Genomic DNA, 120,318 nt, shown 5'->3' with positions numbered 1-120,318 from the left:
ATTCACCTAACCTGCACATCTTTGGACTGTGGGAGGAAACCGGAGCACCCAGAGGAAACCCCTGCAGACACGGGGAGAATGTGCAAATTCCACATGGACAGTTGCCCAAGGAGGGAATTGAACTCAGGTCCCTGGCACTATGAAGCAGCTGTGCTAACCACTGAGCCACCACGGCTATTTCTCCCTGTATTCCATGAGATCTAACCTTGCTAATCTCTGTAAATTGGATTTACTTATGGTGAATGTTGATCTCTTTAACACTAATTGTTCAGGCTTCCTGCTTGGTTAATATATGGCAACAAAGGAGCCACCATTACAAACTACTACAAATGTGTAAAAAAAAGTGTACATTGTAACTAAATGTTCCAACATATCCACAAACAAGCCAAGGTTATGTATTATAAGTCTGTTACAATTAAGTATGATAACAAACGCCTAGATATGGAAATTTCAGTGCAATATTTTAAACTAAATGCAGATTAGACTGGATTCCCTACAGTGTGGAAACAGGCCATTTGGCCCAACAAGTGCACACCAACTCTCCGAAGAGTAACCCACCCAGACCCATATCCCTCTGACTAATGCATCTAACACTATGAGCAATTTAGCATGGCCAATTCACCTGACTTGCACAACTTTGGAATGTGGGAGGAAACCGGAGCACACGGAGGAAACTCATGCAGACACAAGGAGAATGTCCAAACTCCAGGCAGACAGTCGCCCAAGGTTGGAATTGAACCTGAGTCCCTGGTACTGTAAGGCTGCAGTGCTAACCACTGAGCCACCTTGCTGCCCCAGCATGTAGACGAATTGTACATCTACAATTCCAACCCAACTGCCTGTTTTGTTACAAATCTTTGGCAATTCCACAAATTTAATTATATAAATATATAATTAAATACATAACAGAAATATCTTCCTTATCCAAAAAATGAGACTCTCAGAAAATAACAACAACAAAAACTGGATAAACTCAGGAGATCAGGCAGCATCTTCAGACAGAAATAAAGCTAATATTTCAGATCGAGACCATTCATCCAGAACTGAAGAGAAATAGAAAATGTAAGGGTTTACAAGCCAGTGGAGAAGAAGTGGGCTGGATGAACAAACCAGATGTTACATGGTGATTGTTTTTGTTCTCACAGAAAATACATTTTAGAAACAAAGTCAGCATGTTCTAAAATGTTGAGGTTTTTTTAAAGCTGTATTTCAACACTGCACGAAGCGTGTACTGCTAGATATTTTGTTTGCTTTATCTGTACCCATACAGTTAAGTGAGGTATCTCATCAGACTCCTGGCTTGTGTTTTATAGAAGGTGTAAGGGCTTTGGGGAATCAGGTGGTGACTGCCTTTGCCACAAAATTTGCAGTCTTGTACCTGTTCTTGTGGTGCCTGACTTATGTGGCCAGTCAAGATTTTGGTCAATGGTAACCTCTTGAACGTAGTGGAATTCAACACTGATAAAGTCATTGACCATTAAGGATAGTGAAATAGATTTTCCTCTCTCTCTCATATATAAAATAATATAAAATGCTGAAAGTACCCAACAAGTCTGAGAAAGATTGAAATGCACCTTTCAGGTCAGTGACTTCTCATCGGAACAATGTTTTAGCCCAATTACATGATATTAGTGGGACTAGAAATCAAACCAATGCACTCAATCAAAATACTTAAAACAAGATGAGAGAAATTTTGATTGAAAAAGACCACCTCCACTCTGCAGCAACTGAAAATCAATAATCCAACTAGAGTCAAGTCCACAGTGAAGCAGTGGTACTCCATAGAAGAAGCAATTGGTGATAGTGAAGAAAGTCAGCAATATGCAAAGCTTTGAGGGAAACTCAGGTGATATTATATCTGCATCCGATATCCTTCTAGGTGGTAGAGATAATGGATTCAGAAGGCATTATCAAAGGAGCTTTGGTGACTTATTACAGTGCATCCTGTAGATGGCATACACTGCTGCCAATGTGCATTGTCAGTGCAGAATGTCGAAGATGGCTCAGATTCCAAACAACAAGCTACTTTATCCTGGATGGTGCTTAGCTTTGAGCAATTCTGAAAAGCATTTCATTACACTCCTGAATTTTGCCTTGTTGTAAATAGTAAACTTTTACTTGGGAAGTCAGATTAGGAGGCAAGTCATTCCTGACAGAATTTCCAACCCCTGGCCTATTCATGTAACTACAGGTTTTAGACGACTAGTCCAATTAAGTTTCTCATCACTAGTAACCCTCAGGATGGTGGGAGACTGACCAATGAATGTAAAAAGGAGATGGCTAGATTCTCTCCTTTAAGAAATAATCATTGCCTAGTAGTTATGAAGTGAAAACGTAACTTGCTGAGCCTCTCCAGAACAAGTTCCAGTAACCTGGATTTACCTAAAATAAACTTCTCCATCACAAGTGCTGCCAACCGACTGTCACTCCACCAGCTGCTTCATCATCTGACAGACATTTTCAAAGTTTCTACCAGCTGAAGGCAACCCCGCCCATGATCGGCGCTGGGATTTGTAGTTCTTTCTGCTCCGCCGGCCGTTGCTGTTGGCTCCGGAGGTGAGGGTAGGGAACTACAAATCCCGACATGCCCCGTCGCACCGTTACCCGGGCAAAGGCAAACATGGCGGAGGAGCAGCAAGCGAGAGTAGCCGCGGTGCCGGAGAGTAAATCTCCTCCTCCGCTGCTCATGAGGTCCTCGAGTGTCAGTCTTTTAAGTGACTGTGTCCAGCAAGGGGTTCAGCAGCTACTGCCGCTCAAGTTCGACAAGAACATCAAGCAGGCGTTTTACAACACGGGGGCGCTGATATTCGTAGCTATCTCGTGCGGCGCCGCCGTGCTCGTTTACTTTATCCTGGAGGCGTTCCTGCGGCCGCTGTTGTGGGCTGTGCTCTGTGGCACCTTCCTGCATCCTTTCAAGACTACCCTGACTAACCTGGTGAGGAAATGGCTGGGCGGCCTCCAGGAGTCCGGCACGCCCATCGTCTTGGCCACCCTCATGTTGCCCATTTCGTTCATCAATCACGGCGTTGAAATGCTGGGTAACCAGGTGCTGCTGAAACGCAGAGTGCTGCTGGTGTTGGCCACGGGCGGGCCCGTCCTCTACCTCCTGTACTGCTTCAGCACCTGGGTGGGACTGCAGCTCTTACTCACTCACACAGGGCAGTTTATCTCCTTTGCGCTCGAGTATTTAAACACGTTGTGGGTAGGTTGAAAACGCTTTTTAGCAATACTTACGAATAATCGTAGTATGTAAAATAATGCAAGTTGTTGCATTCAAGCTGCCACCTGGGATAATGAGGACTCGTATTCATGAATTGTTATCTGTGAACAGTGTTCGCAAGGATTTGAGTCCCGGAGCTTTGTTTCACTGATCAAAAACATACCTCCCAAAGAACTGTTTATGCTGGAAATCAGTAACAAAAACAGAAATTGCTGGAAAAACTTGGGTCTGGCAGTATCTCATAGAGTGAGAGAGTGCAGAACGGACCGTTCGGTCCAAATCGTCTTGCGCCGACCAGACATCCCAAACTGGGACAAAGTGAGGATGCAGATGCTGGGAATCACAGTCGAGAGTGTGGTGCTGAAAAAGCACAGCACGTCCGGGAGCATCCAAGAAGCAGGTTAACCGATATTTTGGGCAAAAGCCCTTCATCAAGAATTATCCTAAATGTGGTTGACCTAGTTCTATTTGCCAGAATTTGACCAATATCCTGAAAGACCTGCTGAGATTCTCCAGCGTTTTACTGTTATTGTTTCAGGGATTTCCAGCATCTGCAATTCTGTTATTTGCTTTAGTGAATAGATCAGGCAAGGTGATTAAATGCAGTTATTTCAATAGAAGTTATAGAGTCATAGAGATGTACAGCATGTAAACAGATCCTTCGGTCCAACCCGTCCATGCTGACCAGATATCCCAACCCAATCTAGTCCCACCTGCCAGCACCTGGCCCATATCCCTCCAAACCCTTCCTATTCATATACCCATCCAAATGCTTCTTAAATGTTGCAATTGTACCACAACTTTTACACTTAATGGTAAGGTCCTAGGGAGTGTTGCTGAACAAAGGGACCTTGGAGTGCAGGTTAAAGCTTCTTGAAAGTGGAGTCGCAGGATAAATATGATAGTGAAGAAGGCATTTGATATGCTTTCCTTTATTGGTCAGAGTATTGAATACAGGAATTGGGAGGTCATGTTGCGGCTGTACAGGACGTTGGTTAGGCCACTGTTGGAATATTGCGTGCAATTGTGGTCCCCTTCCTATTGGAAAGATGTTGTGAAACTTGAAAGGGTTCAGAAAAGATTTACAAGGATGTTGCCAGGATTGGAGGATCTGAGCTACAGGGAGAGGCTGAACAGGCTGGGGCTGTTTTCTCTGGAGAGTCGGAGACTGAGGGGTGACTTTATAAAGGTTTACAAAATTATGAGGGGCATGGATAGGATAAATAGACAAAGTCTTTTCCCTGGGGTTGGGGAGTCCAGAACTAGAGGGCATAGGTTTAGGGTGAGAGGGGAAAGATATAAAAGAGACCTAAGGGGCAACATTTTCACTGATGACAAGGTTACGAAGATAGCACCATTCATCAGCTACTCATGGAACCTTGGCTCAAATTTGGAGTAATTGCAAAGATCTGGTCATTGTTCACGAGGGCAATTTCTAAAGTCACTTCTGTTCACTTAAGGATAAGCGGTTCAACCACATTGTACGATCATAAGAAATAGGAACAGGAGCAGACTGTTCAGCCCTTCAAGCCTCTTCCACCATTTGATAGGATAACTATTTCAACATTCCTGACTTCAACTTTCCTGCCCTTTGCTCATAGCCCTTGACTCCCACACTAATCAAGAATCTATCTATCTCAGCCTTAAATATACACAAGGACTCTGTTGCCACACCTGTATATGACAAGAAGTTCCAAAGACACTCAACTTTCAGAATGAATAAATTACTGCTTATCTCAGTCTTAAACTTGGCACCAGTTTATTCTGAGGCTATGCTCTCAGCTCCTAGACTCCCCAGTGAGGGGAAACATTCTCTCAGCATTTACCCTGTCAAGCCCCTTAAGAATTCTATATGTCTCAATAACCTCTCATTCTTCTAAACTTCAATGAGTAGAGTCCTAAGCTGTTTAACCTTTGCTCTTAAGACAATCCCTCCATACCACGGATCAACCTAGTGATTATTCTTTGAATTGCTGTAGATAGAGGGTGATGGAGTAGTGACATTTGGGACTGTGGACTGGTTTTCCTAGCTATGGCATACAGAAGTCTTTTAGAATAGCACCAAATGTCTGGGGTCATCCCAGAATCCAGGTTGTCGCAGCTGAGTTTAACATTCTGCATCCATCCACTTAGACTCTGGTTTTTGTGGAAGTTTTGGTAGCTGTCATAGATCCCAGGGGCTAGACTTGGTGAATTGATGACAAAAGCACTTGTCAATTAATACCATCCAGAACAGAATGGAACATATTGGGACATTTCAGTCTGATAAGCATGAAAGCAGCAAACACGTCTCTGGTGATTAAGTGGCATAGTGTATTCTGTAGGATAGATACCTTATTCTTGTTGAAAAATAATTGATCTGATTAGATTAATTTTTTAAGAAATGTGAACACCTATAAGTGTTGACCTAACCTTCATTCACGGAACATGTAGCGCCGGCCAAATACATAGTTTTACTTTTACTCAGAGTTCAGAGCTCTCAGTCCAAACTTTACTCAATATTTTCCTATTGCCTCACTTTATAGACTGTTTGTTTTTTTGTGTAAATTAACACTATTTCTTTAAACATATAGCAGGAGGATTTGATAGGAAGAATATTTGCAGATTCTGTAGTAAATCTTGCTGTCTTTTTACAGCCCTGCCTTTGTGCTGCATCTTTTTTGTTGCTTTGGGACTTTGAATTTAGGGAGATATGAATAAACAATAATGTTGATTTAATGCCATATTTTAGGCATAACTTTTCTCTTTACTATTGTCTTATGATGAAAAATGCTTTCCTTACTAGTTGTCTGTTTTTGTTTTTATATTGAGAGAAGCTTTCTCAATAACCAGTGTGTCTAAGATGTCACAAGCCTTTTGAAATGCAGTACTTTAATACTAGGTAGTTTGTTCAATTATTTTGCTATGATTTGCTAAGAATAACTGGAAGACATAATAGCCCAAGCAATTTTTACATACGTAGTATGTAGCTGCTTCATCTGCAGTAGAATCCAATGAAGAAAAAGTTTTTAATCATTAATATTTTATAGACTATGGAAAAAAACTCAATTTCTGAGAGTAAAGGAACCTATATTTGGTATGGAAGCCTAAATGCTAAGAGGGTTTACTTCAACAAATACAAAGGATGACAAATATTGGTTTTGAACCATATTTTTAAAAACCAGTTTAGGCTATTTTAAAAAAATGTTGAAGAAGTAAAGCCGCAAGAGAGATGAATTGTTAGTAGAACAATCAAATGTCATTTTTCATTCTGCATAAAATAGAGGGCATATTGCTTAAAAACTCCCATCAATACCATATGTTTAAAACAGTACATTGTAATCTATCTGTACTGGAATTTGTGATGTGACTTTTTTTAAGCTCTTTTTGGTAGCTAATTGAATCAGTTGCATGTGTATCAGTCATTTTGTGGAGTATACTGCAAAGCAGGTTCAAAAACAAATTGGTATTTGTATAGAATCTTGAACATTGGAAAGCATCCTGAGGCATTTCATAAACATGATTTTTATTGAAAACTTACATTTATATAATGCCTTTCATGACCATGGGGATGTTTGTGTTTTACAGACTGAAAAGTTTTTTTTCAATGTGTTGTCACTATTGTAATATAGAAAAAGTGGCAGACAATATTACCAGTAAGTTGTCACCAAAGGTCAATATTACAAGATAATCTACATTAGTGTTGTTAATTGAAAAATAAATATAATCTTATTATTTTAAGGCAGATATCCCAACCCAATCTAGTCCCACCTGCTAACACCCATCCCATATCCCTCCAAACCCTTTCTATTCATATACCCATCCAGATGCCTCTTAAACTATTAACTGAAAGTATTGTTACCAGGTTTAATATTTTAAAGAAAGCTTATTTTATGATGGAAGATTTAACCAATGCTCAGTTGGTAGTACTTGCAATGTGTTTAATCAATAGGTATTCTTTAAGCCTGAAACTCTCAATGTGGCAGCTTTTAAAAAGAAATTGTACCAAAGCATCCCTCTATTCTTTGCAGGAGTTTGAGTTCCTTCACTTAGAGTCATAGTATGGAAACAGACCCTTCGGTCCAACCCGTCCTTGCCGACCAGGTATTCCAACCCAATCTAGTCCCACCTGCCAGCACCCAGCCCATATCCCTCCAATACTGGATTAGTGGTGCTGGAAGAGCACAGCAGTTCAGGCAGCATCCAACGAGCAGCGAAATCAACATTTTGGGCAAAAGCCCTTGCCCGAAACGTTGATTTCGCTGCTCGTTGGATGCTGCCTGAACTGCTGTGCTCTTCCAGCACCACTAATCCAGTATTTGATTTTCAGCATCTGCAGTCATTGTTTTTACCATATCCCTCCAAACCCTTTCTATTCATATACCCATCCAGATGGCTCTTAAATGTTGCAATTGTACCAGCCTCCACCACCACTTCTTCTGGCATCTCATTCCATACACGTACCACCCTCTGTGTGAAAAAGTTGCCCCGTAGGTCTCTTTAATATCTTTTCCCCTCTCACCCCGACACCAGGGAAAAGACTTTGCCTATTTACCCTATCCATGCCCCCCATAATTTTGTAAACCTCTATAAGTCGCCCCTCATCCTCTGACGATCCAGGGAAAACAACCTCAGCCTTTTCAGCCTCTCCCTATAGCTCAAATCCTCCAACCCTGGCAACATCCTTGTAAATCTTTTCTGAACGCTTTCAAGTTTCACAACATCTTTCCGATAGGAAGGAGACCAGAATTGCACGCAGTATTCCAACATGGTCTAACCAATGTCCTGTACAGCCGCAACATGATCTCCCAACTCCTGTACTCCATACTTTGACCAATAAAGGAAAGCATACCAAACACCACCTTCACTATCCTATCTACCTGCGACTCCACTTTCTAGGAACTATGAACCTGCACTCCAAGGTCTCTTTGTTCAGCAACACTCCCTAGGACCTTACCATTAAGTGTATAAGTCCTGGTAAGACTTGCTTTCCCAAAATGCAGCACCTCGCATTTATCTGGATTAAACTCCATCGGCCACTTCTCAGCCCATTGGCCCATCTGGTCAAGATCCTGTTGTAATCTGAGGTAAACCTCTTCGCTGTCCACTACACCTGCAATTTTGGTGTCGTCTGCAGACTTACTAACTGTACCTCTTATGCTCGCATCCAAATCATTTATGTAAATGACAAAAAGTAGAGGACCTAGCACCAATCCTTGTGGCACTCCAATGGTCACAGGCCTCCAGTCTGAAAAACAACCCTCCAACACCACCCTCTGTCTTCTACCTTTGAGCCAGTTCCACAAAAGACTCCTGCACTAGCTGCCTACCTCTCTTACCTTTCCTGCAGTTAACCCATCTATGTGACTGTATCTGAGACTTCCCTTCCACCCCCCCCCCCCCCCCCATAACTGCCATCCATCACATGCTGTTGCAAATTCTTCATTGCTTCTAACTGTCTCTCCAACCACTCCGTTTGATCTGATAAGATTCTCAGCCAGCAGCATTTATGGCAGATATAATCCGCAGTAATCTTTAAACTCCCACATCTGACAAGAAGTACATATCACTCGATTAAAGGCCATTTTTGCTCCTTTACAATCTACAGACCCAGAAAATAACACTGTCTTATTCCTCTACAAACACTGCCCCAGGTTAAATTAATAGTTATGGCTTATATTTTAAGTTTAATCAAGAGACATATCTCCAAAAACACATTTTCAAGAAAGAACCTACTCTACTCACTACTGCTGTTTCTCTGTAGGCCACACTTGAAACAACGATTAATTTATCAGAGTCTGTGCTGTGAACTTCGCCCAACAGTTCCTCCAAGATCAGTTGTGAATTTCACTGTTTGGTAACTTTCCCAGATGCACTCCGATGTCCAGCGATACATGAATTCAAACAGCAAAGGCAGTAACTGTGCAGATTCTCGCTCCCTCTCGCTTTTACGTCATCATGTGCTTCCTTTGTCTGTTTTTCTCCCTTTTAAAACTGCTGTTGTTTTGACTTTTTTTTTCCAAAGTTCCAAAACAATGCAACAACATATAAAACAGTAATTACTGCTCCTGAAATTTGAGGAAATCACCTCAAGCACCTAAAATACCTCAAAAAAGGAGCAGCTGTTACAGCCAGAAATGTTTCCCGTCCTCCATCTTGGATGACCCAGAATCCTTTCTGGAACCAAACTGAGGAACTAGGTTTCAGGAATTTGTTTTGATTATCTTTGGCTTTCCACTATTCTCCAAGCTATGTGATTTCTTGAGTTCTTTCCATGAGCATTCAGTTAAGTGACCCTCTAACTCTTTGAATATCTTAGGATTATGTGCACCTCTTCCTGTTTCTGAAAAAGTTTTTGTCTGTTTTACAAAACTAATCATGAAATCCAACTGCCTGCTTCTGTGAGAACAAAGAATACAAAACATAGAAGCAAGAGTAGACTATGTGGCCTGTCCCTTTCTTTGCCTTTCAGTACAATCGTGGATTATCTTGGGCTTCAATTCCACTTTCCACCCTGCTCTTTATATCCCATTTGAAATAAAGAGGATGAATTCATCATGCAGATATATACTTATAAACCGGTGTGATGTAGTTAGAATTATTTAGACATGGTTGCAGGGTGACCAGGATAGGATCTGAACATCTGGGGGGGATTTCTGTATTTAGGAAGGACAGACAAAAAGGTAAGGCAGTGGAGTTTCATTACTGATTCACGAGGATGTAAACATAAGATAGGAGCAGGAGGAAGCTATTCGGCCCTTAAAGCCTGCTCTGCCATACGTCACCATCATGGCTGATCATCCAATTCCATAGCCTAATCTTACTTTCTCCCCATAACCTTTTTTTCCCTTCACCCCAATTGTTATATCTAGTCACCTCTTTAATACACTCAATGTTTTGACATCAACTACTTCCTATGGTAATGAATTCCACAAGCGCACAACTCTTTGGTGAAGAAATGTCTCCTTAGCTCTGTCCTAAATGATCTACCCTGAGTCCTCAGACAGTGACTCCTGGTTCTGGACGCACCCACTATTGGGAACATCCTTCCTGCACTTCCCCTGTCCAGTCCTGTTAGAATTTTATAAGTCTCTGTGATTCCCCCCTCATTTGTCTGAACTCTAGCAAAAACAATCCTAACCTAGTCAATCTCTCCTAATGCGTCTGTCCCACCATCCCCAGGATCAACCTGGTAAGCCTTCGCTGTACTCCCTCGAGAGCAAGAGCATTCTTCCTCAGAAAAGGGGATCAAAACTGCACACAATATTCTCAGTGTGACTTCACCAAGTCCCTGCATAACTGCGACACATCCCTGCTCCTGTACTCAACCTCTTGCAATGAAGACCAAAACACAATAGAGGCAATATATTATCTCAAAATTTTAGAATCTGTGTGGGTAGAAGTGAGAAATGCCAGGGGGCAAAAGCATTTGTGGATGTGGTCTAAAGACCAAAGTGTAGTGGTAAGATTGGAAGTGGCATTAAACAGAAAATCAGATGTATGTGGTAAAGAAACATCTGTAATTATAGATTACTTTAATTTGCATGTGGGTGAATCAAATTAGTCACAATACCACAGAGCAGGAATTCCTGGAGTGTATACAGATCGTTTTCTGGGCCAATACACTGAGAAACAAAATGGAAAATAGACCGTTTTAGACTGGGTAGTTTACAGAGAGAAAAGAATGTTGTGAGAGATCCATTGGGGGAATGAGTGACCATAATATGATAGAATTCATCACCAAGTTGGGGAATGAGGTAGTTGATTCTGAGACTAGGGTCCTGAATCCCACTACGGGAAGCTACAATGACATGAGGTGTGAGTTAGCATATTGGATTGGGAAATCTTATGAAAAAGAATGACAGTGGATAGACAATGACAAATGTTCAGAGTGAATGGGTGATCTACAAAAATTGTTTATTCCTGTCTGGCACAAGATTGCAAAGAAAACCATGGCCAAATCATTGGTTTAGGAGGGAAGTTAGATCTAGTATTAAATGCAAAACAAAACTGATCCAAATTCTTTATTTGAGGATTTGGAACCATTTAAAAGTAAGCAAAAGAGGACCGGGGAACATAAGAACTGACAAGAAAAAATTTCTGCACTTATGTAATGATTAAAAAGATGCTGAAAACTAATGTAGGTCCCTTTACCGTTAAAAACAAGGCAAGTTGTTAGGGGAGCAAAGAAATGGCTGGGGAACTAAATTTATACTCTGTTTCTGTCTTCACAAAGAAAGAGAGAAACGTTGCACCAGAAATAATGGGGAACCCAGGACTTTAAAGGAGGAACTAAAGCAATTCTGAGTAGAAAAATGGTGTTCAAGAAATTGATGCGATTGAAGGCTAATAAATCCATAAGATCTGATCTACAGCTCAGAGTACTTAAAGAAGTGGCCCTAGAAATAGTGTTTGTATTGGTCATCTTCCAAGATTCTATAGACCCTGGAACAGTTTCTACAGGTTGGAGGTTAACTAATGTAACCCCAATGTTTAAAAAGCAAGATAGAATGAAAACCAGTGAGTCTGATGTCAGTATTGGGAAGATGCTAAAGTCCATTATCAGGGATTTCAAAGCAGAAAACAGTGGTAGAATTGGACATAGTCGACTTCCATTTTATAAATCCATGTTATGCTTGATACATCCTTGAAAAAAATCCAAAGTTTGAACAAGTAGAATTGATGGAGCCAATGGCTGTGGTTTATTTGGACTTTCAAAAGGCTTTTGACAAAGTCCGACATAAAAGACTATTGTGTAAAATTCAAGCGCGTAGGATTTTGCTCAGTGTATTGAGATGGATAGAAAATTTGTTAGACGGGAAATGGAACAGGAATAAATAGGTCTTTTACTGAATGGCAGGCAGTAAGTAGTGGGGTACCACAGGGATTGGTTCGAGAATCGCAGTTATTCACAGTATATGTTAATGAGTTAAATGAGTGAGATATTACGTTAGTTCAATCTTGCAAATGGCACAAAGCTGGGTGGAACAGGGAGCTGTAAAGTGGATTAAGAGATATTGTACTGTAATTTGGACTGGCTGAGTGAGTAGGCAAATGCATGGCAGATGCAATATTAGGTGAATAAATGAGGTTATTAATTTTTTGGTAGTGAAAATAAGAAGGCAGTTTATTATTTTGATGTAAATTGAGAGAGGGGCATGTTAAATGAGACCTGGGTGTCTTCGTGCAGCAGTTGCTGTAAGTTTGTGGTCAGGTGCAGCAGACAGTAAAGGAGGCAAACTGTGTGATATTTTTCATAGCGTGAGGATTCAAGTACAAGAACTAGGATGTCTTGTTGCAGTTATACAGTGCCTGGGTGGGACCACACCTGGAGTATTGTGTGCAGTTTTTGTTATCTCCTCCAAGGAGGGATGCTGTTGCTATTAGAGGGAGTGCAGTGAATGTTTACCAAATTTTTGAGATGGCAGCATTGACGTATGAGGAGGGATTGAATTTGTTAGGATTGTATTCACTGGAGTTTAGAAGAATGTGCGGGGTGGGGGAGATCCCATAGAAACATAAAAGATTCTCACAGCACTGGACAGGTCAGATGAAGGAAAGATGTTCCTGATGGTAGGAGAATGCAGAACCAGTGGTCAAGTTGAAAATTTAAAATGAGTGATTTGAGAAATTTCTTCACCCTGAGAATGGTGAGTCTTTGGAATTCACAACCACAGAAAGAGGTTGAGGCCGAACCATTTTGTTTTTGAGGTGATAAATGCAACTGCTGGGGCTAAAAGGATCAAGGGATATGAGAGGAAAGGTGGGATTAGGTAGAAAGCTCGACCATCATCTGTAATCATGCTGAATGGCAGGGCAGGCTCAAGGAGTTGAATGACTTACTCCTTTGATTTTGTGTTTCTATTTTTGTTCCTGAACAATAATACAGCTTTGCTTGACCCATGTTTGCATATGTATTGGATCAGGGATGTGAGGATCACAGCCAGTGTGTTGTATGGCTGGTGGAGTCAACATTCTTCTTTTAGTTTACATTTCCAGAATAAGGTCGATCTGCTATCTTGTTCTTTGAGCTGGTGTTATCCTGCCTGTCATGTCAATGAGGGTCATTGTGTTATCGATTCCAAATTTCATTTTGATGGGTGATAGGTATTTTAATATGGGGGACAGTTCCAATTCTTTGTCCAATGGCAAGGATAGACATGAATGAAGACCAGGCTCCACTGTATGGAGGGGACTATCTGGCACGAATTGATGCCCCAACCATCTCCAAAATATTCCCAGGAGCCTACAGTCACTGCTTGCCTGCGGGTCATCATTGAAACTGTTAGGGTGTTCCATGTCAATGTAGCAAAGACTGACTGACTGACACACAAGGCTGAATGCAGGTAACAACTGTGTGAAGAGAGGTGGAGTTAGTTAAATCAGCAGAGGTAGAGCAGTTTCAGTGAAAAACACCATATGATGCATCCTTCCATGCCAGTATCTTGTCACAATCCATTTAGGGACAACAATGTTTTGAAGAGAAATGGAATAATTAACAGAATTAATTCTTTAAACAAAATATAAATCTGATAATATAGAGAACAAATTGAACAAAGTAAACTTGTATCTTTTAAAGAAGGATATCTGCCATTGTCACGTAGTCTGGTTTACATGTAACTCCAGATCCACAGCAATATGATTAACTCTCACCTGCTGTCTGAAAATGGCCTAGCAGCCACTCATTTGTATCAATTGCTGTGAAGTCTCAACAAAGAAATGAAGCTGGACACACCCTCTGGCATTGACCTAGGCACTGGAAAAAAACAATCACAAAATCAGCCCTGTCAACCCTGCAATGTTGTCCTTACTAACATCTGGGAGCTCATGCCAAAATTGGAAGAGCTGTCTCATCGTCGAGACATGCAACCACCTGACAGCCATACTGAATTCTACCTTACAGAGAATATCCCAGTCACTATCATGGCCGTCATGTCCTGTCCTCCAGGCAGGACAGACCCAGTAGAGGTGGCGGCACAGTGGTATACATTTGGGAGGGAGTTGGTCTGGGAGTCATCAACTTTGACTCTGGACCCCATAAAGTCTCATGGCTTCAGGTTAAAACATGGGCAAGGAAACCTCCTGCTGGTTATCACTAACTGTCCTCCCTTGGTTGATGAATCCATACTCCTCCGTGTTAATCAACAATTGGAGGAAGTACTGAGGGTGACAAGGGCCAAATGTATTCTGGGTGGGGAATTTGTTGTCCTCCACCAAGAGTGGCTTGGTAGCCATGCTACTGATTGAGCAGGTTGAGTCCTAAAAGACATAGCTGCTAGTTTTGGTGTGTGGCTGGTAGTGAGGGAACCATCTCAATCATTCCTGTCAAGCCAGGGGATCAACTTTTGGTTAAATGCAGAGTGCAGGAGTAGCACCTACATTAGGTCTAGAAATGAGGTATCAACCCGGTGAACCTGCCAACAGGACTAACTTCATGCCAAACAGCAAATAATAGACTGAGTTAAGCAATCCCACAACCAATGGGTCAAATCTAAGCTTTGCAGTTCTGCCACATCTAGTCATGAATGGTGGTGGACAATTAAATAACTCCATGGAGGAGTCTCCACAAATATCCCATCTTCAATGATGGCCGAGCCCAACACATCAGTGCGAAAAATAAGGCTGAAGCATTTGCAGCAATCCTCAACCAGAATTGCCAAGTGGATGATCCATTTCAGTTTACTCCAGTATTGCCGAGGATCACCAATACCAGTCTTCTGTGAATTTGATTTGATTCACTCCATGTGATATCAGAAAACAGTTGGAGGTACTGAATACTGCAAAAGCCATGGGCCCTGACAACATTACAAGCAGGAGGCTAGAAGAACACAGCAAGTCAGGCAGCATCAGGAGGTGGAGAAGTCATCGTTTTGGGTGTAACCCTTTTTCAGGAATGGAAGTGGGAGGTGTTGGAGCTGCAGACACAGGTGGGCGAAACTGTTTGAGCCATCTCCATTCCTGAAGAAGCGTTATATCCGAAACATTGACTTCTCTACTACCTAATGTTCTTCCAGCCTCCTGCTTGTCTACTTTGGATTCCAGCATCCAGTTGTTTTGTCCCTGGCAACATTAGGGCAATAGTACTGAAAACTTGGATTCCAGAACCTGCTGCTCCCCTAGCCAAGCTCTTCCAGTCCACGTACAGCACTGGCATCTACCTGACAATGTGGAAAATTGCCCAAATATGTCCTATATGCATAAAGCAGGCCAAATCCAACCCTGTCAATTACTGTCCCATCAGTCTAATCTCAATCATCAGTAAATTGATGAAAGGTTTGCTTAATAGTGCTACCAAGTACTAATACGTAGCATCGGCTCCGCCATAACCTGCTCAGTGATATTCAGTTTTTGTTCCACCAGGGCCACTCAGCTCCTGACCTCGTTACAGCATTGGTTCAAATCTAGACAAAAGTTGAATTCCAGAGGAGATGGGAGAGTGACAATCCTTGATATCAAGGTTGCATTTGATAGTGTGACATCAAGGAACCCTAGCAAAACTGGAATTGATGGGTACTGTGGGGCAAACTCTCCACTGGTTGGAATCATAGGTGGCACGTAAGGAGGTTGGTTTTGGATGTCAATCATCTCCGCTCCAGGATTCCTCTGCAAGTGTTCCTCAAGGTAGTGTCAGCTGCTTCATCACTGACGTTTCCTCTATCATAAGGTCAGAAATGGAATGTTTGGGGATGATTGCATAATGTTCAACAATATTCATGGCTCTTTAGTTACTGAACCAGCCCATGTTCAAATGCAGCAGGGTCTGGACAACATCCAGCTTTGGGCTGATGAGTGGCAAGTAATAATCGCATCACACAAATGTAAGGCAATATTCATCGCCAATAAGAAACAATCAAACCATTGAGCCTTGACATTCAATGGTGTTACCATTACTGAATCCCCCACTATCAACGTCCTTGGGTTACCATTAACCAGAAACTCACCCCGACTCATCAGATAACATAGCTTGCGAGCAGGTCAGAGGCTAGGAATACCGTGGTGAGCAACTAGTGTCCTGACTCTCCAAAACTTGCCCATCATTTACAAGGCACAAGTCTTGAAAATGATCCCACTTGCTTTGATGGGTGCAACTCTAACAACACTCAAGAAACTTGATACCATCCAGGACAAGACAGATTGCCGATTGGCACCATATCCACAAGCATCCAGTCCTTCCACAATCAATGCTTAGTAGCAGCAGTGTTCTATCTACAGGATGCACTGCAGATATTCACCAAAGATCCTTTGACAGTACATTCCAAGCCATGACCACTTTCATCTAGAAGGACAAGGGCAGTAGATATGCAGGGACATCACCATTCTGACTTGGACATTTATCACCACTTCTTCACTGTCGCTGGATCAAAATCCTGGAACTCCTTGGCATTGTAGGCCAATCTACAACACATGAACAGCAGAGGTTCAAGATGGCAGCCCACCCCTTCTCGAGGGCAACTAGGGATGGGCAATAAGTTCTGGCAAGCCAGTGGTGCCCACATCCCATGAGTGAATAAAAATAAATATGAATAAGTTAACAGTATAGCTTATTTATACAGATGTTATGCAGTCATGTTTGTTCACTTCCTCCAAGAATTGTCTTAAGACACATTATACTTAAGGGTACTTGTTTCTGCTAGTGATACCATATTTATATGACAGTCCTCTGATGAATTCTGTTTGATTATTTTCAAGAGGTAAGATTTTCATGTCCCCTCCCTCTTTACAATGGCTATCTTAGTCCTTTGCTTCCTTCTGCCTCAAGCCTGAAGCCCACCCTAGGTTCTCCCATTAGCTTCAAACTAGGCAAGCTTCTAGTTTCTGCTGTTCCCTCTCAATCAAATCAAATCCAATCAAACTGAAATGAAGCCTCAATTGCCTTCCACAAAGTGTTGAAGTTAGTTCTTTTTTCAGTCTGCTTCCAGTGCAGATTTCTCTAACTGTAACTGTAATTTATTTTGGCTACCTTCTGTCTGTGAGCAGCAAATGTTCAAACTACAACTAAGTTTTCCAGCATTCATTTGGATAAATTGAAATAAGAGCTCTCTAGGTTCCACTCGTCTCCATGACAGTGTAGCATGCTATTGGCTTATCCTTAGATTATTCATTCCTCATTTGCAATTTCTTTTCGGCCTGATTGTAAAACTCATTTACTTCAGTCTCTCAGGGTTTACTGGATTTCTTTGAACTGGCTAAACTCCCAAATCAAAAGCACCTCTTTATGTATGTCCTTAATCAAAAGCATTTGAGACATCATGTTTCCATCTCTTTAACCAAATAAGCTCACTTGCTTTATGATCTTTCTAGCTGTTAACTTTTCAAGTAATTCAAAGTAAGTTAAGGTCAGTAGCCTCTGAGATTGCTTTACTTACCTTCAGTTTCCTCATTTTAAGAATTAAGCTTATATATAAAAATGCATGAATAATGGATCAGATATTCACAACATTCTTTTTGGCTTGTTTTGAAAAACATTTATTAGTAATATGGTAGTGTAAATCTAAACATTGTGGAATGACTAGAAATTGAAGTTAAATTACATGAAGCAGAAAGAAAATAAATGATTAAAATTTCAATTTGAAGCAAAATGAGAAAGGAAGCAGGAAACAAGTTGAAAATTATAAACTGAAATAGGAATATCCTGCTCTTTATGTAAAAGTAGTCTTCCAGGCATTCCTGAGATCCTCTTAGCTGGTCCATAGATAATTAAAATGAAATAATTAGCTGTAGTCCACAAGGGAAGGGGCCACATGTTTCAGAGCGACACAAGTGATTACTATAGATTGCAACATATATATCAAGCTTCTTTGAAACTTTTGAAAAATCTTCCAAAACTGGGGGTCAAGCTACATGCCACATATTTTATATGTCAAGACAAGCAGCAATAGAAGATATAATTACTTGGGCTTGACTCTGTTTCCAAATCTTTTAATAATGTGCACCACTTGTATTGGATGATGGCAAGCCAGAGCTCTCTTCTTGGGGAGGAGAAATACTTTCGGTATTTTAATTCATAAATTTAGTTTGTCCTGGTGCCTTCAATAAACATTTCTATGCAAAGAAAATAAATCACTTTGAGAGTTTGGCTGTGCCCAAAAAAGGAAATGAGATTTAAATAAATTTTATTTTTAAAAATCCAGCTTTTTTTTTTCCTCAGTCTGTTATTAGATTCTAGATTAGATTCCCTACACTGTGGAAACAGGCCCAACCAGTCCACACTGACCCTCCGAAGAGTAACCCACCCAGACCCATTTCCCCCTGACTAATTCACCTAACACTACGGGCAATTTAGCATGGCCAATTCACCTGACCTGCACATCTTTGGACTGTGGGAGGAAGCCGGAGCACCCAGAGGAAACCCACGCAGACACTGGGAGAATGTGCAAACTCCACACAGACAGTCGCCTATATATGCTACTAATAGCAAAACAAAATTAATCAAAATTTAATTATTTGGCACACTTAATTCTTTTTAAAAACTCATGTTCCTGGTTCAGGTAAATTTGAAATAAACAAGAACTACAGGTGCTGGAAATGTGAACCAGAACAAAAATTAATGGAGAAACTCAGCTAGTCTGGCAGCATCAGTGGAGAGAATGCAGAGCGAGTCCAATGACCCTTCAGAATGTTAGCATTTTCAGACTTTGAATCTTGGAGTTGCAGTCTAAATGCATACAAGAATGTTAAGGTGGGAGAGGGTCTATTGTCAAAAGAAAATCCTGCAAACAAGTATATTTAGGATAGCAAAATGCGGGGGATGCAGATAATGGAAATGTGGAGCTGGTTTAAGGAAGAGTTATTGTGTGTCCTTGATAGGTATGTCCCTGTCAGGCAGGGAGGCAGTAATAAAGTAAGGGAACTTACTGTTTACTACAGAAATTGCATCTCTTGTTAAGCGGAAGAAGGGGGCTTATGTGTTGATGAGACAAGATGGTTCAGATGAGGCGATGAAGAGTTACAGATCAGCTGGGAAGGATTTAAAGAGAAAGTTAAGAAGAGCAAAGAGAGGACACAAGCAGTCTTTAGCAAATAGAATAAAGGAGAACCATAAAGCTTTCTATAGGCATGTGAGGAATAAAAGGATGACTAGGGTAGGAATAGGGCCAGTCAAAGACAGAAGTGGGAAGTTGAGTGTGGACCCTGTGGAGATCGGAGAGGTGCTAAACAAACATTTCTCATCAGTTTACACTCAGGAAAGGGAGAATATTGTAGAGGAGAAGAATGAGGTACAAGATATTAGGCTAGAAACGATCGAGGTTAGTTACGAAGAGGTGTTATCAGTTCTAGAAGGAGTGAAAGTAGTCAAGTCCCCTGGGCCGGATGGGATTTATCGGAGGGTTTTCTGGGAAGCTAGGGAGGAGATAGCAGAGTCATTGGCTTTGATATTTGAGTCGCCATTGTCTACAGGGTTAGTACCAGAGGATTGCAAATATTGTGTCCTTGTTCAAGAAGGGCTTTAGAGATGACCCAGGTAATTATAGACCAGTGAGCCTTACTTCTGTTGTAGGAAAGATTTTGGAAAGGATTATAAGACATAGGATTTATAATCATCTAGCAAGCAACAATTTGATTTCATTTAGTCAACATGGTTTCGTCAAGGGCAGGTCGTGTCTCACAAACCTCATTGAGCTTTTTGAGAAGGTGACCAAGCATGTAGATAAGGGTAGGGCAGTTGATGTGGTATACATGGACTTCAGTAAAGCCTTTGATAAGGTTCCACATGGAAGGCTGTTGGAGAAAATGCAGAGGCATGGGATTGAGGGTGATTTAGCAGTTTGGATTAGAAACTGGCTTTCTGAAATAAGGCAGAGAGTGGTCGTTGATGGAAATATTCAGCCTGGAGTCCGGTTACTAGTGGTGTGCCATAGGATCTGTTTTGGGACCACTGCTTTTTGTTATTTTTATAAATTACTTAAACACAGGCATAGGTGGATGGATTAGTAAATTTGCAGATGACACTAAAGTTGGTGGACTAGTGGACAGTTTGGAAGAATGTTACAAGTTGCAGGGGGACTTGGATAAACTGCAGAATTGAGCTGAGAGGTGGCAAATGGGTTCAATGCAGCTAAATATGAGATGATGCACTTTGGGAAGAATAACATGAAGGCAGAGTACTGGGTCAATGGAAAGATTCTTGCTAGTGTAGATGTGCAGAGGGATCTTGGAGTCCATGTACATAGATCCCTGAAAGTTGCCACCCAGGTTGATAGTGCTGTTAAGAAGGCATCCGATGTGTTAGGTTTCATTGGTAAAGGGATTGAGTTCCGGAGCTGTGATATCATGCTGCAATTATATAAAACGCTAGTGTGGCTGTACTTGAAATATTGTGTACAGTTATGGTCGCCATATTTTGGGAAGGATGTGGAAGCATTGGAAAAGCTGCAGAGGAGATTTACCAGGTTGTTGCCTGGTCTGGAGGGAAGGCCTTATGAGGAAAGGCTGAGAGACTTGGGTCTGTTCTCATAGGAAAGAAGACAACTAAGAGGGGATTTGAGAGAGACATACAAGATGATCAGAGGATTAGATAGGGTAGACAGTGAAAGTCTTTTTCCTAGGATGATGATGTCAGCTTGTATGAGGAGACATAATTACAAATTGATGGGTGATAGATTTAAGACAGATGTCAGAGGCAGGTTCTTTACTCAGAGTGGTAAGGGCGTGGAATACCCTGCCTGCCAATGTAGTTAACACAGCCACATGAGGGAGATTTAAACAATCCTTGGATAAGCACATGGGTGGTGATGGGATAGTGTAGGGGAATGAACTGAGAATAGTTCATAGGTCGGCACAACATCAAGGATCGAAGGGCTTGTTCTGCACTGTATTGTTCTGTGTTCTATGTTGTTAAAATATTGTATTTTCTTTCACTCTGAACAAAATTAAATTTTCAATAGAAATTGACTTCATGACCTAGGAAATGTTTGTTTTTTTGGAAATGAAGAGTTGTTGTTGAAGAGTTGGAACTGTCTGATATTTAGTCTTGTACACTGGACTGAAGCGGCAATTTCCCTTCCTGTAGTTTGCCAAGTAAAATCCAAATTTTGAGGGAAGTAAGGACGTTGGCCAAGCTCTTCAGTGGCTCCTGTCTCACACCACCTAGTGGATGGCTGTGACATTATTGGTAGTCTGGAATCAACTGATCTGCTGAAGACTTATGAAAAATTGAAAGCAAGTTGTTTAAAAACTGAAGAAGATGCAGTTTTAGTTATCAAGTAGTACTGCACAGAAACTTCTTGACATTTCTGAAACTGAATATTTCCTATTGAATTTATTTCCTAAAGCGCATTATCTATAAACAGAGTTGTTTTACTTACCTACAACCTCTGATTCTCTCTAGGGATTAAAAAAAACTTGTTTGTTTTCATTTTTTTTGTTGTGAGAAACTCTGATGCACTAAATTAGTGGCTTTATCCATTTTAAATTTAACATGCTGATATGCAAATTTTATTACATTGTTCCTTTATTACATAATTTACAGTGACCATATTCCATGTAATTTTGAGGTTTATGCTGTTTAATAGAACTTCACTGTTTCTGTATACTCATTTCCTTTAATGGAGACCCAGCTGTTACATAATTCCTGCAATGAACCACTGCTTGGTTATTACCTTTTTTTAACTTTATTCATTTGATGTGGGATTTGCTGGTATCAATCTCTCATTATCCTTAATTGAATTGACTTGGGGCCATTTCAGAAGTTAGCCAAATTACAATGGGCCTCAAGTTACATGTGGACAAGACAGGTTGCAGGCAGCAAATCTCCTTCCCCAAATGCATTAGTGAACCAAATGGGTTTTATGACATGGAAAAGATTATCTGTTAATATTCTAGATTTATTTATTGAACTGAATTTAAATTCCTCAGTAGGCATGGTAAGATTTAAACTCTTATCTTCAGATCGTTGATCCATGCTTCTGACAAGTAATGAATTCAGTACTGTAACGAATGTGCCACCATTCAGCATATCACAAAATGTTGGCTTCACTCAGTAGACATTTAAACAATATGAACACCTAAGTTTGAGAGCGGATAGAATTTATTATATTAGACATGAAGGTATCTTTGGATCATGTCAGTTGGTCTTCAATATTTATTCTTAAAGCAAAACAGCTAAGAATAGAAAATAATTTAATGTTTGTACGTGAACTTTCTCAATTAAAATGTTTCAGTTATTTGATTTTGTTGAAATGGCTTGTTTGTGCTCTTAAATGTTAAAGGTTTATTGCAGGTTAAAATGAAAAACAAAAATGACTTATTTGTAAGTTATTTGATAAAATCCTGATTGCATCCTTGTTTTAATTGCAGATTTGTTTTGACTTTTTAATCAATACTGTGTCTTCCCTTCCTTGTAATTTTGTATTCCATTTTTAAAATACGTATTAAACTCGCATCCCTGCTCCATCTCCTTAACCACCCCTGACACACACCGACACACACACACTCTTTCCATGCCTTTCTCCCACACTCCTCTTCTTTTTGAAAGATTACTTTACAGTTGTGGTAAACCGAAGAATAGATTTGGCATGCACCATCACTTCCGTTGTAAAGTATTAATGCTCTTTTAGAAAAGCTTGTCAAAATAAGAAATCACCAATAGGAAATATTTCTGGCACAGACACAATATAGTCTGCCGTACTATGAGCACTACACACAAATTAATCTACAGGTGAAAAGTTCTGAATAACTAGCCATCCCTTAAAATAATTTCAGTATTTGAGCCTTTGAGATTTTATCAAGTTGTTAATATACCCTCCTGTCTTGGTTTTGTCGTAATGACATTATGCACATGCCCACTGCTATTCCATTGATTTTCAAATAGAACTTTATTTTTCTAATTATGCTACACAGTTAATTGTCAGTAAATCAGGTCCATTTTGCTGGGGATTTGTTTGATATATGTACCAGTCTCCTGCATGTGACTTGCGTGGAACTTTCAGCTCCTTTGCAAGCATCTTCAAGATTGCACATGAGCAGCCAATGCAAATAGTTAAAACTTGACTAAGTGAAAGTTGATAAACTTTGCTGATTATTCAAAATGCTGTTCATTGACCTAACATTGGGCCAAATTTTCTAAGGAGCGACATTCACACTTTGCCACTTCAAGCATTTTATGACTTGCTCTTCCCCAAAGCTCTGCATTTCTGGCTTAAATTTATAATTTTGGTACCTTCAGAAATGCACAGTGTACCTGTTAAAGAAGCCTTTCCACTCGGTGCAGGAAGTTAAACCACACCCTTTTATACAGGAGTAACTCCCACGTTTGAGGTTTGAAGAGCCAAAACTATTTTGACAAAGTTAGAAGACGTGTAATGCTAGGTGGGTGGGTGAGGGAGTAGAATGGCAGATGCAAAGTGTGGTAGTGGATACACTACTGACTAGGAGTAGATGGTCCATATGAATGTTTAGTCAGTTTCATAGTAAGTTTTAATTCCTCCAACCTTTCCTTGGTAACTATTTAAATAAATTATAACTCTCTAGTCTCCTACTTTTACTGAGTTCTAGATGCTGTATAATTGCCCATCAGAAGCAGAACTTCTCAAAGTTACTGCATTGTCAGTGCATTAGGACTTGAGAATTTCTGTGAAAATATCAGGGTACTCTTACTATCTGAAAACCAGAAGATCTGGGCTGTGATGTACTGTGATCATTGCCTCCGACGTAAGTATTGAAGGAATTCTCTCAAGAGAATTCTTTCTTTTCCTACTAGTATTTGATGAATTATGCTATTTCTGCTTCTGTCTTTTAAGTTGGAGACAAACGTACTGTATGTAATTCACTTGAACGTAGAAAAACATTTTGTCTTTTGGACAAATATCTCAACAGGGTGGTGTTTAGCAGACTAACAAATTATCAATATTTTCAATACTGCCTGATTATTCAAAATGCTGTTTCCTTCAGCATATATAATGAACTTTGAGAGGATATGTTAAGCCAAATAAACAGCAGACCCAAGAGTTGGGAGCAGTTTAGAATTTGGCAGATGGGGAAATTACACCATATAAGATTAAGTTTTTGGAGAAATAAAAAAAAGATTGTAAAAGCTGCAGTAGGTAATCTTCACTAAAGATTAGTGAAGACAAATGTAGGTCCCTGACAGTCAGTAATGTGGAACAAAGATGACAGACCAATTTAATACATGCATTGGTCCTGTCTTCACAAAGGAAGATGTAAACGCTAACAAAACTGTTGGGGAACCCAAGACATAAAGTGAGGAAGGAACTGAAGGAAATTGGCATCAGTAAGAAAATAGTGGTGAGGTAATCAAAGGCCGATTAAATCCCCAAGGCCTGAAAACATACATCCCAATGTACTTAATAAGATGCCCAGAAATAGTGGATGCATTGGTGGTCATTTTTTGAGTTTCCATAGATACTCTGGACATTTTCTATGGATTAGAGAATAGCAAAGATAACATTACTACCCTAAAGAAAAGAGGTGGAGAGAGAACCAGGAATTTGGAAGTCAGATAACGTGACTGCAATATCGGTAAAAGTGGTAGTGTTTATTATGAAAGATTTTATATCAGAGCACTTGGAAAACAGTGACAGGATAAGACAGTGTCAGCATGGATGTTTGGAAGGGAACTCCTGCTTGACAAATTTGCTGGAATTTTCAATGATTAGAGTTAAGGTGGGAGAGCCAGTGCATGATTTTTACTTGGGCTTTGTGAATGCTTTTGATAGGATCCCACAAAGAAGATTGGCATGTAAAATCAAAGTGCACAGAATTGGGCTTAGTGTACTGACATGTATAGAGAACTGTTTGGCAGACAGGAAACAATTGGAATAAACAAGTATTTTTCTGATGGAAAGCTGACTAGTGGAGTACTGTAGGGATCCATGCCTTGACCCCAGCCATTTATTATATATGAATGATTGATTTAGATAAGCAGACAAAATATAATATCTTCAAGTTTGCATATGACACAAAGCTGAGTGGGAAGGTGAGCTGTCAGGAGGATGCAGAGATTTTGCAGTTTAATTTGCACAAGCTGAATGGAAAAATCCATAGCTGACGTGGTGTAATGTGGATGATTGTGAGGTTATTCACTCTGTGAGCAAAAACAGTAAGGCAGGTTATTTTCTGAATCGTAATAGAATGATAACGGGGAGGTGCAGTTAGACTTGAGTGTCATTGCATACCAGTTGCTGAAAGTCAGCATGTAGGTGCAGTAGGCCATAAAGAAAACAAATGGATTGTTGGTCTTCATTACAATACAATTTTAGTATAGGAGCAGGGATCTCTTGCCATAGTTGTACAGGGCCTTGATGAGGCCAAGCCTGAAGAATTGTGTTTTTGTTTCTTTATCAGAGCAAGGATGTTCTAGCTGCAGAGCAAGTGTAACTAAGGTTTACCGGACTGATTCCTGGGATGGTACAACTGACCTATGAAGAGAGACTAGATCAGTTAGGACTGTATTCATTGGTGTATAAAAGACTGAGGGGTGATCTCATTGAATCCTATAGAACTCTAACTGGACTAGACAACGTAAACTCTGAATGGATGCACTCAGTGATTGGGGTGTCCAGAACCAGGGGTAACAGTTTCAGGATATGGGGAAGGCCATTTGGACTGAGATGAGAAATTTCTTTACCCAGAGTGATTAGCGTGTGGAATTACTGCCACAGAAAGCAGTTGAGGCCAAAACATTGAACATTTTTGAGAGAGAATTAGACATGGATCTTGGGGATAAAAAGGATGAAAGGGTATGGGGAGAAAGCGGGGACAGGGTACTGAGTTGGATGATCGACCATGATCATATTGATTGGCAGAGCAGTCTCGTGACCGAAAGCCTGCTCCTCCTCCTGTTTTCTATATTTTTAATGTTTCTATGACTATTCTCTGCAAAGGAACTTTTGTTTCAAATGTTCAAGACTCAATGAAATAATTAATCAATGTTCCTTGGTACAATAAATTAAAACAAGTTTTGTTTATCTTATAGACAAATATCATGGTATTGATCGAATCAAACTTTAGGTATACGTAAGACACAATTCATTACGTCACCCATTTCATTTAACTGTTATTTTTGTCCTGTTACAGGTATGGACTCTTGTTGTTGGCTATGTGTTGGCAGTTTCATTTAAGTGGAATACAAAAACTGAACGTTTTCTGAAAACTATCTCTGTTCCAGTTTGGACAGTGCTTCTCTTTTATTTAGGTAGGAACCATTTATTTTGATTAGTACATCCCAGGTTCAAGATCCGTTTTAGTCTTATATGAACACAGAACCGTGGATGCTGGAAATCTGAAATAAAACCGAAGAGTGCTGGAGAAACACACCCTGTAAGAGTGACTGGACTTGAAAAATTTCTTAGATTATATTAGATTCCCTACAGTGTGGAAACAGGCCCTTCAGCCCAACAAGTCCACACTGACCCTTTGAAGAGCAACCTACCCAGACCCATCTCCCTCAGACTAATGCACCTAACACAATGGGTGATTTTTGCATGGATGATCCACCTGACCTACACATCCTTGGATTGTGGGAGGAAACTAGAGCACCTGGAGGAAACCTACCCAGACACTGGGAGAATGTGCAGAATTTGCACAGTCACCCGAGGCTGGAATCAAACCCGGGTCCCTGGCGCTGTGAGGCAGCAGTGCTAACCATTGGTGAAAGATGCTAGAGATCAGAGTCTAGGTTAGAGTGATGCTGGGAAAGCACAGCAGGTCAGGCAGCATCCAAGGAGCAGGAAAATCGACATTTCAAACAATCTAACCATTGAGCCACCATGCTGCCCTTTATTAATTCTGTTTTTCTCTCAACAGTTGCTGCAAGACCTGTGTTTCTCTTGCACTCTTTGGTTTTGCTTCAGACCCATTTTAGTATTGGTTTAATCTTTGTCAAGCAGCAACTTGAATATCTCTAAAAATTGGAAACCAAAGGAAAGATGGGTGGGAGAATTTACATGAGTGATCTGTAGTGCCTTTAGATAGTAGGGCTATTTTCTCAAGGGCTACCTTTTGATTTTTGGGGACTACTTATTTGTTTAGAAAGAACTCCTTTCTCATTCTCACTAACTATATTTTTTTGGGTATGATAGACTGAACATCTCTCCCATATCAGCATATCCTGGCCTTGAGCACTCATGGCAACTCATTTACCTCTTTCCTTCCCTTCCTACCCTGCTTGCTGCTAGTCCACTCTGTGGCAATGCTGTTTGTTTAACAAGGTTATGCTGTCTATGGCTTTTTTTTTTCAGAGAGGTTGTAAAAGCAGCGATTCTGAAATGTCTGGCTTTGGATGGGATATAGGGCCAGTTTGATTATAGCTAACAGATACTGCCTTAGGAAAAAGGCTTTCATGTTTTTAGAAAGAAAACTTGTACAATGAAAGGGGAGTGGTCAGTTCTTCCAGCTCAGCTTTTCTGTTTTGTTTTGGTTTTGGCAGTCTGGCTATTCACTGAAAGCAGTCCAGCAGCTTGAGACTGCTGGTCCAAGAAACAGCTACATGAAAGAGGGTGTTCTATGCTGCTATCTGTCTTGCTGTCACTCGCTCATCCCTCCCCGTCCCCCCACCGCTCGCTCTTTCTGCAACCCCTCCCCCTTACCTTTTGCTGTAAGAGCCTGTGTTACCTTTAGTGCCAAGGAGTGTTTATCAGGATTGGTGCTAGTATTTGGAACAGCACTAAGTTGGGATAATCTGTTGGGTTTTAGGAGAGGCTAAATTATTCTATATTGTGTTCTCTTTTGTTTGTGTTTCATTCAGTAATCTTCCAAATAAATTCTGTTGTTTAAATCTAAGTGTTTGGGCCACTTGCAGTACTCTTAGAATATCTACTCTTTACCTGTTTAAAATAACTGGCAAAGTTAGTGTCTGGGCTACTTTTTTTGAAATGTTTTGAGGGGATTTGGCCGTGTCCATAACAACTTGCTGATTATCTTTTTCTCTCCCACGCATGGGAGCACTGTTCTGAGGAATAGTCACTGGACCTGATACATTAACTCTAATTTTTCTTCACAGCTGCTGCCAGACCTGCTGAGCTTTTCCAGCAACGTCTGTTTTTGTTACAGATTTACAGCATTCACAGTTATTTTCATTTTTATTTAGTCAGTGATTGTAGGAACAGATCCTGACAAATTCTGTCCATTGCACTCCAGGGTACTGTCCTCTGGTTGCCTCAGTATTTGAATTTGTCCCAGTGTTTTTGGGAATGTTGCGCACAGGTTTTCCTACTGCCTCAATGTATTTTGGTGCTGGATGGCAGTGGCGCAATTCTGCTCGTGTTCTCTCAGCTCTGGTGAATTAAAGGGAAAGTTTTCTTTCTCAAAAATGCAAGCTAAAAGCAAAGTATTTTCAGTATAAACTATAACATGATTCTCTAAGTATTAAAAAGAATTACGATTTATAATGAAAGAAAATGCTGGAAAAACTCAGCAAGTCAGCATCTATGGAGAGTGAAACAGTTAACGATTTGAGTTCAAACTCACTTTGCAACTCCAGTTTAAAATTTAAAATTCAGACTCTTAAAAATTGTACCTATTAATGTCCTCCTTTAAGTTAAATAACAAATAGCTAAGACTATTTAGATAATGTAAACTCTGAGTTACACTCTTAGGTTTCAAATGAACAATAAATTAACAGTGCCTTAGAACCTTAAAAAATTCATCTTTTTTGAGTATACTTTTTTTAAGTGTTTAAACAAACAAATTGAAAAATATGGTTGAGCTAACTAGAGAATAAGGACTGACTCCGAATGGAGTTGATGGCAGACTGAACGTTATAAATACAGCTAGCAATACTGAGGTACCCATTTTTTTTAAATGCAGATTGGAACAATTGAAGAAGGTTTAGAAGTTTGACCTTAAGTACTACTTCATTTATGTTATTTTTCATGCTTGAACTTGTCTCAAAAGGACAAGAAATTATGAGATGATAACAGCTCAAGTTTTTTTTTCTGACTATCCTGGTAGTGCATGATGCACAAATAACAGAATTGTTAATTAATCATAACAATCAATCTCTGATTTTTCTTCTAGAAGATGCAATGAGAAATATGGAAAATTTTGGGAACTAGAGATCAGAAATCACCACCTCCCATGCACTAGCTATGTCATAATTTACTTCTTTACTGTATCTCAAAATATTAATTTTCGTAACTCCAATTCTGATGTGTAAAGTTTGAAACAGCATAAAATTAGAAAATTACTTTGCAGCACTTTTCCAAGAATTCCCTTTTTGTCTTTAAATGCTTTTGGAATCTTAACATCATTGAAGTTTCTTCCTTGAAGACCTTGGCGTCTTCAGAAGCTTTTGAGCTGCTACTTTTAGCTAATTTGGATTGTGCAATTTGTCTAATTTACTAAAACATAGGCTCAGGTTCAAGAGGTGTGTAGTAGCATCTCTGAACAGATTGATTAAAAAATAAACCGACAAGGGTTTTTGTGCTGTGGAGTAATGTCCTTACCTCTGAGCAAAGAGGCCCAGGTTCAAATCCCACCTGCTCCAGAAATATAACATTTCTGAATAGGTCGATTACAAAATACCTAATACCAACCTATCAACTTTACTATGAGATTTTTTAGCAATTTCTGCTCAAAGTTTATTGAATAGCTCAAGGGATAGTTTCAGAATCTTTCATAAGAGGTGATGGGCTTTTGTAATGGTCAGCAGCTTGGTGTTGAAAATGTGATTATGCTTTCACAGACCTCTGCAAACATGCAAAATATATATTGTCATTTCTTTAATCAGTCGTTCAATACATATAATTTTAATTAACATGCTTCTAGAAAACATTTAACTATTTCTGTTACACTATCTGGAACCTTAACCAGCTCATAATTTGGTTTCTGATTCCAACTTTTTTTTTGTCGATTCAGCCATGAGCTGGAACCCCAATCATTGCTGTAATTCACTCAGCAGTGAAGTTCTCTTATACTGATATAATTATACTTATAAATGTTGACTCACCTCTCATGTAATTACTTATCCATCCTGGATTTCCATTCATTCTGCTTTAGTCTTTCAAATAAGACTTCATCAAAAAGGACCTTTTGTTAAGATCTAAGAACATTAATATCATTGAGACTCCAGGAGAGGACATGGGAGAGTTCCAGCAAATCTTTAACTTATACATTATACATCTAAGTGAAATGTTATGTCAATGCTATTTGTTGGTTAAGTTATTATTGTTGTGCTTCTCAAAGTTATAGGCCGTGTGCTTTAATTTTCCTTCCTAGCCACCTCCAACACTCTAGGTTATAAATCACCTAATCAAAGAGTTGTGATCATCTTCATTTATTTCAATTTTCCAAGAGGAGCATCATCTTGATCTTGAAATGCTTGACCTTTGTTGTAGTATAATAAAGGAAGTTATGATGGATGTTCAGATTCGATTCTTAAAATCTTTTCTATGTAGCATCGATTGCTGGCAGTTGGCGTATTCCAGTTTTTGTAGTGATTGTCATTCTTCTGGTTATGGGAGCAATTCAGGAGGAGAAAGGAAGCGATACTGGTAAGTTGATGCTGTAATTTCATATGATGTACAGCACACTTTTTATTTAAATCGCTAACAGATGCTCCACTTATTTGTATTGAAATTTTGCATTCAGAACATCAAATAGCATCCACAGTGAGTTTTTCTTTTATTCCCTACGGTTTACAATTCATATCTGTAAAGCTTATTTTCCATTCCTATATGTACATGCATTTATCTCACCAAGTTTCACCTCTGATCTGTAAAAGTATGGACATTTTACAATGCAGCACTGGACATCTGAGTCATTGGTTTACCGTGAGTTAATAAATTAAATTGCTAATGTATTAGATAATATTTTATAGCATTTACTAGTGTTTTGAGAATTGCCACAATTCTTTCTATTATGCTGTGAAAGCAATGAGTATATATTCCTGTTTAGGGTAGTTCCTGTAGTTAAGTTTAATTCCTTACCAGCTTTAAAGCTGAGAATACATAATACATGTTTGTTTGTTTGTTTCTTTCTTTCTTTCTTTCTTTCTTTTTTACTAATTGAAGTTGGATATTTGAGTCTGAGTAAGGTCTGTGCTTTTTAACTGAAGTGAAGGATAATCCTTCTTGCCACAGAAAGTTGATCCTTCTGATTGAGCAGAACTGAGATCCAGGTCCTGAAGTTCAGCAATGGAGCAATGAAACTTGGTAGTGTAGGAAATTCTTTTGATCTATCTAACCTGTTGAGAGGAAGCCTCAACTTAGTCAAAAAGGATTTAAAAAGTGATATTTGACTCAGCAGTTCATTCTTGTGTTTTTTGTTTAAAGCATTCAAAGGAGCGTGTGGACCTGATGACATTTATGGCATCAAATGACTGGGAGCATTGGTTATGACTTTCCAGATGACCAAATATACAATAAATTTGCTCTCTGTGATTAGGGTTCTGAAGGTTAACTCCATGTTTGCTCCATTTTTGAACATGCCAATCAGTTATTAGTTAGAAATGAACCTATTCTAGTTATGATTAGCAAAATACAAATGATAATTATCATGATACAAAGAACTGCAGGTAGTGGGCCTGAAACAAACAAAAATCAAATGGAGGTGCAGGTGTTGGACTGGGATGGGCAAGGTCAGAAGTCACATGACATCAGGTTATAGTCCAACAGGTTTATTTGAAATCACAAGCCATTGGAGTACTGCTCCTTCATCAAGTGACAGAGCGGCGCTCTGAAACCTTGTAATTTCAAATAAACCAGTTGGACTATAACCTGATGTCGTGTGACTTCAAACAAAAAAAAGAGAAATTGCTGGAGAAGTTCAACAGGTCTATCAGCATTTTTAGTAATTAGAGTGAGATATAGAAGTTTTGTTTTTCATACTGAACTTGTTTTTCTGCTGTGCCCTTTTAGCCTTTGCCCTTTCTGCTGCTGTTGCCATCCCTTTTCCCTTTCCTCTTGTTTTTATTGAATAACATTTAGGCGATAGAAGAGTATATTTCCTCTTAATAATCTTTCTGAAGCTAGAGTTATTTTGGAACACTAAAACGTGTAGTCAGTGTAATGTACATTATTAAAATTGTAGTTTTTAAAACAACAAAAACTCTAGAACCCCAATTGCATTGCTTTGTTGCTAAACTTTCCTATCATGTAGAATGTGCTTTGTTGTGTTTGACGTCTGCTGTTCTATTCAGAATGTTTGGCTTTTTTTTTGACTTGTTCTTCTTCCCTATAGGTTTGGAGCTGCCTGCTCATGTGATACAAATTATTGTACGCACTATTAATATGGCAGTATCCATGACTGGATTCAGCCGTCCCCAGGAGGGTACCCATCAGTCAAAAGGATTATCAGGTGACACGTTTTCATGTTTGAAGTAATTTGGGAAATTAATAATTTACAACATTGTTCTCTAGCTTTCTTACTTCGCAACCACGGTTGCTATTATTATACACCCAGGCCCCTTTGTACATCAGAATTTCTTAATATTTCACTATTTAAATAATGCTCTGCCATTTTGTATTTCCTACCAAACATTTAATGCTTAACCACGTGCTGGAGCTGTCCAGGGCAGAATACCAAAATAGTACCCTCTTTCCCTTTGTCCTTTATAGTGTCGTCCTTTTCCCATCTGTATCAGGATAATTGCAGATTTTTCAGTAGAATATTTTTCCATGATTATATTGTAACCAAATAGATTTTTTTTTCCTTGAGGCATGTGCATGACTCTGGTTAGTGCTTTAGCAGTATAGTGTATCATTATTACCAGCCTATTTTTTAAACTCTTCACCAGCTTTCCTCCATATATTGTAGCCAGAGATATCAAGTGACCATTCTATCTCTTGAATGAGGCAGTGACTCAACATGTTTCCATTCTTGTCACTATAAAATTAGCCACCGTGCCTTTTGTTCCTTCCATCTATGTCATTGATATACATTCCAAAAATGTTTAGGCATAACACTGACCCTTGTGGGACCCTACTTGTCATGTCCTACTCAACTGAAAGACCCATTTATCTGCACTACTGTTGTTTGCCAGCGAGACATTCTTCTGATGCTAGTGTATTACCCTACATCATGAACTTCTATTCTGCACGGTAACCCTTTTGTGTCATCTTGTCAAATATCTTTGAGAATCCAAGTACAGTATATATCCGTGTTTCCCTATATCCACAGCATGTTACTACTTCAAAGAATTCTAATTGATGAACTGTTACTTCCGTTTCACAAAATCATTCTGACTCTTCTTGATTACCCTGAGTTTTTTCATGTGTCCAGTTCTAACTTCCTTAATTGATTATAAACCTTCCCTATGACAGACATAAAACTAAATAACCTATGGTTTCCTGTTTTCTGCCTTGATCCCTTTTTGAATGGAGAGGTTATATTTCATACTCTCCAGTCCTTTGAAAACTTCCTGGTGAATCTACTACATTACTTAATCTCTTTTAAATGCTAGCATGAAGTCCATGAGGATTTGGATACTCATCAACCTTCATCTCCATCATTTTGCTCAGTCCTGCTTCCTTATTAATTGCAATTCCAGGATGTTCCATTCTTTCAATCTCCTTGACAGCTGCCTTCAACCCTCAGAGTAAAATAATTCCTCTTCATGTTGGACCTTAATAGCCTTCCCATTTTTAAGTTGTTCTCCTGGTTTTAGATTCCCCAACCAGCTGGAAACATCTTACTTGCATCTGTCCAGTCTATTCCTTTAAGTGTTTTGTAGGTTTTAATGAGATCACCTCTCATTCTTCAAAACCCTAGAGAGTACAAGCCTCTTTCGTCCAATCTCTCTTTCACAGGACATTGCCAGTATTTCACTCAAGTCTGGTGAACATCTGAAACAAAAACCGAAATTGTTGGAGAGCCACAGAAGGCCCTAAAGAAGGGTCACTGGACCCAAAACATTGACTCTGCCTTCTGTCTACACATGCTGCCAGGCCTGCTGAGATTCTGCAGCAGCATCTGTTTTTGTTTCAACTTTCCAGGGTTCTTTGTTTTTAGTCTGGTGGGCCTTTGTTATACTCCCTCTATGGCAACAATATCTTTCCTGAAATGATGATGACTGAGACTGCGCTGTACTCTAGTTGAGGTCTAACCAAGCTCTTGCGCAATTGAAGAAAGACTTCACTACTTCTATACTCAAATCCTTCTAGATAGAGGCTAACATTCTATTAACTTTCTTGCGCCTGCATGTTAGCCTTCAATGCTTCATTGACACAGGCATAATTCCTTTTGTACGTACGCACTTTTCCAACCGCTTACAATTTAAGTTTAAAACACAAGTCTTAGACTCGCTCTTCCTTTCAAACCAAATATAAAATTCTCTCCTATTGTAATTTCTGCTACCCAGAGATACCTTTTACTCTCAAGTCATTAATTAATCCTGTCGCATTATATAATGCCAAGTTTAATGGAACCTACTCTCTGGTAGGTTCCATCATATTCAGCATTAAGAAACTATCTCAAAAGCATTCTCTGAACTCCTCAATGAGGCCAATATTGCCAGTATGATTTGTTTTCCAGTTTATACATAGATTAAAATCATCCTTTTATCACAAGCACCCAATGCTTCCTGTAAGCTTATTCCTACACCGTGGCTTCTTTTTCCCTCTTAAACCTTATCTCCATTTGATACCTGAAAAAATGGAACATGTTTAACAAAACCTTTTGTCCTGTTTCTGAAAAATCTTGGATTTAACAACTGGGTAATTCATGTTTTTGTTAGTTGAGGTTTGACCGTTTAGTTGATATAATGAAATTGAGGACATTCTGAGGACTAGATTTATTAGTATCAATGTGCCAACTTCATTTATAGACACTTGTAAAGGTCTCATTGCTAGATTAAATGTGTAGTAATATTTTCTTTCTTTCATTAGATTCAGTTGAAACTAGAGACACCAGTCCTCCCTCCTCCTCATCGTCTGCCTCATACACTCCATTAGGAATACCAAGACCTGAAATTGTGTCTTTTATGAAGAAGAAGAAAACAAGTGACATCTATTTTGTGATGCTTGTCTGGGCCATTGCTGTTGTACAGATCTGGCTGAACCTTTGGATTCTTGAATTGCTCCCTGTACCAGTGGCTGGTAATATTTTGATCTTGTTACACTTCAATGTTAATTTGATTCTTCCTTTGTTCATCTCTCCTTCACTGTGCCATTGGTGACTATGGTGTTGGTCCTACAGGCCCTTACACTTTGGTCTTCCTCTTATATATCCTTCCATGTCTTTTTCCCTCTTCTGTTGTCTCACTTTAAAATCTACCACTTTTTTTCTTTTTTATTTTCCTCATTATAGATACTATATAAATGAAGATTGTTATCGAGATAGGCTTTATGATCAATCATGTGTTTAGAAATTTAAAATTTGTTCTGATTTATTGGGCAACTGAAAGTAGGTTTTGTCTAGACATGGCTCTTAATGCTTAAAATGTGTAAAAATGAATTCAATAAGCATGTTATTGTTCTCTTTCTTGAGTTACTTCTACTTTCCTCAGTCATGTGGACACTGAGACAATATTTAGGTAGTTACTCAGCTCTCCATTGCTAAATTTTTATTTGTTCATTTGTGCAGCATGGGCATTGCTGCCTGGCCGTCATTTATTGCTCTGCTCTAGTTGCCATTGAGAAGGTGATACTGAGCTGTCGTCTTGAACTGCTGCAGTACATGTATTGTAGGTAGAACTACAATATTGTGTTAGGTAGGCAATTTCAGGATTTTGAGCCAACGACAGTGAAGGAACGATGATGTTTCTAAGTCAGGATAGTGAGTGGCTTGGAGGCAATCTTACACGTGATGGTGTTCCCATGTATCTGTTGCCCTTATCCTTCAAGATGAAAATGGTCATGGGTCTGGAAGGTGCTGTCTAAGAACTTTTGGCAGACTTGGGTGCAATGATATACTTGCATATGATCCCTGAAATCTTTCTATTTTATGACCACCTCCAGTGAGGTGATTGTTTCGATAGACGCACCACTGAGCAATATCCCTCTGCAGTGATTCTTTGGTCTTCACGGAAGAAACGTTCATCTGTTTATTATAAGCCTCTTGACCAGATGTGGAAACTACCAGGAATGGGGCCATGAACAAAACTGTGCTGGAAGCCCCAATGTCGCAGGAGCAAAAGGGATTTTTCTAAATTGGAAGGGGAGTCGTGTGATAACCCCTACAAGGTTTATGGGGAATCACTAATTACTCTTCCCCTGGAACTTGTTAAGTATGCGTTCCCTGGGTAACAGGCAGTGGCCTCCACACCTGGAACTATCACCCAAGTCCTTTATAAAGCAGACCCCTCCCCTGGTGATGGGGGTGGTGGGGCACTCATAGCAGACCCAGAGACCCCTTGTGGTGCAGTGATAGTGTCCCTGTCTTTGGACTCTGGAGGCCTGGGCTCAAGTCCCACCTGTTCCCAAAGTATGTTATGATATTTTTGAACAAGTTGTTTAGAAAATTCAAAATATCATACAACAGACTCCGAGCCCTTGTGGAACAGTGTTCCTACATCTGAGCCAGGAGACCAAAGTTCAAATTCCACGTGCTTCAGAGCTGTCTAAAACATCCCTGAGCAGGTTGCTCTTGCTTAAAAAAAAGACAGAGGGCTGTTCTGGTGCATTGGTAATGTCCTATCTATGGACCAGAAAATCTAGCTAGAGATTAGACCTGCTCCACAAGTTTCATAATAGGCCTGAACAGGTTGCTTTAAAAATATCTACAAAATCGAGCAAGATGTTCCAAACATCAAGATAGTCCTTGTTAGAGTTCTGATTCAATGAGTTAATCACATTGCTGTTTTAAAAAGCAAAAGATCCAGAATGCCTTTGTGATGCGGTGGTAGTGTCTGTGCCTCTGATCCGTGAACCTGGATTCAAATCCCACCTGCTCCTGATATGTAATGGCGTCTCTGAGCAGATTGATTGGAAAGTATCCAGAAACTCTGTCTTGGGCTGTGACTAGCCTGTGTATGCCACGAGAAGTGGCTGTGCTTGTTGTTCAACAATGAATAATGTTCCTTTCTAGTTGGGCTTCCTGAATTATTGTAGTGTCCGTACTAGTTTCCATTTTTAACGGTCTGAATATCTTCAGATTTGTTTCGCTAATGACCTAAGAACTACTGTCTGTGGAGTCTGCAGGGATAAACACTTCTTCCATTCCTCTTTTATTTTTCATCGCAATTCTGTTTGAGAATCACTTTCAGAATAAAAAGATCAGCTTCACATGCATACTGATGACATACTTTAGCCCTTCATTCCATAACACCAGCGAGTGACACGCACATTCCACAAATGAATACTTAGAAACAAAATGTTACTATTTCTAATGGGAGAGTAGATTTATCGTATCTTAACAATAACTTACAGATCTATAACACATTTTCATAGGAAAGCCATAAAACCATAAGATATAGGAGCAAATTTTAAGAGCTCAAAAGAGATGTGCGAGGTGGGATTTTCATGCAGAGGGTGCTGAGTGCCTGGAATAGACTGCCAGAGGTATGTATTCTTGACCCATCTTTGTTTCTAATGCAGTTCTTCAGTTCTAAGAACTGAGTTCCTCCAACTTGAGTTTCTAACGCAGATCCCTCCTGACTTTGCTAACATTTGGCTGTGCCTTTTTGTGTATGCTTAGTACTTTGAATTCCCTCCTAAATCTTCCCTGATTCTCAAGCTCCCTCTTCTGAAAATCACTGATAATTTTGTATTTTGAATATTTTTATCTGATTATGTATCTGTGAAATGTATTGGGATGCTTTTGATTAGTGAGGCAATCAAGGAATACAGACAGTTGGCAGGAGAATGTAGTTGAGAAACATATGAGCCGTGATCAAATGGCACAGCCAATTCAGTGGATTGAATGGCCTAGAGCAAGAACGAAGAATAATACTGTACAGGAATAGGTGCCTCAGTCCTCAAAGCCTGCACCGACACATTTTTCCCTTCCATACTAAAATTATCTTCACTTACATGATCCGTAACCCTCTATTCCCTTCCAGTTCATGTTTATGTCCAGGTGCTTCTTGAATGCTGCTATTGTCTGTTTCCACCTTCACCTCTTGCAGTGTATTGCAGGCACTCAGCACCCTCTGCATGAAAATCCCGCCTCGCACAACTCTTTTGAACTCTTTTAAAATTTGCTCCTATATCTTATGTTTTATGGCTTTCCTTTGAAAATGTATTATAGATCTGTAAGTTATTGTTAAGATATGATAAATCTACTGTCTCATTAGAAATCATAACATTTTCTTTTTATGTATTCATTTGTGGAATGTGTGCATCACTCACTGGTGTTACGGAATGAAGGCCAATACCTCTCTGATAATTAAAACTGAAACACCCAGAGAAGCTCACCTCACCTTGTAATCTAATAAAAGCATAACCCTACTTCTCACCCCCCAGTCTGTTATAAAGGAGTGGCTAAATGAAATGAAATCCTTTCACTCATTGTACAATCAACAAGTAACTATTTATCTAAGTCCAACAGTGAACAAATTAAGACAGCATCTCACGAGCTGAGCGATTTCTCTCTAACTACCTATTTCTGAACAAAACAAGATCCTAATAGGAAGCTGTTTGAATAACTACAAGAATTAAGAAAACTAAAACTTAGACTCTCAAAATTTGCACAGAATGTGTCTTCTGAAATGCTCTGCTGTCTCTCCAGTCTTCTGCTGATGCTGTCAGGATGTTTCCTCTAATTTATTCTATTCTGAATGCCTCTCTCCACTGAATTCTGGTGTCAGGAATATTATTTAAGAGTGCCATGTACCTTTAATAATAGATAGTGCTTTTTAGAGAGCTGGAGATTTCTGTGAATGCAAGATGTTTTTCTCAGATGGTGGGTGTGCTCTCACTACAGATGGCAGTTGGCTCCCTCTTAATTTTCAAAATGCCCACATCATTTATATCCTTGATGACCTTTTTTTTACAATCAGATTGATTCTTGGTAGTCAAAACCATCAGGTTTAAATGTGATAAGTCTTCAATATCTAACTGCTTGTTTTAACTTAATTGGCTGATTCAAGCTAGTTATCAAAATTATAAAACAAGCTTAAGGCTTTTCAATCAGACAGCCAATTACAGCTGCTCGCAGACATGTTTTAAAAATCTTCAAGCTTTGAAAAGCACTTTTTTCTCTTAAAGGGACCATGTACTCTATCCTTCTATCATTTAAACAAACTCTAGCTTCCTACCTTCCACTTCCTGAGTACTCTTACACAAGCTTGTAAAACTGGCCAGCATATGTTGTCCATCCCTCATTGTCCATGCGAAGGTAGTGTTGAGCTGCTGCCTTGAACTGCTACAGTCCACCTGACATTGACTACAATGCCATTAGGGAGGAAATTCCAGGATGAAAATCTGGCGACAGTTAAGGAAGGGCAGTGTATTTCCAAATCAAGATGGTGAGTAGCTTGGAGTGGAACTTGCAGATGGTGGTGTTCCCATAGATCTGCTGCCCTTGTCCTTCTAAATAGAAGTGGTCGTGTGCTTGAAAGGTGGTCCCTGAGGATCTTTGGTGAATTTTTGCAGTGCATCTTGTAGATAATAGTATTGCTACTGAGCATTGGTGGTAGAGGGAATGGCAGTCAAGCAGGCTGCCTTGTCTTGAGTGTTGTTGTGTCTGAACTCATCCAGGCAAGTGGGGAATATTCCAGCACACTCCTGACTTGTGCCTTGTAGCTGGTGGATAGGCTGTGGGGAGTCAGGAGGTGAGTTACTGGCCTCAGCATTCTTAGCCTCTAACCCACTCTTGTAGCCACTGTGTACATGTGGTGAGTCAGTTGAGTTTCTGGTCAATGATAACATCCAGGATTTGATAGTGGAGGATTCAATGATAGTACCACAACTGAATGTCAAGAGGCAGTGGTTAGGTTGTGCCTCATTTGTGATAGTCATAGTTTGGCATTTGTTACTTGCCACTTGTCAGCCCATTATTGTCCAGATGTTGGTGCATTTGACCATGGACTGCTTTAGTATCTGAGGAGTCCCAATTATTGCTGAACATTGTGCAATCATCAGCGAACATTCTGAAACATTAATGATATTAATCTAATTAAGCAGCAAAAATAAATTTGTTTTTGACTGTTAACTGCTATCTTCATGAAGTGTTCTTAAATCCTTTCTTTTTTGAAAACAGTCTGGGGTCTTAAGAAATTGGTTCTACGTTTTGGATTAATGAACTTTGCAGAGAGGCATATAAGTAAACACTGGAAGATACTGTCAACCTTTGTTAAAGAAAGACAGGATGCGTTGGCTCCAAGACCAATCCGAGGATTAGGAAAAATCATTGTTAAGGCTGACAGCAAGGTATGATTTATCAACTATTATCTTCTGACTAATCAAGATTGCCCTTTCTTTCTACCTCTTTCTTCTCCTGATTGGGTGGGGAAGATTCTTCTGTTATACACTGTTTAGAGATGCTTATAAAGGCTGACTGTTAACGTGCTTTCTTTTGTCCTCACTTTCCTGGCACTTGATTGATGCTATCTATATTGGCAAACTATATTAAAACATTTTATATGGCTGAAAGTTAGTTTTTTTGAGATCACATTTAAGTACAGTTTGAGCAGTAATGAATTGATGCATGAATTGCTCTTATCCATCAATTGTCAGTAATGTTTTGGAAAATTGGCTTAAAATTGTCTTCATCTTCTCATCCTTTTCTCTCTTCCATGCTCATGTGGAAACTGTTCTTAGTAAATTTTAATTGAAAGTTAAGATTGCAAATGATCAAAGCTAATTTTGAACTTATTATGCAGATTTTTGCATTTTACAAAATAATTACTGTTGCATTCATAGAATGTGGGACATCTGTGGAAGTCCTTAAATTCAATCCAAAAATGGTACTGTGAATAACTTCTGACTAAAAAATTGTCACTGATTTTTCTTTTCAATTCATCTAAAATTAGTCGTCTTGCATCATCATCATGAGGAACAGAGAATAAATTGAGTTGATATATAATTTTGTCAGATGTTTTGTAGTTGTGTGTTCTAAGTGTTTAGTTTTATTTACATTATAAAGAATGAAAATAAACTTTAATATTTAATGTTAACACAAATATTCAGGTGTGTCAGAATGGACAATAATCGGCATTCACGTTGTTGGTCCTAAAATCTAATGTTTGTCGCTCATTCTCCATAAATACCCCATCCTGCATTTTCAATATTCTATAAAACAATTAAATCTAAACTAATTATGTAATTTCCTTCGATTGAACTAGGGTCTTCTCCCAAGTTTTAGGTTTATGGCAATGTAGCTAGGCTCAATTTACTTAAACTTCTGCTTTAAGGTAAACAATCTTTGAGTTTTAATCTCTACACACAGCTTGAATGCCATAAGCTAAGAATTATCTTAGTTGCTCTTGTCTGTCTGTGCTTGGATATTCTTACTATAATACAGTCCTCTGTATCGACACACTACTCCACCTGAATGAGTCTGTGCTTTGTACAAACTTGACATCTATGAGATTTGTGCTCAAACTACTGACTGCCAATTTTGTTTGGATCATCTGGATATGTCCTGTAGCCTGGTGCCATTTAGAATATCTTGCCACTTTTTTCCCTTCTATAATTCAATTATCTTGTATTTGTTCACATTAAATGCTGTTTGCTACCCGTCGGTCACTTCCTTAATCTCTGCAGTTCCTTTCTAAATTTTCTTTCCTTTTTTGTCATATTGCCTTAAATTAATTCCCCTTTATACTTAGTATTTTCTAAATGTATTTTTCTTGATGTCTGTTTCAGTTCCCAAACCTTTCCTTAATCTTTATTAGTGACAGTAATGGCAATAAAAACAGAAAATGCTAAAGTTACTCTGGTTAGACAGCATCTGTGGCAAGAGAGAGAGAGAACATTCAATATTCCTCAGTACTACCTGCTGATGGAAGTGGGGAGGCTGTAGAAGGATCTAGACAGTTTGGGAGAGTTGTCCAGGAAATGGCTGATGGAATTCAACGTGAACAAATGCGAGGTCTTGCACTTTGGAAAAAAGAATAAAAGCACAGACTACTTTCTAAACGGTGAGAAAATTCGTAAAGCCAAAGTACAAAGGGATCTGGGAGTGCTAGTCGAGGATTCTCTAAAGGTCAACATGCATGTTGAGTCTGTGATTAAGAAAGCGAATGTAATGTTGTCACTTATCTCAAGAGGGTTGGAATATAAAAGCACCATTGTGCTACTGAGACTTTATAAAGCTCTGGTTAGGCCCCATTTGGAGTACTGTGTCCAGTTTTGGTCCCCACACCTCAGGAAGGACATACTGGCACTGGAACGTGTCCAGCGGAGATTCACAGGGATGATCCCTGGAATGGTAGGCCTAACATATGAGGAACGGCTGAGGATCCTGGGATTGTATTCATTGGAGTTTAGAAGATTAAGGGGAGACTTAATAGAGATGTACAAGATAATACATGGCTTGGAAAGGGTGGATGCTAGGAAATTGTTTCCGAGAGGTGAGGAGGCTAGGACCCGTGGACACAGCCTTAGAATTAGAGGGGGTAAATTCAGAACAGAAATGCGGAGACATTTCTTCAGCCAGAGAGTGGTGGGCCTGTGGAATTCATTGCCGCAGAGTGCAGTGGAGGCCAGGACACTAGATGTCTTCAAGGCAGAAATTGATAGATTCTTGTTGTCTCAGGGAATTAAGGGCTATGGGGAGAATGTGGGTAAGTGGAGTTGAAGTGCCCATCAGCCATGATTGAATGGCGGAGTGGACTCGATGGGCCGAATGACCTTACTTCCGCTCCTATGTCTTATGGTCTTATATTGATAACCCATTGTCTGAATTCCTTTCAGTACATCTCAAAACTTGCCTTTTGATCCATGTGCTTTTTGTGCTTGTGTGTGATGGTATCAAAAGCCTTACTGAAATCTAAATGCATAATGCAAAAATATTTCTATTGTCCAAAAAGTATCTTTTTGAACTGCCTTAAATTTGTTAGATCAAATTGATTTTACATACGTTTGAGTTGACTTTGTGTACCATAGATTTATGACATATAGCATACTTGAAGAGCTGACTTTTCACCTCTAGTTCCCAAAGCTTTCCATCGCTAGACTCTTTTTTTTCTTCTTCTTGTATAGGTCTGTTTTTGACTAATTAATTGACATAATTAACCATATATGCATTATTACATTAAATGATTAGGCTCATGAAAGAGAACTACATTGATCTTATTTTATCATGTAACAGTTACTATGCTTGTATATACACATTTTATGCCCTGTGACAGTCTAATAATTTATACACAGCAGATATTAAATTCACTGGTCTGTAATTTCCCAAATTTATCTCAATACTCCATTTTTCAGTTTGATTATGTACTTTCTAATCCTCAGATGTTATTCTGTTTTCTAATCATCCTGTTAAAACAAACAGTGACTTTTGGTGCAGGTAATATTTTCATTGGCTTTTTAGCTAAACTGTCTTCATTACATATGTTAATTTATTTAAGTAACTCTCCAATTCTTGTCTTTTCTTGAAAGCTATGGCATTGGCTTAATAAGCAGGTAACTAGCAGGTTGATATTTCAGATCCTACACTTGCTTTAATTTGTGTGCTCATTGATTAAGCATGGATTTTGTAATTTTCAACATTTATTGGACTAAACTTAGTTTCATTCTTTCAGCAAGGATTCTGGGTATATTTCAAAGCATTATTTATTTAAGCTGTGGGAGGTCAGATTTGAATGTACGTCTTTGAATCAAAACAATTGGGGATAACAACATTAATTTTACTACTAAGTATTAATGTCATGAATTACTTCAGTACTTGGTTGACTGACACACTTGTTTTCATGTATCTATTTTATTATTTAATCATTTAATGTATTATGCTTGAGTTTCTGTAAAGCCCATGATAGTCTATCTTGGTTATTTGTTAGAATTTTGCTTACTGTTTAAGATCAGATGTATACTGTTAACACTTCACTTTCTATTAGTTGCAAGGGTGTGTTGCTCCTAATTCAGGTCTACTAACAGAACTAATTTGTAATACTTCATCAAATTCACCAAGTCCCCTAAAATTTTGTTTAGTTTCAGTTGCCTATGTAATTGAATCTAATCCTGAGTTAGTAATTTAGTTGCAAGGAAATAACAGTTGTTTTGCTCAGCAAATTGGGTCAATAATTTTGATCTTCTACAGCTTATGTCAATTTTGATTTTGCTTTCTGCTTGCATTGCTAAATTGCATGAGTTTTGGTGCCTTTTTGGACTGTTAGTTATTCAGACTTTTTCTTGGCATTCTAGCAGTCCAAAACAGTTTTGGGTTGTTTTATTCATGTGGTGCTGAGACTGTGGATGGACATGAAGAAACTTGTGCTATTTGAGAATCAATTAAAACTGTTTGTTTATGATTTGATATTTATTATGAAATACCAAAGAATTTTATTTAATATTGCATACGTTGAATGGAATTAACGATCATGCCATTAATAGTAAAATATGGTTTCAATGGATAGTGATGCTCTTTATCTTGAAATCTCTTCACAAGAACTAAATCAATTGTTTACAATCATACACTTTTAAAAGTTTGAATGGAGTTAACAGCAATTCAAATAGTGAACTGTTATTTCCTTCACTAGCTGGATAGGTACTTTTTTGTACTTTATTTTTAGGTTCTCCTGATTTTCCTCATTCTTTAACTTGTTAAATTAATCTTTTTTGGATGTGGAGGCTGAGGCAGTAATTTTTCTGTGTTTTTCCAGTGTGTTTCTTTCTATTTGGAAAATTAGGAAGGGAAGCAGATGGGTAGATGTTGCAAACATGCAACCAAACTGAGCAGGATACCATTTTACGTTTGAGTTTCTTTTAAATCTGCCCAGAAAATTCTCCTTTTAACATTATGAATTATTTTTATAAAGCAATCATTATCAGTTATGAAAAGTTTACTTTATTGATGGGTATATTCTGAAAACTTTGCATGAATTAAAAGTAATTTAGCAATATTATATTGTGTTCATAAAGATATGGAGGGTACAAGATAGAAATATGAAGCAAAAGTGATTATACTGAACTGAGGTACAAGTCATTTATGGTCCATGAATTGCAGAACAGACTTGGAGTTGAATGGTCTGCTCCTGTTCCTGTCCCCTGCATTCTGTAGTAGCACATTATGCATGCAAGTTGTTATGCCTAGAACCATACTGTTTTTGAGTTCCAAAATTGCCTTTGAAGGAAGTGTAAACAGTGTACCTCTTAACTGGCCATTGAGCAAGCCCGATAGAGATCAATTACAAATTCTAAAGAAGAGAATCCAGAGGGCATGGGGTGCTAGTGACTATGGCTGTTTTAAAAAAAGAAATCTAACTTAATTTAATTTGATGCATTTGGCAATAGATAATTTGAGGGAAACATTTTTGTTCATAATGCAGGCACAGCATTGTAGCTGTTTCGTGAAATTCAGTGCTAAGAGTAAGAGAAACTAAAGGCTTGTTACGTGTAAATATAAATGCATTGTGGACTATTAACCAAAATGCTAATTTTCTTGATTGTCAAGTTGCATGCCTAACAATGCATTTTCATCAATGATGAAGCATGAGGTTTCAGTTTTATTTGACAATGCCTTATTTTGTTATGATGAGCAGAAGCATAACAGAAGTTGAATTAATGATGTTCTTGATGGCTGCACGTTAACATTTCAAAAGTGGTCAGGACACAGCAGAGGCACAGATCATTGTTAACAATTCTTAGTTATCCATATTCTGCTTTGGAAGGAAAGTTAGCCCATTTAACATCTCTGTTCAAGACAGGAGAGAAGGATAGACTATAAAAGCAGTTAATGTAGCAGTTGCTTGTTAATGCAGAAATTGATATAGTTGAAAAGAGGAAAGTTGTTGAAGCCCATCAGGACAAACACAAGAATGGTTCCACTGTCATTTTAACTTGAGTTACAGTGTGTTCCTGGCCAGAGATCTCGGTTCCTGAGCTGAAGTGCATTTATGAACACGAAAGGAGCAGAGGTTGGTAATTTGGCTCAAGCCAGTGTTACTGTTCAATAAGATCATGGCTGGTCTGCTTGCATATTGAATTCCACATCCCCATCAACTCCAAATGACATTTGATTCAGTTTCATTTAAAAATAATTCTGCCTTACAAATATCAATATCCCTGCTTATGCCATCTTCTGAGACAGAAAATTTCAAAGTTAAACAACCCTCAGAAAACATTTTCTTGTTAAAATGTTTCTAATTTTAAAACAGTGCTCCTTAGTCGGGACTGACTGGCAAGGAGAAATATCCTTTTCACATCCAATTTGTGAAGACAATTCAAGATCTTTTATACTGCAATCAAGTCACCTCTCACTCTTCCATATTCCAATCTCAGCATGTCCAACCTAGACTGTTAAGAGAGCCCAGCCATTCCAAGTATCAGTCTAGTAAATCACTCCAAATCACCTTCAACACATTAACATTCAACTTTAAGCAAGACAAAAGGCCAAAACTGTATACAATATTCAAGAAATGGTCTCTCCAATGCCCTGTATAATTGAAGCATAATATCCTTACTTTAGTGTTCACTTCCTCTCATCGTAAAGGATAACATTCAATCGTGTGTCTTGATTATGAGTTACATCTAAATACTATCTTTTTGTGACTCATGCACATCTAGATAGTTCTGCAGCTCAGAATTCCAGTCGTTCTCCATTTGAGTAATACTCTGCTTTTTTTTAATTCTTCCTGCCAAAGTAAATAACTTTACAATTTCCCACATTATATTCCACCTGCCAGATTTTTTTCCCCACTCACTCAATCTATCCATATTTTTCTTTATTTAATTTCCAGTTGTGACCATCACTGACTGGGTCAGCATTTATTGCACACGAGACGGTGGTGGTGTGCCACATTTTTGAATCACTGCAGTTTATTTGTGTAGATAAACAAAGAACAATAACAAATGCTGGAAATGCTTAAGAAGTAAATCAGAGAAAATGGGGTTTTTGTTTCAGATGTTTAACCTTTGTCAAAACTAACGTGTTATACCTAATTACGACTGAATATTTCTTGTGTCCAATTTGATGCGTTGCTGAAATTTATCATTGGTTAATGTTTCTGAAAAGTAGACAAATTGAGGCTGTTTGTTAACATTACCTATGGAGAGCTGTGAGCTTCAATGCATGTCTTTTGGGAATACAGATGAAATTGAATGCAAAAATAAAATGGAAATTTTCTTTCATTTCAAAAATCAAGTGCAATTTAAAAAGTACGTTGGTATGCCATAGAGAAATTTACTTTAATATTCACACAACAATTTTTGTTTTTAATTAATCATATTTCATTTCAAGATTGATTACAGTGAAACTGCATTAAGGCAAATGCCAAAGAACCAGAAACCAGCTCGAGACTGTTATATGCTGTTACTCTGATTTTATTGGACATTTATCAAAGCCAAGATGGAATACCTGATCATAATGGGCTTTGTATGAAATATTTTAATAGGTGTTCATGCCTGGTTAACTGACAGATATGCACATTTATATGAATTAGGAGTAGGAGTAAGTCATTTGGACTTTTGAGTCTGATTTGCCATTTGATAAAGTCATTGCTGATTTAATTGTGGCCTCCACTTTCCTGTTTACATTAAGTCCAGAATCTAAGAGAATTACTCTATCTTAGTATCAAAAATGTTCAATGATCTTGCTGGGAAAGAGCGTTCCATAGAGTAATGGTCCTTTTGAGAGGAAACAAAAATCCTCCCTCTGTTTGAAATGAGAAACTGTGGAACGAGTGTGGAGTTCAAAAGCAATCTCTCCCAAAAGGGAAAACATTGACTATCAGCATCCACCTTATCAAGTCCCTTCATAGTCTCATGTTCCTGTAGCACAAGTTTCTTCCTGCTGTTAATGTAGCATAGATATTTTAAATTCTGTCTTTGAAATGGTACATTCTCCATCCAAGAGATCAATGTTTTGCTTGTATTCTGCAGATTATTTTTTGTCTGGAGAAATCACTGGATAAATTGATCAGCATTTTTATCATCTTTTTACTGGTTATGGGAACTTTACTGCTGGCTCTTTTACTTACTGCAAAGGTACAGTTTGCAAACGAATGATTGGAAAGATTGTATATTCTCTTGATACAGAGTATGCTGAATGTATTTTTTTACTTCCATGTTTCCTTAATATAATTTTGTTTTAGTTCACACTGACTATCTTATCTACATTTTGTATCTTCTCTGATCTAAGGTGAGCTATTTAAAAGCAGTATTGACAGATAAAAACAAAGAACTGCAGATGCTGGAAATCAGAAACTAAAACAAAAATTGCTGGGAAAGCTCAAGTCTGGTGGCATCTGTGGAGAGAAATCCGAGCTAATGTTTCAGGTCCAGTGATCCTTCCTCAGAACTTGATAAGGAGAGCTTATCCACTAGGTCACATTCTAGTACCTATCTCATTCTCTCCAATTTTTTATAATCTACAATGTAAAACTTCCTGTAATTACGTAACAATCTTTGTTTGGACGAGCACTAAATTATGTGAGAATTTATTTGGCGTAAGATCGATTGTTTTAAAATTTTGTTCTGCTCCTGTGCCTTTATTCCATCTGTTTCCTAATGTTAGTGAATTAGTATAATCATAAATGCTGGGACTGGTTTGATATCAAATTGGAGATGTTCAGATCTTCTAAATGGAAATTAGTAATATTCTTTTGTGAGTTAACGAATGCTGCCAAACCTGCATTCTCTGGGTTGTGTATTATGCATTTGATGTACTGCCAATAACGAGTGCCATTACATAAGCAAATGCAAAATGGTAGGAATCGGATGGATATGAAAGGTGCATCCTAACCCAAAGTCCTCAGTAGGTTGGGGAAATGGAGTTAACTTAATCTTTTAACGAGGATGAATAAAAGGCCATTTAAAAAAAAACTATTGTTCTTAAGCCATGTAGTAATTATGTATTCTTTGTCAGTTCAGTGGCTATATACACTCTGCCTCGGTGAACTGCTCTGATTAAAATGAAAATAAAACTTGACTGTATAAACACAATAAATGTTGAAATGCTCAGAGATAAAGTCCCAGAAATAATTTTCAGACTCTTCAAGTGAGACTTACAGGATTCTAACTTTCAAGTGCATGTCGTCTTAATTTGTGAAGGACCCTGGCCCTCCCAATCATTGAAAACGCCAATCGAATCCTTCTGATTGTTGTGTGTTCCTCCAGAGTTGACCTCTTGTACATCCCAAATTTCTTTATTCCTTCTTTGTTCAACCATACCATCAATTGTTTAGACTTTAATTGCTGGAATTCCATCCCTAAATAATCTCATTCCCTTTTCCTCCTCTTGAAATGTTTCTTAATGTGCACATGTTTGACTAACTGTTAATAACCTATCCTACTCTTCCCTTGCATTGGCTTGGTGTGAAATTTTGTCTTGTTTCTACACAGCATGTCACGCCAATTTTGGTCTGCTAAATACAAGTTGTTCTGGAAAAGCACAGCTGGTCAGGCAGCATCCGAGGAGCAGGAGAGTCGACAAGAGTCATCAGGAATGTGGGGGATGGTGGGGCAAGGAGGCTAAGAGATAAATGGAAGAGGTGTGGCGTTAGAGGGAAGATAGCTAGGATAGATGAAGTTGGGGTGGGGAGATGAGGAAACTGGTGAAATTGAGTTCAAATGTTCGGCCGCAGGATGGTGGGGATGTTCTCTGAAGCGTTCCGCAAGTTGGCATCCTGTCTCCCAATGCAGAGGATACCACATCGAGAGTAACAGGCAGAGTAGATGAGCTGTTTGGAGGTGCAGGAGAATCTCTGCTGGATGTGAAAGGATCTTTTGGGGCCTTGAATAGAAGGCGGGGGAAGGTGTGGAAGCAGGTTCACACTTCTTGCAGTGGTAAGGGAAGGTGCTGGCAGTGGAGGATTTTGGGGGGATGGGGTTGGTGGAGGAAGGACCTAATGAGGGAGTCATGGAGGGAATGGTCTCTGTGCAATGTAAAAGGGGTGGGGAGGGAAATATCTCTAGTGGTGGGGTCAGACGGTAGGTGGCAGAAATGGCAGAGGATAATGCATTATATTCGGAGGTTGGTGGCGTGGGGGTTCTGTCCTTGTCATGGTTGGGAGGGGTGGGGGACGTGGAGAAGATATGTTGAAGGATATTGTTAACCACGTGGGAGGAGAGATTGCAGTCCTTAAAGTAGGAGGCAATTTGGGATGTTCTGGATTGGAATTGGTCCTCCTGGGAGCAGATGCAGTGGAGGCGGAGGAATTTGGAGTAAGGGATGGTGTTTTTACAGGAGGGGATGTGGGAGGTGTGTAGCCCAGGTAGCTGTGGGAGTTGGTGGATTTGTAGTGGATGTCCATGTTGGGTTGGTTGGCTGAAATGGAGATGGAGAGGTCCAGGAAGGGGAGGGAGGTGTCTGACATATCCCAGGTGAACTTGAGGTCAGAGTGGAAGGGTTAGTGAAGTTGATGAACTGTTCAACCTCCTAATGCAAACATGAGGTGGCGCCAATGCAGTCATCGATGTAGTGGAAGAAAAGGTGGAGAATGATGCCCGTGTAACTGTGGAGGATGGACTCTTCCACATGCCCGACGAATAGGCAGGCATAGCTGGGGCCCTTGCGGGTGTGCATGGCTACCCCTTTGGCCTGAAGGAAATGAGGGGATTTGAAAGAGAAATTGTTGAGGGTGTGGACCAGTTCAGCCAAGGACATCCCCCCACTACCAAAACCAAGCTACCTGATGCCTGGAGTAAGCATGCCTCATTTTCTGGTTTGGACTGTCCAACCACACAGGATTAATGTTGATTTCACCAGTTTCCTCATCTCCCTTTCCCCACCTTATCGCAGATCCAACCCTACAACTGCCCTCTTGAACTGTTCTACCTGTCCATCTTCCTTTCCACCTATCTGCCCCACCCTCCACTCCAACCTTTCGCAATCACCCCCCCATCGTCATCTACCTATAATATTCCTTGCTACCTTCCTACTCCCCACCCCACGCCCCCTCCTGTTTATCTCTCAGCCCCCTTGGGCCCCACCACATTCCTGATGAAGAGCTTATGCTTGAAACGTCAACTCTGCTCGCGTGCTGCCTGACTCGCCGTGCTTTTCCAGCGCCACACTTTTGGACTCTGATCTCCAGCATGTGCAGTCCTTACTCTCTCCCAAATGCAAGTTGTTGTTGAATGCTCAATGCCTCTTTACTGATGTGGGTTGTGGAACTACTTTGAACGTTTTTATTAAAAAAAACAGTGACAGAGTGGGACCAGAATTATAAAGGGTATGACAGGGCTGTTGCATATCACCCCATTATAAAGCAAAGCACAATGTGCCGACTGTGTGACTTGTATGAGTCATCTTGTTCAACAGATGCTCGTGTCTTCATCCAGAATTTTTGCTCTTTATGGTATTAAATCAAGAAAAAAATTAGATCAATTCTGACAAGAAATTACTTTGTTAAAAATACTTGAACTAATCATTTGTTTCTGCTTCCACTTCAGTGGTTCTGAAATGTGTATTATGTTTGCAGGTCCACGAGGAAAGTGTGCACATGATCAAAGTCACTAGTAGCCTGATTAATGAGACTGTTGCTAACCATCCTGAGTGGGCAAAGTAAGCTGCAAGACTAAAGATATTTGTTTTATCTTTTCTCTCTATCCTGAATTTTTCTTCCTTCCCATTGAATCTGCATAACACAACAATTGATAACATTTCAGCTTTATCATTTTTGCTGTTTCAGCTGGCTTCCTGAGGCACAGGTCATCCAGAAAGCATTAAATTCTGCTGCTAACAATGTGTACCAGTATGGAAGAGAGTGGATAACCCACAAGGTAAAGGCTAGAATTTTAACTTTTAATATTTGATACAGTTTAATTTGAGGACAGTATTAACCTTAAGTCTCATCATGAACATTTAATTTTGTTCAATTGGCATATAAGAGGCTAGTGAACGGTTCAAAGGCAGAATTGCAATTAGGATTCATCTGGTGTGAAGTAAAATATGGCACTTAATCTCACAAATAGTACCATAGACCTCATTGATTCGTATTGGAGCAATTTCTACTTTCTCCATGTCTCATTCTGCAACACCATTCTGTTCTCAACACTTCCAAATTTCCCCAAAAAAGAAATTTAAAGAAAAGGTGAGTGAAATTTCTCAAATGTCTCAAATCACCATTTCAAAATGGCCTAGGTCTTGTCCTAATAGTGGTGAATGCTGAAAGTTTACTGTAACTTAGGCAGTTGTGATTCATGTGAATGGATTCCACTGAGCTGATTGCACTGCCATCGCTCCAGCATTTACACTGGACTGCACTGTTTAAATCAGCAGATGCTCCAAAGCACTCATGGAATCCTAGAGCTCCTGGCTCCTTAGTCCTGCCGATGTCAGAAGACACGGGTTGGAGGTATTGACATTCAGGGAAACTGGGAAGTTTATTATTCTGTTAAGTTTTCTTTTAAAGTTAATTGTTTCTTTTGTTTGTATTTTAACTATAGTATAAGGCTAAAGTGTGTTTTACTTCAAGCCTATTTGACCAATCAAATTGCATCCAGAACGCACCGCCTCACACTTGCCTTTAAAAATAAGAAGTTGGGGTCTAGGCTATCTTAATATATTTTGAGGGAGTTTGGAGTGGTCTGGTCCATAATACGATTCTAAAGCCATTTTCTAGCACTTGACTCACAAGTGCATATCTAAATTCTTCTTGAATGTTATAAGGATTTCTGCCTCTGTGACTCATTCAGGCAGTCAGTTCCAGATTCCCATTACTCTCTGGATGAATTTATTTTTCCTCTTATTCCCTCTAAACTGTCTGCCCCTTAACTTAAATCAATGCCACTGGGCAATGATCCTCTCATCAAGAGGCAAAGTCTCTTCCTGACCATTCTCTCTATGGCTCCCCCCCCACCCCCCCCCCAACAAATTTTATATATCACAATCATGTCCGCCTTAGTCTCCTCTGCTCCAGGAACACGAGCAGCATCTGTCCAATCTCTCTTCATAACTAAAATGCACCGGCCCAGCCAACATATTTGTAAATCTCCTCTGTGCTCTTTCAAGTGCAATCTCTTCCCTCCTATAATATTTGTTCCAGAACCATGCACAGTGCTGTAGCTGTGGCCTAACCAATGTTTTCTACAGGTAAAGCATAACCTACCTGCTCTTAGACTTTATATGTCTCAGCCAATAAAGTTAAGTATCCCATCTGCTGCCTGAACCACTTCAGCTATCTGATATGCTACCTTAAGGGACCAATTGTCAAACATCCTTTTATCCCCAGGGTTCCACTGTTCATGTAATCCTTTGCCTTGTTTGTCCTGTCCAAATGTATCACCTTTCACTTATCCGTATTGCATATCCATTTGCCACTGATCAGCCCACCTGACCAGCCCATCTATATCCTCCTGTAATCTAAGGTTGTTATCCTCCCTGCCCTCATCATTGTTTGAATCACTTACATCTGGTAATTGCATTACATAGGATAACGCCAGTCAAAATATTTGAGAACTCACTGGATTCTGGGAGGGTTCTAGAAGATTGGAAAAATGCTAACATTATACAAACTGCCCAAGAAGAGAGGGAGTCAGAAAGCAGGAAACAATCGGCCAGTTACTCATGGAGAAAATACTCAAGCCCATTATAAAGGAAGAAATAGCAGGACATTTAATGCAATCAGACAGTGTCGACGTGATTTTGTGAACGGGAAAATCATTTTTACCAACTTTTCTAGAGGTTATTTTGAGGATAATAAAGAGTTAAAGTGGATCTGGTAGATGTTGAGCATTTGGATTTCCAGGAGGCATTCAGTATGGTGTCATGTAAAAGGTTATTGCACAAGACAGGAGCTCACAGTACACGGGTAAAATGCTAGAATGGTTTGAGGATTGGTTAACACAAAGGACAATTGTCAGATTAATGGATCTTTTTCAACTGGTGGAGTGCTACAACGATCACTCCTAGACCCTGCATTATTTACTATATTAGTGACTTAGGAGGGGACAAAGTGTGATGTATCCAAGTTTGATGGTACAGAAGTAGGTGGGGAATGTTGTGATGAGGTTATACAGGTAGCATAGATAGGATGAATGAGTGGAAAGCTTGGCTGAAGAAGTTTAATGTAGAAAGTGTGGTCATGAACTTTGGCAGGAAGTATCAGAAGGCAGACTATTATTTAAATGGAGAAAGTCATAAAACAAAATAAAAGTATGTAGCACAGAGGGCTCTGGATGTTCTCATGCAAGAGATATAAAATGTTTGCACGGGTGCAGTAAGTAATTAACGTTGCAAATGGAATTTTGACCGTTGTTGCTGGAGGTTGAGTTTAAAAATAAGGAAGTCCTGGTGAGGCTGCACCTGAAACACTGCATACAATTTTGATCCCACATTTCAGAAAGAATATCCTGGCATTGGAGGTAATTGAAAAGAGATTCTTCCTCCTCTTAACAAACCTTCTGAAACTGTTCTCGTTGAATATATTTCTGATTGCTTCCTATTCATGATGTCGTCACCCTCTGATCACCACCAAAGTTCCTGGGAATGTTTTCTAAGAAAATGTATTTAAAAATACTTAATACTAAGTTTTACTTCATATTTAACTTTTTATTCAATTATTTGTTTATCATTTTTGAATGTTCAGCTTCATAAGATCTTGGGAGACAAGATGAACAATACAGCAGTTATCGAGAAACAAGTGCTGGAGTTATGGGACAGGTTGTATCATAATTGGTTTGTGAAGGTGAGTGTTGAAAAGAAAGAAATGTTCCTAAATTGAATCATAAATATTCTTAACATGTAAAACCAGTGAAAATAGAATTTTTTTTTCTGTAGATGGGCCACAAAATAAAAGTGCAGTACACTTCATGGGACTTTATTTGTAGTGCCCCATCCAACATGTTCCCTTTTCTGCTCTCTTTCATTTTCCCTACCATTATCTCCCATTTTCTGTCTCATTATCTCTTAATGTCCACTCTGTCCTATTTCTTGTACCTCTTAGCCTCGTGTGGTCACTTCCTCCTCCTAGATTCTCCATTAAGCATTTGCCAAACAGGACATCTTTCCCATTACAAATTATCCTTTGACTAACCTCTCATCTACTTTGAAGGTTTCACTCAGAGCTCAATATCACATATCTTTTCCACTAACCTATTGTGATTGAAGTTAATGAAAATAGTGAACAGTTTGCTAGAATGCACATTTTGATTATTTGCTTTTACATTTTATTTCTATTTCATTCCTTAGAATGTAACTCATTCTGGAAGACACAAAGGTCACAAATTCACTATCCATCGCCAAAATAGTTGGCTTGGAGACATTTTGGACTGGCAGGATGTTGCCTCTTTTATTCATGAGAACATTGAAACGTTTCTTTCTGTGAGTATCTTAAATTAGTGAAAAATAGAGATGCTATTTTTGTAATAAGGTCCTGAGACTGAAGCCTTAGCAGCATAGTTTAAAATGTACCATATGTTCTTTTAAGTTCTGTAGTAAGTAACTTACTTAGAATGTTTAGTAATTTTTTATTGTTCTATTTAAGCTACTTTATGCATTTGTTTTGAATGCTGTCCTTTTTCTGATTATTCCTTCCTTTGTCCCCCTCATGATATATGTATTGTTCCGTTAATAAATTGGTAGGAGCAAACAGAACAGGGTTTATGGAAGGAAATTGCTTAAACCAGAGAGTAGATTCACAACTCAGTATCATAAAACAATAAGTTCTCAAGATAATTGTTTAATGAAATTCAAAATACAATATTTCTGGCTTTTAAATAAAAATGTATCTAAATGTCAATTTTTATTTTCACATCCACATCTGAAGTGTATTAAGAAAGTAGACCACTTCTTGAACCACTGGAGTCTTTGCAGTGAAGGTCTCCCACAGTACTGTTTGGTACTGCCTGGATTTTGAGCCAACAAATGTTTTAAAAAATTTAGACAATACTGCAGTTCTCTCATATAAGATGCCTCAATGAGATGAGTAACTAATCTAAGCTGCTTCAGTTTTGCATTGCTAAAATAGGCCACAATCTAGAGAAGAAAGTGAGGACTGCAGATGCTGGAGATCATAGCTGAAAATGGGTTGCTGGAAAAGCGCAGCAGGTCCGGCAGCATTCAAGGAGCGGGAGAATCAACGTTTTGGGCATGAGCTCCTTGGATGCTGCCTGACCTGCTGCGCTTTTCCAGCAACCCATTTTCAGCCCACATTCTAGAAAAGGCTTTCAAAAAATTATATCACTATAAAATTAATTTTTGCCACTGTTTCAACAAGTACATTTGCCGTTTGGTCTCCATGATTGTAACCTTAAGTATATGAAATAGAATTAATCCATCCCATGAAGAGCTACTTAGAAGAGCATCATATCTTAAATCATGTACCATATTTGTCAGAGGAAGGAGGGCAGAATTCCATAAACCACTTTAGATTGTCAAATAAAAATCTGTAGTGAATATTTTCTTCCAAGGTTTACAAATATGGGAAATGTTCAACAAATGTAACCTATTAGGCAACAAATAGTCATGCTGAGTGGCAATTTGTTGTTTATTGCCTAGATTGGCAAAAAAAAACTATTCTGCATCCTTGGAAGTTCGACTCAACTGCTATTAAAACCCTTATTTATATCATAGTTTCTTCTAGATTCCAGTATGCCAGTGTACTCCTGGCTGGCTCCCCCCACACTCTGCTCTCTGCATACTTAAGGACATGCAAAATTTAATGCCTTGATTTGCAGCAAGTCCCAAAACCTGATCACCTCTTGTGTTTGTTATCCTACATTGGATCTTCGACAAGTTAAATCCCCATCCTTATTTTCAAATCTTTCCATAGGTTTGCTTCTCTCCATCTCTGTAATATTCCCTAAATCCACAGCCCTCCAAGATATCTGTATTCCTTGAATTCTAGCCTCTTGTGTATTGCTAATTATAATTGCTGTGCCATTAGTACCTGTGCCTCCAGTTGCCTAAGCTTTAAGCTGTGGAATTCCCTCCCTGAACTTTTTCAGCTCTCTACCTTTCTTTTCACACAGAGGCATTTCTTAAAGCTTGATAGAAGAGGTAAGCTTTTGGTAATTTAATTTTACCTCCTGAAGTGGCTTAGTGTCAAGCTTAGTTTAATAATATTACTGTGCAGTGCTTTGGGACATTTCATCACTGTTATAGATATGTATAGATACATTTTTGTTGTAGTAGAGTTATAGTTATAAAATAACCATAAGACATTACAACACTACAGATATGCAATTAAAGATGGTCTCCTGTGAATGTTGCTGTTGATTTATTTCGTTTTCCTAGATTGATATTTATTGATTTTTTTATTATCGTTTTTTTTTCATGAGATATGGGCCTGCTGGCTGGGGACTTTGAACTGAATTGCTAAATAGGACCTCTCAGAGCGTGGTTAAGAATCAACCAGAATGCTGTAGGTCTAGGGTTGCATTTGGCCAGACCATGTAAGGATCGCAAATTTGTTTCTTGGGTGATTACATGGTCAGACCAGCTTTTGAATTTCTGCCATGGTGTTATTCGAACCCACGTCCCCAGACCATTAGACGGGTTTTTGGATTGCTAGTCCAGTGACATTACTGCTTCCCTCTTGTTAGATTTCTGGAAGTATCACTGCCATGAAAAATGCATGCACCTTCCATTGGGTTGTAGACTGCAGGTCCTTTTCACTAACAATATTACCCATGAAGTAAATGAGTGTCAAGGGAGTGAAGTTTAAAAGTGGGAGAAGATTATTTTTTGATTGTTTTTGTTCAAAACCCACTGCTAGGTCTACAGTTCTAAAACCATTTAAAGCAGGAGAAATTCTAGTTCCTGTATTTCTGTAGGTTATGCAATTATGGTACCCTGGCAGTTGATTTTTTTTTTACACTAATATCCATCTTATATGTAAGCTATCCTTTTTTTAAAAAAAAGGGACAAGAAAACAATTGGAGACCTAAACACTAACTGGAGACCTTACTATTACTTTAAAAACCAGAAATAGTCACTTATCAGCTGATTTCCATGCACTTTCATCATGTTGTAGTTAGTGACATCACTCAGCTGCTGGTCTCGCTGCAGGTAGATCTCTTCGCCTGCACCTTTTTATCCTCTCCCATTCACGTCTTGCTGTGGAGTCTTTACAAGTCGTAGCAAACTTTAATTGAAACATCTCTTTTTCCCTCTGCACACAATTTCCAAATACAATGTTTCTGCTATAATGAGGAATTATAGCAGAATTGACGACACTGTTTCTAAAGCTCATAGTTTTAAAATGTGTTGGCTGTAATGCAGGTAACCTCACCTTCACTTCAAATGCTGTTTCTAAAGTGTGATTTTTCTATAATGTGAGTTTGCACAAAAATCATGGTAGTCTCCTTAGTTTTAATTATATAAAACCAATTAAAGTGCTATTGGGCCCTATTGTTCCCTTCTTTTTCATGTACTGTATATTGAAGGCTGTGTTAATGCCACTTCTTGTTTTTGCCCTGAACTAGAAAAATTAATTGACTTTGGTTCCAATTTCCACACTTCTCCTGCCTTTGCATGGTCTGCTTTTACAGGTCATTGTGCTATAATGCACGTTTTGTTAATGTGAATTCATTATAATGAGATTGATGAGTTGGGGATACTATTTCTAAAGCACGTACTTTTAATGCTTGTATTGGTTATAATGCAATTCTGGCCCCATTAGTTTAAATGGTGCTCCTATTATGTGATTTTTTTTTTTTAGAAAACATACGACTGCATGAGAATTGAACTAGTGTGTTATAGCAGAACTCAATGTATTCTCATATCAATTTCTATTCCTCCTTTGATACCTCTGTCTCCCTTTCTTGGGATAGATCATCAACTAATACTGTTCACTGACTGCACATCCTCACACCTCATTTCCTTTAAGAATACTATTTCATTCTCCCAGTTTCTGTCTCCATTATAATTGTGTGGACAATATAATCTTCTATACTAGGCTTCAGATCTTTTTTCCTCAACTGAGATTTGGTTGTCACTTTGGCCAATGTGGCCCTTAATCTGTTACATGCACTTCTGGCCTCATCCCTTTCCTTCTGAAGAGGCAGAATGTCTTTGATCTTTCTTCATTGGTTAAGTCAACATTTATCTCATGAAGGAGTAGAATAAACATCTTTGAACTGATTCTAAAGGCGTTTAATATTGTTCAAGTAGAGACCAAAACTGGATTGGGCACTCCAGGTGCGGTGTCACCAACGCCATGTACCAGTTTCAGTAAAACTTCCTTTAATTTCTAATACATTTCGCTTGGAATAAACACCAACATTCAATTTGCCTTCTTAGTCACTTGCTACGCCTGTATACTAATGTATAGTGACGCACCAGGGCATCTGATTTCTCTATTCACAGTCCACCACTTGAGGTCTAACAAGTCTTTGTACAAATTCAACATCTCTTCCTTGCCCTTCTAATGCCCCTCTATAATAGGTTAATATGCACAACTGATAATCAGGACTCTATTGCGTCAAAAAGCAGCAGACCTTTGGGTGACCTGAAATTTACACCAAGTAGCATGGAGGAGGCAGCCAAGGGAAGTTGGAACAGTTGAGTCTGAAGGTAACAAAAGAATTCTATAGCAGATGAGCTGAGACTAGTGATGTTAAGTGATGCTGTGGAGATGAAATAGTGTGTGTCCATGAGTGTGTGGTTGCAAGCTGATCTTGTAGCCGTTATGACACAAAATTGTGAACAGACTAATGTAGAGTCAGGCTGTTTCCAGGAACAAGAGTGACTTTGGTAGCTAGAGAAAGAAATTGGGAGCTGAGACACAAAGAATTGTTTTAGTCTTTCCAATATGTAATCTGATGAAGTTTCCGTTCGCCCAGTATTTTATGTCAGATAAACAACGTGGTCTTTAGTGATGATGGAGGAGGAGAGTAAGGTGACAGCGGTGTAGATCTGGATGTGGAAACTAATTCTGTGCTTTTTATCCCTATATGTAGTTAAGAAATAGTTGAGGGCTCAGGTTGAAACTTTAGTGAAAACCAGAAGTAACTGTGCAGAATCCGGAAGATGGGTTTGGCAAGTGATACTAGAAAAGTAAGAATTAGATGAGGTGCGAGCAGTTCTGTGTGAATGGATAACAGTGGAGAGGTATTGGAGAAAGATGTGGTCAACCTTGTCAAAAGCAAACATAAAGAATCATAGAGATGTACAGCATGGAAGCAGACCTTTCGGTCCAACCCATCCACGCCAACCAGATATCCCAACCCAATCTAGTCCCACCTGCCTGCACACTGCCCATATCCCTGCAAACCTTTCCTATTCATGTACCCATCCAGATGCCTTTTAAATGTTGCAATTGTACTAGCCTCCAACATTTCCTCTAGCAGCTCATTCCATACACATACCACTCTGTGTGGAAACAGTTGCCCCTTAGGTCTCTTTTATATCTTTCCCCTCTCACCCTAAACCTATGCCCTCTAGTTCTGGACTCTCCAACCCCAGGGAAAAGACTTTGTCTATTTATCCTATCCACGCCCCTCATGATTTTATAAACCTCTATAAGGTCACCCCTCAGCTTCTGACGTTCCTTGGAAGACAGCCCGAGCCTGTTTAGCCTCTCCTTATAGCTCAAATCCTCCAACCCTGGCAACATCCCTGTAAATCTTTTCTGAACCCTTTCAAGTTTCACAACATCTTTTTCCAATAGGAAGGATACCAGAATTGCACACAATATTCCAACTGTGGCCTAACTAATGTCCTGTACAGCTACAACATGACCTCCCAACTCCTGTACTGAGTACTCTGACCAATAAAAGAAACCATACCAAACACCACCTTCACTATCCTATCTACCTGTGACTCCACTTTCAAGAAGCCATGAACCTGCACTCCAAGGTCTCTTTGTTCAGCAACACTCCCTAGGACCTTACCATTAAGAGTATAAGTCCTGCTAAGATTTGCTTTCCCAAAAGGTTGAGAGGATGAAGGTTACCTTCATAACAATCCTGTCAGGTATTATGAGTGTCAGAGTCCTTGCTAAATTTTCATTACTTTTTATTTTTATTCTTTTTATCAATTGCGATTTGGAGCTGTGAACTAGAAATTGTGAGCAAAAGATGACTTTTGGAATTTGGGAAACAGCTTGTGGTAAAAGGGAAAGAACAGACTGAACAAGCTTTTGTTTGTTTGTAAGGCCAGGAATGGAGGTTATTTGAGGCTGATTATTAATTTAAAAGGGTTCCTATAGACACAGTGACCACGGGAGGAGCACTGTGTTTAAACAGATAGCAGAAGTTGGCTATTAACCAGATCAGTACCTGGAAATTGGTTCCGATGGGTCTGAAAGACACACTATATTATGTTCAGGTTCTCAGGGCAGGATCAAAGTTGAATTTTTTTTAAACCTGTAATTTCCGAGGAGAAATATTTGGCTGCTAACAATACAGCATGAATATTTGAAAGCTACCTGCCAAATCTCCCTTTCCAGCTTTTGGAAGCCCAAAGAGCAGAAAGTTGAATTAGAAATATTACTGCCTTTATGTGACTGAACTGATAAAGTAACCTTGATCATCTCTAGAAAAGCAATCAAGGAGTCCACATCTACGTTAGTAGAGAGGCATTGGCGTAGTTGTATTATCACTAGATTATTAATCCAGAAACTCAGCTAATGTTCTAGGAACCAGTTCAAATCCTGCCATGGCAGATGGTGGAATTTGAATTCGGTGAGGAATCTAGAATTAAGGATCTAATCATGACCATGAAACTGTTGTCGATTGTCGGGGAAACCCATGTCGATTCACTAATGTCCTTTCGTAAATTCTGACCTTGCCAGAGATGTCCACATCCTGAGAGTGAATAAAAAAGACCTGTGAAGCATTATGAAAACCATAGAAGCAATCTGGCCAGTATTTACTATTTTTCTTTCATTGATCGTGTAATTATTTATGTCTGCCTTTTTTGTGAATAGAGACTAAAAAGTTTGTTTCTGGTTTAAAGTATAGATATTTATTAGCTTACATTTTTAATTTTTTCCTCTGGTAAAGTTATTGTATATTTAATAAAGGAAGTATTTTGTTGAAGATACAAAATTGGTGTCAAAGTCTGGGATTTGGGAAGCTTAACCTGAAGCAAAATTACCATTGTTAATGTTTGCAAACTTGGAGATAAAGTCAGGGAGTTAGGTCAGGTTAGTGGGAAGAGGATAGATGGAACAGGGAGTGAGTCTGATGGACAAATAAGTTTGGAGAGGGCATGGGGGAGGTGGAGAAACTAGGCAAAGATATTAGTTCAAGGTTAGGGCAGAGGGAAGCTTTAGAGCAAGAATTAAAGATGTTCCTCTGTGTGGAAGAGACTAGAACTTGCAACAGGAAGGAGATAGAACTTTTAACAGTATAGTGTAAAGACAACATTCTCTCCAATGCCAGCAAAACAAAGGAGCTGATTATGGACTTCAGAAAGCTGAGTGGAGGTCATGCCCCCATCTGCATCAATGGTGCTGAGGTGATGTTGGTTGAGAGCATCAAGTTTCTGGAAATGACTATCACCAACAATCTGTCCTGATCCACACTCATTGACAAGCACGGCAAACACTCCTACTTCCGATGAGGCTAAGGAAATTCAGCATATTCATAAGAGCGGTTACAAGTTTTTAGGATGCTTTTTATGGTGCATCTGTATTTGGATGCATCACAGTATGGTATGGCAAGTCCTCTTTCCAAGACAGAAATAAATGACAGAGTTGTGAATATAGCCAAGTCCATCACACAAACCAGCCTCCTATCCACTGACTTCATGCTTCATGTATTCATCCTGTTGCATTGAGAAAGCAACCAACATAATTAAAGATCCCTCTTTCTCCCCCCCCCCCCCCCCAGTTATACTGTCTTCATCCCTCTCTTGTTGGGCACAAGATATATATGTTTGTGTATATATATGCACTCTGGTTGAAGAACAGCTTCTGACTCGCTGTTACTAAACTTTTGAATGGACCTCTTAAATATTAATGTTTCTCTCTCTCTCTCTCTCTCTCTGTCTGTACCTTTGTAGTTGTAACATTTGTATCCTGCACTCTGTTCTGTTACCCTGATGCACTTGAATACTGCAATCTGCCTGCAAAGTACACAAGACAACACTTGTTAACAGTACCTCAGTACACGTGACAGTAATAAATCAAATCAAGTCAAATCAAATCATTAATATACCCAGTAGGGTGTTTAAGAAAAATGTCTATTTAAAATGTAGGAGTCTAAATGAAGTAATCAATATTGTAGCATTTAAGATGAAATTACATAAATATGAGCAAGAAAGATATAATTATATTAGATTAAGAAGGATGGAACAGCATCAGGGCTGAAGGGACCAGGGTTACGTTTCTTAAATCTTTTAACCTGGGTGGCAGGATTTTTAAGTACTTCCCAATCCAGCTACAACTGCTAATCAAGGTCCTACATCTGTGTTTAATGGCAGCTGGAAGATTCAGTAAAAATCGTTGCAAGTATAGAGCATCGAGTCGTAAATAACCAAAATCAACGTCAGTTTTGGGGAGTTTTTTTTTCCGTAGAGGCCTGTAAGCTTAATTCTGCTAATTCAAGAGTTCAATTCTTCTAGGTAAGTACCACATTTAGGGAGGTTGAGACCTTCTCCGGGTCCCATTATGTAATAGCAGTGAACATCTGAGCATTCACTGCTGTTGCCGTTATTGATCTGAGTTATTGCAGTTACTTTCTCCCACCTCGAGTATGAAACTGTTATAAAAGTATGTTTTCATGCAAGTTGCAATTTTGGATTGTCAATAAGATTAACTATCTTCTTTTGTCTTTAATTTTCCCCTCCCTTTTATCCCCAGTCTAAGAGTCTAAAAGACTTAAAACTCCTAAAATTTTCAACAAAGCATGATTTTTAACGGTCCTTGGAAACCTTTGATCCCTGCTTGTGGAGATCTTAAAAATTGTCTTGTACCACATTTGGTTTCACTCACACCAGTAGGGTGCAGCACATAACGGAGATGGACTTTAATGTTTTCTTGTTGTGATTAGCATCAACTCTTAAGGAACTGCTTCTTGCTGATCTCCAATTTCACTTTGGAATTAAAACATTTGTTCTAATGGCTTTATTATGTTTGGTTAGTAATAATGTTACTCTACAAGTGAATTATTATATCTCAGCAGGTAAAAAATATAAATACATGAATAGCTGCACAGAGGCTGGTATCCCATCACTGTCACCCTTTATCTACATGTGTATAGTGCACTGGCTGCAGCCAGCCAGTTCAGAGCCAATCCCTGAAGTGAAGAGATTCTGAATATCTTGTTTATATTGGTCAGCTAGGGCTCCCTGATTGACCTAGGTTAACCCCAATCAAGGATCTCATAATAAATTAGATCCACCTAGTTCCACTTCCTAAAATACAGAAGATTAAAAAATTAAGTGGGGAAGTTACTTTCTAAGAGAGTAAGTAACTTTGAGGAAGAGATGAGTTCACTAAGGTGCCATATGTAAGGCTACATAGTTCAAAGACCCCATAGTATTGGAGATAGTAGTTACCATGTATAGAGAATTGACTAGCTAATAAAAGATGGGGACATGTAACTAGTGGAATGTCAGAGTTCGGTGCTGGCCACAATTACTTACAATACTCTGGACAATCAAAGTCTTGCCTAGTCTTATTTCTGAACATTCTATCTATCCATGAGCGCTCCATGGGAATAACATGCGTTCCAATTTATAAAATATATTGTAATAATATGCTTAAATGGCAAAGCAACACATTCCTATAAAGCACAGATTAGATTGCCCATTACCTGGACTGTGAATTAAGGGTCCAAAATGCCTTAACATTTTAGTAATGTTAAAATGCCCCCATTCTACTAAAGCATGCAGATGAAGTAACTAATTTGCATTTAACAACCACTTTTTATTAGTAAAAGTTTTGGCGCCTCAAACTGAGAACCAGACTTTTCTGTGAGCCATTTTCCTAGGAGCAGTGAGTATTATTAGCCTGGAAGATGTTACATCTCCTCTCCTGAAGGGTGATATACAATTCTTTGCAGTTGCATAGTGCCAACTTGAATCTATTTGTGATCCTCTGAATATTTGAAAGTTGCTATTGATGTTTGTTGGAATTAGAAGTAGTTGTGTGAAGTTTTCCTGTGATGAAACATTTTTGTTACATTTCTGGCTAAATATTTAATAAATTGACTTTATTTAGCTTCATATTAATGTTCTTGACTCAAACTTGAGTTTGAATCCTTTGGTAGGTTTTCTATTTTTCAAAATGTACTAGCTGTGGCTAAATAGCTTTTCTGTTTTTGGCAGCTTTTTAAAACGATCAGACTGCATTCCAGTGTGTTCCGTCTAGGAGAAAAAAAAATTAGACATGATTTAACCTGACCAGCTTCATTTGTACTTTCTGATCAAAAGTGCAATCCAAGCACAGAGTGCAGTATGGTTTTGTGAAATGTGAATAGAAAATTAAACATACAAAAAATAACTTTTTTGAACCAACAGCATATTTGTTTTCAATGCCACCCCCTCACTTCTATTTGAGAAGGGAATTTTCAGTGCAAAGCAGAGGGAAAAGCAATGTGAAGCCTCTGTCCCCACATGTTGCACAAGGATTTCTTGGTGTTGCTGAGTGAGGGAAGGAGTAAAGCAGAAAGATAATGCAGAAGGATATTCTTATGAGCAATGTCAAAGTGAAAAACTGATGCAAGTGAGATGGGACTGATGTCAAGGCAGTCTCTACCTCATTTCCTTCTCTGTCAACTGACAGAGTAATCATTCTGAGGAGTGCCCACAATTACTGAGCGTTAGGGCTTACACCTAGCTAAACTGAGATTAGGAGTCTGAAGCAGACAGCCAAGGCATATATACCTCAACTAGGCAACATTTTGGAGTTAAAGGTGAATGTCCAGCACTGGAAAATTTCTGGCTGTAATTGACATGCATTATCACGCATCACAGTCCTGAGTCAGCAGTTTTCTTTTAATATCTACACTTATTTCTGGGTACAAGCCACTATTAGAATCAGACTTGCAGTGAAACATCTGATAATTGAAATTAATCCTGAAAGAAAAGATGAGTTTGCGTCATGTTGAGCAGAATGAACTACAGAGTAAACTTAATCAGATTAACAACCCACCAGCGGTCTATTAGCCCTCCGATCCACTCTAGCGCTGTAGGCACAGGAAGTTATTTTTGTCATTTACATAAATGATTTGGATGTGAGCATAAGAGGTGCAATTAGTAAGTTTGCAGATGACACCAAAATTGGAGGTGTAGTGGACAGCAAAGAAGGTTACCTCAAATTACGACAGGATCTTGACCAGATGGGCCAATGGGCTGAGAAGTGGCAGATGGAGTTTAATTCAGATAAATGGGAGGTACTGCATTTTGGGAAAGCAAATCTTAGCACTTAATGGTAAGGTCCTAGGGAGTGTTGCTGAACAAAGAGACCTTGGAGTGCAGGTTCATAGCTCCGTCAAAGTAGAGTCACAGGTAGATAGGATAGTGAAGAAGGCGTTTGGTATGCTTTCCTTTATTGGTCATAGTATTGAGAACAGGAGTTGGGAGGTCATGTTGCGGCTGTCCAGGATATTAGTTAAGCCACTGTTACAATATTGCGTGCAGTTCTGGTCTCCTTCCTATCGGGAACTAGAGGGCATAGGTTTAGGATGAGAGGGGAAAGATATAAAAGAGAGCTAAGGGGCAGCTTTTTCACGCAGAGGGTGGTATGTGTATGGAATGAGCTGCCAGAGGAAGTGGTGGAGGCTGATAAAATTGCAACATTTAAAAGGCACCAGGATCGGTAAATGAATAGGAAGGGTTTGGAGGATATGGGCCATATGCTGGGACTAGATTGGGTTGGGATATCTGGTTGGACCGAAGGGTCTGTTTCTATGCTGTACGTCTCTATGACTCTTTAATTCGTCTGCACTTTGTAGTTTCACTTCTGTGACTTAGTTTTCTCTCCAGCCCTAACTGCTGAAATGAAAATCATTTTTACTTATGGTTGAGTTCTTTTTTTTCAGTTATATGTTTGTAGTATGAAAAGAATACTGCTGTAGAAGTACTTGATGTTGGATTATGGTATAATTTAGAATAGAAGGAATTTCCCCTCTACCTGACTTTTCTTCTAGCTAAAGTGTTCAAAGTTATGCTGACTTCCTGCATTATTATCTCTGTAATATTTATACTTGATTAATTGCACTCTGAACAAGCTGTGGTGGTAAGCCAGAAATACTATGAAATAGTTGTCCATGCTGTGCTGAATAGGGATAGTGACTGTGCAAAATGAAGGAATTGTATATTCATGGAAGGTGTCATCAACAATGCTATCTATCAGTACTTGCTTAACAATAACCTGCACATTGCTCAGTTTGGGTCCGTTAGGCTACTCAGCTCCTAACCTCATAACAGGCTTGGACAAGAGTTGAATTCAAGGTGAGGTGAGAGTGACTACTGTTGACATCAAGGCCACATGTGACTGTGTGGCATCAGGGGACTCCAGCAAAACTGGAGTCAATGGTAAGATAGGTGGGATAGTTTGTGAGTAGTAGTCAATCATCTCAGCTGCAAGACATTTTGCAACAGTTCCTCCAGGAAGTGTCCATGGTCCAAACATCAGGTGCATCATCACTGACCTTCCCTCCATCATAAGGTCAGAAATGGGGATATTCGCCAATGACTGCACAATGTTCAGCACTATTCATAACTCCTCATACTGAAACAAAAACAGAAGTTGCTGGAAAAGCTCAGCAGGTCTGGCAGTAGCTGTGAAGAGAAAGAGTTAAATGTTTTGTGTCCGGTGATGCTTCCTCAGAACATGGGACTTCCAGATAATTCTGTTGATTGTGCGACAAGGTGCATATTGTAGATTAAAACAGCAAGCCATACAATATTCCCCTTGATCATTATATACTTTGAATGAAAAGTGTCTTTAGGTGGATTTAATAGTCATAGCTGCAAAAGCTTCTGTCTATTGTTTACATCCTTGCTGGAAGAGAGATTATCTCAATAAGGTTACCTTCAAGCATAAGATCAGCTTCTACGTGATTGATGTGGTACCTTGTAATACATCATCTTTGAATTCTTTCCTGTTGTTATGCCAGTTGCACGACAAATAGCCCTGGTTGACTATGAACTTTTAACAAGCTTGGCATTGTAAAGACTGAAGTTAAGATATTGGTGCTAGCTAGATTCTAGCAGCTATTTGAAATAAACTCCCAAAGTTTTCTAGCTCATGGAGAATAGACAGCCAGCCAGCAGAATATTGACCTAGTCAAATCTGGAGGTGACAAAGCCAAGCTGAGATCTCTACTGTCCCTGATGCACTTGTGGACCTAGGATGGATCCTTGGGAGACTTACACCAAACACCTGTTCATCCCAGTCTTAAATGTATTCAAAGTGGTCTCCACAAACCTCAGACAGAGAATTCAGAAGTTTCACAACCCTTTTGTGTGAAGAAATTTCACTTTGTTTGAGTCTTAAATGATTGGCCCGTCATCCTGGGGTTGCCCCCATATTTTAGATTCCATGACTAGTAGAAACATGTCTCAGCATTCAACATAAATGCACTTTCAGAATCTTATTTCAAAGGGCGGCACGGTGGCACAGTGGTTAGCACTGCTGCCTCACAGCGCCAGAAACCTGGGTTCAATTCCCGCCTCAGGCGACTGACTGTGTGGAGTTTGCACGTTCTCCTCGTGTCTGTGTGGGTTTCCTCCGGGTGCTCCGGTTTCCTCCCGCAGTCCAAAGATGTGCAGGTTAGGTGAATTGGCTGTGCTAAATTGCCCATAGTGTTAGGTAAGGGGTAAATGTAGAGGGGTATGGGTGGGTTGCGCTTCGGCGGGGAGGTGTGGACTTGTTGGGCCGAAGGGCCTGTTTCCACACTGTAAGCAATCTAATCTAAAATATGGGGGCAATCCCAGGATGATGGCCCAAAGTGAAATTTCTTCACACAAAAGGGTTGTAAAACTTTTGAATTCTGTGTCCCTAAGGTTTATGGAGACCACTTTGAATACACTTAAGATTGAGATGAACAGATGTTTGGTGTATGAGGAAATTGAGAGGTATAGAGAGCTGACAGGAAGGTTTAGCCATAATTTTATTGAATGGTGGAACAGGCTTGATGGACCACTCCTCCCATTCTGTAAGCTTGTTCCCTAATTTCATAAACCTAAAAACTTGCATGTTTGACCTGGATATTAATTCAGTTCCTGCTTTGGGTCCACCTTTTTGCTTCTAACAGGTTTTAGCCTTTCTCTTTCTTGAATTCTTCATGAATAAAGGTGGTTATCTAGAAGGAAGAAGAAACTTTGTGTGATTGATAGGACTGCTGATTTGAACATTGTCCGAAATATTTGCTGCTGATTGAGATTTTCCAATGTCTATTGATTATGCTCAGCAAAATTTGTCTTAATCCATTCTCCATATATTGTGAGTAATATCCTCGGACTGCCATACATGTCTGATTTTATTGCCCTCAGCGGTTGGGACCTTGGTAACTACCCCTTTGGCAAAGGCATGACTGCAGAATACTTCTGATCTTTTGTATTTATATTTTCTTAGATATTGGAGTCTCTGTGGATTGTGATGAGCCGAAATGTGAGTTTGCTGTTCACGACTGCAACCACCTTATTGACAGTTCTGTTCCACAGTGGTACAGCACTTCTCAACTTTGCTCTTTCATTGGTAAGGAGTTTAATGTTGAACTACATTATAAGGTGTACTTTATTCAATGTTGTAGGATAATTTCAGTATTAATATAAAAATTCCAATGGTCTTTATGTACAAAATACTTTCTGTTTATATGCAGATTTGCTATCCATGGATCTGCCTACTTACAAGATCAGCCCCAGACCTGAATTTCCCAACTGCCCATCCTGACAGATTGTACAGGCCTTTGTTATAGTTAGTTATAGTGGTATCACATTTTTTTTGTTATTTGCAGCAGGTCTGTACCCCTGTCCCCTGCTTTAATGAGGATTTAGTGTATCGCAGAGAAAGAAACTCAACTTAAAATAAGTAATGTAACTCCTGAGCTGCTTTTACCATTGCAAATGGAGAATGAGCAACTCAATCAGAGGGCATTAAAATAATCAAGTCTGAAGGTTACTCAGGCACATATGAGGATTTCAGTAGCAGAAAGACGTCATGCTCTCAGCAATGTGGTTGACTCTTAACTGTTCTCAAGCAGTTAGGGATGGCAGCAAATGTTGGCCTTGCTGATTATGCCCATTAAGGAATAAATGATAGAGAAGAATGACAGTATGGGATATTCTAGAGGTGGATGTTCAATGCCTTGAACTCAGATTTTACCCCTTTTATTGCTCAGGAGATGCAAGCCCCTAACTTAGGATATCTATTCACTAATGTTTTGAATAGATTGTAGGATTCAATAAACTAGTGGACGACTTGTGTAATAGGCAATTCTGACCATTTTTTTTGTGTAGATTGAGCTGTGACTTGCCCAACCTGATGCATTGCAATGCTTTCAGATTTTAAATTTAACCTCAACTCTGCCACATTGTTACAGCCACAAATGCCATCAAATCCATCATTCTTGTACCTTTTTTTCTAGTCCCTCTACTCTTTGCAGTTTGCCATATCTGCATCTGTACTTTCAATGTAAAAGATCTAGAGAAACTCCCAAATCCAGGGAAATGTAAGGTTTCAGGAGGTTTGGGAATAATTAATTTTTTGGATGCAAGTATGATTTGGGTAATTTGTCCATATTTTTACTGCCTTAAAAAGGAAATCACAAATATAAGGAACCACAAAACTTTTTTTTTATTTATACTTCATTGAAAGTAGCAATAGGAGAAATCTATTGTAGTTGAATCCCAAAATAATTCCTCACTTCTTCAACACTAATTGAGCTAATGGCCCAAACGTATATGAGAAATGATTTGTAGTAATTTCTCTTCTACTTATATTGTTTTAATTGTTCAATACAAACTACAACTTTAATACTGAGCTAGTTCAAGAATTGTTTTATCTAATGCTCTGATGTGGCTTAATTCTGTTTTTTTATTTCCTGTAGGTCATTTTCTTAACTACACTCTTCTATCTCCTAAGTTCCAATGATGAATATTACAAACCTGTGAAATGGGTAATCAGTCTGACACCCCTTTCCCAGCCAGGACCTTCCTCCAATATTGTGGGTCAGTCTGTCGAAGAAGCTATACGGTAGGCTCACACCAATCAGCAATTTTATGTTACTAAACTGGGATTAGACAGACTTAAATTTGTCTATTCTTTCAAAAAAAACTCTAACTATTTGGTTCATCAGCAGTCATTACTTAGATGACACAAAGGTTGGAGGTGCCATTGATTGTATCGAGGGCTAATTGCAGGCTGCAGCACAACATAGACAGGATGCAGAGTTGGGCTAAGAAATGGCAGATGGAGTTCAACCTGGATGGAGGTCGAACTCGAATGCTGAATATAGGATTAAAGACAGGATTCTTAGCAGTGTGAAGGAACAGAGGGATCTGGGTGTGCAAGTACATAGATCCCTCAAAGTTGTCACCCAAATGGATAGGGTTGTTAAAGCATATGGTATTATGGCTTTCAATGACAGGGGGATCGAGTTTAAGAGCCGTGAGGTTTTTCTACAGCTCTACAAGTCCCTGGTGAGATCACACTTGGAATATTGTGTCCAGTTCTGGTTGCCCTACTATAGGAAAGATACAAAGGCTTTGGAGAGGGTGCAGAGAAAGTTTACGAGGATGCTGCCTGGACTGGAGGGCTTGTTTTATGACGAAAGGTTGAATAAGCTCAGACTTTATTCTCTGGTGATGAGGAGGAAGAGAGGAGACCTGATCAAGGTATACAAGATAATGAGTGGAATTGATAAAGTCTATAGCCAGAGACATTTCCCCAGGGCAGAATTGACTGGTACAAGGGGTCATAGTTTTAAGATATTAGTAGAAAGGTATAGAGGAGACGTCAGAGGTAGGTTCTTTATGTAGAGAGTTGTGAATGCATGGAATGCATTGCCAGTGGTGGAAGCAGAGTCATTAGGGACATTTAAGCAACTGCTGGACATGTACGTGGATAGCAGTGAGTTGAGAGATGTGTAAGTTAAGTTATTATATTTTACCTTAGGCCCACGATGTTGTGCCGAGGTTTAATCCTAAGGGCCTGTTTTGTGCTGTACTTTTCTATGTTCTATATGTTTTTTTCTGACTTTGAATTAAATATCAATTAAGGCTTCTTTATTTTCAACCTGTTCACAAAACTGCAAATTGGCATTTGGTTACATTATGTTAGATATGCTTTTGTGCATGTGTACTGTGCTGAAATGTTTCTAGTAATAGAACTAACATCTAGACTTAGAAACACTGCATGAGCATGAAGTTCCATTTGACCATCCTTCTTCCTTAAGTAGCATGCAGTTTTGTATCCCAGTCACTGAGTAGATCATACTTACCATTCTTCACTTCCCATTCTGCTTGCTCTGGTGGAGGCATTGCACACTACCAAGTTGCATGTTGTGAGAGCCTCAGTGCAGCTTGGTGTGTGTGATACTTTCATGTGAGTGCATGTGCACTGGTATGACTGCATCTTGTGGAGATGGGTAAACTGCTGTTGTTCATTTGAGGGATTTGAAGTCTGTAGACCTGTTAAAATGCAAATGATCTCAGCAATTTGAATCTGAAGCAATTACTCATTCTCACCAAATTTCCACAAAGTGTTCTCGCCTTGTGGAAATGCATAATTTTCTTTTCAAAAATGGTTGCATTCAAGATGGACCACACATTCCATTTGAATATCATTGGAAGGTTATTAAATTATCATTTTAAAGTGCAAATTCGGAGCTACAAGGTCAAGAAATATGCATATTTGATGTAGAAGGCAGAAGTTAATAGAAATTCATAGGTCTATCAAACCATTATTGGAATATATTTATTAAACTGGCAGCATTTTTTTACAGCATGCATTTTTGATATTATTTCCGATTTTAACAAATTAATTTACTGTTTTTGAACTTGATCATGTAAATCATAGTTAATTTGATGGTAGGTTTGACCAATATTATTTGCAAGGGTGGTACAGGAGGACATGTTGAGTTAATCATTACAATATGGAGAGCTGCCATTCAGAAAGACCACCAGTGGTTTGCTTGAAAGGGCCATGTTTCTCTCTGTTTGCATGGTGTGTTCTTAAAAAGTACGTACTTGCTGAAGACCAAATCCTCAAATTTAGCTGATGCTGATCGTTTTAAATCAGACTTCCAGTCACACTTTGGGACCCTGATTCTTTTTTTTTAGTCTCTAATGAGAAAGTAGAACATTGCCTAATGGGAAACTGACTGGAAATGTGAAGTGCAAAGGTAGTTAAGTGTTTTAATAAATGACACTCAAAATATTGATGTTCAGCACATAATCAGGAGGGCCAGTAGGATTCAACAATAGGCAGGCTATTATGCTTTTGTTACCCAAAGTGTTGGTGAGACCATGGGCAGAATCTTTCTTTGGTTTGAGCAACGTGGACCGTGGAAGGATTGGGCAATGAGTGTGGCAAGGTCTGTCAATGTTGAAATCAGCTCACTTCATCTTCCATGCTTTTCACAAGATTCTTGTTAGGCAGCGATGAGTTGCTAATACACAGGAACTATTGTCTGTTAAACATTGTATTATAATCCCAACTCAGCTCATAATTATTAAGCCTCACATTTTGCCAAACTTGCCAGATAAGTTTGATATCGGGAAACCTGACAAGGAAACTAGAGTGGCTACCTGACAGATTCAATTCACTTTGTGCTGTGAACAACCTCCATGTTGGAAACTGGGCTCCAGTGTCTAACATCCATCTTGACATTTTCTGTCCTATTGTGGTGTTTTCCTCGTGGAATGAGGGAGTGGCATGCATCATGGGAGGTGGAAGTGGGTGGTACAGCTATTACTATTGGTGCAGATGGGCAAGTCTCCCAAGAAAGTGAGTCAGCAGCACAGAATGCATGCAGATAATTATTGACAAGGATTGGGATGACTGAAGGTGTGTGGGGAAGATATCATAGGCAGTGGTAAGAATGCCCCTGATGAAGAGCATGAGCATTGTTGGAGGTAGAGCAGTAGCAGAGGTGGAGTGGGTGTGAGGTCGTTGGCCTAGGGCACAGAAGAGGCTGATAGATACTGACCTATCTACACTAATGGAGAATCAACGTTTCAGGCTGGAGCCCTTCATCAGGAAGGGCTCCGGCCCGAAACATCGATTCTCCTGCTCCTTAGATACTGCCTGACCTGTGCTGTACCAGCAACACATTCTCGACTCTGATCTCCAGCATCTGCAGACTTCACTTTCTCTTATCTACACTAATCCCATTTTTCAGTACTTGGCTCATAGATTGAGCATTTCAAGTGCTCATCTAAGTACATGTTTTAAAGATTGAAGTTTCCTACCTCTACCGTCTTCCCAGGCAGTGCATTCCTGATTCCTACCTCCCTTTGAGTGAACAAAAACTTTCCTCAAACTGACTTCACCTTAATATTATGTCCCCTTGTTATTAATCCTTCAATTAAAGTAAGGGGAACAGCTACTTCCTATCCATCCTGTCCATGCTACTCATAATTTTATGTACCTCAGTCAGGTTCTCCCCTCAGCCTGCTCTGCTCTAAAGAAAACAACCTGAGCCTATTGACACACTTCATGCTAAAGTACTGCATCCTAGGCACCGTCTTGGCGAATCCTCTCTGCTCCCCCTTCAGTGCAATCATATTCTTCCTGAATTTTGAATTCAGCTGCCTGAGGAAGGAGCGTGGGCTCTGAAAGCTTGCAGTTTCAAATAAACCTGTTGGACTATAACTCAGTGTCATGTGATTTTTTTCATTGTCCACTCCAGTCCAACTCTGACACCTCCACATCATGGCTAGCATCTGTGGAGGCTGAAATAGAATCAACATTTCATGTCCAACATGAACTTTCTTTGATACTGACGAAGACAAGAAAAATTGTTTTTATGCTGTCAATATAGAGTGAAAGACAAAGTGGTACAAATGGTGAGTGTGCTCTAAGCAAAAGGCAACGGGAGTGTTGTTGGTAGTGCAGAAGTATAATCAATGAAGAATAAGTATTAATAGCAGAAAATAGGTCGGATTTGCTAAGAGCAAACCCATTTAAATTATAAATTGGGGGTTTGGGGAGAGAATGCAATCAAAATGGAGGACAGAGTGTATGGTTTGAAGTTATTGAACTGAATGTTGTCCTGAAGGCTTTAAAGTGCCTAAGTGGGAAATGAGTTGCAATTCCTCCAGTTTACCTTCGACTTTGTTAGAATACAACAGCAGACCAAGGACAGAAGTATTACCTGGAGAGAAAGATGGTGAACTGACATGGCAAGCAACTGGAAGGTCAGGGTCATTTCTGTGGATAGAGGGGAAGTGGTCTGTAAAGTGATCAGTCAGTCTGTGTTTAATCTTGCCAGTGTAGAGGAGACCACATTTGGAGCATTGAATACAATTGAATAAATTGAAAGGAATGCAAATAAATCACTGCTTCACCTCAAGAGTTGTTTGGAGCTTCGGATAGCTAGGAGAATGCAACATCAGTCTTGAAATTGAAATGAGCAAAACGCTCCAAATTTTGGGCTTTAATGCTGCTTGGAGCACCCTTGCATTCAAAATTCACAGTAAAATTTGAAGTTAGTCACCTTTTCTGTCTCCCTGTACAGGTTGGCATTTTAAACATCGAAATGACCATCAAGAACATAAAACCCATTGTGACAGTTATCTTCTGACAATTTTGTTGCTAAATACAGTGTAGAATTTCGGTCCCCCAGTGGGAGCAAGACAAATACATACCACACAAAATAAAACAATTTTCACCGTGATAGCCGGTAAGTTCTTGTCATTTTAGCGCCCTAACAAACATTCTGCTAAGTTGCATAAGTGCACAACTGTGCAACAATCAGAAATGTATTGTGCACGCAGTACATATAATAAGGTTCCCTTGAAGGTGTAGACATGGTCAGGTATCAAACTGAAAGAGACCAAAAATAAAGCATGTTGGCCACATGCCCTAGTTCAAGAAAATAATCACCTAACCTCAAGTAGGTTCAAGAAAATTATTCTGTGGAAAATAGTCAATGTGATATTAAGCTTGCTAACATATTCAAACATGGTAAACAAAATCAGTTTAAGTATTTGCAAGGTCTCAAAACACATTTTCATTACAGTTTGTGAAATATACAATCCTGCAGATGCCCACAATCCTTTCATCCTCAAAAACTAATTTCTATTCTTTGAATAGATTCCTTTTCATAGAAGAAAGAGCTTTAAGAAGCCCTTGACCTGTAATCTTTTTTAATGGAACAAAAGTTTAGGATTGTGAACCATTGGCAAGTTGAAATCCAGATATTTTAGTTTGCCTACTGCTGTGGCAGGCAGTTCCACTTGAGATAGAAGGACTGGTGGGAATAACAGCACTACAAACTCAACAACTTACAATAAATTTTGGGAGGATTTTTCCTTTAATGATGATGAACAAGATCATTTTTAATGCATTCTTAAGTATATGAACTCTACATTTGAGCATTTACATTTGTTATTCTTGGCACTGGAATTTTTTTAAAAGACATACCTGGAGCCTCCTGATTCTCTGGTCACTGAATGTGTTATCACATTGCTCTTGTCCTTCTAGTTGGTAAAAGTCATGAGTTTGGAAGATACTGTTGAAGAAGCTGTAGTGAGTTGCTGCATGCATCTTGTAGATGGTATGCATTGCTGCCAGTGGTGGAAGGAATTTGTCGTGAATTAGGTGGAAGACATGCTAGTCAAGTAGGCTTCTTTGTCTTGGAGCTGCCAGCGTTATTGGCACTACATTCATCCAGACAAGTGAAGAGTGTTATATCACACTTCTAATTTGTACCTTGTAGATGGTGGACAGGCTTTAGGAAGTTAGGAGGTGAGCTGCTTGCTGCAGAATTCCCAGCCTCTGATCTGCTCTTATAGCCACAATTGTTTATACTGCTGGTCCAGTTCAGTTTCTTGTCAGTCATAGCCTCAGGATGTCGACAGTGGAGGATTCTGTGATTGTAACATCATTGAATGCTGAAGGAAGCTGTTTAGATTCTCTCGTGTAGTCATTGCCTGGTACTTGTATGATGTGAATGTCACTTCTCGCGTATCAGGCAATATCTGGATATTGTCCATGTCTTGCTGCTTTTGAACACACAACCGTAGATTCTGAGGAATAACAAATGGTAATGAGCATTATGCAATAATCAGTGAAAAATCCTATTTCTGACCTTACGGAGAGAAGATCATCACGGCTGAAAATTGTTGAGCCTAAGGCACTATCCTGAGAATAATGGACGACTTGTGATGCAGTGATAGTGTCCTTACCTCTGAGCCAGGGTATTCAGGTTCGGGTCGCACCTGCTTCAGAAGCATATAATAGCATCTCCGAACAGAAAGAAAGTATTCACCTGAGAATCTCCTGCAATGATATTACAGAACTGAATGATTGACCTCCAACAGTCACAGCCGTCTTTGTTCTAGCTAGCTCTCCAACCTGTGAAGAATCTTCTGCCCTAATTCTTGATGCTATACTGGGTCATGTGCTGCATTAGTCTCTCTTTTCACCTCTGGAGTTAAGCTTTATTGTCCATGCTTGGACTAAGGCCTTCATGAAGTCAGGAGCTGAGTGGCACTTGAGCAGATCCCAACATGAGTGTCAGTTGTCAGTTTGTTGCTGTGCAAGCTCACTCAATAGCACTGCCAACACCCATCTGTTGTTTTGCTTATGATTGGGAGTAGATTGATGGAGTGATAATTGACCTGATTGGACTTGACCGGCTTATTGTGGCAAGGATATACGTAGGCAATTTTCCACATTGCCAGGGGAATGTTTGTAGTATAGCTGTGCTGGAATGGCTTGGCTTGCATCACAGCTCATTTTGAAACAGTTGCTAGGATGTTAACAGGGCCCATAGCCATACAGTGTTTTGTGCCTTTAGCTATATCCTGATATAGCATGGAGTGAATCAAATTGGCTATATACTGTTACTTGTAATGCTCAGGAGGAGGCAACATTTGATTATCCAATTGGCACTTCTGTTCTAAGATGGTTGCAAGTGTCACTGACCCACAGCAACAGCAGTGTATAGCATCTATAAGATGCATTGCAGCAAGTTGGCAACCCTCCTTTGACAATGCCTTCAGAATCTGAGACTTGCATAATCTAGACAGATGAGATAGTTGATGCATGGGAGTGTTGTCACCTGCAAGTTTCTGTGCCAAAGTTCATGCTGACCTGAAATTATATTGTCACTCCCCACTGCCTCTGGATCGAAAATCCAATAATTCCGTAACACAGTGGTGAATATACCTACTTCAAATGTACTGCAGCAGTTCATGAAGGCAACTCAGCACTGCATTCTGAAGGACGTTTGGAGCTGGCAAACCAATACTAGTCTTGCTAGTGACAGTCATGTACATGTGGGGAATAAAAAGAAACATGCCTTTTGAGAGGTTTGTTTGAATGAATTATAAAGTTGAGTCTTTGCTAATAGGAGGCATGAAAGCAAATTTAAGTTCACAGGGAGTAGGTGATTATGCTGCAAGTACGGTGATGTAGCTGAGGCTGTCTGATTATGCTAAGTTGTTATTTGCAGTAAGTAGTTTAAACTGCAAAATTTACGCAGTTTACTGGAATGTGCTCATCTCAGATCCAAATGAATTCCTGGGAGGAGGTATTAGAAAGGCTTTTGTCGAGATCTCATTAGGCTCTGTTAGCAAGCATTTGATGAGCTGACATTTCTATTTTGACTTTTTATTGTGTTTTTGCTGAGTGTTGGTAGTGAAATTGGTTTGGACTGTGCAGAAGTTTTAGTCTGAGACACTGATCATGAACCTGCAAACCAGCTAGGTATATTGTGTGCAAACTGCCAATCTTGATTGAAAGAATTGAAATAGATTATCACTCACTTTTTTGAAAGTGAGAAGTCAGCATAGTGAGAATAGTGACTTTAGCCTGAATTGGAATAGGATTCGGAAGCATATTTGATTTAGTTTATTATTTGTGTTACAGTCTGGTTTGGCAGGACTCTGAAAACTTGTAAGCAAGCAGACTTCCATGTTGCAGGAATTTCTGGAAATTTGCTGTTGAAGTTTCCCATTCTCAACTGAACAGAGAAAAACAATGACCATTTAAGGTACATGACTGGAAATTCTAATGCCATTTATATCCTGGCCCATTTTCCTGAGGATAGGGAAGTGAGCAGGCCCTGGAATCACCCTGCTGCAATTAAGGAGCTAATTAAAGAACTTTTGTCCAATATGTCATTTAATATTGAGTGATACAGCTGCAGCTTAACTTTCTGCTATTAGGCAAGCTACATGGAAGTAGGAAGATTTTTAAAAGGCTAGTAGAATTTATTTTCGGGTTTCTTGAGCTTAACCCTTTACTAGTCAAGGGAAGGGCCAGAATTTTAAAAATTGTCAGTTCGTTAGGTTGTCACACTCCTTGTATCACAGTGGCATTGATCAGTGGATGTGGCTGTTTGGGATCCCCCTGAGCACCCAGAAGGCTGAGGCTGAAAATGATGCTGCATCTATCTTTGAAGATGAGAAACTGCAGTCTGAACAAGAAATATAGAGTATCAGGCATCAGGAGACCATGCAAGAGGGAAGAGAGTCATACCTGGCACAGGAAGATGGTTGTGGTTATTGGAGGTCAGTCATCTCAGCTGCAGGACATCTCTGCAGGAGTTCCTCAGGGTTATGTCAGTGGTCCATACATTTTCAGTTATATCATTACTGACCTTCCCTCCATCATAAGAATAGAAGTAGGAATGTTCACTGCACAATGTTTAGCACTATTTGCAACTCCTCAGACTGTTCAAATGAAACAGGATCTGGGCAGTACCCAGGCTTGGGTTGACAAATTGCAAGTAATAATTGCACCACAAAAATGTTTGGCAATCACCATCTCCAGTAAGAGACAATATAACCACTGTCCCTTGACATTCAATCCCCCACTGTCAACATTGAGGGTAACTGTTGACCATAAACTCAACTGAACTTGCCACATAAACTCAGTGGCTACAACAGCAAGTCAGATGTTAGGAATACTTCGATTACTTACAGTGTGGAAACAGGCCCTGCGGCCCAACAAGTCCACACCGACCCACCGAAGCGTGGCCCACCCAGACCCATTCCCCGACATTTATCCCTTCACCTAACACTACAGGCAATTTAGCATGGCCAATTCACCTAACTTGCACGGAGCATCCAGAGGAAACCCACGCAGACACTGGGTGAATGTGCAAACTCCACAGACAGTTACCTGAGGCAGGAATTGAACCCGGTTCTCTGGCACTGTGAGGCAACAGTGCTAACCACTGTGCCACCGTGCCGCCCATAGCCACAGCATCCTAAAGCTATTAATGAGAAGAATATTGTACAGCAATTCCATACCAGTGAGAAATTAGTTGAAGTAGGAAATGTTAATATTGGTGATGTGTTGTCCATAGTGTCAGTCTAAAGGGGATAAAAGTGAAGAACTTTTAGATAAGGAGGAAGATCATCTGGAGATAAATTTGTGTTGTAGCTGATAACCTAGGAAGATCCTGCACAAAGGTTGAGTTATACAGCCATCACTTCGAATCTTGACTCAAATAATTCCGTAATCCAGGGGGATCCAGCACTTTGATATAGAATGCTCCATGTTTTTGTTTTCTGGCCTTCTGATGGAAGGGGATGTTAGCTATATTTGTGCTATTGCTGAGCAGATTTTTGTCATCAGGAGATCACTGTTTGCATTGATTTTTCCCAATAGCTGCTCTCCACACATCAAGATTACAGCTAACTATTTCCCTGTGGATCACGCCTCAATGCAGAGGACAGTCTTGTGTGCTCCAATGACCCCATAACCAATGCTCCTTGCTTCTGGTAGCACTGTCCATGGTGGCAGGCTGGGCGAGCTACTAATAAGCAAAAATGAAATCCAAATAGTTCTCAGCGGCAGAATAGGTGAAGACAGCAAGACAGTCTCAACAGCTGCAAAAGCAGCAAATAGCTGCAGTGGCATGCGTTTCCAGTCATTGTGGTTTGACATATCACTGAAATCTGAAGAGCAACCCATCAAGATTACATAAATAATGATACCATGTTATACAAACTTCAGCACAGGCTTCTTTTCAGGGCCCATTTTTCAAGCCCTGAAGTGATGGAAAATTGATGACAGAAACAGGGCTCTGGATCTGATTGTCTCTAGTCAAGACTGTACACAGGTAACAGATACCTGAAGGTCAATGGACACCTTGCTTAGGACAAAGATGTCTTTAGTCAGCAGCATCAAGAACACCAATCCTCTTCACAATACGCTCTGCTTCATACCAGATCAGCAAGGAGCTAGAAAAGATGTCCTAAAAACAGGCTGTTCCTCTTGGTTTGGAAGCCACATGCTGCAGAATCACCATCTTTGTGGTGAAAGAGAAATCTCTAGATTTTGCAGCTTGGAATGTCAGAACATGCATGGATAATCTCATGTTTAGTGACCATCTGAAAAGAAGAACGGCAGTTTTATTACGTGAACTGTCAAGACTCCAAATTGACATCACTGTCCTCCTGAGGAGGGGTAGCTGCAGCCACATATGGCAGGGGGGGTGGCAACCTGAGCTATATACTGGTGGTGAGAGTTGATGGAGATGAGCTAATAGCAAGAGGTAGCGCAGCCAATGGGAAGGAATTTCCTGGGAAGGAACCAAGGGATCGGTTAAAGTGTGTTTGCTTTAATGCAAGGAGTATCAGGAATAAAAGTGATGAGCTTAGAACATGGATCAGTACCTGGTGCTATGATTTTGTGGCCATAACAGAGACGTGGGTTTCTCAGGGGCAGGAATGGTTGCTGGATGTTCCAGGGTTTAGAACATTTAAAAAGAATAGGGAGGGAGGGGGGGGGGGGGGGAGGAAAGAGGAGGGGGTGTCACAGCTACAGAAGTTACCATTGTCGTGGAGGGTCTGCCTACTGAGTCAGTATGGGTGGAAATTAGGAACAGTAAGGGAGCAGTTACCTCATTAGGGGTTTACTACAGGCCCCCCAATAGCAGCAGGGAGATTGAAGAAAGCATAAATCACAGATTTTGGAAAGTGTGAATGTAGTAGGGTTGTTGTAATGGGTGACTTTAACTTTCCCAATATTGATTGGAACCTCCTTCGAGCAGATGGTTTGGAAGGATCTGTTTTCGTATGGTGTTCAGGTGGGTTTCCTAACTCAGTACATTGACAGGCTGACGAGAGGACTTGGTGCTCGGCAATGAGCCGGGGCAGGTGTCAGATCTTGCGGTGGGAGAGCATTTCAGTGATAGTGACGACAACTGCCTCACATTCTACATAGCTATGGAGAAGGAAAGAAGCAGGCACAATGGGAGGATATTTAATTGGGGAAAAGGAAACTATGATGCTGTCAGACGTGAGTTGGGAAGTATGGACTGGGAGCAATTGTTCCATTGAAAGGGCACTATAGTCTTGTGGAGACTGTGTTTAAGGAACAGTTGTTGCGAGTTATGGGTAAATGTGTTCCTCTGAGATAGGCAAGAAGGGGTAAGATAACGGAACCTTGGATGATGAGAGCGGATGAGCTTCTCGTCAAAAGAAAGAAGGCAGCTTACGTAAGGTGGAGGAAGCAAGGGTCTTGCTCAGCTCTAGAGGATTACAGGCAGGTGAGGAAGGAGCTGAGAAATGGTCTGAGGAGAGCCAGAAGGGGGCATGAAAAAGACTTGGCAGGAAAGATTAGGGAGAATCCAAAGGCATTTTACATGTATGTGGGGAATAAGAGAATGATCAAAGAAAGAGTAGGGCCGATCAGGGATAGCATAGGGAACTTGTGTATAGAGTATGAGGCGGTAGGGGAAGCCCTAAATGAGTGTTTCGCTTCTGTCTTTACTAAAGAAAAGGACCTTGTAGTGAATGAAACCATTGAGGAGCAGGTAAGCATGCTGGAACGGGTAGAGATTGAGGAAGCTAATGTGCTGAAAGTTTTGACAGACATTAAGATTGACAAGTCGCCAGGGCCAGACCAGAATTGTCCTCTGCTGCTTTGGGAAGTGAGAAATGTGATTGCTTTGCCGCTTGCAAAGATCTTTGCATCCTCGCTCTCCACCGGAGTCGTACCTGAGGATTGGAGGGAGGAAAATGTAATTCCTCTCTTGAAGAAAGGAAATAGGGAAATCCCCGGCAATTACAGACCAGTCAGTCTCATGTCTGTCGTCTGCAAAGTGTTAGAAAGGATTCTGAGGGATAGGATTTATGACCATCTGGAAGAGCATGACTTGATTAAATGCAGTCAGCACGGCTTTGTGAGGGGCAGGTCATGCCTCACAAATTTTATTCAGTTCTTTGAGGATGTTACTAGACAAGTTGATGAGGGTCAAGCGGTGAATGTGGTGTATATGGACTTCAGATTGATAAGGTTTCCCATGGTTGACTCGTTCAGAAGGTCAGGAGGAATGGGATGCAGGGAAATTTAGCTGTCTGGATACAGAATTGGCTGGTCGACAGAAGGCAGCGAGTGGTAGTGGAAGGTAAGTATTCTGCCTGGAAGTCGGTGGTGAGTGGTGTTCCACAGGGCTCTGTTCTTGAGCCTCTACTCTTTGTAATTTTTATTAATGACTTGGTTGAGGAGATGAAGGATGGGTTAGCAGGTTTGCAGACGACACAAAGGTTGGAGGTGTGGTTGACAGTATAGAGGACTGTTGTTGGCTGCAGCGAGACATTGACAGGATGCAGAGATGGCCTGAGAGGTGGCAGTTGGAGTTCAACCTGGATAAGTGCGAAGTGATGCATTTTGGAAGGTTGAATTTGAAAGTTGAGTACAGGATTAAAGATAGGATTCTTGGCAGTGTGGAGGAACAGCGGGATCTTGGTGTGCAGTACTTAGATCTCTTAAAATTGCCACCCAAGTGGACAGGGTTGTTAAGAAAGCAAATGGTGCTTTGGCTTTCATTAATAAGGGGATTGAGTTCAAGAGCTGTGAGATCTTGTTGCAGCTCTATAAAACTTTGGTTAGACCGCATTTGGAATACTGTATCCAGTTCTGGTCGCCCTATTATAGGAAAGATGTGGATGCTTTGGAGAGGGTTCAGAGGAGGTTTACCAGTATGCTGCCTGGAATGGAGGGCTTATCTTACAAAGAGAGGTTGACTGAGCTTGGACTTTTTCATTGGAAAAAAGAAGGAAGAGAGGGGACCTAATTGAGGTGTACAAGATAATGAGAGGCATAGATAGAGTTGATAGCCAGAGACTTCTTCCCAGGGCAGAAATTGTTAACACGAGGGGTCATAGTTTTAGGTTGTTTGGCGGAAAGTATAGAGGGATGTCAGAGGCGGGTTCTTTATGCAGAGAGTTGTGTGAGCATGGAATGCGTTACCAGCAGCAGTTGTGGAAGTGAGGTCATTGGGGATATTTAAGAGACTGCTGGACACGCATAAGGTCACAGAAATTTGAGGGTTTATGCATTAGGTTTACCTTACATGAGGATCAATGGTCAGCACAACATCGTCGGCTGAAGGGCCTGTTCTGTGCTGTACTGATCTATGTTCTATACACCTCTTCCAGTGGAAAGTAAAGGCTGATGGTCAGTCACATGTCTAGGAAGTTGGTTTTATCATTCACCTAAGAATTTTGAATGCACTGCAGAATTCCCAGTTGTATAATTGAAAGATTCATGACATTTCATTAATAGGTCAACCATAATATGCAACAGTCGTCATATTTTATGCCTCAACCCTGGATTCTGATGATGATGATGTTGAAGAAATGTTCTCTTCTGACTTTGCTGAAATGCTCACCGCCATTCCTAAAGGAGGAACGATCATCCCTCTACAAACATCAAGATTATAGCCATGAAATTTAATGTGTGGAGAGGAGCTATTGGAAAAATCAACGCAAACAGTAATCTCCTGATGATAAAGTCTTAGCAATATATAGTTAGCACTCCCTTCCATCAGAACACAAAAACATGGAGCATTCTATATCAAATTGTTAGGTCCTCCTGGATTATGGAATTATTTGAGTCGAAATTCCAAGTGATGGCTGTATGACTCAACCTCTGCAGGAATATTAAACTGACTGGATTGCTTATCAAGTAGATCAATCAGTGCTTAATGTTCATCCAGCGCCATGACATTGATCTTTTTTCTCTTGTGTTTTTGATTCTTGCAATGTCTCAGTCTTAAAGCAAGAGCTGCAGATGCTGGAAACCAGAGTCTAGGTTAGAGTGGTGTTGGAAAAGCACAGCAGGTCAGGCAGCATCTGAGGAGCAGGAAAATCGACGTTTCGGGCAAAAGCCCTTCATCAAGAATAGAGGCAAGGTGCCTGCAGAGTGGAGAGATACATGAGAGGGGATTGGGGGTGGGGAGAAAGTAGCATAGAGTACAATAGGTGAATGGGGGTGCGGATGAAGGTGATAGGTCAGAGAGGAGGGTGGAGTGGATAGGTGGAAAAGAAGATAGGCAGGTAGGACAGGTCTTGAGGGCGGTGCTGAGCTGGAAGGCTGCAGCTGGGGTGAGGTGGGGGAAGGAGAAATGAGGAAACTGGTGAAATCCACATTGATGCCCTGGGGCTGAAGTGTTCCGAGGCGCAAGATGAGGTGTTCTTCCTCCAGGTGTCGGGTGATGAAGTCTTAAAGTAGCCCAACTAAAGGTAGCAACTTCAAGCACACCTCATAATCAAATCATAGGAAATAAGCTATATTTTCTATAATACAATTACACCTCAAATATGCCACTTTGGCTTTAAAAAAAACCATTTTGCAATGTTCTAGAACATGAGAAATACCATGTGAATGCAAATATTACTCTTTTTTTTTTTACTTGAGACCACTATCCCCTTGAAAATGATCACTAGAGTTGTGGGAGAGGGTTACACTTAAGGTAAAGCAATCCAGTTGCTTAGATGTTTGGAAACAAAACTAAACTTCTTATGAAATGTATAAGAGGAGAGAAAAGTTGTAAAGTTATATTGGATAAATAAGTAAAGAAGAAATCAGAATGTGAAAAGGAAAATTCACAAAATAAGGCAATACAAATTGGAATATTAATGAACAGAATGTAAACAAAATTAGGCTAATTTATTTTAAAGTTAGGTATAATTATAAACTGAAACATGGCTGCAGTTGGGTAGGTCTGGCAATTAAATGTTTCTGTGTATAAAACTTTGCATTAACTACAGGCCATATCATAGTGCCATAGCCTTTACACTGAGAAATTCTTAATTCACAATACCAGAGGATTGAGTTTGGGGATGGCACCACTTATAGTACTGGAAATATGCTGTGGACAGCTAGAAGAGTGCAGAATTAAATTTGGACATTAGAGAATCAGGTATTAAATAGAATTATGACTTGGGATTTTGAATTTCACAAAAATTCCAGTATAAATAAAAACTTTCTGAGAAAAATGAGATATTTTTGGTCTTTTAGTGTGGTATGCAGAACTGTTTTTGCAATTCATAACTAGATCTGGATCAATTTGATACTCATGTTTTTCATGAGTAGGTAATAGTTATACAATTGCATACTTAAATTGATGTCTCCTTCACCACTTTTCTGATGATTAAGAGAAAGAGAATAGGATAGTAATTGGCCTGATTAATTCATAGTAGTTTTGCTTAAAGAACATGAGATTTTTCCATGTCTTTCAATATGTACATTTGTCATAGCTATATATTGGGCTAGTGGTGGGGGTGAGTCGGCAGCTAGTTAAGTATGCAGGGTTTCAACACTGCAGGCAAGTTGTTGTCAGACTGTTTGCTGTGTCTTAGGTGTTTGGATTTTTTTTTAATGATACTTTTTAATGTCATACTATATGTATGACAATAACCTATCCGGTATGTTTTTAAATGTTGACATGGTTCTACTTCAACCATTAGCTGCTGGAATTAATTTAATTCTTTGATAAGTATGTTATATTCTTGGTCTTAAATCATTTGTTTATAAATTGGCATTTGTGACCCTTGGGACTAGCCACCTCAATCACTCAAACAGAGTGGCTTCTAACATTTTACATTCTTGCATAACTTTATACACCTCTATCAAGTCACTCTTTTTGTCCAAATGAATATCCTATCACTGTTGTACTAGCCTACCTACAAGGACTTGTGGATAAGCAAGGCCTTGATTTGAAAGCAGTCATCTCTGTTAGCTCAATTGGCTGGATGGCTGGTGACAGTGTGATGCCAACAGTGCTAGTTCCTCTTCTAGCTCAGGCCAATCAATCTCACACAAGGCCTGACGACCCACTGGTTAAACTTACCATCACATGCCTTTCTCTAATGAGAGGAGCTGCCTGTTATCATCTGGGACTATGGCAACTTTAGCTTTTTAACAACTTTCATTTCTTGAGAATCTCAGGACTGTTAATCTCGGAACCAAGCAAATCTCAACATTTTTCAGTTGTTTTACTTAATTGTAGTCCATCTGAAGAAGCACTATGTTGAGTCATCATTGCTATGTTTTCTAAGTTGATTGAGACTCCAAACTTTTCTGCAGGCATTGAAATTATACATTGACTTGACTGTAGGCCCAGCTGAATACACCATGAAAAGCTTAATCAGAAAACAATTTGTATATCAAAACATACCTAATTTTGGACCTTGTTTTTAATCTAGAAAAATTCAAGAACAAATGTAAAATAGTTTGTTGATTCTGAGATCTGACAAACATGTGGTTCATACAGATTTTACCAATAAATGTGTGAATATATTGGATAGCACGCAACTAATTAAGTATATGTAAGTACTTTTTATTGAAAAGCTTTTGAGCACTTGCAGCATGTTGGTTGAGCAACCACTCATTTATCATTAATGTTAACTGCCCTAAACAAAACCAATTAATCTATTACGTATTTGTCTTTTGGAGAAGGAAAAGTTTTACATAACTTACTGCCCAGACAAACTAATTTCAATTACAGCTAATGAGAAAATACAAGAACTAACTGATCTTACACTCTAGCTTTTTCAATGTTTAGCTCATTTGAATCATTTACCATTTGATTTTGCATGGGTGTTGTCAAGATCTTGAAACTTTGTCTGGAAACATAGCTGACGTACATGTGAATAAAGCTTCTGTAGGATTCAGAGAGCACCTTTAAGTGCCCATAGTGCAAAATTTCAAATCAAGCATTGTCAGTTATGACATACCTACATGTGCATAATCCATTGAAAACAGAAGGATACAATCATACACTTACCAGCATTTGCTTTGCCATGAAAATGAGCATATCTGAGGATAAAGCAGAGAGATGTGGAAAGAGTTGTCGATACTTCAATATGATTTGACAATTAATTGACTGTGGATAGTTGAGCAGAAGCTTGAATTTGGTGCAGAGTATGGCATTAAATAGCCTTAGAAAAACGGAGTCAATGGAGATCCGGGGAAAATATTTCACTGGTTGGAGTTATACCCAACACTAGGAAAGGTATGTGCTTCTTGGAGGTCAACCATCCAAATTCAAGGAAATCATTGCAAGAGTTCCTTGGGGTAGTTACCTCGGCCCAGCCATCTTCAGCTCCTCCATAATGAGAATTGAAGTGAGGATGTTTGCGCAATGTTCAGCATCACTTGCAACTCCTCAGATACTGAAGCAGTCCCTATCCATACACAGCAAGATCTGAACACTATTTAGGTTTAGGCTTATAAATGCCAAGCAATGTTCACACCACACAAGTATCAAACAATGATCATCTCCAAGAGAGAATTTTATCATCACCCCTTGATAATTCAACTACATTACCATCACTGATTCTGCCACATTATGAACACTCTGGGGGTTACCATCGACCAGCAACTGAACTGGACCAGCTGTAAAAATACTGTGGTTACAAGAGCAGATCCGAGGCTATGAATTCTGTGGCATGTAACTCATCACCTGCTTCTAAAAAGTGTTTCCACTACCTAAAAGGCAGCAGTATGATAGAGTACTCTCTCTGGCCTGGGTGAGTGCAGCTCTAACAATACTTAAACTTGGTACCGACTACAACAAAGCAGCCTGCTTGTTTGGTACCCTTGAACATTTACTCTCTTCATCACTGATACCTGGTGCTGGTAATGACTACCTTTGACAAAATGCACTGCAGTAACTTACCAAGTCTGCTTTGACAGTACCTTTCAAATCCTCCTAATCAGGAAAGATAAGGACTGCAGACAAATGGGAACACCACCACCTGCAAGTTCTCTTCCAAAACCCGCACCATCCTGACTTGGAAATATATTGCAATTTCTACTTGGTCACGATATTAGAGCTACTTAACAACATTTCCAGTACAATTTTGAATGAGTAATAATTGCTGGCCTAACCAGTGATGCTCACACTTTACGTACAAATAAAAATATAGGCCATTTTGGCTGTGGCTGTATTTTGCACTTTCTATGAGGAAAATGGAAAATTCATTGACTTGGGTGACTCAACCAAGAAACACTTTATTTTGGTTACGTAGTGGGAAAGTTATGATTTGTATTTGTTTAGTTTAAACTTAGTGTGCAGTTTAGTTAGTTTGCAAGAATGGTTTAAAAATATGAAATATAGCTTTCAATTATTTTTGCCTAGAGGCTCTTGTATTCTATTGCTAGTATGTCTAACTTCAGTTGTGGCATATCTTAACACACAAGTAACATTGCTACAAAAAGAATGACTTGCAATTTATCTGTTTCCATTCAAGTGGTGTGTTTGATGCATCCCTGAAGATGGCTGCTTTCTATGGGCTTTACACCTGGTTGACGCACACGATATTTGGAATCAATATTGTCTTCATTCCTTCAGGTACTGGTTATAGATATTTTTCATATATAAGATACAATTTCAAATACAGATTACTAGTTATGTTGTAATTCAGCCATAATTTTTTTTCCGTTCTGGTACAGACTTTTGGAATGCATTGTTTTAGAATTTAACGACCCAGCATCATTAAGAGACTTTTCAGTGTACCAAGCCTTTTAAATAGCTGCTTTTTGTTATTCTGCATTTTAACGAAAATATTTGACGAACAGCCAAGGCGGGCCATCTGTACATCTGACTCTGCCTCCTCACTATTTCTAGAGTTGCCTAGTACAAGTCACATTTTCACCCCACTCCCTGATAACCAAACTTTGACCTTCACGCCACATTCCCTGAGGTTGGCTCTGTAGTGCTGGGATTTACTCTGACTCTGCACTCCTAAATCAGCAGCAAGGATCCTGGCCCAAGTCTTTGTACTTCTGACTAGATTGGAGTGCTTGGCCCCCATGAGTAAATCAGCTGGGTTTTTACACTTCGCAGCAGTTGTCACAGTTATTTTCCTCAGTACCAACTTGCATATTACCAGATTTATTAAATTTAATTTCTGACTTGTCTCATTATTTTTGTCATCCCAGCAGTGTTCACTTTAAAACTAGCCTGTTTACACCACTTGTTTGTTTTCCTTTTATGATCCCTTTTTTTGATGTAGCAGTACATATGCAATGTTTTATCACAGAACCAAGCCTTTGTGAACCCAATCCTGGCTGCTGTATGGCTGGTGCAGCTTTGTGATATCATTTGTTGCAAGTCCAAAGTATCTTGACAAATTAGGCAAATTGTGTTCATTTGGTTTCCATTTAAGATGAGATTTTATAGATGGGAAGGATGGACAATTGTTAAAAGATCTTTCTTTGGATCAGTTTTAATTTGTCTCTTCAGGTCAGCACCGATATGATGTCAAAATTGAAAATAACTGAACTGTTGCTTTGAAACTGAAACTGAAACTAATGGTCCACCTATTGGTGTCCTGTACAGCCGAACCACTGTCAAGAATAATAACATTATGAAGGTGTGCTTAGGGATGTTGGTTGCATCTGGTGGAGGTTTAACTAACCCCAAATTTTAGTGAGACACCCAGTGAGGACCTGATATCTTATGTTAAACCTAGAAAAGGTTTCAAGATCATGAGGTAGTCTAAAGTCTTGCTAAAGGCACAAACTAAGATTTGGTTTGGCTTTCTCAAAAGGAGCGTGTGTTTAGGGGCAAGAAATTGACTTAAGCTGTTACAGCTAAACGAATTCATTTAGGATGCAACTTAGTGGTAAAGTGATCCTTGCTGTAAACATTATTTGTCGTTTTCTTTCTCAGCTCTAGCAGCCACACTTGGAGCTGTCCCTTTTCTGGGAACCTATTGGGCTGCTATGCCAGCAGTGATAGACCTCTGGTTGACACAAGGAGAGAACTTTATGGCCATCCTCCTCCTAGTTTGCCATTTACTACCAACCTACTTTGTGGATACTGCTATTTATTCTGACATTTCTGGGTGAGTGTCACATTAGTTTTGACTGTTTTTATCTTTGAACTTTTGAAATTGACTTTAAATCCTTTATCAGAGGTGAGAAAGGAGGTGTGGGGCTGGTGTTGCACCTCTTGTGGAAAGGTACCAAGTTGGTGGACAGTGCAGAGTTGACTAGGGCGTCACAAAGTGAAGCGGAGGTTGGGAAGGAAATATCTTTTTGGTGGGATCCGATAGTAGATGGCAGAAATGTCAGGGTGATGCATTGGATTCTGAGGTTGAGGTGGTATATGAGGACTAAGGGGACTCTATCCTTGTTGGGAGGAGGGAGGGGGGGGATTTGATGGCAGAAGTGCAGGAGATGGAGGAGTTGCAGTTGAGGACATCCTTAATTTACTGAGGAGGGGAAACTATGGTCCCTAAGATAGGGGGTTATCTGGGATGTCCTGAAGTCAAATGACTCATCCTGGGACCAGATGCGGTGGAGGGGGAGGAGTTGGGAGTGTGGGATAGCAGTTTTGAAGAAAGGTGGGTGAGAGAAGGTATAGTCGAGATAGCTGTGGGAGTCAATGGGTTTGAAGTGGATAGATTATCATTTGTTAGGGGCCAGAACCAGACTAAGGCTCATAATGCTCGAGATGTCTTCCCACCGATGTTGTACACCTATGAAGCAAGACTCCTGTACTGAAATCCTCTTGTGATATAAGCTACCATACTGGGTTTGCCTACTGAATTGCTTGCTGCACCTGTGTGTTAGCTTTCAGTGACTTCTGAACAGGGAGACCGAGGGTCTTTTGGATGTGAACACTTTTTCCAGTCTCTCGCTATTTAAGAAATACCCTTCACTGCTTTTTTTCTATTACCAAAGTGGATAACAATATACTTATCCACATTATATTCAATCTACCAAACTCTTGTTTAATCTCTCAGCCTGAGCCTCCTTAAAACTCTTTCCCACCAAGTTTTGTATTATCTGCAAACTTGGAAATATAAAATTGACTCCCACATTCAAATGGTTGATCTGGAATTTGAACAGCTGGTACTCTTGCGTTGATCCTTGCAGTGCCACACTGGTCGCAGCCTGCCAACCTGGGAATTCCCCATTTAGTCTAAAGTTAAAAATCACACATCACCAGGTTATAGTCCAACAGATTTAATTGGAAGCACACTAGCTTTCGGAGCGACGCTCCTTCATCAGGTGGTGGATTGTTGGTAGGATTAGGGAAAACCCAAAGGCTTTCTATAGGTATGTCAGGAATAAAAGGATGACTAGGGTAGGTATCGGTCCAGTCAAGGATAGTAGTGTGAAATTGTGCGTGGAGGCGGAGGAGATTGGTGAAACACTAAATCAATACTTTTTGTCAGTATTCACTCAGGAACAGGACACTGTTGCTGATGTGAATATTGAGTCACAAGTGATTAGAATGGATGGCCTTGAGGTACGTAGGGAAGAGGTCTGGGGAATACTGGAAAGGATGAAAATAGATAAGTCCCCTGGGCCTGATGGCATTTATCCTAGGATCCTCTGGGAAGCTAGGGAGGAGATAGCGGAGCCATTGGCCTTGATTTTTATGTCGTCGTTGTCTACGGGAATAGTGCCAGAAGACTGGAGGATAGCGAATGTGGTCCCCTTGTTCAAGAAGGGGAGCAGGGATAGCCTGAGTAACTATAGGCCAGTGAGTCTCACTTCTGTTGTGGGCAAAGTCTTAGGTAGAATTGTAAGGGATAGGATTTATGAACATCTGGATAGGAATAATGTGATCAAGGATAGTCAGCATGGTTTTGTGAAGGGCAGGTCGTGCCTCACAAACCTTATTGAGTTCTTTGAGAAGGTGACCAAGGAAGTGGACGAGGGTAAAGCAGTAGGTGTGGTGTATATGGATTTTAGCAAGGCGTTCGATAAGGTACCCCATGGCAGGCTAATGCAAAAACTATGGAGGTATGGCATTGAGGGTGCATTAGAGGTTTGGATTAGGAATTGGCTGGCTGGAAGGAGACAGAGGGTAGTAGTTGATGGTATAGGTTCATCTTGGAGCGCAGTTACTAGGGGTGTTCCACAAGGATCTGTTTTGGGACCATTGCTGTTTGTCATTTTTATAAATGACCTGGAGGAGGGGCTTGAAGGCTGGGTGAGCAAGTTTGAGGATGACACGAAAGTCGGTGGAGTTGTGGACAGCGAAGAAGGATGTGGCAGGTTACAGCGGGATATAGATAAGTTGCAGAGCTGGGCAGTAAGGTGGCAAATGGAATTCAATGTAGCTAAGTGTGAAGTCATTCACTTTGGTATGAGTAACAAGAAGATGGATTACTGGGCTAATGGTAGGCTACTTGGTAGTGTGGATGAGCAGAGGGATCTTGGTGTCCATGTACACAGATCTTTGAAAGTTGCCACCTAGGTAAATAGTGCTGTGAAGAAGGCATATGGTGTACTGGGCTTTATTGGTCGAGGAATTGAATTCCGGAGTCCTGAAGTCATGTTGCAGTTGTATAAGACTCTGGTGCAGCCTCATCTGGAGTATTGTGTGCAGTTTTGGTCGCCATACTATAGGAAGGATGTGGAGGCATTGGAACGAGTGCAGAGGAGGTTTACCAGGATGTTGCCTGGCATGGTAGGAAGATCGTATGAGGAAAGGCTGAGGCACTTGGGGCTTTTCTCACTGGAGAAAAGAAGGTTTAGGGGAGATTTGATAGAGGTGTACAAGATGATTAGGGGTTTAGATAGGGTTGACAGTGAGAACTTTTTTCCGCTAATGAAGTCAGCTGTTACTAGGGGACACAGCTTTAAATTAAGGGGTGGTAGGTATAGGACAGATGTTAGGGGTAGATTTTTTACTCAGCGGATTGTGAGTTCATGGAATGCCCTGCCAGTAGCAGTGGTGGACTCTCCCTCTTTATGGTCACTTAAGCGGGCATTGGACAAGCATATGGAGGTTATTGGGCTAGTGTAGGTTAGGTAGGCTTCGGTCGGCGCAACATCGAGGGCTGAAGGGCCTGTACTGCGCTGTATGTTTCTATGTTCTATGTAATACCCTGAAATCCATGTGCTTCAATTTTGTTTACTAACTTCCTGTGTGAGACAGATCAAAAGCCTTCTGCAAATCCAAATACTCAGCATCCACCTGATCCCTTTATTAACACTGCTAGTGACCACTCAAAAAAAGCTATCGGGCTTTTCAAATATTACTTCCTCTTCATTCATGCATTTTAGTTCTGTCCAAACAAATCCCGTTTTCAAAGAACACAAAGCTGGATGAACTGTGAAGAGGGTGTAGAGTTGCTTCAGTGTGATTTGCGTAAATTGAGTGAGTGAGCAAGTGCATGGCAGATGAAGTGCAATGTGGCTAAATGTGAGGTTATTCACATGTACGAATGGCCCAATCCTGTTCCTAGTTTCTATGTTTCTAAACAGGCAATTATTTTCTAAATCTAAAATAATCATATTGTTTATAATTGGATTGGTGGAAAAAAAACAGGAAGGCAGACTGAATGGTGATAGAATGGAAAAGAGGGAAGTGAAATGAGAGCTGGATGTCCTTTTACATGAATAAGCATGCAGGTGCTGCAGGTAGTGAGAAAGGCAAATAGTATGTTGACCTTCAGAGCAAGAGGATTTGCGTGCAGAAGCAGGGGTGTCCTACTGCAATTGTACAGGCCCTTGGTGAAATCACACCTGGGGTGTTTATACAGTTTTGGCCTCTTGTTTAAGGAAGGATATTCTGGCTATGGGAAGGAGAGTACAGCAAAGGTTTACCAGACCAGTTCATGGGATGGCAGGACTGACTTAGAAAGGGAGCCTAGATTGGTTAGAATTGTAGTCACTAAAGTTTGAAGGGTGATCTCAAAGAAACTTATAAAATTGTAACAGGACTAAGATGCTGGATGTAAGTCTGCTTGCTGAGCCGGAAGACTTGTTTTCAGAAATTTTGTCACCGTACTAGGTAACATCATCAGTGACCCTCTGGTGAAGAACTGGTGGTATGGCCTGCTTTTTATTTACATGTTTAGGTTTCCTAGGGCTGGCAATGTAATTTTCTGTGGTGAAGTAGTTTCCTGTACTTTTTCTCGGTGTGTGGTAAACTGGATCCAAGATAATGTGTTTGTTGGTAAAGTTCCAGTTGGAATGCCATGTTTCTAGGAATTTTCATGCGTGTCTCTGTTTGGCTTGTCCTAGGATGGATGTTTGTCACAGTTGAAGTGGTGTCCTTCCTCATCTGTATGTAAAGATACGAGTGAGAGTGGGTCATGTCTTTTTGTGGCTAGTTGATGTTCATTTATCATGGTGGCTAATTTTCTGCCTATTTGTCCAATGTAGTGTTAGTTGCAGTTCTTGCAAGGTATTTTGTAAATGACATTCGTTTTGCTTGTTGTCTGGATAGGGTTTTCAAGTTCGTTAGTTTATGATTAGATTAGATTAGATTAGGTTAGATTCCCTACAGTGTGGAAACAGGCCCGTCTGCCCAACCAGTTCACACTGACCCTCTGAAGAGTAGCCCACCCAGACTCATTTTCACTATGACTAATGCACCTAATACTATGAGCGATTTAGCATGGCCAATTCACCTGACATGCACATCTTTGGACTCTGGGAGGAAACCAGAGACATGGGGAGAACGTGCAAACTCCACACACACAGTCGCCCGAGGCTGGAATCGAACCTGGGACCCTGGTGCTGTGAGGCAGCCGTGCTAACCACTGAGCCACTGTGCTGCCCTGTTAGCTGCTGTTTTAGTGTGTTGGTGTGTTTGTGGGCTACCATGATGCCACGGGGTCTGAGTAGAGTCTCTGTATCATGAGCAATATTATCGAATGAACTTTAAGCATGTCCAACCAGTTTAAATGGGCATCCCCAATGACCAGGACCATTCAGTCCATGAAAGGACCAGCATAGTCAATGTGTGGCTGAATCCAGGGTTTTCCTAGCCATTCCAGCAATTGTGTGTGTGGTTTTGGGGGGCGGGGGGGGGGGTGGAGATTGGCAGTTTTTGTTCTTATTGGCACTCTGAGTACTGCCCCACCAACACAGCTATGTCAGCATCGAATTCTGCCACCAGGCATATCTTTTTGCGAGCATCTTCTTCATGGAAACCCCTGGATGACCCTGGTGGAGGTCAGCCAGTATGCGGCGGCATCCTTTACTTGGGATAATCATCCTTGCTCCCTCATAGTAATATGCCATCTTTTAAGGTGATCTGGTGTCACTGGCTCTAGAAATGTTCCATTCCTGGTTTTGATGGCCTTTCTGTTCTCTTTCATCCCGCCTACCAATTACCACAAGCTGTTTTAGTTTAGCTAGGACAGGTTTTTAGTGACTGCAGTGGCATCCAGGAAGTTTAAAACCAAAATGCTCTCTTCTGAGGTTGGCATCACCAGTGGAGTATGTGCCAGTGGGAGGTGAATCAAGGCATTCACATTAGCCACTTGGCTTCCAGGGCAGTGTTCTAACATGTTCAAACTGAGAATAAGGGCCCAGTGTGTAATTGTACTGGAAGCTATGGGTGGCATCGCCTTGTCTTTTTTTCAGTAGCCCTAGCAAGGGTTTGTGATCTGTGATTATCACAAATTCCCATCTACAAATGTGCTGGTGGAACTTCCTTACACCAAAGATGACTGCCAAACCTTCCTTCTCTATCTGGGCATGTTTGCGTTTGGCATCAGCCAAAGTCTGGGAAGCATACACTATCAGGCATTCCTCTCCATTGGATTACCAGTGAGCCAACAATACTCCAATATTGTACATGAAGACATCGCGTGTCAGCACTACTACTCACTCCAGATTGTAGTGGGCTAACACCTTAAATGACGAGATGCTCTTTCACTTCCCTAAAGGGTACTTCTTGGCTGCACGACCATTTCCAAGGCTGTCCCTTTTTCAATAGTGGTTTAAGGGTGCCAAGATGGAGGCCAGATTATGTATGAATTTTCTGTAATAATTCACTATCTCAAAGAATGACCTAAGCTCTGGTGCAGGCGTGGGAACCAGGGCTCCTTTGATCACCCTCACTTGCTCTTCCAACAAGTGTAACCTGATTTTTGTCACCTAAGTAACACAAGGAGGTAACTTGGGGTGCCTGGGCCACACATTTTTCATTCTAAGGCATACACCTGCCTGGGAGAAATGTTTTAAGCACTATGGTCTTCTCTGTTATCAGCACATCATCTAGATAAATGACAACCTGGGGTAGACCTTTGTAAAATGTTCTCCTTGGTCTGCTGAAAAAGGGCGCAGGCTGATGATACCCAAAACGGCAGTCTTGTATATTGGTATACAGAGGAACCTCGATTATCCAGTTTTCGATTAACCAAATTCCAGATTATCCGAACAAGATCGCAATTCCAGATTATCCAAACAAGATAACTATGTGATCCAGCATTCGATTATCCAGCATTCAATTAACCAAGCGAAAAACTCTCTGCCCATGTCCTACGGATAATCGAGGTTCCTCTGTAAAGCCTTGAGTCCTAATTATATCATACGTCTAGGACTCCTCATCCAATCGTAATTGCAGGTGGACTTGGGTCATGTCCAGCTTTGTAAAGGACAGCTCTCCTCACCACCAACATTGCATACAAGTCCTCTATGCAAGGAATTGTCTATTTATCCAGCTGCGAGAAGCGGTTTACCGTTTGTTTAAAATCCCCACAAAGGCAAACAGTTGTCAGGCTCCATAATTGGTATGACCGATGCTGCCCATTCTGCAAACTGGCTTGATTCCTTTGCTCTCCAGTCTCCTGATTTCCGCATCTACTTTTGCCTGCAAGGGAAACGGCACCAGGCAGGCCTTGCAAAATTGCTTCCTGGTCAACAAGTAAAGTTGCTTTGGCCCCTTTGATAATCTCAAGCCCTTCCTGGAAAACCATCTGAGTATTTCACAAGGACTTCACTGAGACAGCCATCTTCAAATTGAAAGGTGTTGAGCTAATCTTGGTGAATCTTTCTCAACCAATTCCACCCCATTAAATGTGAGTCTGAGCCTTTTACTATCATCAGTGTTAATGGCACCAACTGCTCCTTGTAGGAGACCAGAACCAAAGTCATATCCTTAATCTGCAACAGTTCTCCAATGTGTGTTCTCAGTCTGGTTGAGGCCTTGAGCAAACCAAGGGTTAGAGTCCTGAGTGGATCTTGTTAATGACCAATTCTGCAAACACAGATACAGCTGCATCAGTATCGACCTCCAAGGGAATTGGATGGCCATATAACAAAATTAATTTTAATCAGTTCAGATTTGGATTTCGCTAAGCAATTTAATTGTCCCAATCCACATGTAGAGGGACTTTCGAGGGTGTGACCTCTCCTGAGTACCAGCCTATGAGTTTTCTTACTCGAGTCAGACCTTGTAGGACTCCTTTGCTGTCTCAAGTCCGCATACCGGCAGCAGATACATTCAAAGTTTGTGAGATTTGTAGCTCGGTTGCTCGTTGTTGTGGTTCTGTTTGCCGAGCTGGGAATTTGTGTTGCAGACATTTCGTCCCCTGTCTAGGTGACATCCTCAGTGCTTGGGAGCCTCCTGTGAAGCGCTTCTGTGATCTTTCCTCCGGCATTTGTAGTGGTTTGAATCTGCCGCTTCCGGTTGTCAGTTCCAGCTGTCCGTTGCAGTGGTCGGTATATTGGGTCCAGATCGATGTGCTTATTGATTGAATCTGTGGATGAGTGCCATGTCTCTAGGAATTCTCTGGCTGTTCTCTGTTTGGCTCGTCCTATAATAGTAGTGTTGCCCCAGTCGAATCCATGTTGCTTGTCAATGTATGAAAAGCAACATGAATTTGACTGGGGCAACACTACTATTATAGGACAAGCCATACAGAGAACAGCCAGGGAATTTCTAGAGGCATGGCACTCATCCACAGATTCAATCAATAAGAGGCACATCGATCTGGACCCAATATACCGGCCACTGCAGCGGACAGCTGGAACTGACAACCGGAAGTGGCAGATTCAAACCACTACAAATGCCGGAGGAAAGATCACAGAAGCGCTTCATAGGAGGCTCCCAAGCACTGAGGATGTCACCTAGACAGGGGACGAAATGTCTGCAACTCAAATTCCCAGCTTGGCGAACAGAACCACAACAGCAGATACATTGGCTTGTTCACCCAGATCTTGAAGAGCTGTTTAGTCACTTGGCCAAGGCTCTGCTTTGTTGTGGCGTTCTGCTGTGGGCTGGCCAAGGGTCCCACTGCTCAGGGCATGCCCTGCGTGAGGCTCTGCAATTGCCTACACTCAAATGGTGTTCTCCAAGCTCACTCGGGCAAGTGAGGAAGTCCACTTCCCCTGGGATGCCCTGTAGCTCCTGTGTTCAACTTGCCACATTCTCTAATGATGAAGCCAATTGTAGTGCCTGATTGAAGTCCAGGTGGACTTCAGCTCATGAGTGCTTTTGCGTGATTATGTCATTAATCCCACATACCAAATGGTGTCTCAGCATCTCATTCAGGGTTGACCCAAAACCACATGCCTCTGCCAGTTGTCTCAACCTCGTTTAAAAATCCCAATATGTATTCCGTCAGGTCAGAGGTCATGTGATGTCAGGTTGTAGTCCAACAGGGTTGTTTAAGATCATAATCCTTCGGAGCGGTGCTCCTTTGTCAGTGTCCTTCATCTGATGAAGGAGTAGTGCTCCCAAGGCTTGGGATTTCAAGTGAACCTGTTGGACTGTAACCTGGTGTCGTGTGACTTCTGACTTTATCCACCCCAGTCCAATACTGGCCCCTTCACATCCTGGTTTTCTAATAGCTGAATAAAACTGATTATGTCTCAGAATTAGGAGGTTTGGGGTTGTAATTTTCCTTAATCAGCTCTGTCCACTCTTGGAAAGTTTTAGTGTCTGGTGCTTCTGGGAAAGTTAGTGGGTCAATGTCATTTGCCTAGGAAAAAATATCCCATTCTTTCCACATATTGGGTCCAAATAAGTCACGCTTTCCAAATAAAGGCATGGTGCCAAAAATACTTATCCCCCAATTGCATGATGGCTGTTGCGAGCAAATGCTCTTCAGGCACATATTTTCCCACTCCCATCACCACTAAAATAACTGCACAGAGGCCAGTATCCTGTCACCAAGTCACCTTCTGGTTATATTGGTCAGCCAGGGCTTTCCTAATTTGGCTCAGGTTAACCTCCCCAACGAAGGACCTTTTGTAGTCGAGAACCACCAGTTCTAATCACTACAGGTGCTGTCCTTGACTGACCGTGGCAGAGTCTCCTGACGGATCGTCATTTTCCCCCCCCCACCCACCTTGACTGAACTAAGGACTTACTCCCCTTAGGCTTTGAGAAATAGCTATTTGAATGAAGCACATGTGGTTTGTTTGCTATGTAAGCTGCTGCCATGTGTTGTTGGTGTGACATTGTAGCACAACATTATACACCACTAAATTAATCTCCTTGACTGTTTATCGCTGGCAAACATAACAAACAGCCTGACTTTCTGTCTACACTAAAAAGCAAGGCAAGAAAGAAGCCTGTAAGTTCTGAATGAAGCAGCAGTACATTAAAAGGCAAGACAGACGCTGGAAACATCCATGTAGGTGCAATGTGAGTGAAGGCTAAGAAAGCAATCTAGGAATCAAAAATATACTTTGTTCCATTGCGTGAAATTGGTTCCTGTCCCTGCACACACAGTTGTGCAAAGCAGCATTGCAACACTGGTGGCAGTAAGTTCCAAATTGCAGTGTTCAAGTGATGAACTTCATAATAGGTGAGTCTAAAATGTGGGCTGTGGTGATGTAGTGAGGCTGGCGCTTGTCAGATGTCAACCTCTGTGCAGAGTTGCTGGTGTTCACTCCCAATGAAGCATGCCCTGAAATGTTAAGGAATGCTGGCTAAGATGGTGGCCAGAGGAGAAGCTGTCCAGTTTCTCTTTGCTACCAGGTGAAATAGCAGTGAATGCTTCTCAAAATTTTAGATAAGGTAAAGCAGGTTTCAAATCCCCTAAGATCGTTTCTCAGTGCCATGAGTAACAAATAATTAATGCCTTATTGAATTCTCATAAGTGGAACTCTGTTGTACAACTTGTGAAAAATCTTTATTCCATCCTTTGGGTGGCTCTAATATTTTTTATTTGCCTTGAGATTATGGAAGCTTTTGAAGAAGGCTGCTCCTTATATTGTATCATTAGTTTTCTGAAGGTGGTGTTGATGGGCTGCCCACTTAAATTTCTGTGTGCAGCAATTCAGTACCATTATAGTCTGTTAGTGACATTGCTTTGAGAATGGACAAACATTTAAACTGGACCAGGTAAGGATGGCAGATTTCCTTCACCAAAAGGTTACTCATGATCTAATTAGAATTTTATAGTAATTAGCAGATTTGCATTTACTTTCACTGAAACCAGATCTTTTCTACTAAAATAAGATTCTCAACTGAGTGCTGGAATTCATATTCTTCATCTCTGGGTTATGAGTCTAAACCTATGGATTACTCAACCAAACAAATGCAGTGTCCTGATGGTAGTTAATTTGTTGCTGCTGACGTTATGGTTATTACCAAATGCATGCAGACTACATTTAGTTTTATTCATTAAATTTGGGGAACATTTCACATAAGCTTGTATCCATTTCATCTGTGAGATATGTTGGGGCTTAGAATGAGGGAGGACAAGTTAAAGTGTGGAAGAACCAGTTCTGGAGTCTTGGTATCCAAGGTCTCCAGGAATAGGCAAGAGCAAGGAGTTCCCTGATCGAGATGCCATGTATTTTTGTCTTCTCTTTCAGTTTTGATAGGTCAGAATATGAGCTGTACCAACTAGCGTGCAAGTAAACTCGTTTATTTCTGTATATTCTTGATCTATGTCCTCCATGAAGATACCAAACATTAGGGGCTATGACATAGCCCTTTTTCAATACTTTCTTCTTACTGAAACTGAGAGAATTTGAATTATAAGACTGTAGAGTGTAATGCATGTTATCACCCAGTGTCTTGTAAAACATTGCTTTTCTGATGTTGAATTGCATACTGAGATCTACAATTGTAACTTAAGGGGCTAAACCCTGTTCCCAAGTCCTCTTTTGCAGTTAGTGTATGGAGAGGTTCATGTCTACAGAGTATCTGCAGGCATTGAAACCTCAATCTGCTTGGACACTGGCTCTGTAAATAGATGCATCGTTATATACAGTTAGAGAAAAAAAATAGCCTAATATAGACAGTAGAAATGAAAACCCGACTGTTTATTTCCTGGCAATAATTGAAGGAGAAACTGAGCGTATACAGCAAGATGAAAAGTTGAATGAATAATGTTGAGATGTGGACTGAGGAGGAGGAGGAGCTTAAAATCTGATAGGTTTGTCTGGAGAATAAATGCTAACATAGGCTAGTCAGACAGAATGGCTCATTTCAATGCTGCAGACCTTTCATAAGTCAGTGTATAATGCAGGTATGTAGTCCTAAATAGATGTTGTTGCCTTTACACAAAACAAAGGTCCATGACACTATAAAAGCACTGCCCCAATTAGTCAACTAAATGAATGCAATAATTGGCATTGATTTTCTTTTTCAAACATATTATTTAAATATCCTAAGGCAGCTTTTTCTTTTCACAGGGGTGGTCATCCATATCTCACTGGTTTAGCAGTGGCTGGAGGAGCTTACTACCTTGGGCTAGAAGGTGCAATCATTGGACCCATCCTATTATGCATTCTTGTAGTTGCCTCGAACATATACAGTGCTATGTTGATGAGTCCTTCAACTGCATTGCCAACTCCTTCACAGTCTCCTTGGCCTTTGCAAATACGTCGGTAAGTTTTTGCAAGAATTTTCACCAAATCAGCCTGTTAATTTTCCTGCATTGGTAGAACTTGGACAATATAGAAATGTTTATTGAAGTATATTACTTCAAATTGATATAAGATAAAACTGCATATGATAGAAATCTGAAACAAAAAATCAAATTGCTGGAGAAACTCAGCAGGTCTGACAGCATCTGTGGGATTTCAACTTAGAGTCATAGAGCTATACAGCATGGAAACCCACTCTTCGGTCCAACTCGTCCATGCCGATGTACTAATTTGATCTAGTCCTATTTGCCAGCATATGACCCAATTCCCTCTAATCCCTTCCAAATCATTTAAAAGGCATGTTTTTAAATGTTCTAATTGTACTAGACTCAACTACTTCCTCTGGCAGCTCATTCCATACACGTTCCACCCTCTGCATTTAAAAAGTTGCCCCTTTAGTCCTCTTTAAATCTTACCCCACTCACCTTAAACCTATGACCTTTAGTTTTGGACTCCCCTATTCCGGGGAAAAGACCTTGGCTATCCACCCTATCCATGCCCCTCGTAATTTTATAAATCTCTAAGATCAGTGCCTAGCCTATTCAGCCGTTCACTGTAGCTCAAACCCTTCAACCCTGGCAACATGCTTGAAAATCTTTTCTGAATCCTTTCAAGTTTCATAACATAAGAGCAGGGAGACCAGAATTGCACACAACATTCCAGTAGTCACATAACCAATATCCTGTAGAGCTGCAACGTGACCTCCCAACTCCTATACTCAATCCACTGACCAATCAAGGCAAGCATACCAAATGCTGCCTTTAGTATCCAATCTGTCTGCGACTCCACTTTCAAGAACTATGAACCTGCACTCCAATGTCTCTTTGTTCAGCAACATTACTCAAGAGCTTACCAATAAGTGTATAAATCCTGCCTTGATTTGCCTTCCCAAAATGCAGCACCTCATATTTATCTAAATTAAACTCCATCTGCCACTTCTCAGCCCATTGGCCCATCTGATCAAGGTCCCTTTGTACTCCGAGGTAATCTTCTTCACTGTCCACTGCCCCTCAATTTTGGTGTTATATGGAAACTTCCCAACCATACCTTCTGTATTCCCATCCAAATTATTTATATAAATGACAAAAAACAGTGGACCCAGCACCGGTCCTTGTGACACCCTGCTGAACACATGCCTCCAGTCTGAAGAGCAACCCTCGACTACAATCCTCTGTCTCAGACCCTTGAGCCAGCTCTGTATCCAAAAGGTTAGTTCTTCCTTTATTCCATGTGGTCTAACCTTGCTAACCAGTTTACCATGAGGAATCTTGTTAAACGCCTGACTGAAATCCATATAGATCACGTCCACCGCTTTGCCTTCATCAGTCCTCTTTGTCACTCCTTCAAAAAAACTCTTATCAAGTTAATGAGACACGATTTCCCACGCACAAAATCATGTTGACTATCCCTAATGAGTCCTTGCCTTTCCCAATACGTGTCAATCCCGTCCCCCAGGATTCCCTTCAACAACTTGCCCACCGCTAATGTCAGGCTCACTGATGTGTAGTTCCCTGGCTTGTTCTTACCATTTTTCTTAAAATAGTGGCACCATGTTAGTCAACCTCCAGTCTTCCGGCACCTCACCTGTGGCTATCAAAGATACAAATCTCTCAGCAAGTCGCCCAACGATGACTTACCCAGCTTTATACGAAGTTCTAGAATAAACCTGATCTGGTCCCGAGGATTTATTCACCTTTACGCTTTTTAAGATGTCCAGCACCACCACCTCTGTATTATGGACATTTTTTAAGATGTCACTATTAATTTCCTCATGTCTTCTATTTTCTATATCCTTCTTCTCAACTGTAAACAGTGATACGAAATAACCATTTAGTATCTTCCCCCTTCGCCTGCAGTTTTCGGTACTTACATTGTTAAATAGTTATCAATTCTATGTAAGCACTTGGAAAATACTGATCCCTTTCCGTACAACTGCCATCTATCTGTACCCTCACATTGCTCATGTCCTTTCAGCATACCGCCAGCGTCTTTGTTTCTCCTCTGCACCAGTAATGGTACTCATCCCCTCCCTAACACAGCATCCTCCCTCCTGCACCCCAATAAGACTGACCTTTCACCACCCAATTCCTAACAATGATGGAATTGAGATTTGTGTGGGATTGCAGGCTGTGACTGAACATTGTTGACTGGGAGGCTAAGCAGTGTTGGAGGTGATGGGTCACTTATAAACAAAAGTCAGAAAATTGAAACCATACCTCAGGGTGTGTCTTAACTTCACAGCAAATAAAGTACATGGCCTCACCGTAACTGTGCTTTAACACTCGGAGCTTTGATACTAGGCCTGCCGAGTCTGTTCATAGCTGGATTGAAGCTTGACCCAGGACTGAAAAGTACAAAGGCTCCAGCACTAATAAGAGATGGGTTTGTTTAATCATTGTAAGTGGCATGCAGCTTCACTTGGTTGCTGACTGAAAAATCTGAACTATTTTTATAAATGTTCAATGTGTGTTTTAAATTGAAAGTGAAATTGCATCAGTAGAGAGCAAATTCAGGATGGGTATGATGGGGAATTAATTCAATGGAAGATAAATGGACGTTGAATTCCACCCTTTGTTGAAAGCTGACTTTTTGCTAGATAACAAAAGAACAGCACTGAATAAAGTGAATTAGGTCTTACCAGATATATTGATCAGACTAAAATTTCAGGGTTTAAATAGGTACCACTGCAGTTTCATAATCCCTTTGCAGTCCATTCTCAATAATTTGTCTGGCACTATATAAAACGCCACAAGGAAAAGCTAATGAAATAAAAGGGACAGTAGCAATGTGTATACAAAATTAGCTCAGTAATGAGAAACAAAGTAATGATAAATGTATGTTTTCCAATCTTGAGGATTTGCCATGGAGTTGCCCAATGGTCATTATTCAGAACCTTGCTGACGTACATTAACGATCCAAACTTTGGTTTGCAGGGGACAATTTCTATGATTTGGATAATATGAAAATTTGAAGCGTTGTAACCTGAGAAGGACAGTGTAAAGCTCCAAAAGGACATAAGCAAGTTAGTGGACTTGGCAATAAGATGAATTCAGTGCGGAGAAGTGATCTAATCTGTTTTGGTAGGAAGAATGTGCACAGTATTGTCAAGATTAGAGTGGTGCTAGAAAAGCACAGCAGGCCAGGCACCATCCGAGGAGCAGGAAATAAACGTTTCAGGCAAAAGCGCTTCATCAGGAATGAGGCTGGGAGCCTCTGGGGTGGAGAGATAAATGGGAGGGGTTGGGGAGAGTGCAAGAGGTGGATGGAGGTGGGGGTAAAGGTGAAAGGTCAGAAAGGAGGGTGGAGCGGATAGGTGGGAAAGAAGATTGACAGGTGGGACAAGTCATGAGGATAGTGCTGAGCTGGAAGATTGGAACTGTGGTAAGGTGAGGGGAGGGGAAATGAGAAACTGGTGAACTCCACATTGATGCTATGGTGTTGGAGGGTCCCAAGGCAGAAGATGAGGCGTTCTTCCTCCAGGCGTCAGGGTAGTGATGGAGTGGTGATGGAAGTGGCCCAGGACCTACATGTCCTTGACAGAGTGGGAGGGAGTGTTGAAATGTTCAGCCACGGAGCAGTGGGGTTGATTGGTGCAGGTGTCCCAGAGTAATCTCTGAAGTGCTCTGCGAGAAGGCATCCAGTCTCCCCAATGTGCAGGAGAGACCACATCAGGAGCAATGCATACAATGAATGACATTTCTGGAAGTGCGGTGAAACCTTGATGGATGTGGAAGGCTCCTTTCGGGTCTTAGGTGGAAGTAAAGGGAGCGGGAGGGGTGTAGGAGTGGGTGCAGGTTTTGCAATTCCTGCGGTGGCAGGGGAGGTGCCAGGAGGGGAAGGTGGGTTGTTGGAGGGTGTGGACCTGACCAGATAGTCACGGAGGAAACAGTCTCTGTGGAAAGTGGATGGGGTGGGGAGGAAAATATCTTCTCAGTGGTGGGGTCCATTTGAAGGTGGTGGAAATGTTGGTGGATGGCGCAATTTATGTGGAGGTTGGTGGGACGGAAGGTAAGTACCGGGGTTTCTGTCCTTGTTGTGGTTGGAAGGGTAGGGTTCGAGGGCAGAGGTGCCGGACGTGAATGAGATGCGTTGGAGGGCATCATCAATCACGTGGGAGGGGGAAATTTCAGTCTTTAAAGAAGGAGGACATCTAGTGCATTTTGTGGTGGAACTGGTCCTCCTGGGAGCAGATGCAATGGAGGCAGAGGAATTGGGAATACAGGATAGTATTTTTTGCAGGAGGTGTAACTGTATCTGTGGGAGTAGGTGGGTTTGTTTAAAAAAAATGTCAGTGTTGAGTCAATCATCATTGTTACAGATGGAGAGGCCCAGGAAGTGGAGGGTGATGTCAGAGGTGGTCCAGGTGAATTGAAGGTCAGGGTGGAATGTGGTGGTGAAGTTGATGAACTGTTCAGCCTCCTAATGGGAGCATGGGGTGGTGCTGATGCACTCATCAATGTAGCGGAGGAAAAGGTGGGGAGTGGTGCTGGTGTAACTACAGAAGATGGACTATTCCACGTTGCTGACAAAGAGACAGGCATAGCTGGGACCCATGCAGGTGCCCATGACTACCCCTTTCAGCTGGAGGAAATGGGAGGATTGATGGGAGAAATTGTTGATGGTGAGAACCAGTTCAGCCAAACGAATGTGTGTGTCAGTGGAAGGGTATAGTCACGTTTGTGGATCTTAGGTAGAAGGTAGAATCAGGCGGTGCGGGGTTTTGAACTGAGGTTGGAAGCTGTGGGTAGGAGATCCCCTGAGATGATGAGGTTGTGTATGGTCTGGGAGATGATGGTTTGGTGATGGGGTGGCGAGGTCATGTTCGAGGGGTGGTAGGAGGAGGTGTCTTCAAGTTGGCGCCTGGTTTCAGCAGTGTTGAGGTCAGTGTACCAAACTACCACCACTTTGGCACACTGGTAGTCAACTTCACTCAAACAACCTTGGTGTTGTCAGAATATTTGTTTAAAATTCCCCTATATTTTCATCTGTTATGTATGTACAGGGTATATAACAAATAATAAGGGTCCCCCTTTACAGATTTTTGTGGTACACTGCTGGGCACCACCATGATCATTTGTATCCTATCACTAGGCAAGTTTCTGATTCATCATGCCATGCTTCCCTCAATTCCATGTGCTTTAATCTTCTCAATCAGTCTCCCATATGGAAGCTTGTCAAAAGCTTTGCTAAATTCCACATAAATTACATCAACTAAACTTTCCTGATTGCCACATTTGATCATATTTTCAAAACAATTCTAACAAATTTATTCAGCATGACCTCCCTCTGATAAAGCGATGCTGACTGTCCTTAATTAACTGTCCTTAATTTCCAAGTGGGTATTAATTTGCTCCTTCTGAATTTTATCCAGTAATTTTTCTACCACTGATGTGAGATTTGCCAGTCTGTAATTTTCTGGTTCATCTCTAACACCTCTTTTAGAAAAGTGGAAACGCATTAGCCATCCTCCAGTCCCCTGTCATCAGACAAGAATCAAAAATTTGTGTTACAGTCCCTGCCATTCCGTGCCTCACTTCCCAGAGTAGTCTGGGATTATCCGGGCCATAGGATTTGTCTGTTTTTAAGCCTGTTAGAGTCCCCATTTCCTCTGACAAAATGTGCAAGTTCCTCACAGTCCCTTTTCCTGAATTCCATACCAATGTTCCCCTTTTCCAAAAAGAAGTATTCATTCAACCACCTTCCAATGTTCTGCAGCTTCGCACACAGGTTGGCACTTGGTCCCTAATGGGCCCTACCCTTTCCCTGGTTAACTTCTTCACTTTAATATATTTATAAAATATCTTGGGATTTTCCCTAATCCTACTACCTCTCGAATGCTAAACGAGCGCTCTAACACTTGAGCTAATTCCCCTCCAACTACCTCTCGCATGCAAAGCTATTTGGTAGAACTGGACCAGCTCAGGGTTCCCAGAAAGAGACTGTGGATGGGAGATCTCCTGAAGTGATGAGGTTATGGATGGTCTAGGAGATGATGATTTGGTGATAGGAGATGAGGTCATGGTCGAGGGGACAGTAAGAGGAGGTGTCCGCGAGTGTAGAGGTTGGTGTGCCAAATACCACTGCACCCCCTCTTGTCTGCAATTTGATGGTGAGTTTGGGGTTGGTGTGAAGGGTGCAAGGTTGGAGTGGATGAAGGGGGTGGACACGTTGAGGTGGTCAGTGTCACAGTGACAGTTGGAAGTGAAGAGATCAGCACAGGGTGTCTGGGTGGATGGGGTGTGTAGGAGGTGGGAGAAGGGGTCTTCGGATGGTGGACAAGAGTCCTGATGGAAAAAGTAAGCACGGAGGAAGCTGAAGAAGTGTTCGATGTGTATGAAATGTGGATTCTCCTCAGATGCTGCCTGACCGGCTATGCTTTTCTAACACCACACTCTTCGACTCTGATCTCCAGCATCTCCGTCCTTACTTTCTCCTATCCTCCCTAAACCTGCTCACAAGACCATAAATTAGAAACTTCAGTTATGAGGATAAATTGGAGAAGTGGAGACTGTTCTCCATAGGACAATTAGGCCAGGCCTATCGAGTTTGCTCTGCCATTCAATCATGGCTGATATGTTTCTCAACCGCTTTCTCCCCGTAACCCTTGATTACCTTGATACTCAGGAATCTATCTATCTCAATCTTAAATATTCTGAACGACCTGGCCTCCACAGCCTTCTGTGGCAATGAATTCTATAGAGTTACCAGTCTCTGGCTGAATAAGTTTCTCTTTATCTCATTCTAAAACGTCTTCCCTTTATTGTAAGGCTGTGCCCTCAGGTCCTAGTCTCTGCTCCCAATGGCAACATCTTCCTAACGTTAACTCTGTCCAGGTCATTCAGTATTCTGTATGTTTCAATTCGATCTCTCCTTCCCTCCCCCACATTCTTCTAAACTGCATTGAGTGTAAAGGCAGAGTCCTCAAATGTTCCTCATATATGTTAAGCTTTTCATTCCTGGGACCTGTGAACCTCCTCTGAATACACTCCAGGGCCAGTACATCCTTCCTGAGATATGGGGCACAAAACTGCACACATTACTCAAAATGTGGTCTCACCAGAGCCTCATAGACTCTCAGAAGTACATTCAAGACTATTGAGAAGAATGACAGTGTTGTATTTGCCTTCCTACCTGTTGACTCGACCTCAACTTGAGAGAATCCTGGACTAAAACTCTCAAGTATCTTTACACTTCAGACTTCTGAATTTTCTCCCCATTTAGAAAATAGTCCATGCCTCTATTCCTCCTACAAAAGTGCATGACTCACACTTTCCCACATTGTACTCCATTTGCCATTTCTTTGCCCACTCTCCTAAACTGTCCAGATCATTTTGCAGCCTCCCCATCTCCTCTTTGCTAGCTGTCCCTCTTCCTATCTTTGTATTATCTGCAAACTTCCTGAAGAAGGGCTTATGCCCAAAACGTCGATTCTCCTGCTCCTTGGATGCTGCCTGACCTGCTGTGCTTTTCCAACAACACATTTTTCAGCTCATCTGCAAACTTAACCAGAATGCCCTCCGTTCCTTCACCTAGATCGTTAATGTATAAAATGAAAACATGGATCCTTGTAGAATAACGCTGGTCGCTGGCTGCCATCCTGAGAACCCTTTTAGCCCCACACTCTGCTTTCTGCCAGACAGCCAAGCTTCTATCTATGCTCGCACCTTGCCTCTAACACCACGGCTTCTCATCTTACTCAGTAGCCTCCTGTGAGGCACCTTGTCAAAGGCCTTCTTGAAGTCCAAGTAGATAACATGCATTGGCTCTCCTTGGTCTAACTTGCCCATTAATTCTTCAAAGAATTCTAGCAGATTTGTCAGGCATGACTCCGTCTTTATGAAACCATGCTGACTTTGTTCTATTTTACCAAACACTTCCAAGTATTCAGAAATCTCATCCTTCACAATGGATTCTAGGATCTTCCCCACAGCTGAGGTCATGCTAATCAGTCTGTAATTTTTGTCTTTTCCCCCTGCACCCTTTTTAAGCAGAGATGTCATTTTCGCGATTTTTGTTTTCCGTCCTCTGGACCCCTCCCTCATTCTAGCGATTCCTGAAAGGTCGCCATTAACTATTCTACTTCTTCAGTTCTCTCCCTTAGAACTCTGGGGCGTAGTTCATCTGGTCCAGTTAATTTATCCACCTTCAGGCCATTCAGTTTTTCCAGCACCAGCTCCTTGGTGATGGCCACCATACTTAGTACTGCCCCCCTCATTCTCTTGAATTTTTGACCTATTACTCATGTCCTCCACTGTGAAGACTGATGCAAAGTAATTATGCAGTTCCTCAGCCATCTCTTTGTTCCCACAACTACTTTTCCAGTATCATTTTCCAGCATCCCAATGTCCAATTTTGCCTTTTTTTTTATTTTTGCCCTTTATGTCTAAAGAAACTCTTAGTCTTCCTTTTATATTACTGGCTAGCTTACCCTCATATTTAATCTTTTCCCTCCTTATTTCTTTTTTTGTTGCCCTCTGTTGGTCTTTGTAAGCTTCTCAATTCTCTGGTTCCCACTGCCTTTTGCCACATGATATGCTTTTTGTTTTGCTTTTATGCTATCCCTGATTTCCCTCGTCAGCCATGGTTGCCTTATCCTCCCTGTACCATATTGCTTTTTCCTTAGGATGATTCTCTGCTGTGTCTCCCAAATTACTCCCAGAAAGTACTGCCATTGCTGTTCCAGTGTCTTTCCTGAGAGGCTCATCTCCCAATCAATTCTACCCAGCTCATCTCTCATGCCTCTGTAGTTGCCTTATTCAGCTGTAATACCATTACCTCTGATTCTATCTTCTCCCTCTCAAATTGCAGAGTAAATTTAATCATATTGTGATCACTGCCTCCGAAGGATTCCTTCATCTTATCAAGTCTGCCTCATTATACAACACTAAATCCAGTATTGCCTGTTCCCTAGTGGGCTCCACCACAAACTGCTCCAAAAAGCCACCTCATAGACATTGCACAAATTCATTTTCTTGCAGTCTACTACTAACCTGATTTTCCCGATCCACCTGCATATTGAAGTTGCCCATGATAACTATAACTTTGCCTTTCCTACACACCTTTTCTGTCTCCTGGTGTGTATTGTGCCCCAGCTCCTGACTATGTTTGGAGACCTGTACATAACTCCAACTATGTTTTTTTTTAGCCTTTGCAGTTCCTCAATTCTACACACAGATTCTATACCATCTAACCCTACTTAGTTTCTTACTATTGATTTAATTTCACTTCGTACTAATAAGGTGACCTGAACCCCTCTGCCCACCTGCCAATCTTTTCAATAGGATATATAACCTTGAATATTCAGCTCCTAATCCTGATCGCCTTCAACCATGTCTCCATGATGCCCATCATGTCATACCTGCCAATTTTGATCTGCACCACAAACTAATTTACTTAATTCCTTATACTGTGTGCATTCAGATATAATACCTTCAGTCCTTTATTAATCATCCCTCTTCTCATTGTCACTCATTTGTCCAGTGCGCTTGAAGTTTAATTGCTGACCCTTTCCATACACTCTGCCCTATTTGTGTCTGTGCTAGAGATTTTAATAACCACCTGAGTTCTGCACTCTTATCTCCTGTATTTCGGGTTTTCTGATTTCTTTCATAAAGTTATAAGGGCGATGTGGAGGTTATTTCGGAAGCACTTGCTGATAGGCTTGTCCCACTGAGGCAAGGAAGGGATAGTAAGTTGAAAGAACCTTGGTGTGACAAGTAATGTGGAACATCCAGTCCAGAGGAAGAATCAAGCTTGCTTAAGTTTGAGGAGGCAAGGATGGGACAGGGCTCTAGAGAGTTACAAGGCAGCCAGTAAGGAACTGAAGAATGGACTTAGGAGAGTTAGAAGAGGGCATGAAAAAGCTTTAGCAGGTTGGATTAAGGAAAACCCTAAGGTGTTCTGCACTTATGTAAAGAACAAGAGGATGGCCAGAGTGAAGATAGGGCCTATCAGAGATAGTGGAGAGATCTCTCGCCTGGAGTCAGAGGATGTTGGCGAGGCCCCTAATGTATACTTTTCTTCAGTATTCACTACCAAGAAGGACCTTAACTTTTGAGGAGAGCGTGAAACAAGATGGTATGCTTGGACAGGTTGATGTTAAGAAGGAGGATGTGCTGAAAATTTTGAAAATCGTAAGGGTAGATAAATCCTCTGGGCCAGACAGGATATAGCCTATATTACTACAGGAAGCGAGGGGAGAGATTGCTGCGCCTTTGGTGATGATTTTTACATCTCATTGTCCACTGGAGTAGTACCAGATGATTGGAGGATGGCAAATGTTACTTGTTCAAGAAAGGAAATAGTGATAATCCTGGGAATTACAGACCAGTCAGTCTCCCATCTGTGGTGGTGAACATTTGGAGAGGATTCTGAGAGACAGGATTTATGATTACTTGGAAAGCCATAGTTTGATTAGAGATAGTCAGCATGGCTTTTTAATGAGCAAGTTATGCCTCACAAACGTTATTGAATTATTTGAGGATGTGACAAAACACATTAAAGGTAGAGTAGTGGATAAGGTGTACATGGCTTTTAGCAAGGCATTTGATAAGGTTCCCCATGGTAGGCTCATTCAAAGTAAGGAGGTATGGGGTACAAGGAAATGTGGCTGTCTGGATACAGAATTGACTACCCCATAGAAGACAGTGGATGGTGGTAGATGAAAAGTATTCAGCCTGGAACTTGTGACCAGTGGTGTTCCACAGGGATCTGTTCTGGGACCTCTGCTCTTACGACTTTTATAAATGACTTGAATGAGGAAGTGGAAGGGTGGGTTGGTAAGTTTGTCGATGACACAAAGGTTGGTGGAGTGGTAGATAGTGTGGAGGCCTGTTGCAGGTTGCAATGGGCCATTGACGGAATGCAGAACTGAGCTAATAAGTGGAAAAGTGTGAAGTCATTTACTTTGGAAGATTTAATTTGAATGCAGAATACAGGGTTAAAGGCAGGATTCTTGGCAGTGGGAAGGAACAGAGGGATCTTGGTTCCCATGTCCATAGATCCTTCAAAGTTGCATCCAAGTTGATAGAGTTGTCAAGAAGGCATATGGTATATTGTTTTTTTTTTAGCAGGGGATTAAGATTAAGAGCTGTTAGGTTATGCTGTAGCTCTATAGAGCCCGGGATGGATCACACTTGGATTATTGTGTTCTGTTCTGGTTGCCTTATTATAAGGAGGATGTGGAAGCTTTAGAGAGGGTGCAGAGGAGATTTACCAGGATTCTGCCTGGACTGGAGCCCATGTCTCATGAAGAAAGGTTGAGGGAGCTCAGACTTTTCTCTTTGGAGCAAAGAAAGATGAGAGGTGACTTGCTTGAGGTGTACAAGATGATGAGAGTGAATAGCCAGAGAGTTTTTCCCAGGGCAGAAATGGCTATCACGAGAGAGCATAATTTTAAGGTGATTGGAGGAAGGCTTAGAGATGTCAGAGGTAGATTCTTTACAAAGAGAGTAGTGGGTGCATGGAATGCAGTGCCGGTAGTGATGGTAAAGTAAGATATTTTAGGGCCATTTAGTGACTCTTGGATAGGCTCATGGAAGATGGTAGGTACAATGAAGAGTATGTAGGTTAGTCTGATCTTAGAGTAGGATGAAAGGTCGGCACAACATCAAGGGCCGAAGGGCATGTATTGTTAAATGAGCCCTCTCTCTTCCCCACCCTTCTCCTCTCTCCTCTTCCACATCTCCCCCCGCCCCCCCCCCCCCCTCCCTCCCTCCCTCCCAAAACCTTATTTAGTTTAAAGCCCTGTCCAGAAACCTATTATGCAATTTGCTAGGACTCTGGTCCCAGCACAGTTCAGATGAAGACATTCTCATCAGAACAGGTGCCTTCTTTCCCAATACTGGTGCCAAATTCCCACGAATTCAAACCCATTTCTCCTGCACCAATCTCAGCCGTGCATTTACCTGTTAAATCTTATTGACTCTGTGCCAATTAACTCTTGGCTCCGGTAGTAATCCAGAGATTATCACCTTTTTGGTTCTCCTTGGAGGTGAAGAGATCTGAAGGAAATTTTTAAAATTGAGAGATTTGGATAGAGTAAATAGAGAGGAACTGTTTCTACTTGTAAAGGGACCAAGAACACCAGGACACAAATTTGAAGTGATTTTCAAATGTGATGTGGGAAGAAGCGTATTGATAAAATGGTTTGAGTCTGGAATGCACTGCCTGGAAGTATGATGGAAGCAGGTTAAATTAATGCATTCAAGAGAACATATAATTACTTAGATAGAAACAATGTGCAACAGTATGAGAGAAAATGCAGGTTAATGGCATTACTTCATAATGCTTGTTAGAGAGTTGGTGCAGACGTGATGGGTCGAATGACCTCTTGCTGCATCAGGACAATTCTGAGAGTCTGTAACAAATCACTTTGTAAATACTATAAGCCTGTTCTCCAAATATATTGAGCATGTCATGCTGTCAGTCCTGGTATTTGCCAGATATGAGGATTATACAGAAACTTCTGTCCTGAAAAAGAAACAATTTGTTTGATATTTACAGTTCCAGGATAAGACTTGTTTACAGTAATAAAATGGAAGGAATTGTTCTATTGAATTAAAGAGAGACTTTCAGTGTACTGTAAGCCTCAATCATCTGATCATAATTGTTGAATTTGGCCATAGCAAGAAATCTGTTACCTTTTTCATTTTGGGTAAAATAAAGATGCACAAATAATTTTAAAGTTTTATTTGAATAATAGGAATGAATGAAAATAGGGAAGGATGCTTATAATTGATCTCTAATAATGAACATTCATGTTCTTAAAAATGCTGCATCTGTATGTACATTGTGCCTTGTATTTCTTCAAGTGTTACTTCCTAGCAGCATGGGCTTACTGTTGCTTTCCAGGTGTCAATGTACAAACACCTGCTTTACTGTCTTTTGACAGAATTCTTGCGTAACTTTCACTTGATGCCTCCTCAATTTCCACACTTCGAACCCACGTGAATCTATATAAAGTAAAAGGTTGTTCATAAAGAATAGCAATGTATTAATGATTTTTGTATCTAAGATTTATTAAAGTCACTGCACATATATATCCTGTTAGCGAGTTTTGAGAAGACTTTGTAGCTCAGGTTGAGGTTCTGGATGTAGATTTGCTCACTGAGCTGGAAGGTTCATTTTCAGATGTTTTGTCACCATGCTAGGTAACATCTTCAGTGAGCCTCCAAATGAAGCACTGTGGTGTAGCCCACTTTCTATTTATATCTTTGAGTTTCCTTGGGTTGGTGGCATCATTTCCTATGGTAATGTCATTGCCTGATCTTTTCACGGGGGGTGGTAAATGGGATCCAAGTCAATGTGTTTGTTAGAGTTCCAACCAGAATGTGGTAGGTGGATGGAGGTTGGGGAGTGGGGGGGGGGGAGCGGGGGTGGTGGGTGGTGGGGAGGTGACAGTGATCGGTTGGAGGGGAAGATGGAGCAGATAGGTGGGAAGGAAGATGGACAGGTAGGACAATTCAAGTCGGCAGTGCTGAGTTGGAGTATGGATCTGGGATGAGGTAGGGGGAGGAGAGATGAGGAAACTGGTGCAATCGTTATTGATGCTGTGTGGTTGGAGGGTCCCAAGGCAGAAGATGAGGTGTTCTTCCTCCAGGCGTCTGGTGGCTTGAATTTGGTGGTCTGGGAGGGGAGATGATGAAACTGGTGAAATTGCCGGGGGGAAGAACTTCTCATCTTCTGCCTTGGGGCCCTCCAACCACACAGTATCTATTTCGATTTCACCATCTTCCTCATCTCCCCTCCGCCCCCTCTCTTTCTCCCCCCCCCCCCCCCCCCCCCCCCCGCCACCTTATCACAGATCCAACCCTCCAACACAATACCGCCCTCTTGAACTGTCCTACCTGTCCATCTTCCTTCCTATCAATCCGCTCCACCCTCCACTCCAACCTATCAGCATCACCCACCACCTTCATCCACCTATTGCTTTCCAAGTTACCTTACCCCTCCCCAGCCCCTCCTATTTATCTGTCAGTCCCAATTAACCTCCCATTCCTAATGAAGAGCTTATGCCTGAAATATTGACCCACCTCAGAGATGCTGCCTGACCTGCTTTGCTTTTCCAGCACCACACTTTTTGACGTGTTTAACCATTGCCTAGACTTCTGTACTTCATTTGCCCTGGTCCTTGTGTTTCACGTTATTTCTATCCTGTGTGCAGATGTTGAACCTGCTTCTGTATATTGCTAATCTTGATGCTACTACTCTCCTTTGCTGGACTCCTGGATCATAAGATATTGGCTCATGATTGACTGTACTCTTGATTAAATACTTTGTTTTCCAGAAGTGCTCCTACTGATACCCTGCTTTTCACGCAGTTCCTTCATTCAATTCCATTTCTTGCAGTGTCTTCAAACAAGTACTTAGAGCTAAATAATTAAATCTAGGCAAGACGTAAAATTGAGTTAACCTGAGTTAATGAGAGCAGCACGACGGCTCAGTAATTAGCACTGCTGCCTCACAGTACCAGGGATCTGGGTTCAATTCCAGCCTCTGGAGACTGTGTGGAGTTTGCACACTCTTCCCTGGTCTGTATGGATTTCCTCCCACAGTCCAAAGATGTGCAGGTTAGGTGAATTGGCCATGTTAAATTGCCCATGGTGTTCAGGGATGTGTAGGCTAGATGCATTAGTCAGGGGAAATGCAGTGCAGTAGGGTAGGTGAATGGGTCAGTGTGGACTTATTCGGCCAAGTGGCCTGTTTCCACAATGTAGGGGTTATACAATGATTCCATTATGTTTTAGAACATTTTGAAAACCATTAATTACATCAAATAGAAAATTTCCAGAGTCCATTTGTGATTCCATTGTAACTGACTTGATCCAATGGTGGTTGCAGTTTTTAGATTTTTTGAAAAGTTCACTTATGGGATGTGAGCATTACTGGTTGGTCTGCATTTCTTGACTGTCCCTAATTGCCCTTGAAGGTGGTGGTGAGCTGCCTTCCTGAATCACTGCAGACCATATTATATGGGTTGAACCTTAGGGATTTTGACCCAGCTTCGGTGAAGGAACAGCAATATATTTCCAAGTCAAGATGATGAGTGGCTTGGAGGAGCTCCCAAATATTAGCTGTTCTTGTCCTTCTAGATGGAAATGGTTGTGGGTTTGGAAGGTGCTGTGTAAAGAATTTCAGTGTATTTCTGCAGTGCATCTGCTGCTACTGAGCATCCATGGTGGAGGGAGTGAGTGTAGTGCCAATTAAATAAGCTGCTTTGTCTAGGACAGTGTCAAGCTGCTTGTGTGTTGTTGGAGCTGCACTCATCCAGGCAAGTGAGGTTATTCCATCACACTTGTGCCTTGAAGATGGTGGACAGGCTTTGGGGAGCCAGGAGATGAGTTACTTGCCAGAGTAACTTCACACATAGAATTCCTCTAACGCACTGATTCCACATTTTGCACACGCTGTTCTATAAAAGAAATTGAAGTACATAAACAATTTTTTTTCTTAAAAGCTTTCTCTTTCCACAGGAATTTAAAAGAAACTGTGTTCAAAATAATAGCTGAAAAATATTGGTTAATGCAGTTGACCTGTTGATAGCTATTGTTTCTTGTTTGTTTTTTTGTTTCAGGCCATTTGAGGATAATCCTGAGGAAGCTAAACCTGGTACTGAATGACTAAATACACTTCCCACATTAGTCAGAGCTTGTTGGCTGATGGATCTGCTGCTTCCTGCACTGAATTTCACAGTTGTGGCCTTCCTGTACACTCCAAAGATGAATATTGCATTAGCTCATACTATGTTGGAAAATTACTCCTCACTTATTTGGGCGGTTAATGTAACTCCCAAGGATACAGCCTAGCTTTTGGGAGGTAGAAGATTCATTATTCCTGGACATAAGATAAATTATAAATGATCAACAACTGCAGTTCCACATTTGACTGCAAGAAAGTTTGAAGTGATGTTTTTCTAATCTTTTAATGTATGTTCTAAGGATATTTCAGATGACTTTCATTCTCATGGGCTGATCTGAAACAGAATTGTGCAGCTGCTAAAATAGTAAAATAAAAAAATTGTATGGCTTTGTTCTTGCAGTTTAAATTGTGAGGCACAAGAAGGAGTTAGTGTATTTTCAGATGATCTAATTGGGTCTTAAAAATTGCACAGTTAAACTCTTTAATCTCCCCTGTCCCCATTTGGAAATCAGAAAATTCCCATATTGGGCTAGGTGCATTTGAGATGCAACTGTAACCTTAATTTGTGGAGTTACTACCCCATTTGAGCATGGAATTTACAAAAGCTTTTTTGGTTTTTTTTGAGGTTGTTATAGTTTTCTCATCTTGGTATTCCCTCCTGAGTCCCAAGTGTCCTGTCATTGTGAGGTTTTTGTAGGTGCCATAGGTTCAAACTCCTGGATGCTGTTCTTGACTTGGCAGGAAATCAACTAGATCTACACCTGAACATGCAGTATCTTTTTCAATTTTATCTGAGGTCACTTACTATATATTTGAAATCACTGTATTTATGATCAATATGGATGTAAATCTTATTTTTATTATTGCACAATATTGCCATACATTCAGGCTTGTGGCTCAGTTAAAACTACTATTATATATGCTAATTGAATGTTGTTAAAATTGTATAGCATAGATAGTCTTTGCTTTCTTATTTCTGTGTTTGGCAGAAAAGCAAATTCATGCAGATGTCTATAATAAATTGGACTATGTCCAGACTTTTCAAAGCAGGATTGTGAATTTAACAGTCTGGTGCCAGCTTTTGTGTTCAAAGCGAAGACTTCAGGCAGTGACAGCACCATTAAGTAAACGCTCAAAAAAAAATTATTTGGTCAATAGGTCATGAGATTAGAAATTATGGAAGTTGTCCACCTCCAGAAGTATGTTAGGATAGGATTCCTAAAATGTAACCCAAATTCCAGGAGGGCTCATGTGAACAGTAGGAACTACTTGGGTCCTGAATCTACAGAGCCAGGAGCATTTCAGCATGTTTTCTTTGCTGCTCAATGGGGGTAAGGTATAGGGAGAGGCTGGGATCTAGCCATAACGGCCAATCAATACAAAAAATAATCTGGCTTTTTCTTCATTCTGCTACTTTCTAAATAACAACAATCAGTCTGTTAAATCGACAACCACTTGGATGTGACACATAACATCTCCATCGAGCATTTGTTTAACAAGTATGCATTGTTCATAATCGGTACTACATCCTGTACACTGGACAGCACCTCCAAGCTTCCTAGGCAAGCCCAGAATTCCACCAATGTCATTTCCAAGATTGGCATTGCAGTAATGGAGGGGCAGGTGTTAGCATATGGTAGAGTAACCATTTGGCACCCTATCCTCTTAGAAATTCTAAGACTCCAAACAG

At 40.4% G+C, this 120,318-nt stretch overlaps 1 protein-coding gene across 2 annotated transcripts; it reads left to right on the top strand.

Moving 5' to 3' along the window:
* Positions 1–2,556: 2,556 nt before the first annotated feature.
* tmem245 (transmembrane protein 245) lies at positions 2,557–119,015 on the top strand. 2 transcript variants are annotated; one of them, XM_072575565.1, is made up of 18 exons: positions 2,557–3,202; positions 26,234–26,351; positions 30,553–30,648; positions 32,336–32,452; positions 34,981–35,190; positions 40,235–40,404; positions 43,582–43,605; positions 48,019–48,123; positions 51,561–51,643; positions 51,771–51,861; positions 54,669–54,767; positions 55,271–55,402; positions 69,555–69,677; positions 71,029–71,174; positions 89,648–89,748; positions 91,072–91,246; positions 102,756–102,950; positions 118,564–119,015. In XM_072575565.1, exons 1-18 carry the CDS (start codon positions 2,585–2,587, stop codon positions 118,607–118,609), a joined length of 2,649 nt encoding a protein of 882 aa, XP_072431666.1. In that variant the 5' UTR covers positions 2,557–2,584; the 3' UTR covers positions 118,610–119,015. The 2 variants fall into 2 exon arrangements, with proteins under 2 accessions (XP_072431666.1, XP_072431668.1); XM_072575567.1 differs by lacking the exon at positions 43,582–43,605.
* The last annotated feature ends 1,303 nt before the right edge of the window (positions 119,016–120,318 follow it).

The sequence above is a fragment of the Chiloscyllium punctatum genome, chromosome 8 (genome assembly GCF_047496795.1).
Source record: "Chiloscyllium punctatum isolate Juve2018m chromosome 8, sChiPun1.3, whole genome shotgun sequence".
NCBI classification, from domain to species: Eukaryota; Metazoa; Chordata; class Chondrichthyes; order Orectolobiformes; family Hemiscylliidae; genus Chiloscyllium; species Chiloscyllium punctatum.
Note: the sequence above shows the minus strand (reverse complement) of the source record. Positions and strands in the feature narration are given on the sequence as shown.

What these genes read in the sequence shown, in the direction of transcription:
- tmem245 (XM_072575565.1), top strand. Translation starts at nt 2,585, where the DNA reads ATGCCCCGTCGCACCGTTACCCGGGCAAAGGCAAACATGGCGGAGGAG. An exon ending in ACATTGAAACGTTTCTTTCT is followed by an intron (nt 55,403 to 69,554) that starts GTGAGTATCTTA and finishes ATATTTTCTTAG; the next exon opens with ATATTGGAGTCTCTGTGGAT. An exon ending in TATTGTCTTCATTCCTTCAG is followed by an intron (nt 89,749 to 91,071) that starts GTACTGGTTATA and finishes TTTCTTTCTCAG; the next exon opens with CTCTAGCAGCCACACTTGGA.